This window comes from Thrips palmi, unplaced genomic scaffold, assembly GCF_012932325.1.
Source record: "Thrips palmi isolate BJ-2018 unplaced genomic scaffold, TpBJ-2018v1 HiC_scaffold_16, whole genome shotgun sequence".
NCBI lineage: Eukaryota > Metazoa > Arthropoda > Insecta > Thysanoptera > Thripidae > Thrips > Thrips palmi.
The window spans coordinates 13,501,294-13,617,356 of NW_023144625.1; the positions used below are offsets into that span (position 1 = coordinate 13,501,294).

Consider the following 116,063-nt stretch of genomic DNA (forward strand, 5'->3'; position numbering starts at 1 on the left):
GCAGAAGACACGCGTCGCCTCACACGCCGAAAGGGTTCCGCCGCAAAAACTGTGCGGCGCACCAGGCGGCGAGTCGTCAAAGCCGGACGTCTCGTGATAAGGGTTCGGGGCGGGGCGGGGCGGGTACACTGTCCGGAATGAGCCGACGACCGCAAAAGCTTCTAATGAGTGTCCCACCCGTCGCACCGCAGCAGACTGCTCTCTCCCACCCATTAGTGCGAGAGAGACAGAGTGACAAGACCCAGGGGCCAGCGAGCCAGACGGTGAGGAAACGCGGTGCGGCATTCTTGGCACCAAATCGGACGCGCGGTGCAGCCGCAGCCCCTGCATCACACAATGCCGGAAAACAGTGCCCCGGTAGCGCTGTCTCACTCACTCTCACGGGGCGTCTCGCAGGGATGCGAGAGAGACAGGGCGACGAGCCGTGCCGCCACCGCTTGACGAATATTAGAGAGCGGCAGCAGCGGGGCGAGGCGGCGGGGCGGTGCACATCCTGCTGCAGCACGCCGCCATGACGCCGCCGAGCAGCAGAACAAGCGCCTGTTTTACGTGGGAATGCGCACGTGACGGCGCAGCCGGCGCAGCTTGGTCGCTCTGTCTCTGTCGCACTCATGGGGCGCCCCGTGGGGTGCGAGAGAGACAGAGCGACGGGCCGAGGCGTTAATGGGGAGGCGGGCTGCGCCAAGGCTGCGCTGCAGCCGAGGCGTGCAGGCCGTCATTAAGGAGGGAGGGCCACCTAGCCTCGCCGCCGCCACCTGCAGGCCGATGCACAACGAACGCCGCTCTCTCCGTCTCTCTCGCACTCACGGACAAGGGGCCGAATGTGAGAGAGACAGAGCGTCCCGCATGGCCGCCGGTGAACAAAAGCACATCAGCGCTCTGCATTTTTAACTTAAAACTTACTGACTTGCTTCGCATGACAATGGAGTGAGGTGCCTTCCCGACTCAGTCTGTGCAAGGTGCCCGTCCTGACCTACGGCGAGAATCAACCCCGAACACGTTGTGTGTGAGTGTATTGGTGAGGTGTGAAAGCGGAGAGAGGGAGGGAGAGAGAGAGAGAGAGAGAGAGAGAGAGAGAGAGAGAGAGAGAGGAGCAGAGAGAGACTGAAGGACGAGCGAGTAGGGCGCGCGGTCAGGATGGCGGCCGCAAGAGCACGGCGCCGAGACCCGCGTCACCTCGCCTCCGCCCCCCCCCCCCCCCCCGCCATGCGAGAGAGAGAGGCGCGGCGGTACAGGTTGGCGCGGCGCCTCAAAGCCGCAGCCGAAGGACCGCGCGTCACCTGTCTCGCCCGTCCTCGCTCCCGGGGGCGGGCCCGCATGGCCCGCCAGGTCGGAGAGTAGGAAGCACGGCAGCCACTATCCGCTGCGGCACCGGAGGCGCGCTCCGTATTGCGATGCTGCCGGGCGTGCCTCGCTGCCCGCACAGGTCGGAGGGAGGGGGCAGTCTCGACTACCGTTAAGAAGCGCGCAATGGCAACCGACGGCGCGAGGGAGATGCATCCGTGGCGTGCCTGATGCTGGTGAGGTTTGCGTGCCCCCAGGCGGGCGCGGGCAGCTGAACCCCGGTTAGAGAAACGCGCGCCACAATTGCCGAAGGCGGGCGGGCAGTAGGCATCGCGTGCGCGTGCCGTGGCCCGGTGACGGTGCGCTGACGTCCCCCACGGGTCGCGTCGCCGCGGTGCATCGCGATATAACGCCGCCCCGGTTTGCCCTAACGCGGCAGGCGCGCGCGCTGCGAAGGCGGGGCGTGCGTCTGGGTCGAGGGAGTTACATCGGTCGAACAGCACTGCGCGACGAAGCCCGCTCAGACGTGCCGGGCAGCGCTGCACGTCCCCCACGCGGGCGCCGCAAAGGAGGCCGCCGGGGCGATTGCGAATAGCACTGCCGCCAGCCAGGTTGCCGCCGCCCAGCAGCGGCAGCAGCCCCGCGCGACGCGGTCGCCGCAATCAGAGACGCCGCCGTCACTTTGGCAATTAGCCTCGCAGCAGGGCCGAGCCGAGCCGAGCCGAGCCGAGCCGAGCCGAGCCGAGCCGAGCCGAGCCGCCATCAGCAAAACATTACGCGGGACGAGTCACAAGGGCGTGAACGCCGCAACTTCCGAGGCTTAGCGACCCGTGCGCGTGTGCGTGAAGTGTGTGTGTGTGTGTGTGTGTGTACGTGTAAACCGCAAATGAAACAATGTCGCGGGGAGTCTGCTCCACCACTATCAATGCACGTGATAACGACCCACCCTGGAGCACTGCCGAGCACTGCCACGCTCAGTGGGCAGAGGAGCTTTCCTTTCGGTGACAATAAGTAGCATGAAGCCAACACAACGCACTCACGCAAGCACACAAACAAGCACAGGGCACCTGGAAGGAAGCCACGGCCCCCATCAAAATCCCCGCTGCCCCCCCACCGTCCCCGCCTTCCGCACCCCCGTCCCCGAGCTGCTGTGATTCAAAAATACAAATTGGACGATGATGGAGATATGTACAACACGGGGCACTACCGCCCCGCCGGGGGGGGGGGAGGGGGCGTCGTCGGCCGGTAAATTTGTCGCCGCGGCGCCTGAGGACTCAGGATGAGGACGCTCGGCGGCGTGCTGCTGCAGCGACTGATTCCGAGAGATCGTCTTCGCCGCTCCGTCTCTCTCCTCTCTCGCACCAGTTCGGGACGCCCCGTTGTGGGTGCGAGGGAGACAGAGCGACGAAAACGACTCTCGGGATCAGTCTGCTGGCCCCGAGGCGCTCTATTAGAGCCCAAAGTGGCTCAAGCGGAGCCAAGCGGAGCCGAGCCAAGCGAAGCCCGTAATTCACACGGCCAATCAGGGCGCGGCAGTTGGCCGCTGTTTGATGGCGCGTCGCTTCCGAAAACACAGCAACAACAACAACGACGACGACGATGACGACAAACTATCGAAATCTGAAATTTTCAGCGCGTGCTGGAATGGAATTCCCTACATCCTGACGACCTTTTTCATGCCGAAACAGAACGTCAAAGTGCGTCTTGCCGGTAGAAATGGACACGCCGCAACCGCTATGCTCACGTCAGACGAGAGTAACTCGTTATTCGTCTCACTCTGTCACGCTCGGCTCACCGCGGCGTGACACACACTCTGGCACACTGCAAACAAACAAGCGGTGGGACGAACTAAATGACTCTAGGACACGTGGGTCGACGACGACGACTCCCCCGGGCAGGACGTCGTCATGGACGTCGTCAGCCAGGAGGCCGCGTCTGTCGCCCGGCGATGTCCTGCAGTCTGAGTCGGAACTGTCTGTCTCTCTCGCACCTGTGCGGGACGCCCCGTGAGTGCGAGAGAGACAGAGCGACGACGACGACTCTCAGCCCGCAGGCTGGCCGGGCCGCCCGTTTGGATCGTTCGGATGGGACAAAGTAGACGTTGACAGCTATACGTACCGCCGCGTCTACGGCCGGCGCTGCAACCACGCCGTGCTGCTGTGGGATTGGAAGGAACCAGACGCCGGGGACTGGGGCCGCGGGGCGAGCGGACTTGCATTATTTTTGAAAACGGGCTTCGCTGTGCCTCGCTCGCTGCGCTGTCCGAAGATAATGAAGTGTGAGAAAAAGGGGCGGGGGAGTCGAGTCGAACCGAGTCGGCAGCGCTGCGGGGCTCCACGGCCCCCACGGCCCCACCAGGGCGCCGTAGTAAGGCCGTCGAGCGGGGCAGCACGGGGGAGGCTGCTGCCGGCTCGGAGGGGGGCATATTGGCCCCGCTTAACAGCCGTTTGGATTCGAGCTTCGAGCGGCCGGGAATCGGGAAGTAAACGACAGGCGGAGCTGTCGGAGCCACACTGTCACGACACCCGACCAGTTCGTTTCCACTAGCTTGATTTTTAAAAAAAAATATCAGTCACTGGTTTGCAAAGCAAAGAATTCTTTTCCAACTATTTCAATGTCTTTTTAAAAATACACTTTTACGTTGTTTTTGTTGTTGTTTCGAAAAAATATTCGGCGGCGATCCTGGCCGGCTGCAACGTGTCCCGGCGGCACGCGGCTGCAAAGTGGCGGCGGCGCCGCGCCACTCCACTGTCAAGTTCGTTACCGTCCCGTTTGTGTCGCTCTTAGGTAACGCGCCGTGATGACAGAAAGGAGATTCGCGTCGCGCCACCGCGCCACCGCGTCCAGCCCGCCTCGCCCGCCTCTCTCGCTTCTTTTTCCGCCGGGGGAACCGGCAGGGCGCTGCTATGGCAATTAATTTTAATTAAAAATCGAACCGGCAACAGGCGCCTCAGTGCAGGTAGGCAGGACAGGCAGGCAGCCAGCCAGCCAGCCAGCTAGCCCCGCCAAACGGCGCCCTTCTTTTGTTCTTTCATTCCTAATTAAGAGAAGTTTACGCGGGGAGCGATATCGAGCGCCAATTAAAGGATATGCCTGCAAAGGGACGGGCGGGACGGGGCGTCAGAGAGGGACAGTCAGAAGGACGCTTTATCTCCAGGAAACAGCCGGCCATTCAGAACCATTTCCGTGCAAAGAGTCACTTACAAATGAGCAAAGTTATTTCGTTTTCCATAATAGTTCTCTGGTGATTTTTTTAAAAATCCCAGCACGGCACACCGTGTCGGATAAATTATCATTTGCCACCTGTCACGAACCGCCAGGCAGAAACCGAGAGGGGATGAAAAAGGGCGCGGAAAAGATATCAGGACCAAAAAAAAACGCAGAGAGCGTAATTTTAATTTTATCAGCCGGTCTGCTGTTGATTGTTTCAGTCGACTGTCCCGTTGATTGGCACCAGAGACGGAAAAAAACGGGCCGGATTTTGTTTTAATGATACAAAAAGGTGGCGCCAAATGCACACAGTCGCCGCTTCGATGGTCAGGGCGCGCCCACTGCGTCTGTGTGAGTGTGCGTCTGTGTGCGTGCGTAGTAGCCCCGTGTGCACGTGTTCCGTGTTCGACCCGCGTGTGCCGTGCATGTAATGCCAGCAATACCAAAGCGGCCGTCCATCGGCGTAGCTAAGAGTCGTGAGCGTGCGCCTCCCCTTGCTCCGCGTTGCAGTGGGCCAGAAGACCGGACGAGGCGGCCAAAACTCGAGACGCGTTTTGAGCTCCAGAGTCGCTAAATGGGACTCGAACCGAGCGTGTGGCCCCACCAATGGACTGTGTCACCGCTCAAACTAGCCTCGCGCGCGGACGAGGTTCCGCGAGTCGCCGCGAGGTGGCGCTGCGCGCGCCGAGCCGCCGCACGCTCGCGGTGGCGACCTAGGTTAGCGTAGTAAGTATTGTAAGCGCTCTTGTACCAGTCACTCATTCGGAAAAGATTGTAGAGCGCTGCCCGTACTTTCATTGGGCGCTTGAGCTCAGGCGTCCGACTTCGGCGAGTCATACACTGATGGGCGTGGCCACGCCGACGCACTGGGGTTGCCCCTGGCCGAACCCTCGGCTCTGCGTGACTGACGTCCGCCCTGGCCGCCGCGCCCGGCCGGCCGAGTCCGGCATCAAACATTCAGCCATCACCATTCCGTTCCACGCGTATGCGCGCCACGCCGCGATGTACACCCTCATCCTCGTCCTCATCCTCCAGCTGCGTTGGGCGGCGCCATGGCGGCCATGGCGAGGCGCGAATCCCAGCCCGACTCCGTCATCTTCAATTCATGAAGCTATCCGGCAGCGCCTTACGATCGCAAGGCGGCGGCGGTGTTGGCGGCGGTGCCGAGGTGCCCGGCACACTGAGAGTCGCTTCCGTCGCGCTGTCTCCCTCGCACTCACGGGGCGTCCCGTGCAGGTGCGAGAGAGACAGAGCGACGATAACCACTCTCGGAATCAGTCTGCAGGAACAGCGCCCCACGGGGCCGAGGGGCCGAGGGGCCGCGGGAAGTGAAAGCGTGAAAGCAACCCCCGACACCCCGACGAAGCTTTCCCTCCCGCGGAAAAACCGACGCGGCCGCACCGTAAATTGAAATGGCAGAATCCGGGGCCATTTTCTGCGGAACACGGCGGGAAACGAATGTGATTTGGGTGGTCGCAGGAATGACACCTATGAAACGACCTCTGAGTGTGAGAAAGCCAGAGCGACGAAGGCACTGCCGTTGGGCATGGACGGCCTGCTGGATGGTCACCGCGTCGCCGCGTGGAGAGCGCCCGGCCGGTAGGCATCACGTGGGCAGCTGTGCGCCGCGGGCCAGGCCACTGCAAAGGCGAGTCCGCTGGACAACTGCCGGTCGGCCTCTCGCTCTGTCTCTCTCGCACGCTTACGCAGCGCCCCGTGAGTGCGACAGAGACAGCGACGGCGCTGCTCTTCTGCTGAATGGCTCGACTGGACGGGGAGCGGCGGCCGAGCGGCGATGACGCTCGCAAGTTACTCCAACTAAGCAGAGGAACCTCCCCCAAAAAATAGATGAAAAACGTGTCCTCGTCGTTCCCTCGGCGGTGGTGTCGCCTGGGCGGTGTCATCAAGCAAAGTCTCCCGAGTGCCGCGCTGCCAGTGTGCTGCCAGCGTGCTGCGTGCCGTGGGGGGCGTCGACTCCACCCCCGCCGCCGCCGCCGCCGCGCCTCGGCCCGCGGTTTGTTGAGAGGCTCAACTGTTCGCGGGGGGAAACGGAGTGTAGAATATGGCGGGGCGGCGGAGTCGGCCTGGCCGGCCTGGCCCCACTTGCACCCCACTCACGCGTGCCAGACAGGGACCGACTTCTCTCTCTCTCTCTCTCTCCTCGTCCCTCTGTTTCCTGCTGCCTCCGCGGCGGGAAGCGACGCGCCGCGCGCCTCCATTTCGACTGTCACAAGCTTAATTTAAGTCTGAAATGTGTTAAAATATTTTTAGTTGCGTGTTTTGCCGCTCTGGGTTGGTGCCAGTGGCAATAAGCCGACTAATTGGACGTTTGTGCCCCTATCTCTCTCTCTTTCTCTCTCTCTATCTCTCTCGCTCGGGTTGGCAGCCCGGGCGCGGGCCGTGGGGCTCCGCTTTCAGTTCGCGGCCGTCTCTCTCTCTCTCTCTCTCTCTCTCTCCCCGATGGAAATGAGTTATACTCGCGGGCAATAACGCGGCCGTCTGCCGCTGATGCTCGGCCATCACGCGGGTAAGCAAAGCGGGGCGGCGCTGCCAACCAAACAAACCAAGAGTGCCGCCAGGGCAGCCAACAAACAGCGTTTTTCGCCAAACTTTTCCTTTTACCTTTTATTGTGCTGGAACGTTTACTGTTCAAGAGAGCAGTAAAGTGCATATACCTTCAGCAGCGCACCACAATTGTAACTACACTAACAATCTCGCGCGAACATTGGCTGCGCGCCGCGAGGAATTCGCCGCACCGAGCACATTACACAGTGGAGTGCACGGGCGTTGTCAATTAAAATGTTGCGAAAACAACAACAAAAATAACTAAAGCGAGGCGCGGCTACTCCTCCTCCTCCTCTTCCTCCTCGAAGTCGCCCTCGTCCTCCGCCGTGGCGTCCTGGTACTGCTGGTACTCGGAGATGAGGTCGTTCATGTTGGACTCGGCCTCGGTGAACTCCATCTCGTCCATGCCCTCGCCAGTGTACCAGTGCAGGAACGCCTTCCGCCTGGGGAAAACGAAACGTCGAATCAGTATTCGATCCCGCGACCCTCGCTCTGTCTCTCTCGCAGCTATCCGGAACGATCCGTGAGCGCGAGAGGGACAGAACAGCTGCTCAGAATGGGTGGCTGGTGACCTGAACATGGCGGTGAACTGCTCCGACACCCGTTTGAACAGCTCCTGGATGGCGGTGGTGTTGCCCACGAAGGTGGCCGACATCTTGAGCCCCCGGGGCGGGATGTCGCACACGGCCACCTTCATGTTGTTGGGGATCCACTCCACGAAGTAGCTGCTGTTCTTGGTCTGCACGTTGAGCATCTGCTCGTCGACCTGGAAGCGGCGGTGGAAAAGAACGCAGGGTCAGGTGGACTGCGAGGCGAAGTGGGTACGCCTTCCGCCTCGCCGGGGCGCGACAGGGTCACCTCCTTCATGGACATGCGTCCCCGGAACATGGCGGCCACGGTGAGGTAGCGGCCGTGCCGCGGGTCCACGGCAGTCATCATGTTCTTGGCGTCGAACATCTGCTGCGTGAGCTCGGGCACGGTGAGCGCGCGGTACTGCTGGCTGCCGCGCGACGTCAGCGGCACGAAGCCCGGCATGAAGAAGTGCAGCCTGCGGCGGGGACGGCGTTAACGACGCGGTGGCCGAGGGCGTTGCCGCGTCGACGCGGGCGCCGGAGTCAGTGGGTTCGACTACCCGATTTGGAAAGGCTTTTGGCCCACCTGGGGAAGGGGATCATGTTGACGGCCAGCTTGCGCAGGTCCGAGTTGAGCTGGCCGGGGAACCGCAGGCAGGTGGTGACGCCCGACATGGTGGCGGACACGAGGTGGTTCAGGTCGCCGAACGTGGGCGTGGTCAGCTTGAGCGTGCGGAAGCAGATGTCGTACAGCGCCTCGTTGTCGATGCAGTACGTCTCGTCCGTGTTCTCCACCAGCTGGTGCACCGACAGCGTGCAGTTGTACGGCTCCACCACCACGTCGGACACCTGCGGAACGAGCACCAGGTCGCTCGGGGCCTCGGACACGGCCTCGGACACGGCGCCGAGCGGGCGGACGGCGGCAGGCAAGCAGGCGCACCTTGGGTGATGGCACCACGCTGAAGGTCATCATGATCCTGTCGGGGTACTCCTCGCGGACCTTGGAGATGATGAGCGTCCCATGCCGGAGCCCGTGCCGCCTCCCAGGGAGTGCGTCAACTGGAAGCCCTGCAACGACCGCCTTGTTACCGTGAGCGCCCCTTCCCCGCCCTCGCCGACGTGGACGTCGCGGACACGTCGCGGACCTGCAGGCAGTCGCAGCCCTCGGCCTCCTTGCGCAGCACGTCCAGCACCGAGTCCACCAGCTCGGCGCCCTCGGTGTAGTGGCCCTTGGCCCAGTTGTTGCTGGCGCCGCTCTGGCCGAACACGAAGTTGTCCGGCCGGAAGATCTGGCCGAAGGGGCCCGAGCGCACGGCGTCCATGGTGCCGGGCTCCAGGTCCACGAGCACGGCGCGCGGCACGTACTTGCCGCCCGTCGCCTCGTTGTAGTACACGTTGATGCGCTCCAGCTGCAGGTCCGAGTCGCCGTGGTACGTGCCGGTGGGGTCGATGCCGTGCTCGTCCGAAATCACCTCCCAGAACTGCAAGGGCACGACCAGTTTTCTCGCTAGACAGGCTTTAAGAGACGTTGCACTTTTCATCCCTTGCTGCACCCTTTCTTATGCGAAGCAGGTTGTGCGTGCTGCCGGTGCGGCCGTCGGGCACGTTGGCGGCCCCGAGGGGCTCGACGCTAGCGCAGGCCAAGAAGTGCAAGCCCTCACTTACCTTGCCGCCGATCTGGTTGCCGCACTGGCCGGCCTGCAGGTGGCAGATCTCCCTCATGTTGTCGGTGTGGCGGGTCTACTGTAAGTCGTTGGCCGGATCTGCTAGTCTGCGCGTCGGCTAGGCTAGGCTGGTGCTACGCTGGCGTCGAGGCTGCACTCCCGGTGAAGCTTCGTTGCCGGGCTACAGGGCTACAGTCGCGGGGCTTATCCCCATCTCTGTCATGCCTCGTGCCATTGTAGGCAGACCCCCCACCTGCCCCCACCCTCATCCCCGAGGCCCCGACGGCCCCAAGCTCAGCGCGGCCTAGAGAGCGACCACTGTAGGCGCTCAATTTCGCAGGTCGCGGAAGCAAGCCACGCGCGACCCCGTCGTCGTGGGCTTCCGAGAGTCCGAGCTGCAGACAGCCCACACACGCACGCGCACACTCGCGCATGCCCGGCCCACACACTGCCTCGTTCCCACAGCCACAGACAAGCGAGCCGGGCCAAACGGGGTGCACGCTGCATACAGCCATTCGGGTTCCCTCTCCTCCCCACGCTAAGTGGCGCCTAAGCCACCGTAAGCGCTGAGGATCCTCGGGGCTCACGGCGCGTGTACGGTGTAGGGCGCGACGCGCTGCGCAGCGCCCGCCAGATTAAATAACAGCGGTTCAATTAATTTGGTGGGCAGGGCAGAAGCCCTTGTGATGGGCTGTGGAGATCGCTTAAATTCACAGACCAAAGGTTGTTCCAGAGAGCAGCATAAAGAGGTTTCTCTTCGCTTTCACCGCTCTTCAGGACCTTCTTCGGGATCCTACTCACTCTCAGGCGCTCATTTCAGGCCCTTCTAGCGTCGCTTCCTCCAGGAGCGTGCTGTGCCGCCCGACCCGGCCCTGCCCCGAGCAGCTGAGCTGTTAACAGCGTATTAGCGCGCCGTCCCGTGTGCCGTGCCGCGTGCCGTGCCACGCCTGTCTCTGCTGCAGCCGCCGTGTCGTGCTGTGCCCTGCCCTGCCCTGCCTGCCCTGCCGTGGCGTGCCGTGCCGTGCCGTGGCGGTCGGGGCGCATCATGGCGCGCTAACTCGCCAGTTTGTATGCATGCGACCCTGCATAATACATGATCGCTGTACTCTGGCGGCGTGCTCGGCGTGCTCGGAGCGCTCGGAGCGCTCCTGGAGCGGCATGGGCCACATGGGGGCGGCGAGCGCGAGGCGCTTGGGCCGCCAGGGCCGCCAGGGCCGCCAGGGCGGGGTGCGGGCGGGATTGCGAGCGGCACTTTGTGGCGAGGCCAGGGCACTACTAGTAGTTGGGGAGGAGGAAGTGGCGGTGGCGGCACGGCCATGGCACGGCCTCCCGCATCCGTCTTCCCCGCGCACGCCCCGCACGCCCTCTCTCTCTCTCTACCTCCCCCTCGCTCTCTTTCTCTCTTTTCCGACACAAACTACCCCTGGCAATCAGAGCGGTGTGGCTCCCCGGCAGGTTTACATGCGCGCCGGCAGGCCGGGTCCGCACAGCGTCGTCGCTCTGTCTCTCTCGCACCTGCCCCGGACCGCCCCAGGAGTACGAGTGCGAGAGAGAGAGGCGCAGAGCGACGAGAACGAAATGCGGAATCAGTCAGCAGGTCGGCAGGGGGCCCCGCGCGGGGTGCGTGGCAGGCGGGGGCCGCGCGCGGTAATCCTCGGACCCCCGGGGAGGCGATGACGCCCCTGACGGACGAGGGTGATCGCGGCGACACGGCTCCGTTTTTAATTGGCTGCCCACTCGCCGCACCTCGACGGCTCGACGGCGGCCTCATGTCCTCCCCACCGCCGTCACGGCCCTCCTGATGGCGTGCTGCGGAGCGCTGCGGGGCCAGGCCATTTACTCGGCAGTGATTGGCACCGGACGCCACCGGGCCGCCCTTATCAAAGCGACCACCCCGACGCTCTGTCTCTCTCGCACTCTTAGGTGACGCCCCGTGAGAGCGAGTGAGACGGTGACAGTGGCTCTCTTCGGAAGGACGGCTGGGAGGCAATTTTTGACCGCTCCACTCGAAATTCGCGGCGGCGGCCCCGGCCGCGCGGGGGCTGGCTAACGACCATCCCGAGGACGGCCAGGGCGCGGCCAAGGGCTGCGGGCCGAATCGTCGCTCTGTCTCTCTCGCACTCCTGGAGGAGGGCCCGTGGGTGCGAGAGAGACAGGGCGAGACTGGTTTGAATCGCTTCGCAGGACGGCCCCGCGGTATCTGGAGGGCCGGCCGAGTGACGCGGCGACGAGGCGACGCGGCGGACAGTGATGGAGTGACGCGGCGGAGGCGCGGCAGCTCGTTAAACGGGAGCCGCCCCGCCCCGCCCCGCCCCGCCCCCCCCGCCCCACCCCGCCCCGCCGCGCAACAGGACGCAGAGGCTTCGTTATACGAGCCCAAAACGCGGGGCAGGACGACGGCCAGGACGACGAGGGGCAGGCACTTTGTAAAGCACATCACCGAGGACACTTCCTCGACCAATCAGGGCCCTCCCCTCGCACCCCCCTTCTCTCCCCCCCTCTCTCTCTCTCTCTCTCTCTCTCTCTCTCTCTCTCTCTCTCTCTCTCTCTCTCTCTCTCTCTCTCTCTCTCCCTCTCTCCGACGCGTTACGTCACCTAGAGGGATGGAACCGCCACCGCGGCCACGGCGGCCACGGCCGGCGCGATGATGAGGCCGAGCGTTCCCGCGTCAAATATTCACGCGGGTCGTCGTCGCCCCCAAGCCCCGCCATGAGCAGCACAATGACAACGGCAATACTCCGGCACTTGCATCGCTACCCCGCGCACCCCCCCGCAACCCCACGCCGCCTCTGCGCGGACGGAAACTTACCTGAACTGTTGCGGGCTGGCGCAGTGGAGCGACACCCCACCGGGGAGCGCAAAGCGACGAGTTTACATCTGCAAGGGTTGATAAGGGGGAGGGGGAGGACATTGCTTAGGCGAAAGAGAGAGACAGGGAGGGAGAGGGAGAGAGAGTTTCCGAGCAGTACTGGGTGGTTATGAGACTCGCTCATTACGCCGAGGACAAGGAGAGACTTGGATCGGCCAATGGCGGCAGAGGCCCTGCGCGTCCCCTCCCCGCCCCGCCCCGCACTGCCCCGGCAGAGAAGTTTCCTCCCTTTTGTCGCCCTTTCCCGGTGCGCGACCGGAAGAACTGGCCAGGGACACTCGCTGCCAACGCAGATTCAGACTTAGTGCTTCCAATCTTGGAACAAGACCTTTCTAGCTGTAGGACCGTACTTCAGGTCCCGCTCTCGAGCTCTTGAACTGAAATAGAGCCAGGCTGTGGCGGCGCCGCGCAAACACGAGCGAAGCGCCGCAAGAGCGCGAAGCGCGCAAAGCGGCCTAATCAGGGCTTCCTCCTGCCTTCCCGCCGGCAGTGGCGCCACCACGGCACTTCCGGGAAGCATTCCCTCCGCGCGGCATCCCCACGGCATCGAGGCCCTGCGCGCCCTGCCGCCCCGCGTGTGCAAACACTGCCCCACTTGGCTTTCATTAGGACGAGCCGGGGAAAACGTTGAGGTGGGGCTCCGCCGTGCTCCGCCATGGCTCCGCGGCGCGGGGCTCTCAAATAGCGGCGGAGATGTCGGCCGCCCCCTCCCCCTCCCTCCCTGATAAGGAGCTCCGTTTGCCGTAAGCGCTGCGGTAATTGCCACCACTACACGCGCAGCGGCCATGGCGCAGCCTCGCGCAGCCCTGGGCCCGCTCCACGCCCCGCCCCCGCGCCACGCCCAAGCGGGACTTGGTCGCTGTGTCTCGCTCGCACCCCTACGGGACGCCCCGCGAGTGCGAGAGGGACGGCGCGACGAGAGGCCCCGTCCGCTCGGAATCAGCCCACGCAGGTCTAATCTGGTCGCTCGGCTCGGTTCCCGGAGACCGGAGGCAGCCGGAGGCAGCCGGAGGCGGCAGCGGCGTGCTTGGCCCACCTCCGCCTCACAAAGTCGCCCCTTTCGCCAGATAAACCGAGGTAAACGCGATGTAATTGTGACAGGCAGCCGCGGTAAAGACCGCCTTGGGCCGAGCGCCGAGGCGCCGAGCGTGAAGTGCACCGCGTCAAAGAGGGTCTTGGAGGACAAGCAAAAAGAAAAACGCGCAAAGGCTTTTCAAATTATTTTACTATTTTTATTCATTTCGGTTTATTTATAAGAGTTGTCAACATTCCTCGTGGTTTGTTTTGTTATTGACGATGACTGTCGATCTACTTGCTAGTTTGTAAAACAACAGGTACGGGCGGACAGGACGGAATGGTTACGTACTATTATTCTTCTACCATGCTTCGTTTTTTTTTTTTTCTCCAAGCGTTTGACCAATTTCTCAAATTTGAGACTGGTCGATTCTTGGAAATTGAAATACACAAAGTTCACAGTTAAAACAAAGAAATTTAAATACAACAGATACATTAACAACTAAAAATTATCTTTTCTTTTTGAACATCACAACTTTTTTGTTTCATCTCGATCATCTCTGGCACAAGCATCTCAAACATGGAAAGGTGCTTCACTAACAAGTGGTTACTCCAAGCGCGTGTGAGCAGCTCAACAAAGTCAAGTGAAGTTACAAAATGGGATCCAACGGGCCACGCGGCCCGTCAGACCCAGCCTCCCTTTTAAGCTCGGGGTTTAGTTCGCCTCCAGCGGCTTAACTGTCTTGTGAGATTCTATTGAGATTCACCGTGAGACTCGGTGCGACAGAGACAGCCGGTCGACCGCGGCAGCACAGCGGACACAAACAAGTTCAGTCTTTACTCGTTCTATCATCGCGCGATAGACGGCGCGGCAGCCTCGCGAACAAAATGACACAAACCCCGCTCGATCGAACAGCGGGGTCTCTCTTGGCGCGACGACGCGCTGGCCTCTTCTACCACACTTGGCACTTGTGGGCGGGGTTCATGGGGCTGCCCACGGGGCAGTTGAAGTCCCTGGCGAAGTCCTCCTGGTTGGACATGGGGCCGCGGACGCGGAACTCGCCCGGTGAGTGGTACCTGCGGACAGAGAGGGAAGGCCATGGTCAGTCTCTTGTCAGGCGGCACACTGATTGGTCGCTCCGTCTCGCTCGCACTCAAGGGGAAGTCCCGCGGGGTACCGCGAGGTACCGCAGGGGTGCGAGAGAGGAGAGCGACGAATCAACCGGTGCGACCAGCGAGGAGGCCGGGGAAGTCTCCCGGCGACGGCAGCCAACGGCAGCGCGCTCTGTCGGCGGAGCGGCGCGGTGCGGCGATACCCCGCGCGACGCGGCGTCGCCACGGGCCGGGAGTAGAGACGAAGTTGCAAGAGTTCGAGTCCAACTCACCCCGTAGTGATGCGGACGCGCAGCGCCTCCGGCCGGTACTTGGAGCACCAGCTGCTGGCCGCCGACACCCAGAAGAGCTGGCGCGGGTTGAGCGGCAGCCCGGGCAGGCGCGGCTCGGGCCCGTTCTGCTCGGACCACGTGTTGTAGGCGCGGTAGGCCTGCTTGATGCCGCCGTTGTCGGCGATGTTCTCGCCCTGCGTGTTGATGCCGTTCAGCTTGAGGGTCACCTCCTTGGCGGTGTAGTTGCCGTACTGCTCGATGATGCAGCGAGCCTTCTCCAGGTAGCTCTTCTGCACCTCCTTGGCCCACCAGTCCACCAGGTTGCCGTCCTTGTCGAACTGCCGGCCCTGCGAGCAGAGAGCACACCGACCAGAGAGTTAGCCGGCCTCGTCCTCGTGGCGCCCACACTGGCGAAACTCGAGCGTGGTACGTACCTGGTCGTCGAAGCCGTGGGTGATCTCGTGGCCGATGACGAAGCCGATGGCGCCGTAGTTCATGTACCTGGGGCGGTCGCTCTTGAAGAAGGCGCCCTGGAGGATGCCTGCCGGGAACTCTGCGCAACGGAGACATAAAAAGAAATAAATCAGTGTGGGGACAGACATTGGGCAGAGGGACACAGAGTAGCACGCAGAACTGTACGCACGGATGCTGTTCTCGATGGAGCTGTAGAAGGCGTTGACGATGGCGGGCCGCCCGTGCGAGATCCACTCCGTCTTGTTCACCTTCTGGCGCAGCCGGTTGAAGGAGTAGTCCGTGCCGAACTTGGTGAGGTTAAGGATGCTCTCCAGGTACAGGTCGGGGTTCACCTCCAGCTGCGGCAGGACAGAGACAAGGTATTGAATGACAGCTGACTCGGGACACACCGCAGACAGTAGACTGATTCCGAGAGCAGTTTTCGTCGAAGTCGTCGCGGACACCCACCCCCTCGTAGAACTTGTCCAGCTTGGCGTTGTCGAGCAGCTCGTCGGGGTAGGCGATGTGGTTGGTCATGGCGTAGGCCTTGTTGAGCGCCTCCTGCCTGCAAACGCAGAAAGAACCCGTCGTCGAATGGCACGCCGCGCACGCGGCGCCTGGAGGGTGGAGGGTAGGCCGCCCATCCGGCACCGCGAGACAGAGGGGGGGGGGGGGAGGCACTCACCTGGTGGCGTCGTCCATCCACGTGCACGACTTGAGGATCTTGTACATCTCGTCGCGGATGTTGTTGACCATCTCGAGGGCCTCTCGCTTCGAGTCCTCGCGGAAGTAGCGGCGCACGTAGAGCGAGCCGATGGACAGCGACATGCTGCCGCTGGCCAGGTCCACGCACTCCTTCCAGCGGCTCTCGCGCTCCGTGCGCCCGGACAGCGCCGTGTAGAACTTGAGCTGGCGGTCGCGCACCGAGTCGTGCAGGTAGCTGAGCGTGGACGAGCAGGCGCGCCACAGCAGGTAGTTGGCGATGGTCCTCTTGGGCGTGGCGGCCAGCAGCTTCTCCAGCTTGGCGAAGAACTCGGGCACGTCCACGATGATGACCTCGTCGTCGGTCAGGGTGATGGAGGCGGGCAGGATGCGCTGCATGTACTCCTTCCAGGGGATGGACGGGAACCTGGTCTGCAGCTCGCTGATCTTCATGGGGTTGTACAGCTTGGTGGAGTTGCGCCTCTGCTCGTTGGGCAGCGAGATCTGCGGAGGGGTTGCACGTTGTTTATTTGTCATGTGATGCACAAGCCGTGGCTCAGTGGGCCAGAAAACCGGTGGAGGCGGCCAAAATTTTACTCACGTTGGCCATGGCGATCTCGAAGTTGACCACGTCCAGCATGTCCTTCTCGGCGACGGCGCGGTCGGCGCCGAAGATGACGGCGATGTCCGTCTGGTACTTGTAGTACTCCTTGACGAGCTTGTCCTCCAGGCCCTTGTGGAGGTACTCGCGGCTCAGCCCCAGCGAGGCCTGGTCAATCTGTTCCAACAGCCATTTTTCAGTGCCGCGCAATCCGTCGAAACAAAGTCACCTGGAAAAAATGGAAATGGGAGCACTCACGTCGATGACACGGAAGGTGGAGTTCTTGAGATCGATGTTGATGGAGAAGTCGAAGATGTAGTCGACGCTGAAGCCCTCCTTGCGGAACTTGTAGGTGGTCTCCTTCCAGTCGAAGGCCTCCTCGTTCCAGTCCTTCTCCAGCACGGGCCAGCCGCCCAGGACCTTGAGGATCTCCTTGGTGGGCGTGAGGCCGCGCTCCTCCACCAGAGCTGCACGTCAGAGAGGCAAAGCGCGTCAGCCGGCGTTCCGCGAAAACGACGAGGACAACAACAAACCGAACGGCCGCGTCTTGTTTGCGCCGCCCGAGTGCGTGTTAGTGAAGCTTACTCTTGTTCATGCAGGCCTGGTACAGCTTCTTGGCCACGCCGAACGACTTGGGGTCCTTGGCGGTCATGGGCTCCTCGATCACGTTGCGCAGCTGCTCCGTGAGGTCGTCGTTGATCTTGGAGAAGGTGGTGATGGACGTCTTGTCGTCCGGGATGTTGGTGGTGCGGATGAAGTTGCCGCACGCGTACTGGTAGAAGTCGTCGCAGGGGTCCACGTCCAGGTCCATCGTCTTGAGCAGGTACGAGGCTGCGTCAAAAAAAAAATCGGGGTCAGAATCAATATTTTAAAAGGCAGACGGCGCGGCGACGCTACACCCGGTCCAACACAGCTCGGGTTTCACCCAGGCCCAGCTTGATTCATCAGCGTCACACGAAAAAAAAAAAGCTTTTATTTGTCAATACTCCGCGCGCTTAAGAACGGCCATATCACGGCCAGCATTAAAAGTCATTTGGTCAACGAGTATAATCGACGCGGATCAATCTCGCGCCCAATCATCCTCTCCAGCTCGCAAGCCCATCGAGTCGCGCCGCTCTGTCTCTCTCGCACTCCGGGGGCGTTGCGCACTGGTGCGAGAGAGACGCCACCAGCTCGCTCAACACGGCCCCTATTATTGGCCGGGTCACGTGTGCCCCGAGCGGCAACACGCGAATCGCCTCATGCAAATCCAAAAGTCAACGTCTCTGGAAGATTACGGCGCCCAGATTAGTGCATGTGACGCAACGAGAACGAGGATAGGCTTGCCTCGGGCTGCGTCGCTCCGTCTCTCTCCCACTCGTGGCGCGTCCCGAACGGGTGCGAGAGAGACAGAGCGCCGTGTTCCGAACAAATACAGTCATGAGACTAACCTAACCTAACCTAACCTTACAGTCCTAGTCTCATGATACAGTGGTCGATGCGTTTTCGTTGGCCTTACCAGTGTGGATGCAGCCCTCCGTCAGACACACGTCCTTCTCGGAGGCGTCCGCGATGGGCTTGGAGGTGGGGCCGGGTCCCCTGGAGCGGGCGTCAGCGGCGCCTGTGCACCACAGAGCGCGGTCAAACAAGCCCGGCAAGTTGCAACAAAAGGCACGACAAAAATAACTTATTTATGCCTAGAACAAAATTAACAAGAACACGGCATAAGTAAGGCACTGTACGGTTCAAACATGCACTTATACGCATGCAGCAGATTAGTGGATTTAAAAACGAGGACATGTAAATGTACCGAATGTGTGAAATGACCCTGGACCAGTAACCTCACAAATAAATGACAGGTATTCTACAACAAGGATGGACACTGACACCAAAATGAAAAAAAAAATGGGAAAATGGTAGGAAAATTAAACAGCACACATTTTGAAAGTAGTACACTCCACGACCACCCGCAATACCATGCATGCTCATGCCGCGGAGACCGCGAGCGCGAAAAACCACACACGCCATTATGAACGGAAGGCAGAGACGGTAGAGGGAAAGGAGTATACTGCTCGCGACGAAAACGGGGTGAAATGAATTGAAAAAAAAATTAAATAAAAACCTGTTCAAAGTGGCCTTCCGCGGTGCATGCGCGGCGGTACACTGTTAGCATGCAAGAGGTCGGGGCACACCGTAACCATCAAACGAAGCGATCGTTCAGACGTCATGCCTGCCGACTCTGGGCGGTCTAGACAAGAGAGGCCGCACCTCCACCAGAAGTGAGACGCATGCTATACATTGTAATGTGGGTCATGTCCATACGTGTGGCAGGACGCAATCAAGTGCACAGCACTGTCGCGTGCCGCGCAAAAGCCTAGCTACTCCCGGGACCAAACAGAAAAGGAAAAAACACACGCTAAAAAAGGACAGTGGTAAAGAAGTGAATACAGCGGTGTGAAACCAAAAAAATACAAAGTGGTGAATGAAATTCTACTTTCATATTTTAATAAATAAAAATATAATGTGAATGAGATAATAATAATAATGAATCCAACCTCCTGCAGCGGGACTCCTCCTGACTCTGGACAGCGGAGCGCTGGCGTCGGCACCTGTCCAACCTTTGGAGAGAGAAACCCAGATGAATACACTGTGCGAAACACGGTGCGAAATGCCCAACAGTGACAGAGAATCCCGATAATGGTGTGAGAAGCCAAGCTTGCCTAACACACGAACAAACTTGATCCATGAATGCTTCGTTAATGGGCGGATGGCATAAACTAAGGTTTCGGGAGCACTAAAATTGCCAATGGGGTTAAATTAACTCTCGCATTTTACGTAATTCTGAACGACGTGTTAATCGTATTAATCGCTCGTCCAAAATGCACGCAGCAATGTACAGCGGAGCAAACGTGACGAGGAGCGAACGGCTTCTTTATTAATGCATTTTTCCTTCGGGGGATTTAGAAGCGGTAATTTTCAAAGCAAAAGGGGAACGATGTTAGAATTTCAGCAGCAGCGGCATGCAAGCATTTTTTTTTAGCATTCTGTTCTTCTTCATTCTCGTGGGATTTTTTCTTCTGCTTTTCTTAGTGGGGCGGCGAAAAAACGGCGGAGGCGGGCCAAGGCGGGCCCAAGACGCGCGTCGGGCCGCGCCACTGTGCAGTGCGCTTCGCGTAGCCTGCGCGGCACACTGCCAACGGAGCAATGGGTGCGATGCGGCAGCCACTCGCACGCACACACCGTTCTTCTCATTTCATCTGCCAGCCGCTTCCGAACAAAGTGCTTCCGTCTCTCTCGCACCCGCGGGACGCGAGAGAGACGGAGCGACGCTGTTGGGACTTGCCGGCTGTTGGTGTCGGTACCCACACTCGGAAGTGCCGCTCCCAAGTGCAGTGCAGAGCGGCCGCCGTTCTGAGAACCAGGTGAAGACCCACGGCCCGGTCGCGTTTTGGGAGCCCGCCGTGACCTCTCTCCCCCTCTCTCTCCCTCCCACGGGCCGGGGCGCGGGCCGCACGGACGCCCGGCAGGTTGGGCCAGCCCGCGCGACGCGGCAGTGTGGCGGCGCTGCCTACCCAGCACGGCGCTATGGCCGCCGACCAGGCCGCCACACCGGACGAGTGCGTGACGATCCAGACCCGCAGACTGATTCCGAGAGTCGTTTTCATCGCTCTGTCTCTCTCGCACTCATGGGGCGTCCGCTACAGGTGCGAGAGAGACAGAGCGACGGTAACGACTCTCGGAATCAGTCTGGAGTCTGCTCCGAGGCGAAAAGGCAAGCCGTGATGATGAGCACGATGAACACACACAGACGATGGCAGCGTGAAAGCAAATCCTACTCAGTGCGAGGACGAAAGCGGTGTACCCAACACTAAGCAGCCGCAAGGGGCGGGCTGCCGGCTGACAAATGAAACTGTGCGAACAAAGTGTGGGTGGACACACACTGACATGATCAAGCGTTAGACGTTGGCAAATGTGAGTCCACGCTTCTTAAGCATCCTACATCCCCTCGGAAAAATTTTGCCCATCAACAGCTCAAAATTTCAACTATTCCGACTGAAGTTAAGAGAAATGGCGTTGAGACGTGCTCGAGGTGAACGTCTCCAGGTTCCAAATTCCAGCTCCGCGCGCGCCGAATCGGTTGACAGGAGAAGCCTGGGCCTCCACGCGCCGCCACGACTCACACACGTGTCCAGACGTAGACGTGTCTTTCAAGTGAGTAAGTGGCTTCTCTACGCTCAGCCAATTATTCAGTTGTCACGCCCTGCGTCCTTAAGGCCCCGCGGCCCCACGCGTTGCGCTTAAAAAGTAGTCCACTATTATAGACACACTGCGCGGTGGAGCAATTTGGAAAGCGCCGCGCGCGTGATTGCTCTTTCTCTCTCTGCGGACTGATTCCGAGTCGTTTTCGTCGCTCTGTCCCTCTCGCACTCATGGGGCGTGCCGCATGGGTGCGAGAGAGACAGAGCGACGACGTGACGCCAGACTGCCAGACCTGAGTCCTCCGGGACGGAGACGACGGCCAGGGACACCACCAGCGCCACGGACACGCACATGAGGCAGGCCGTGGCCGCCGTCAGCACGCGCTCCAGCCGGCTGCGTCGCTTCCACCACGACGGGTTCCTGCAACAGGCAAAGCATACAGAGTCAAATTTGCTAGAGGGTAAGCGACGCCTCCTGCCGCGAAAGAATGCCGGGCCAAAATGGGATCGAACACCTTCGGAAGCGTGCTTCCAGTGGAGTGTACGAGCGCGCCGCGCCGCACGACACCTTCGACGCGACCAAATACCACTCATCGCCACTCCACTGTACGCCGCCACGCCGCCACACCGTCGCTCGGAATTACCGCGTTGTTTTTCAAGACGAGTCGCTTCGCGGCTTCGCGGCGTCCTCGTCGCACCACTGTGAGGGCCGCCGGGAGCGAGAGAGACGGAGGGGCCGCCGGGACGCCGCCTCGTGGGATAATACTCCGTTCCGCACGTGACCCCGGCCCGGCGCGGCCCGGCCCGGCCGTCCCCGGTGGCCCACACGCGTCTAGGGGCCCGCGTCGGGCTGGTCCAGCGGTTCTCAACCTTTCTCGGCTCGCGACCCCAAATTTGTAGCCAAAAATTTCCGCGACCCCCAGGAAAAGTTTCGCGACCCCACGGGACCCCTCCTTTAGCATGCCACTGCGTCTGATCCGAGGCGGGCATTTTGCTCCCTCAACGGGCAATTGGTCTTTGGACCTTCCTTTAGCATGCCTCTGTTACGGAGTGCGACTATCAGTCTTAGTTTGGGAGCAGTATTGTCTCAAAGTTGGCCAAAACGCTCAGAAATGTCTTTAAAAAATCATGTTTTGGGTCGATTTTAAGCAGCCACTGCGTCTGATCCGAGGCGGGCATTTTGCTCCCTCAACGGGCAATTGTTCCTTGGACCTTCCTTTAGCATGCCTCTGTTACGGAATGCGATTATCAGTCTTAGTTTGGGAGCAGTATTGTCTCAAAGTTGGCCAAAACGCTCAGAAATGTCTTTAAAAAATCATGTTTTTGGGTCGATTTTAAGCAGCCACTGCGTCTGATCCAAGGCGGGCATTTTGCTCCCTCAACGGGCAATTGTTCCTTGGACCTTCCTTTAGCATGCCTCTGTTACGGAATGCGATTATCAGTCTTAGTTTGGGAGCAGTATTGTCTCAAAGTTGGCCAAAACGCTCAGAAATGTCTTTAAAAAATCATGTTTTGGGTCGATTTTAAGCAGCCACTGCGTCTGATCCAAGGCGGGCATTTTGCTCCCTCAACGGGCAATTGGTCTTTGGACCTTCCTTTAGCATGCCTCTGTTACGGAGTGCGATTATCAGTCTTAGTTTGGGAGCAGTATTGTCTCAAAGTTGACCAAAACAGGCACAACGATTTTTCAAATACATTTCTGAGCGTTTCGGCCAACTTTGAGACAATACTGCTCCCAAACTAAGACTGATAATCACACTCCGTAACAAAGGCATGCTAAAAGAAGGTCCAAAGACCAATTGCCTGTTGCGGGAGCAAAATGCCCGCCTTGGATCAGACGCAGTGGCTGCTTAAAATCGACCCAAAACATGATTTTTTAAAGACATTTCTGAGCGTTTTGGCCAACTTTGAGACAATACTGCTCCCAAACTAAGACTGATAATCGCACTCCGTAACAGAGGCATGCTAAAGGAAGGTCCAAAGACCAATTGCCCGTTGAGGGAGCAAAATGCCCGCCTCGGATCAGACGCAGTGGCTGCTTAAAATCGGCCCAAAACACGACCCCAGCTACCTCGCCGCGACCCCTTAAAATTTTTTCGCGACCCCACTTGGGGTCGCGACCCTAAGGTTGAGAACCACTGGGCTGGTCTCTCTCTCTCTGCCTCGCACTCATGGGGCGTCCCATCGGGCGGAGAGAGAGAGAGACCTGCCAGCAGCGCGGCAAACGCACCGAAACGCAATGTCAACGTGTGTGACAATGCCTTGTTAGGCCCACGCGGGTCAGGGCGCTGCCTGCACGGCGCAGCTGCAGCCAAGACGATGGCACTGGCGCCAAGGGGCTGTGGGGACTGGGAGTCCCACGTGAGTGCGGGGGAAAACCCCTGGTCGGAATCAGTGAGCACTGAGACAACTGAGACTTCGACTCTGTACCAGGCTCGCATCCCAGAGTCCACCGGCCGCTCCAGCTCCGCGGCCTCGGTCGTGGGAATGCTGGTGAGGTCGCCGAGGTCCAGCAAGTCCAGCTGTTCGACGTTCCTGCCGGCCAGCTCTGCCTCAGCCAGCAGACGAGAGTCGCTCTGTCTCTCTCGCACTCGCGAGGCGTCCGCTACAGGTGCGAGAGGGACAGAGCGACGAAACCGACTCTCGGAATCAGTCTGCTGAGTGATTGATAGTTGGCAGCACTGCGGCCGGGCCAGGGCGTGACCGGCGTGACCCGGAGGATAAGCGGCAAGTCAAGCCAGGCGGCGGGGCGGCCGCGGGCGGGGCAGCGCGCGTCGCCCTCGCCGCCGCGTATGCGAGAACAATGCCTTGCGGACGTGCCAGGTCTGCCAGGCCGGGGCGCCAACAGAGCCGCGCCCGACCAGCGGTAACGGGACCAGCAGGGCGTCCTGGAGGGCGTCCTGGAGGGCGTCCTGGAGGGCCGCGAGGGCGGTCGGGGAGGACCCGATACAAAGTGAACCGAACTGCCCTTGTGAAGGAGCAGCGCGTCTTACGCGCGACGCCAAACACTGATCATCTCACTCACACTCATGGGGCGTCCCGTAGGCGTGCAAGAGAGACAGAGCTGTGGCGTCGTCTGCTTTACGCGGCGATGGCGATCGGACCAGCCGAACACACGGCGACGCGACGAAGCCCGCTTTCTCCTGCGCCTTAATATTTCCGCCCGATTTTCACGACCCGTCAAATATTTTCAAACGGTACCCGGCGGTACCCGGCGCGTTTAAGTACCTCTCATTGGGACGCGACAGGGCCAGGGCCGCTATGCCGGGGCGGTTCAAGCTGGGCAGCACGGCGACAAAACGGACCGGCCGACCGGGACGCGTCCGAGGCGCGCGTCACCGCCCCGGCGTCGCACCGTGGCCGTGGCGTGGCACCCCTCATGCCTGCAGACTGATTCCGAGAGTCGTTTTCGTCGCCCTGCCTCTCTCATGGGGCGTCCCGTGTGGGTGCGAGAGGGGCAGAGCGACGTAAGTGACTCTCGGAATCACCCTACTGCAGGCGGCCGTCGAAGGCCTGGACTCGCTTGGGACGCAGCGCGCGGCTGGCTGCTCGGTCAGTGACACCTGGGCCGCCACGCCGCCACGCCCGGACAACCCGGACAGCCAGCCCGGACCAGCCCGACCTAATCCTCGTCCACGGCCTCCACGGCCTCCTCGGCGTGCACGACAGCGAGGGTGCGGACAGCCGGGACAAGCCGGGACTTGCATGGCAATGTGTTCCTGAAAGGACGCGCGGCGGAACCGCCTATTAAAAACGAGTCAAAGGCTTGTTCGAAGCGGAGCGGCCGAGCGGCCTAGCGCGTGCCCTGCAGGCTGATTCCGAGAGTCCTTTTCGTCGCCCTGTCTCTCTCGCACCCATAGGGCACGTCCCGTAAGTGCGAGAGAGACAGGGCGACGACAAGGACTGGGCGCGGCAATCCTGTTCCGAGCGGCGCAGCCCAGCCTACCTCACGGCGGGATCTATCCGAACTAGTCGCACCACCACACACGTCGTAGAAATCCGTCAAACTCTTTCCCCCGCGTAAAATGAACTGCCTTCTTTCTTCCGGTTCCTCCTTCGGAGCTACCGTCTTCCTTCCCCGAGTTGAAGGGATCGGAATGTAGTCCATTATTTTTGTCAAATATACAGTCCAACGGTCACCTTTCCGTGTTTCGAATCGGGCACAACGAGAGTCCTCCGTCGAGGAGGATCTCTGGCAGTCGCAGTGCGGCACGGAGCCGCCTCGCCGGTCAGTGGCCGCGCGAGCTTGTTCCTGGGTATTGCGTGTCGATCCAGACAAGTACATGATCGCTGCGCTTGCCGCACTCGGCGGCCGGACCTCTTTCCCCCTTTTTCGCGTTCGCTGATATCCGCTGATACCCGCAGCGCGCATTAGTACCAAGGCCAGTGGCCACCGCGTTTCCCCAATGACCCATTGTGGGGCCCACGACTAGTCATGCACACCCACACCAACACACAACACCCACCCACACTGACACACAACACTCACACAGAGAGAGGCACGGAATAAAGCAAGGCGGGACGTTTGTCGCACGGCAGCGGCACACGACGCGGGGCCTAACACAACGAGCCTTTTGGCCACGGACGACCGCGCACGGGTTCGCGTCGCAAAAGCAGTCACACACAAAAAAAAACCGAACATAAAGTATGTTCTTCCACTCGTTTGGAATGCTACAGTCCGTTAGCTTAAGAATCCTCCATTGTTATGAAGAAATACGCCGGGCACATGACCGTCGCCGAGAGAACGCCTTTTTCGAAGGGTGAACAACGGCTCTCAAGGGGAAAAAAAGAAAAACCTAACTGAGTGTGTAGAATAGCTATTTTGCCGGTGGAACGTTACCCTCGACTGGAACGCTGGAGCGGTGGCGGTTGTTAGCGCCACCGCGTCGCCGCGTCGCGGACGAGCAGCGTCAAAACGCACACGCAAAAAAATGGCGCACGCACGCACACGCGTGAGCGGAAGGCGAAAATGGCAGTCACTTTGGTGCAATTGGACGGCCAAGGGAGCGGCGGCGGTGCCGTGGCGGTGCCCAGCCCAGTGTCGCCAACCACTATTTACAGCGGCCTGGCATCCGGGCCTCATCGCTCTGTCTCTCTCGCACCCCGGGGAACGCCCCGTGAGTGCGAGAGAGACAGAGCGACGTCGCTGTCCGGCGGCCGGCGGGTGTTCCGCGCGGAAGTGGCGGTGCACTGCGAGCGTCCCGCGGCGTCCCGCTGCTCGCTCTGCTGCCTCCGCGTCCTCCGGCGCGTCCGTCCGTCCGTCCTCGTCCACGCCGCGGCACCGCGCAGCAGTGCAGGACCAAGGACGCCACCGGTGCCAACAATTACAAAACCCACTTTGAGTCGAGCAGCTCCCAATCACGCAGCGGAGCGGCCGTAAACCTTTGCAACGCTCGCGGCGTCGCGGCGTCTCTCTCGCACTCGGGCGGGGCGCGGGGCGTTCCATGGGGGCGCGCCAGAGAGACAGAGCGACGCCACCGGCCCCTTTTCCTTATTTCGGTCGTCACGGCCCGGTCAGATCATCATAAATAGAAGCTCGACATAGCGTCACAAAAAAAAGCAAAGCCCGGCGTGGCCTCAGGGCACTCGGGCCGCGGGGCGTTACGCGTTACGCCATAAAGCTCGCCGACTTTTCCCGACCGCAGCGCCTCAGCGGCGCGGTGGCGGCCGCAGTAATTATTATTGTTCCCGATGGAAATCGGCTCGCCTTTGTGCCTCGCGCCTTGTGCGCCACGCCAGAGGCTTCCCCTGTCCCTCTCGCACCCGTCGGCCGCCCCGCGGAGCGCCCCATGAGTGTGAGAGAGACAGACAGGCAGCCCGCCTTGCCCGCACACACACACACGCCAACCACACCGCATTGTCAATTACGATTACTTATTCGCAGCGGGCCTTCCCCTCGTTAGTCGTCCTGCGAATAAGAAATCGTAAATCAAATCACGCGCCCCTTTCTCCGGGGCGACGCCCGGCGCGCGCCCACGCGACGACCTTGCAGTGTGTGTGTGTGAGTGTGACGGACAAGCGGTCGCTGATTCCACACGCCGCAAGTGCGTTTGTGTGTGTGCGTGTGTGCGTGCATGTGTGTGTCGGTGAAAGCCGCAGCCCCGCTGATGCAGCAGTAGTGCCCCACCGCGGCGCACCGCGGCGGCCGAAGGGCCGAGGTCTCTGGTCCGAGGTGTCGCCGCATCGGCCGCATCGCACAGTGGGCGAGCACTACCGCCACTACCACACGGGTTTACGGGACGCGTTCAACGGCGGCACGCTCCAAGGAGGGCCCGCTGTGTCCTGGCGGTTTGCGTAGTTTGTCGTCGTCGGTCGTCGCTCTTCGCACCTCCACGGAGCGGCACGTCCCGTGAGTGCGAGAGAGGCGGATGTGCGAAAGCAGTTAGCTGGACGGTGCGACAGTGCTCTGCGCCCTGGAGGTCCCGGACCTGTCCTGGACCTGTCCTGGACCCGCGTCACCGTCGTGGGAAGGAAGGCGCGCAGCAGCAGCGGTCCTGTACGACGATCGGCATCGCCACACCGTTTCATGTTCCATGTTCCACTCGATTGAAGAAACCACTTGAAGCAGCGCGCGGGCCGCGGGGTGCTTGACCCTCGGAACGACGGAACGCCGGAATGACGGAACCAGTTCCTGACTTGGCTATTATGACTGCGGCGGCGGCGGGACCGCGCGGGGCACGCCAGGCCGGCACGCCAGGCGGGAGTGAGGGAGGCAGAGAGGTCCACGACGGCCAGGTCCAGGACGGGGTTGTGCGGGTTCGACCGGGGAATGCCTGGGACTCCGCGGGCTCAGTGAGGAGCGAGGCTTGCTGCGTGTGGTGGTCTTCTGGATAATCCACTGTGCGGTGGCGGCGGCGCCAAAGGGACACCGCGGGTCACGGTGGGCGCGCCGCGCGCCGCGCGCCCCGGGAAAGGAAAGAAAGAAGAGAAAAAACACAATCGCAGAGCCACGGCTTTTGTTTCTGCATGTCGGATATGTCGGATAGGATTGAAAAATGACGGCGGATAGAAAGCGTGACGCTGGGTGCGATTGAGTCGCGGACAGCCGACACGGCGGCCATCCCAAGGCGCCGGCACCAGCACTGGAACTAACTGCAGTGCCCACCGCGTCACCGCGTCGGCAGCAGCCATTTCGGCTGCGGGGCGAACAACTTACAAAAACGCGCCCCGGCGAGGGCGGCGTTTTTGGCGCCACAATTAAGATTAGACTCACTGGCGGCGGCCTCGGCCCGGCGTCGTGATACCCTTGGAAGGTCGCCGACGAGACGCCTTTTCGTCGCTCTGTCCCTCTCGCACTCGTGGGGCCCACCGCCGGGGTGCGAGAGAGACAGGGCGACGACGCACTGTTTGGCACCACCAGCCGTCCGTATTAAGCAAGTTCCAAGTGACGCTACGCTGTGCTACGCTGTGCTACGCTGCTTTCCCCACAACAAACCCGTTCCCTTCCCGGCGCCGCCCCGCCGCCCCGCCGACAGCCAGCCCAGAGGCCAGCGGCCCGGCGGGATGGTTAGATGGTTTACAACACGTACGGAGTCTATTTTCGTACCCCAGGGTGGCGTCGGGTCGGCAGATTTGTGTTCGATGTTCGATGCTTCGATATCTCGTTATGTAAGGCCGGTCGGGTTGGCTGGCGTGGCTGGCGCCGCGCTGCACCGGAAGGAAGAGCGCCGCCGTCACTTCAGATTTGAGGTGCACCCTCCCTCTGTCTCTCTCGCGCTCACGGGGCGTCCCGCAGCGGTGCGAGAGCGACAGAAGCGCACTGCTCGGAATCACGCCGGCGTGACATTTGAAGCACGGCCTTGCGGCGCGCTCCACTGCCGGCCTCTCTTCGCCATGAAGGCCCCGAAGGCCCTGCTGCACCAGGCGGCTGCACCAGGACCGCGCGGCAACCTGCTCCTCCGCGATGAGTTTATCGTTCTCTAAAATGTGGGTCAGGCCGGGAGGCTGGTCGTCGTGCGCCGTCGTCCGCCGTCGGCCCAACGGAACGTCCAAGTTTACGACCTGGTGCGGCTTGCCGGGCTTGCCGGGCTTGCCGGGCTTGACCGCAGCGAGGCCCTCCAAGGCCGGCGCGCGTCACGTGTGTGCGAGTGCCAGCACCGCCTGGTCTCGCTCGCACCCCTACGGACCGGCCCATGAGTGCGAGAGAGACAGTGACCAAACGCGACACCCGTTCTTAAGACGCATCGTTGCGCACGTGGGACCCATCCATGCAGTTCGATTCCGAACAGTGTTCGGGTGGCTGTGTCGCTCTCGCACTGTTGGGAGTCCCGCAGGGGTGCGAGAGAGACAGAGTCGGACTGCGGCACTGCAGGGCAGCCTAGGCGAGCGGCCGCCGGAGAATGCGAGCGACCCAGCCGACCCAGCCCTCGTGCGGCCCGGCCGTACGGACGTACGGTACACCGACACGCGAGCACTCGCACTCCCGCGCGGCCGGCCGACCGGGGACCGGACGCGGGCGGTACGGCGGCCACGCCGAGAGGGCCCGCGACTGCCCCGCCCAGCCCGCCCTCCGTCTCTTTCTCTCTCTCTCTCTCTCTCTCTCTCTCTCTCTCTCTCTCTCTCTCTCTCTCTCTCTCTCTCTCTGGCCGCCGAAGTGGAAAAAAGGTGGACACTCTTTTTGAAGCACGCGCGGCCGAGTGGGCATGGCCGGCATGGCCGAGTCGGGGACCCTTTTTCCCATTCCGATGAGGCGTGACGAGCAGTGCTGGCAATGCTCACCAAGGCTGCTCGCTGCTTCACACGTTTCAGCCGGGCGCGTTTCGCGCTTCGCTTTTCGGGCCGGGCGTTTACACGGCGGATCGGAGCGGAACGCTCTGGCCGCGAGTCCCGCTGGGGTTGGACGCCGCCGACGCGATGCTGTGCTCCACGCAGAAGGCCGCCGAGGGCCGCGGCGTGGGCATGCCGGTGAAAGGCGTCGCGGCGTTGATCCGGACCTGATCCGGACCACGTGGATCAGGATCCGGCCGAGAGCAAGAAGCGCGCGCCCCGGGCCACCCGCCGGCAGAGGCGCCGCGACCCCGGCGCTCCGTGACCCCCAACGCCGACGTCGACGCCGACGCCACATCACGTCGCGGACCCCTGCAGCGACCCCGCGGGGCCCGGCCGCGAGCACGCCGCCCCACCCGGGCGAAACCGAAGCCGTGCGATGCTGCGCGTTGAAGAGCGTTTACTCGCGGCCTGGCGGTGTTACCTCACGATGACGGTGACGGTGACGGTGACGGCGCGGACGGGGTACTGGGGATCAAGGCCGCCCACGTGCACCGCGTCCGAAATTGCCACCGCAGAAAGGCGAGCCTTGCCGAGGCTGACTGGCCTGGCCTGGCCGGGCCGCTCCCGTTCCCACGACTGCTTTCGGGGGCAGCCGGCAAAGTGGCGGCACGGCGGCCCAGGCGCCAGCACCGCCAGCAGTGTGCTTGCTCGCTCCGTCTCTCTCGCACCCTCACGGGACGCGCAGAGGGCCTCCACGACGGGGCGCTTCCTCAGCACGTCCGCGTCGCGTGGCCGGCGTGGCGGAGGCGTGCCGCGTACACCACACCACTTGGAGATGCGCGGGGCGCCGAGGCCGTCCGCGGAGGCCCCTCGCCAGCACCCCGCCAAGTTCACTGACTGGCCGGCAGCCTGTCTCTCTCGCACCCCTGCGGAAAGGCCCACGAGTGCGAGAGAGACAGCGCGACGAAAGCGCTGTCCGGAAGCACCTGCAGCCCCCCGAGGCCATAGCGTCGCGTGCTGCCAGCGCCGCAGCGCATACAAGTCTCCGGGGCTGGCAGCGGACCGCGGCTTCCTGGGGGCCGGTACTCTCCGCGCCACACCCCAGTCGTTTCGGACGGCCCGCCGCCTGATTCAGAAGCATCGTTTGGTCGCTCCGTCTCTCTCACGCCTCTACGGGACGCCCCATGAGTGCGAGAGGGACAGAGCGACCAAACGGCCCATCGGTATCAGGCGGCTGACGGCGACCTGGTGGTGGACTCCGCGCCGCCCCAGCACAGCGTCGACCTTTACCCGGACGACACGCGACGCTGCCCCGGAAGATGGCCCGTCATTCCGTCACTCCGTCAGAGGCGCCCATTCGCACACACGGCCAAAAGCAACGCGCCTAATTCAGCTGCCTGCAAAACAGGCGCCATGAAAGGCCATTTGTTTATTTTTCCGAAAAGCTGTCGCCATGGTCCGTGCTTAAACCGAATCACCATGTCCAGAACAAGCCTTGTTCGGACACACCCGCACTAGGCCGTCAGGCTGTCTTATTAACCCTTACACTGTATCACTCGCATCACTCTTGGGAAATACAGTCACGCACTTTCGCTGGGCCGCTTTCGCCCCCGCCACTCGCATAGACACACACACACACGCATGTCGCCGCGCGGGGCCCAGCCGAGGGCTCAGGCCGCCCAGGGCCCTATCGGCATTTCTCCCTCTGCCAATGATGAGCCGAAGAAAGCCCCGGCCTGGCTGGCCTGGCGGGCCTGGCGGGCCGCGGGCCTGGCCTATCCGATGAGCTGCCGGGCCTGCCGCCACACTGCTAGCGCTGCCAGCCCAACCAGTGGCGAGGCCGGAGGCACGGCCGCCGGGAAGTCCAACGCGGTGGCGCCGTCTCTCTCACTCCCACACGCTGCGCTCCGCGAGTGCGCGAGGAAGACAGAGAGAGAGAGAGCATTGAGCTAGAGGCCCAGCCCGCCAGCCTCTCGACAAACAAAGCCGATAAGGCTCGGCAGAAACAACGAAAACGCGCGACACGAACGGAAACCGCGCGAGCAGCGAGCAACGAGCACGAAGAATGTCCTGGCCACGGCGAGGCGGCCGACGCCTGGCGGGCGGCGGCGCGCAGCACAGCGACGTGCGGCGGGACTGCCTATAGGCGCCCCGTGCTCGGCAAGGCGCGGGTAGGCAGGCCCGCCACGCAGTCACGCACTCTCAGAGGTCTTGCAGGTCTCGCAGCATGAGGCTGACAAGTGTCGCCAAGCTTCAAGGCTCACGGATCAAAGTTCAAGGTTCGAGGTTCGGGCGACCGTTTGGCGGACTGGTGCCTGCAGGGTGCTACTCACTTGATGACGGTGTTCTTCATGATGCCGGTCGGGTGCCCTCGTGCCGGACGGCCGGACGGCGCTGGAGTCCTCTACGCCGCGCGCTGCACTGGCCGCACTCCTTCCTGCAACAGCCGTCAACGCGGCCGTCAACAACCGGGGGCCAAAACCGGGGGCGCAAAATTAGGTCACGAGATCAAGTGAAGATCGCGAGGAAGGGGGAGGGGCAGAAGCGGCCTTTTCGATTTGACGCGTGCCAAAACAAAACGACGCCGCAGAGGCCCGCTTTTTGATGCTGGCAGTGCGATAAAAAGACACCCATTTGTCACTTCGGGCCGGCTGGCCCAAAGGGCGGGCCGGTCGGCCGCCGGTTCCTCTGACTTTCACGCATGGAACTGGGATGGCACGAGCCTCATCTCAGCGCGCCGGGTCGTTTCTTCTCTTCGGTTGACACGTTTTGGCGCGACCCGGGCGAGGCGCGGTCGACGCGGACCTGGCGAAGACCTGGCGGGGACGCCGCTTTCCAAACGGACGGGGAAGGACCGGCGTCTACCGTCTAGCCGAGGGCTTGGCGCGGGGTGCGCATACAGTACACGGCGTAAACCGACGTAAACGCCCCTATCGGCGAGGGACTTCCCCGCGGAACCTGATTCCGAGGGTCGTTTTCGTCGCTCTGTCTCTCTCACACGAATACGGGACGCTCCATGAGTGCGAGAGAGACAGAGCGACGAAAACGACTCTCGGAATGGGTCTGCTGCAGGCCATGGCCCAGGATGGCGGTGCCTCTCAAACGGCGATGAGAGCAAGCCGACTTCCCTCCAGGCTGTCCACGGTGCAGTGTGCAGCGTGCAGTGTAGCGGTGTACATTTCGGCGACAAGGCACGAACCACTAACGCGGCGGCGCGGGCAGGCGGGCAGGCAGGCCAAACTGCCGACCCGGGCAAACGGAACCGCTGCCTATGCCAAGCGGCGTCATCGCGCACGCATACGTCGGTAGAGGCACGCCGTCAAGAGGCACGCCGTCGACGCCGCGTCCGAGCAGCCGCCGAGTCGAAAGCCGAGACGACGACAGAAGGGAATGCCACTAACACGAACACGCCTGACGAGGGTGCATCAAATTCAAACTTTAGAATCCCGGCAAGCCGAAAACACGGCCGTTTTGCTCGCGCGGTTTTATGGGTCCGTAAAAACGACACCTCCCAGCGCTTGGCGGACACACACACGCACGCGCGCACACACTCACGCAGTATGACGTGTTTGTCGGTGTAGACGTCGTCGGCCCGGTCGTCGCTCTGCCGGGAACAGCGAGTGGTGTTGGGGCGACTGGAACCGGCGGCGTTCGTGCGGCGACTGGCGGACGGGTCGGGCCGGGACGGGACGGGGACGGGCCGGCCACTGCGTTTGCTCTCCATGGAGCGGCGCGGCGCGGCGCGCAGTCCGCGGGGCGGTACGGCGGCACGGCGGCGGGGCGGGAGGGGCGGGCTCCGGGGCACCCGGGCCCCTCGCACGGCGACGGCGGTGACGGAGACGGCGGCCCTCCGAGACACCGAGACACTCACTCCAGGCAGTCAGGCAGTGACAGACTGTACCGGTACCGCTGTCCATGACGTCCATGACGTCCGCGCCACTGGTGGTGACGCGCCACCGCGACCATCACGACGACGCACAGCGGCCAACACTCTGGACGCGTTTTGAGCTCCAGAGTCGCTAAATGGGACTCGAACCGAACGTGTGACCCCACCACTCGTTCGGAGAGCAATCGATTGGTGGGGTCACACGTTCTTTTCGAGTCCCATTTAGCGACTCTGGAGCTCAAAACGCGTCTAGAGTTTTAGTTGCCTCCGCCGGTCTTCTGGCCCACTGTGCGATGCGACGACGTTCCCAGCGCACCGCACGGGCCGACCGGACGGACGGATTGAGCCGTTGAGTCACACCCCGCGAGCTGATTTATCGCTCGAAATAACAGCGAGCCTCGTTATACCTCGCGCTCAGTTTAAAACTAATCACTTCATTTACAAACGCGTTGCTGGAAACCAGTTGGCACAGTCGCACCTCAATGCCGGCGGTATTTCACGGTGTACTCACTCTCAGACCGACCCCTCCTACTCCTAAGAAAACCATCCCATCTTTCCTGGGCGCTGCGAAACCGTCCTAACTCGCCAGGGCGCTAGAAGGCCATCCATCTCGCACAGCGATAAGAACGAAACCCTGAAACCAGGAGACCCGCCGCGCCGGGCCGGGTAAAGTTTCTGCTGCTTCTCTGACTGAACATCAAAACTTATGCATTTGCTGCAGATCGGGTCTGGCGATCGAGACAACCTATCGCTGCCCATTCAACAAAAGACAGTGCAAGGCTGCGGGCAATCTATCATCCTTACTCAACGGATAACGTGCTAGTGAGTCGTGCGTGCCGGTGCGTGTGTGCGCGACTGTGTATGTGTGTGTGCATGCTTGTGACTGTGTGTGTGTGTGTGTGTGTGTGTGTGGTGAGTGTTAGGCGCTTTCTCCCGGTCCGGTGTGTGTGTGTGTGTGTGGTGGTGCAGCCCCGACTTCCTCCCTTCGTGGCTGCTTGGCGGTACCCTGGGCTTCCAGCCGCTCCAGCCGCTCCAGCGGGCCTTGGCCAGCCTAGCCTCGGGCACAGCACACTGCTTATGCATTCAATTAAAAGCTGGACATTCGACTCTACGCCACTCCCCCGCGCCCCTCACAACAGCAGCAAAGGCGCCACGGCGTCGCGAGTTCGCATAGTTCACATGGTGGCGAATGGATGGTCGACGGCGCGTGTGGTTCCACTGTCAAAATTAGACACGCGCGCGGTGTTGCTAATTCGCCATTCCGGCCGGGGCTTCTAACGGCCCCCTGACGGCCCCGCGGGGGCGGCGGACCGGGCGGCCCAGAGCCCCGTCGCTCTCAGTCTCTGTCGCGCCCTCATGGAACGCCCCATGAGTGCGAGAAGGAGACAGAGGCAGCAGGAGCCTAGAGGCCTGCGGACGGATACCCGCGGTTCTCTCACGGCGAACGGCAAGGTTCACGCGAGGTTCCCGGTTTTCCCAGGAAGCCTATGGCTAGGTACGCACCTGACTCGACTATTGCCTAAAATCCCAGAGCGTGCCCGTTCCGTGCTCGTTACTCGTCCTCAGCTTCAAGCTGGAGGGGGGGGGGGGGGCCTCACATCGGCCCTCGATTCGCAAAGCCCCGGTATAATGGCGCGGTTCGACTCGCATGTCGCGGTCGCCCGATCCGGTCCGGGGCAGGCCTGCGCGGCCCGGCCGGCCCGGCTGCCATTCTGCACGCATTTGCAGCCGTATTGGCCCACATTTGCGCGGCCTCTGCAGCCGGCGCGGTCTGCGCGGCGCGGGTTCAACGCCCGGCGACGTGTTCGCAATTTTCTAGGACGTGCAGCGAGCCGCCCCGCGCGCCCCGCCGACACCGACCTCCGTCACGGGACTCCCGTGGGACTGGGCTGGTATAGAGTCCTATACCAGCTGGGTCCGGCCGAGAACCTATTTTGCTCTCTTCGAAGCACGCCAAAGTCCTGGGCCACGACACTATAAAAGAGAGAGATAGACGAGGGAAAGCGGAAGGGGCAGCGAAGGGCAGCGACCCGCGTGGGTGCGAACGCGAACGTGACTGCGTGATGGCACATGACTACACATGACGGGCCGACAGTCCGACACAGTGGCCACATGACGGGACGGGCTGCACACATCCTTTCGGTTGACTCGAATCCGACAGATCTGGCGCGCCCGCCCTGCCCGCCCCGCCCCGCCCCGCCCCGCTGTTGAAAGGCGTTCGAGCCAAACGGTACCCGGCACCGTACGGGCCTCGAGATATCCCCCTTGATAGGGTGGCTTGTCGCCTCACACACTCCTCCAGGCTCCAGGTACTCCAGGTACCACTGGTGTCACTGGAAGCTTCCACTTGGGTCCAGCGTCGCCCAAACCTTCCGACACCGAGCAGGCGCGGTACGGTCCCAGGGATCCAGGGCGCCGACGTAGCGGTGGCGGGCTTCAGGATAAGCGGGCCTTGAAAAGGGCCAGGGAAGGGTCTACGTATTTTTCCTGGCCGTGGGGATGCCGAGATTCGTTTTCGTCGCTCTGTCTCTCTCGCATCTGCAAGGGACGCCCCGTGAGTGCGAGAGAGACAGAGCGACGTAAACGACTCTCGGAATCAGTCTGCTGGGAGGCGTCGCGGCGACCACCAAGCTGCTCAAAGTCTAGAGGCTCCTCTACCCTTCCAGGCTGCTCGCCAGGCCGGCCTTCACGCATCAGGGAAACGGGTCAATGGGGCCCGGACAATGGCTTTGCGGAAACGGCGGGCATAGAGGCCGGGGCACTAGTGCACCTCGCTGGGCACGGGGGGACGGGGAGGACGGGGACCGTGGTCGCGCCGGCACCGAGTGGCGCGGAGAGGCCCTGGCAAATGGACCAGGACCGCGGACTGCGTCCCGTCGCTCTGTCTCTCTCGCACCCGTGCGCAACGCCTTCACGCCCCACCAGTGCGAGAGAGACAGACGAGCGCGACGTTCGGAATCGCTCTGCTGGCTCTGCTGGCCATCCATGCGGCACTCGCGGTGCCTGGAGGGGGCAGGAGGCGACCTCACCTAGTTTTCGTTTTCTAAATTAGGTTTTAGAGAGGGCTGAAATTGAAAGAACTTCCGTGCCGGGTCTTTTGCGAGGTCGTTTGTGGTCAGCCTACCAAGTCCGTGTCCTCTTCGTGTGCTCTAGTCGCCCGCAACGCATAATTCACTAACCTCTGGCCCGTCCGATCAAACTGCAAGGGTCTTCTTGAGGTCGGTTTGTTTGAAGGAAGAAGTCAAAACACGAAATCCTCGTACAGACAAAAAGCAATTGAAAAGCAACAACACAACAACATTCGAAACGGCGGCGCGGCGGGCAGAAGGCCGCGGGAAACAAAACACGGCCGCCCAGATGGCGCTGCAGACGTTTGTTTACGTTCCTCGTGTTGACGTCAAGGTGGCAGTGAAATAAGCGAAATGCCATGAAATCGAACGATCAACTTGGTCCTCGGACATAAATGAAATTGTGATGGAAAATAGCTCTGCAGGAGGTACGATTTGCTAATTAGTCGGATTGTGCGCACGTGTTGCCTTCCTGACGACTATACCTTGTCAAGTTTGTAGACGATGACATCCCGTAAATTTTGACGTTTGTCTGTGACATGTCTTGCATCTGTCAACAATATTTTGGTTCTGATTGTTAACTTGTAAACAATTAGTTGTATTTTTATTCGAGACTTTTTTTTTGAACGAATGCTTATGGTCCTTTTATCTGGGCTTGAGCTATGCGTGTGTCTGTTTTTAATTTCGAAATTGGACCATCTGTCAGAGGTTATATTAAAAAATGTATGACTTTAAAAGACACCCTGTGCTTTATGACATAATTTCTGCTGGTTCCTAGGCGATGCTCCTGACGAGGCAGATGGGGACGTATCACACCTACCTGCCTATTGCTCTGGGTGCTTAAACAAAGTAAGCGATGAATACATCCGAGCGCTTAACCAGGACTGGCACAGTGAATGTTTCAGGTTTGTTTCAAATTACAATTCTAAAATGTGTACTGTATTAATCTTCTTTCAATGTCAGCTTTTCTTAAAATTTGTTTCCTTAGGTGCTCTGCTTGTGATATTGCACTTTCTACTTGGTACTTTGAGAAAGATGGCCTTCTCTTCTGCAAAGATGATTATTGGTCAAGATATGGAGAATCATGTCAAGACTGTTCCCAGGTGAGTTTTTCATTGGCTCATTGACTGTTTTCTTGCCATCTGTAGTAGTCTTCTGTTCATTGTACTAATTTCAATATGGACTGTTTCCAGATTATTACAGGTCCAGTTATGGTCGCAGGAGATCATAAATTTCACCCAGAATGCTTCCGGTGCTCTTCATGTTCATGTTTTATTGGTGATGGTGAATCATACGCCTTGGTTGAGCGTTCAAAGCTCTACTGGTGGGTATTTTAAAATTTAAATCCATCCCATGGTATTTTGTTTTGTTTTAGGTGTCATAATATAGTTCTTTAATTTCAGTGGTGTCTGCTACAAACGCCAAATGCAGCCTCTTTCCAAATCCATGGCAGCTGCTCCCTTTGTCCGTAAACCACATTCCATCCGATTAGTTGAAATACCTGCTGTTGGAGACACTGGTCAAAGAGGGATCAAACTGAGCTTAGAAAGTGCTCATGGAAGACCAGTAGCAGGCCAAGGCATGCGAATATCCCAGTAAGTTCTTCAGTCAAATTTGTAATGCTGCATGTGCTCATTAAAGGGAGCTCATGGTATTTATTTTTTTTAAGAATTAACTTCTGTTCACACCTAACGTGCATGAATGCCTTTTATCTTCACTGCAGATACATAGCAAAGCTTGTAAATATGTATGATAACTACTGTGTAACTTCTGGTCAAATTTTACTTGTTATCATTTAAAGTAAATGGCTTTTAAGCCATTTTTTTTTTACATTTGTAAATCAATTAGAAATATCTAGCATTGAACCTACTGTACAAATTTTTCTTAACATACTGTATAAAGCCTTATATGATTCATTTGTCATTGACATCCCATTCCTGGCTTAAAGAACATAACAAACTTATATTGTGATCTATAACCACAATAACAACTAATGCTTTACAGGTTCCTTTCTAATCTACGGCACAAGGTATACGAATATGCAGTGTCCATATTGGCAGCAGCCTTTAGGTTCTGCTGCGAACTCCGCTTCAATCGATCCATTCCATTCAGATGCCAACCAAGAGCAATACGGTATGAGTTTGTTTGTTTGTTTGTTTAACAAATTTATTTGATTCTAAACCTGGGCTATTGTACTTTAACATGTTATTTTTTACAAGTTTATATCTGTAAAATATTTCACAGTATTTAGTTCATATAGCAGTTTTCTATAATCTATCACTCATTAGAACTCTGTCACTCAAAGTGCGCATTCAACTGTATTTACTTCTTTCATTAGCCAGTGTATAACTTATTAGTATAGTCCAGATCACAGCTTCTAGCTTTTCCAACTTTTTGTCTAGACTGCTTTTGTTATTCTTAACTACTGTATTCCTATGAAAATCGACAACCTGTGTCCACAATTGACAAATGCTTTATGTCTAATTTCAAAATAACTGTTTCAAAATTTTCAGATTGGATATGAGTGCAGATCTTATGTCCTTACACATTGGTGACAGAATATTGGAAGTGAATGGATCTCCAATTGGAAACCAGCCAATTCAAGACATAGAAAACCTAATTCGATGCTCTGACCAGTCTCTTCAGGTATTTAAAAATATACAATACAACAAAAATTTAGTGTTTTGTCAGTTCTTTATTTTGAAATGGCCTCTACATTACGTTATTTATTGCAGCTTACTATAGAGCATGACCCTGATGCTCTGAGTAGAAGACTGCTTTTTCCTTCTCAAATAGTCAATAGTGCTATAGAAGCTCTTGCAGACATCAGCAAGAAGAAAGATAAAGATTGTGATATTGTTAACAGTGCTTCAAGTCCAAACAGTTGCAATACTGAAGTGACATGTCAAAGTACCAGTAGCTCTAAGCCAGTCTCTGACAGAGAGAGAATATTTCGACGGAAAGATGAGGGCTATATGAGTAGCTCAAGATCATCCAGACAATTGCGCAGAAATCGAGGAAATTGTGACAAGGAGCGGTCATCATCCATGTCAAGACTATTGGAAGGGTCAGTTGTGTTGTGTTATAATTCCATTGAAGTTGTCCTTCTTCAAGATATTGTTTATCTGAAAGATGATGAATTTATTACAGATCTCCACCTGCAAGCAGGGAAGGCCCATGTGACCTTTCCAGAACTCACTCATTCAGAGTTGAACCAAAGAACCAGCGTATTTTTAGGGCATCGGATCTTGTCAAAGGAGAGCTTTTAGGGAAGGGATTCTTTGGTCAAGTTTACAAAGTTACCCATCGAGAAACTAATGAGGTAATGGTTCTGAAAGAGCTGTATCGTGTTGATGAGGAAGCACAGAAAAACTTTGTCAAAGAGGTACAGAACAACTTTTCCAGAGTTATTAATTTTGTTCAGCTGCAAGTTTCAGTAAAAACTTGTCCCTAATATTTAATTCTGGTTCCCAGGTTGCTGTGTTACGTAGCTTGCACCATAGTAATGTTTTAAGATTTATTGGTGTCCTTTATAAAGACAAAAGACTCCATCTGGTGACTGAGTATGTGCCAGGTGGTACCTTAAAGGACCTAGTACATGATCTATCAGAACCCTTACCATGGGAGCAGCGGATCAACTTTGCAAAAGACATAGCATCTGGAATGGCATATCTTCATCAGAGAAATATAATTCATCGAGATCTCAATTCAAACAATTGTCTTGTCAGGGAGGACAAGACAGTAATTGTGGCAGACTTTGGTCTTGCAAGAATTATTTCACAAAGTCAACCCAATGTCAATATGGGTGCTGATAGAAGACGTTATGGCAACAAGCGTGGAGTTGGCAATAGACGGTGTGAAAGAAAGAAAAGATACACTGTTGTTGGCAATCCCTATTGGATGGCTCCAGAAATGATGAAGGGAAACAAGTATGATGAGAAGGTTGATGTTTTCTCATTTGGTATTGTACTTTGTGAGATTATTGGAAGAGTGCTTGCTGACCCAGACTACCTGCCAAGATCCTCAGACTTTGGCTTGAATCAAACCATTTTTCGTGATAAATTTTGTTCCACTTGCCCTGAACCTTTCTACAAAATTGCCTTCCTCTGTTGTGATCTCAATCCTGACAGAAGGTTAGTGTTTGTTTATTTCTTCTTTTATTGACCTTTAAGGAACTTCACACCTATATGTTAAACGGATTTTTTTTTCTCATTTTCAGACCACCTTTTGAAGTAATGGAAGTATGGTTAGAAGGTCTTGCCATGCACATTTCTGTTGGTGCCTCTCTTCCTAATGATCTGAAAATGGACATATTCAACTATTCTGGTATGTATGGACTAAATTAATGAACAATTAATGACAAATTTTTGACTTGGTTTTGAGACTTTTGCTATTTTTTTTCTTTTTGTACCGTCAGGTCGCAGTCCTAATTCGAGTGAGTCCACCACACCGGAAGCCCGAACGCCCGAGAGCGTGCGTCCCGGGCCCCCATCCCTCCATGCTATAAAGGAAGGCCAACCTATCACCGCGAACGGCTCGTGTGGCTTTGCTGACACCTGCACCCCAGTTGAAAGCACTGCACTTTAACTTACATTCTACTGTTTAGCATTCCAGCTAACAGAATGGCTAACATTCTCTTTCAGTGTTATTCTGCCTGCTTTGTCTTGTGATAAGTATTGGCAGTTTTGTAAACATTCCATTCTACCTATCTCCTAGTGTTGTTTAGAAATTCTCAGCATAAACAACTTGTACAAACAGAATTATTTTTATTCAAATCTAACACAAAAGAACTGTTTGTGAAGAAGTATTTCTGTTCAAAGGCAGCTGTGTTCTTTGTGTGGACACCTGGCCATGGCTCATCATTCCACAATATGTGTCAATGTTAACTTCCGTTAATAGGAAATTTAGGAGCTTTCAACAAGCAATATATAAATGTATGTATTATGTAGAGACGATAAGAGATATGTGAAATCTCAAGGGATCAGTTTCATTGTAGAACATTGGTTTTTATATTGACTTTCATGAAACTGTTGTTTTAAAAGATCTGTACCAATTTTACTTAGTGTGAACTTTTCATACATTCCCTTTTCAATATTTTTAATCTTTTTGAATGTATAATGCAAGTCTTAGCTAGGTTTTAGTTTTAGGAAAGTTTTAAATTATGCTTGTCATTAATAATCAGATGAATCTCCAGAATTTTATTTTTCAATCAAGATTGAATTACTTTGTTCTAGTTTTATTTTTATTTATTTATTCCTGGGATGGAAATGGGGGAGTGTTGCCCCCTTCCTGTTATGCAAACATTCCACTTCCTGATTTGGTAGGGGTTAACTTTCCTTGTAGATGTAGAGACAGGTTGCTACCCGCCATTTCCTACAAAGTCTCTTATTTATTTCTCTCCTCAGTTGTCTGGACTTCTTGACAATAATTTTATATAGCATCACAATTTAGTCATCTTAAGTTTAAGCACTAAAGACTTTGTTAAGAGGCATGTTCAACAGTGCAGGAGGTTCTGTACTTCACTGTGCCTTGCATAACTTTAAGCACTTCTATGAAGTAGGTTTAAAGACAGTGTCATGGTTGACTAAACCCTATGGTGTTGGATTGTTAGTTTAAAACATTTTTCAGTTTGTGTGTACTGTATATTTACATCTTAGGACTTGTCTCGATTGCTTGATGCTCATATGTGTTATCATGGTCCTTGGTACTTTTATTTAAGTTCTATGTTGTTAGACAACTACTAATGTTCCTAAATTTGCCTTGCAATGGTGCCTTACTGAGTTTGATGTCTTTGACATGAGATTGAAATGTGTCTGGGAAAGCATGCTATAAAATCTCACGAGTTAGTGAGATCTCGAACAAGACACTCAGATACTGTCATCTTAAGCTTTCAGAGAATGAAGTATATTTTTTAGTAGAATGCCCAGCTTACTGTTTTAAACTGAGACTGATTGAAGGCGCCCTTAGCTGAAGATGAATATCAAATTTGATTGTCATGTATTGTTCTAGGAATGTTTAAGGCTTCAATCCTGCTGTATAATGTATTGATGATCACAAATGTGAAATACGAATTTGATTGTGAGTAATGATGTATCGTGAGATTGTGTAATTATTGCTCCATGCTCTGTGCCATATATTGTGAAATTAATTACCAGGTTCCAAGATGTTTCTAATTTTGTGACTTGAGGTTCAACCTGACTCTTGAATAGTGCTATTGTGCTATGGCACTGTTCACTGTTTGGAATTGTGGATTAGATTTATGTAATTTAGACGCCTGTATATAATTGACCACTTTGTTGTTTCCTTTATTTTGAACACTTTTAATCATTTCTATTTTGGCTTTGTTTTTAAAATCAAACAAAACCCTTATTTTTTGTGGTACAAATCTATTACATTTGGAGCTATTCCCACACCCAGCCTGCATGGGTTTATCTTTGAATGCTGTTATATGCTTTGAAGTTGTTATAGTTTGTTTTTTTCCTTTGTCCAATTTATTTTTATTTTGTCTATTTTTTGTGTGTATTTAACCCAAAGATATGTTAAGACCGCTGACCGAGGCCTAGGATGCCCAAGCTGTAACCGAATGAAAATATTTATATGCTATCAATCTTTCATTAGGTTGTAATTATTTTATGATGATTTTTTTTTTAAATTTAGGATGCTATGTTTACCAGTTACCAATTTCTTTGTTTTTCTTTTCACAATTATGTTTCCAGTTATATAATAGAGCTTCTTCTATACATATAGAAATATATTATTCTAATGATCAAGCCTGTTTATTTGACACATTCTATGTTTTGGTATAATGTAAAAGGCGTCTCATTCCTGTTTTAGTTCTTTTGCTTACCACAGCTAGCTATCACCATTCCCAGCCATCCCCCTGTTTCACTGTGTCTCTGTGGATATTCCAAAATATTGAATGAATCAATCAATAAAAGTACTGGCCTTGGTTTGACTCTCGCGTTTGTCGTTCCTTCCCTTCCCCGCCCCATCGAGAGCATCGAGAGCGCCTCCTCCCCGGTCTTTCCCCGCCGGGGCTGATTCCGAGCGGGCGGTCTGTTCCTCTCTCTCGCATCTCGCACTGCCTGAGTGCATACGAGAGAGACAGAGCGACGAGGCAAGTCGCGTCACAATCATTAGCTGCAATCGGGTTGCAAAACACAGTCATCGGCAGCGCCGCCACGCGTTGCACGTAGGCATGCCTGCACACCAGCCTGGCGGGCCTGGCGGGCCTGGCGGCGGCACAGCCGGGCACAGCGGCAGGGGAATTTACCCGTTGAGGGGCAAATGGCATGAGCTGCTGCTGCAACAAGTCGTCGGACAAACGCGCGCGGGGGAGGGGGAGGGGGGCTTGCTCCAGGCGGCGGAAGGGGTGAGGGTGGTGGGGCGGGGGAGTCCATGCGTCAAGATGCCGGGCCCACTCCAATCAGTTGCCGCCGGTCCAGTCTCCACTCCAGTCCGCGCGGCGTGGCGCTCCGAGAAGCACGGCGACGGCGCGCAGGCCGAGCCTGGACAGCCTGGAGCTGAGAAGGCCACTGACAGCGGCAGGCAGGACGCCAGTGACGCCGAAGGGCACCGAAGGGCCGAGCCCAGGCCGCTGCCTTCGCTGCCTTCCCTGCCTTCCCTGCAACTGGGCGGCCGGTGCAACAACGCGGCCCGTGCCCTCGGCCCGCCGACGCCCCGGCACGGCACGGCACGGCACGGCACGGCACGGCACGCGGGCTTCCGAGAACACCTTAAATGAAGTCTTGCGATGCGGGGCGGCCGGGCTTTGCCAACCACGTCAAGGAAAACTTGTGCCGTCGGTGGTCGCCGCGGCGGCGCGCCGTCCTGCTGTTGCTGCGGAGCCTGGAGTGCCGAGTGAGCGAGTGATTGACCAGCTCTCGGTGCAGCGCTCGGTCCAGCACGCTCCAGCACGCTCCAGCACGCTGCAGGCCGCGGGGGACACGACAACGACAACCCCCTCGACCAACACTCAACCCTCCAGCCAAGGTGAGGCGAGGCGGCGATTCCCTTCGCGACCTGCTGTCTGTGTCTGTCTCTTTTTTCGCGCTTCGGGTGTTCCTCCGCGTCCACGTTTGCGCCTTCCCCACTTCCCGGCCAACTCGTTACCTGCGTGCATCTGTGTGTGAGTGTGTACGTGTGTCAAAACAACACGTGGTGTGTGAGCGGTATAACGCTCCGGGCAATGTCGGAAGGAGGGGAAAGGGGGGGGGGGGGTAGTTAGTCCGCCATGTCATGCCCCGCGCCTACCCGCGCCGCGACGTGCCCGTGGACGTGGGCCGGGCCCCCGCGTGGGGCCACCGCTGGGGCCCAAGCCGCCTTGTTTGAACAGACCGCCACAGCCTCGGCCTCAGCGCTCTGCGGCGCTCTGCTAGCGGACACCGAACCGGCGCCTCTGGCTGGTTCAACGGTTCAACGGCACGGCGTCGAGTGCCGAGTCGCGTCCGGCGTGTTGCCTACCCTGGGTCTGGCGTGGGTCTTCCCCGGCCGCAGTCCGCCCGCCCGCCAGTCACTTGCATCTCACTATCCATCACCAGCGCCCTAGTCGAGTGGAGTCACACAGCGAAACACACGCACCGCCTCACCTTCATGTCCATCATGGACGCCTAGGAGTTCCCTCCTGACCTAACCTAACCTATCCGATTTTCCAGGCGCGTTTGACGTCGGCATCGTCGGCGGCGTCACTGATTCAGAGAGTCGTATTCGTCGCTCTGTTTCTCTCGCACTCATGGAGCATCCCCTATAGGTGCGAGAGAGACAGAGCAACTCTCGGAATCAGTCTGCAGCGTCGGCATCAATCACTTTAGACACGGAGCGCCCCTTGGCCCCGGAGACCCTTGGCCCTGCCGAAGCCCTCCGATCGGAATCCGAGGCCGCGGTACCGGTGCATGGTGCAGCCGGTGCATGGTGCAGCCGGTGCATGGATGCCGGGCGGGCGAGACAGCGGGGAGACGCGGTCGCTTGAGTCACGTCCCCGTCGACTCCACCCCTCCGCCCCTCCGACCCTCCACCCCGCGGCACGGTCGGTCCCGGAACACATGTCGTACTACCAAACCAATCCGGATTTAAAAATCTAAAAAAATAGGGCGAGAACGAAAGGCGAGCGCAAGAGATGTTATCCATCACCGCCCGAGGAAAAGTGTGAGTGTGTGCGGCCGAAGCCGAACCGGAGCAAGCCGAGCAAGACGCTTCCGGCGTCTTGTTTCTCTCTCTGACACACTGGACACACGGACGGCCTCGGGGCTCGGGCCGCTCGGGGTCTCCGGGAGGATCTGCGGGGATTTTTAATCCGCGAGGCGAGGCACGTAGCACCGCTGTAATTTGCGGCACTTTGAATTCATTCGCAGATGCATTCGGCGAGGCTGCTGGTCGTCGGCGTGCTCCTGCTAGCTCTGTCGGCAGTGGGGGCACCGCCACCCTCGGGGCCCCTTCGGGTCGAGGAAGCCGTGTCCATTCCGATGTCCACGGACGACGCCTCCAGCGCGCCATCCTCCAGCTCGACGGCCTCCAGTGCATCGGCCTCCAGTTTGCCGGCCTCCAGCACTACGGCCTCCAGCACGACGGCCTCCAGCACTACGGCCTCCATCACTACGGCCTCCATCACTACGGCCTCCAGTGCATCGGCCTCCAGTATTACGGTCTCGAGCACTACGGCCTCCAGCACTACGGCCTCCAGCACTACGGCCTCCAGCACAACGGCCTCCAACGTGTTTGACAGCGTGCAGGCGGGTGTGGAGTCCTTCTCGCTGCTCCGCGACGCCCCGTCGAGCCCCGGCGGCGAGGGCGTCCACGCCGCTGTCACCGCCCCGCGGTCGTGGCTGCACCGCGTGCGGTATTCCCACGACGGCAGCCTTGGCGGCAGCCCTCCGGCGCCCCGGGCGGCCAACAACGCCACCGCCACGTCCGTATCCGCCCGACCGTCCGTGCCTGCCGGCCCCACCTTGGGCCCCACACTCCAGACGCAACGTTTCTCACTCGTTCCCTTCCCTCTTCCTCAGGTACGACTACGACGAGGTGCTGCGGCTGTCGCTGCTGTTCTACGAGGCGCAGCGCTCCGGCCGCCTCCCCGCCGACAACAGGGTGGCGTGGCGCGGCGACTCGGCGCTGGACGACCGCGGGCAGCGCGGGGAGGACCTCTCGGGCGGCTACTACGACGGTGGGGAAAGGACCGGTGGTAACTGGTTCGCTTCTGCAGGGCGATTCCGAACAGCGCTGTCGCCGCTCTGTCTCTCTCGCACCCTCGGGAACGCCGCATGGAGTGCGAGGGAGAGAGAGAGACAACAGTGAGGTGCGGAATCAGTCCCCTGGCCGACGTGCGTAACGAGCTGCTTCTCCACAGCCGGCGACTTCGTCAAGTTCAGCTTCACGATGGCGTCCACCACGACGCTGCTGGCCTGGGGCTTGGCGGCGTACGGCGACGCGTACCGCGCGGCCGGCCAGTGGCGCCAGGCCGAGGGCGCCGTGCGCTGGGCCGCGGACTACTTCATCCGCTGCCACGTGTCGCCCGACGAGCTGTACGGCCAGGTCGGCGACTTCAGCCTGGACCACCGCTACTGGGGCCGCCCGGAGGAGCTCAACATGACCAGGCCCGCCTACAAGATCGACCGCGAGCACCCGGGTAAGCGATGGAGCGCGCCGTGCGCCGTGCGGCAGGCAACCCATGCGGCAGCGCGCCGCTGGAGTTGCCGGGCGGCCGGCTGAGTGGTCTGGTTTGCAGGATCCGACCTGGCGGGCGAGACCGCCGCAGCGCTGGCCGCCGTGGCCGTGGTGACGAGGGACTCGGACCCGGACTACTCCGCGCTGTGCCTCCTGCACGCCCGGCAGCTGTACCGCTTCGCCACCCAGCACCGCGGCCTCTACCACCAGGCCATCAAGGGCGCGGCCCAGTACTACGAGTGAGTAGAGCGCTCGGAGGACTCTTCCCGCTCGGGGGACTTTCTTTCGGGGTGCGAGAGAGACAGAGCAACAACACACTGAGCCTTTGCAGGTCCACCGACTACGGCGACGAGCTGGCCTGGGCCGCGGCGTGGCTGTACCGCGCCACCAAGGAGAGCGTGTTCCTGGACGAGGCCGAGCACCACTACACGCAGTTCCTGCTGCGCGACCGCCCCGCCGAGTTCTTCTACAACCGCAAGGTGGCCGGGGTCCAGGTACGTCCTCTTCGGGGGCTCCTGCTCCACCCTCGCGGTCCCCCTCAAGGTGTTGACGGCCTGGTGGCGGTGCTGCAGGTGCTGCTGGCGCAGCTGACGGGGCTGCAGGAGTACCGCGACGCCGCCAGGGCCTTCTGCGACCACAGCGTGCTGCACCAGAAGCGCACGCCCAAGGGCCTGCTGTACGTGGAGAAGTCCGGGACGCTGTGCCACGCCGCCAACATCGCCTTCGTCTGCCTGCAGGTCGGGACCGATTCCGAGAGTCGTGTTCGTCGCTCTGTCTCTGTCGCACTCCTAGGGCGTTCCGTATGGGTGCGAGAGAGACAGAGCGAGCATGCGCCTCGATTCTCAAGCATTTCCTTTCCTCTTGGCGCCGCTTGGCGCGCAGGCCGCGGACGCCGGCATCCAGCCCGAGCAGTACCGCGACTTCGCGCGCCGCCAGATCCACTACATGCTGGGCGACGCGGGCCGCAGCTTCGTGGTGGGCTTCGGGCGGCGGTGGCCCACGCAGCCGCACCACGCCGCCAGCTCGTGCCCCGACAGGCCCGCCGTCTGCGACTGGGGCGCCCTGGCCAGGCCCGCGCCCAACCCCCAGGTGCTGTACGGCGCGCTGGTGTCGGGCCCCGACGAGAACGACTTCTACGAGGACATCCGCCGGGAGTACATCTACAACGAGGTGACCCTGGACTACAACGCGGGCTTCCAGTCGGCGGTGGCGGGGCTGCGGCAGCTGCAGCTGCGCGCCCAGGCGAACGAGACCGCGCGGTAGAGGAGGCGGGAGGGCGCCCCGACGCCCCGAGCCGTACTTACTTCCCACTTGTGGGGCGAGGCCCCGCCAGCCCCGCCCCACGTGCCCGCCTTGTGATGCCCTTCGTGTGATTCATCATGCGTTACCAGTTTCCCTCCCCGTCGACTGCAAGCACCGCCGGATCGGGGCGCAGAGGCTCTGCTCGCGCCCTGCCGCTTTGCGCCCTTAAAGTCAAGACTCGTTTTTATACCTCGACTTAGTGTAAGTGAATTCTTCGTGCGTGTATTTCAGTTCTGCACACTGTAAGTGGACTGATTTGATCCAACATAGCCGAAGAAAAATGTCAGGCTGTGAAGTGAAATGTTTTTTTTTACATTATTTTGAACGGAAAGAACAACGACGCATATCGATAACAGTTTTCTTTATTTACAATCATTATTCACAAACAAGGCTATACACACAGTGCAGTAGTTGGGTGGTTCAGTCGAACTCCATCTTCCTGAAGGAGCCCTCCATGCCGAAGAGGGCGTCGGCCGTCTTGGGCCTGCCCGGTCTCTTCTTCTCGTCGCTGCGCCGCTTCTCGTCCGCCAGCAGCCAGTCGCGCTCGCTCTCCACCTTGGCCTTCCAGGCGGCTGCGGGACAACGCGACCAATGCGGCCATTAGTGTGGAGGAAGTGGCTTCCAAAGTTCCCGACACTGTGTTACAGTATTCGCAGTCCGTAGAGTTTTTACAAGCAAATCGCCAACTCCGCACTGAACTCTGCCCAGTGCACGGTGGGCCCGAAAGCCGGCGCCGGCGTCCAAAACTCTAGACGCGTTTTGAGCTGCAGAGTCGCTAAACAGGACTCGAACCGAGCGTATGACCCCACCAATGGATTGCTCTCCGAACGAGGAATCCATTCGTGGGGTCACACGTTCGGTTCGAGTCCTATTTAACGACTTTAGGGCTCAAAAAGCGCCCGAGATTTGGCCCACTGTGCATTGGGACAAGGGCTCGGCAGGACTCGGTGCAGGACCTCCCACTCACCGGCCAGCTCGTCGATGGTGCCGGCCTCGCCGCCGTACTCGTTCGGCAAACAGCTCTGGGGGATGTCTTTGTACAGGGAGGTGATGTCGTTCTCGCCGTGCAGCGTCAGCTGCAACATTAATTTTTTTTTTTGCTGAGCGAAGCGAAGCACCCTGTTTGGGATTTTGAATAGCTCATTTGTCCGACCCCCCCCCCCCCTGATACCTTTAGTTTACAAGAGGTATCTTCCTCTGTTTATTTTTACTATATTCATATGCGTATACAGTCGAAGCTCCATAGTCCAAGCTCTATAGTTCAAGCTCTATAGTCCAAGCTCCATAGTCCAAACTCTATAGTCCAAGCTCTATAGTCCAAGCTCCATAGTCCAAACTCTATAGTCCAAGCTCCATAGTCCAAGCTCCATAGTCCAAGCTCCATAGTCTAAGCTCCATAGTCCATATTCTATAGTCCAAGCTCAATAGTCCAAGCTCCATAGTCGTACGCCAAGCTTCATAGGCCATTTAGTTTGAGAATAAGATCTGTCGCGAGTAGGGTATGATCTTTCGCGAGTAGAGGAAGATCTGTCACGAGCCCGTTAGGTTAGGTTAGGATTGGTTGGAACATTTAGTTTTAGATTATTAAATAGCCTTCCGTCGATTCAAGGAGAAACCAACCATTGCCGAATCACAATCCTTTGCGCAAAAGCATACTTCCTGGCTATCACCCCCCAAAAAGAAAAGAGGCTCATTTTCAAAATAAACACATCCAAATTTACTACTGATGAAAATGCATTACCATCTCCAGCAGAATCCAGCTCAGCATCGAGGCCGAAGGTCTTCCCCTGGCTAGTAAACTTTCCCGCGAATATCCCACAAGGAAGCACTCGAAAACGGGGTCGCGCGTACTCACCCGCTTCTTGAGCTTGTCCTTCATGAAGGACCTGATGATGTTGAACATGGTCTCGAAGGAGGGCGGCGGGTACACGTAGTGGATGCCCTGCGGTCTGACGGGGTACGCGTCCTGGTACACGGTGCTGGTGCGCTTGAGCAGGGCGGGCTGCACCTGGGCCGCGTGGGCCAGCGTCACGCCGCGCATGTCCAGGATGAGCACGTCGCCGCAGATGAAGGTGCGGTCGTCGTCCTGCGGGCAGCCCAGCCAGGGTTTTCGTCGCTCCGTCTCTCTCGCGCTCGTGGGGCGTCCCGTAGGGGTGCCAGAGAGACAGAGCGACGATAACGACTCTCGGAATCGGTCTGCAGAGCGACGCCGTCGAGGTCGAGACTCGCAGGGACTCACCTTGAGTACGATGTCCATGTTAATGTAGTTGAGCTTGAGGATGTCCGTGAGCTTGACGCGCGAGGGGTCGTACTGGCCCACCCTCATGAAGAAGATCTTGCGGCCCTGCGGGTCGGGGTGCGGCAGCGGGAAGCAGAGCCTGCCATTACACGCTGTTGAAACATTAGGTGGTCGTTGAATGAACGATGAATGATGAAACGCGGCCAGACACGCACCCGAGCTTGAGGATCTCCTGGATCTCGGGCAGCATGGGGTCCCTGTTGCTGAAGAACTCGGGGAGCAGCGTGCGCATGGTGTAGTAGCTGTCCAGCTTGGCCTTGGTGCGCTCCAGCGAGAACTTGCAGCCCCGGAGGAACGTCAGGATCCATTGGTCATCTGTGGAGGAGAGTCAGACTTTGGGTGCGTGGCTACCGACTCGCGTTTCGGAGGCACGTTCTCGGGTTCGACCCCACCCGCTAACTTTATTTTATTTTTCGGCTTCATTTACCTGTGTTGGCGTTGAGGAAGCTCTGCTTGGCCAGCCATGCCTTGACGTGGTCGATGTCCTCTTGCCGCCTGGCCGGGTCCTCGCCGAGTTCCTTCTTGGCCCTCTCCGCCAGCTCGGGGCTGAGCTCTCGAATCGCGGGCGCCATGCCGAACAGCCTGCACAGTGGACAACCAAAAACTGACTTACAAGTGAAGACCGTCCGCTCGACTGGCTCGACTCGACCGTGATGGCGCCACCCGACCTGTGGACTGATTCAGAGAGTCGCTCTGTCTCTCTCGGACTCACGTGGCGTCCCGCATGGGTGCGAGAGAGACAGAGCGACGAAACTAGTCTCGGAATCAGTGACGCTATTTCTCCCGGCCACTCCAAGACACACTCGAGGAGCAGGCCGCGCCATCGTATATTCCTGTATCGCACTCGATGGGCTGCAGGAAGGCAAGGCAGGCCGACTCGCCACTCGCTCGGTCTCTCGCACCCCCCGCGACTGCGGCAGAGGGACAGAGCGACGAAAGCGCCCTCCGGAGCAGGCCTGCTGCCAGACAGAGAACGCGAACTTCGAACGAAGCGAACGAGGAAACGGCGACTATAGGACGCGCGCGCTTCGTAACCCCAGCCAGGTTTTCCTGATCAACACTTCATCACTTGAATAATTACTTCGAGAGATAAAAAAAAGTTCTAAAAAAAATGTTCGATTGCTGACGACTTGACAATGGCGTGACGCTCTGCTTGAATGGTTCCTTCCTGTGCCGCCGTCCTGATTGGGCTTCGAGCTTCAAGCTGGCGTCCGACCTCGCCACCATCGCCATGCTTGCAAGCGTCGCCGCGACCCTCGGCCGCCCTCATCGAGGCAATCGGAATTATCACTTCAAGATCGCCTTTCCGTTTTCGCCGCAGGACGGACCGCTTGGTACATTGTAATCTCTCGAAACGGCTTTTAAAATCAAAGCAGAAAAGACAGCTGCTGTTCTCGGTGTTAGTACGTGATTTTCGTAGCGCTCTTTTTTTTCTTGAAAATTGAAAACAAAAATAATTAGAATATTGAATTTTGCGGCATTGGTAAACACGGCAAGGAGGGCCTCCGCTATCCTATCGGTGCATGGCGGGCATCCGAGCCATATGGCCGCAGCTATCTAATCTCGCTGCAGGGCACCGCGCCGCCGCGCCGCCGGGGAGGGGAGGATAGGAGAGGGAAGGACGCAGGTGAGCTGGTCGCGCTGGCCTGCAGACTGATTCCGAGGGCCGTTTCTTCGTCGCTCTGTCTCTCTCGCACTCACGGGGCGTCCCGTGAAGGTGCGAGAGAGACAGCGACGAAAAGCGACTCACTTGATCAGTCTACTGGTCTATGGTCGGCACACGGGCCGGGCGGGGGGACACGGTTGGGCTGCCGGCTCCTGCACCGGCAAACCGTGCCATGTGCCAAACCGCGCCATGTGCCGTCGCGACTTCCGAGCGACTTCTTTAGTCGCTGCCGCCGAGTGATTCCGCCGTCGCCGCTCTGTCTCTCTCGCTCTCGAGGCGCGCCCCGCAGGGGTGCGAGAGAGACAGAGCGGCGAGAGGCCGTTCGAAGACGGATGAATCGGCGCCGGCTTTGAGTTTGACACCTCCTCGCGCTTCGCCTCGCTTCGCCTATTACGCACCAGCCGCTGACACTCTGACACTCGCACCGTCATTGATGGGCTGTCACAGTGGAAGGGACCAGGAAAGTACAGGTAGCGACCCTGGACAGGTCAAGGCTGGCGGCATCAAAGACCAACGTTTGAAAAGAATAACAAATCACGACAGAAAAAACGCCTGACGGCCGGTGCCGGGCAGCCCTGTCGGCAGCGCTGCGTGACGGGACGGCCTGCCCGCCAGGCGCCATGGCCCCTTAGGGCGGGGCGGGGTGCCACGCCGGCGGGCTGCCTACCCAGCGGGCTGCAGGCGGCAGCAGGCGGCAGCGTGGCCGCCCGTCGCTCTGTCTCTGTCGCACTCATGGGGCGTTCCGGAAGGGTGCGAGAGAGACAGAGCGAATGGCCGGTCGGTGCGTCGCGCAAGTGTCGCCACCGCGTCGTGTCACTACGCCAGCTTCGCCACTGCGCTGTTTGCTGTTTGCTCGGCCAATCAGCGGCCTTGCCTGCCTTGCGTTGCGTCTTTGGGTCTTTGGGTCTCGGCTGGACTTGTCGCCGCGACTCGGCAGACTCCAGCATCCGCGACGCGCATTCCCGTTTCCTGTTCGGCGTCCTCGGAGACAGAAGGCTCGCAATCGCGCACATTCCGTTTGAAAAGAATGAGAATGCCCGATGCTCGTGGCTCGCGTCACCGCCGGGGAGACAGAAGGCACCAGGCCGCCCTGCCGCCGCTCTCTCGCTCCGTCTCTCTCGCACCCTGACGGGGCGCCCCCTGAGTCCGAGAGAGACAGAGCCCGGTGCCCCGGCTCGGTGTTTGCACAAAGCGGCTTTCAAAGAATCGGCGTCGCAGTCTCTCAGTCGACTCGACGCGCGAGTCAGTCTCAGTCCATCCGCTTGGAGCGCGCCAGCGGCGCCAGTAAGCCTTTAAGTCTTTTGGGCCGCTTTGCGCGCTTTGCGTCTTTTTAGTGCCTCTTAGCACCGCCCCGCGAAGGCCTCCGCGTCAACATATTCCATTTCTGCACTTTCGCTTTCCGGGTGCGCGCGCGCAAATTTATTTATTATTTTTTATCGCTTCAAAATTGCCGCGCCGAAAGAAAGAACATCTCAAAAAAATATACGGAAGATAAGAAAGGGTGGGGGCAGCACGCGAGGCGCACTGACTCATTTTCGGCGAGTGAATCAGGAACAGCAGTGCCGCTTCTGATTGCGGTTCGGCGCGGCACGGTGCGGTGCGCGTTTGCCGCCACTTTGCGGTTCGCTTCGGACTGGCCGCCGTGCCGCCGTGCCGCCGCCGCTCTGCCGCCTCGTGGACAAGTTTATTCATCTCTCTGACCGGCCTGCAGGCCGACGGCGGATTCCCGACAGTGGTGTGTCGCTCTGCCTCTCTCGCACCCTGACGGAACGCCCCACGAGCGCGAGAGAGACCGGCACCGGGCCGCGAGGCGGCGAGGCGCCGCCACCGGCCGCCACCCAACGCTCTGTATTTCGGGAGCGGTTTGTCGGCCATCGAAACCTCCGTACTTAATGCGGCCCTCGGTGGCCCAGGCCAAGGCCGTGCAGCACAAACCGCGGAAACTGAGTGGCGGGTAACCCACGAGGCATGGGCCGGTGCTCCCGAGCGGCACGCCGTCGTGGAGAGCACCATCACGATGGTCATGGAGGCGGCCGGGAGCAAGCCGGGGGAAGTCCACTGCGAGGCCTTGCGGCGTTATCTCACACAGGCACAAGCCCCGAGGATATGGTTGCTGCGCTGCCTCACTGTCCCATCCGTCTGGCCGAGTCCCGTGGACGACGCGACGCGACGCGCGGATTTCGCAACCGGAATAGTGTTGCCCTCGGCGGGTCTGGACAGCGGCCAAAAAGTGTGAACCCGAGACGAGACGGGTCCAGCGGCGGCGGCGTGACCGCGAGGACGGCGCGGCACCGGCCCCAGCAGACTGGCTCTGTCTCTCTCGCACCCCTGAGGCGCTCCGTGGAGGTGCGAGAGAGACAGAGCGACGACAACGACAATCAGTGTACTGGGGATAGCGCCAGGTGCGGCTTGCGGGTACTCACGCTGGTCGATGTGCTCGCCGAGGTTCGGGCGGACGCGACTGACACCGACTCTGGAGGCGGGTCGAGTGGCACCAGAGGCGCGACGCGGCGCGAAGCGCGAAGCGCGAAGCAGCTAGAGGCAGCGTGGCCCTGGCCCTGGGCTGGGCCGGCTGCGGCCCCACCACGTCCCCACCGCCGCCAGCTCGCCCCACCTTGCCTCACCTCGGCACCTCTCTATCGGCCTCAAAGGCAGTGCCCAAAGGCCCAAACCACTCCAAAAGCGCGGGCCGCGAACACGGGCGGAGCGAGTCCGAACGTCGCGCTCCGTCTCTCTCGCACCCCTGCGGCATGCCGGCATGCCCCGCGAGTGCGAGAGGGACAGCGACGGAGTGCGCTGTTCGAAGTCTGCTCGCTGCTTGGGTGACGCGCATCCGAAACCTCTGAGCGACGTTCGAATGGATCCCATTGACGAGCTGAGCGCGGAGCAGCGCGGAGCGGAGACGGACAACCACTGCCATCATTCGCGCGTTCGCGCCAAGCGCGCGCTCAGACGATTTCTCATACCGGCCGGGCGACGGGGTGGGGGTAGGGGTGGCATCCGGCTTCCGGTCCAGCATCCCTGGTCCCAGTTGACTGTCAGCCGGCCGAGCCGGGGGTTGTTGCGTCGCGTCCCGTCCCGTCAGAACAGCAAGCCAACCCGTTGTCACACGTGCTTGTTGGAGCGTTTCCTGCGTCCAAGTTTCTCGTGTTGTGTTGTCGCGTCCCTTCGAGGAAGAAATGGAGAAGGGACGGGATTCTGCGAGCTCCGGCGAGGAAGATGGCAGCGTCGGCCACGGCAGCGGCGTCGAAGACGAGGAGCACGAGGAGGCCGGAGCTGCCGGAGCCAACGCCAGCAGCGACGAGGACGGCGATGAGCAGCACGCTGGTGAGGTTGAAGACGAAGGCGAGGACGAGAGCGAGGGAGAGGAACATGACAGTGAGGGTGATGGCGAGCGTGAGGATGGCGATGGTGGCACAGACGACCAAAATGGCGAAGAGATGGCGAACCTTGCCATGTCCCCCATTGAAAAGTCCCCCGTCAAAAGGGGCAGGGGTAGACCCCCGCGCGCTAAAGTTGCCCAGGTCGACGACGGTGCCAGTGATGTTTCCGATGATGCTGGTCCACCTGTCAAAGCTAAAGGAAGAGCCAAGCAACCTGTCAAAGCCAAGCCGGTCAAGGAGAAGGCTGCTGCCGAAGCTAAGTCCAGGACCAAACGAACTGCAGTCAGTGCCAACGAAGAGACATCCTCTGAAGCAGGACCTGCAAAAAAACCTCGAGCAGCCCCCAAGAAGAGAGGTGCTCAAAAGGACGCTGATGCGGAAGATGCGAATGGGAAGCCCGGTAAGAAGACAACTGCCAGTAAGAAGAATAGTCAAAAGGTCGAAGAAGATTTGCATGATGCTGTTGAACCTACGAAACGAGGGAGAGGGCGACCCAAGAAGGAAGTTCAAGCAGACGAAGCGGAGAAACCAAAGAAAGAAGCTGATGCACCTAAAAAGCGAAGAACAAAGAAGGAAATTCTGGAAGAAGCCGCTCTAAAGGAGGCAAGTTTTACTGGTCTTTTCATTTCTTTTTCTGTTGTTGCTGGTGCTAAACATTTTGTCTTTTTCTCTTGTCAGGGTGCTGCACCCAAGAAGCCTCAACAGCAAGATCCTGAAGATGCTGATGTTCCTAAAAAGAAAGCACAGTCCAAGAAGGAAGAGACGGAATCGAAAGCATCTAAAAAGGGTCAAACGAAGAAGGATGCCACAGAAAGTTTACCAGAGGTATGGAAACTCCAGTCTTTTGGCACTCTTTTTGCTGTCATTATTTTGAGTAATGTTTCTGAACCTTGATTTCCAGGCTGCTGAACCTAAGAAGAGAGGCCGACCAAAGAAAGTGGCTCAGGAGGAAGCTGATGCCCCGGCACCACCGAAGAAAGGCCGATCAAAGAAAGAAGTTCCAGAAGAGCCTGTGGTTGCGCCGCCTGCCAAAGCGAAAGCAACTCGAAATGGCAAGACTAAGATAGCCATTGAGCACTGGTAAGTCACAAGGTTTGTGCAGTGATTTGTAAGGCGATGTTTCCTAGTAAATTTATACTTATATTGTTGTGCCTATTTTCCCAGCAAATCATGACAAGTGTTTAAACGCCGTGCTGATGAAGTAGTTAATGCTCTTCGTCAGCATTGCCCTGAGCTGGAAGCAGTGTACAACCCTGAGAAGCCTAGAAGGGGTGCATTTGAATTGCTTCTAGTTAGAGATGATGAGCCTGGTAAGTACTTTGTCCTGTGAATGGAGTCATTTTCTTTGATTGCATCTTCTGATTTAAACTGGTATTTACAGATCTACTTTTATGGAGCGGTATCAAGAAGGGACCACCTCGCAAGGAGAAGTTTCCAGATTTAGAATTCATTCAAGACCTTTTTAGTAAAGCTCTAAGTTCTGACAATGCTAAGTGAACTGCTCTGTATTGTTAGTAATTCTTTGCTGGTTTGCACCAATGTATGACGTGAATTAGGTAAATGCTAAGGCACCCTACTTTACTGAGATTTTTGTTGTAGACCAGGGGAGAAACTGTACTGAAAGGTGCTACTGCCTCACATTAATTTTACTTTCTGTACCAACTCTATCATTATTTTAATTTTATTTACTTTTACAGTAGGATTTGAGTTTCTTATTTAATTTTAAGTTTTGTTACGTGTGTTTCACCTTTCCAATAAATGTAATCTTTCAACTTTCAAGTAATCGTGTTTTCTAAGCACCCACCTGAAACAACTGCTACGATCAGTTGGGTTGTCAGCTTGTATCAACCAACGTGTAGAGTACTGGGATGGTCTGGCCCGTGGGCTTTGCGGCTGCGGTCACTCTGGTGACTGCTGCTCCAGCCGATACCGTCACGCTGGCGTGAGCCGGTTTATCCCAGCACTCTGAGTTGGTGACCAAGTGTTAGACTTCAAATGCTGGCATCTGTTAAGAATGGCAATGTTTGGGACAGGGCCTTAGAACTTCCCTTAAAATCATAACTATGTTTTGATTCAATTTGAGAGAGAATTGTCAAAATAGATTTATTGTGCACACCCAGTCTTCACTTTGTAACAATGCAATTATGGACACTTATTCTTTCATTCCATGAGTTTTAAGACTTAACACTGATCAACACAGGAGGAACTAACTGAGTTCCTAGTGCTCACATGCACTTGACTACAAGAACAACCTCTTAATACATTTCTTTCAATGATTGGTAACTAACTAATACTTACAAATATACAAAAAAAGAAAAAGCACACCCAAAAATAACGGCAAAAGGAACTATGAGCAAGAAGTAGATAGAAAATTTTTGTACTGTCAAAGTAGTCCAGCAACAAGAGGAACTTAGATCTGCCAGTCAAAATTAAAACAAGCTAAAGATGAGATCCCCCCCTCCCCCCTTTCTTTGAATAGAACAGGAAAACTTAATGAAAATATCTTACAGGGCAAATAAATTAAGAGTGATAAAGCACAAGACTGACAATATGAAAATAAATTAAAGTGTGTGATAATGGGACTTGTAATGAACATTGACAAGGGACTCAAGATTTAACAGTAAACACAATGCACTTTCATAAGTACAAAACAAATAACCCTTAATAGAAACCAAGGTGCATCACAGATTTTTGGCAGACTTGTAAAAAAAATAGATAGATCTGACTAACTTCACCAGGGGTAAGTTGTCTCAAACAAAACAGAAAAGAAAACAAACATAAAACAATGGAAGTTTGTTCCAGGTTCAGTCCCCCTACATCTTCCTTTGCAAGAGTAACAGACACCAGACTATGAGCTCTCACTTCTGCTTTCAACACGGGGCAACACCGGATTCAATACGACTCTTGGGTAAAGATTAGCATGCTGCAAAAAATAAATATAAACCATAAATACGAGAAAGAGCAACATGGATGGGATTAAGTGTACAATAATTGATGATTGATTAATCATTACCTGTGATAAAGTAGCTACACTGACTCGGGTCCTCGATCCTTCAAACATTACAGGGCATGTAATTTTATTTATGTCAATCAATCTCTCTTCATCACTTGAGTAATCTTCATCCGAACTGCTCTCTGAATCAGACTGAACTAAGCTGAGACGGACTCTGCCACCAGTGGATTTTCGGGCCACAGCCCGAACTTTGGTGGTTGACTTCCTTGCCACAGCTCTTTTCACTGGACTCTGAGGTACAACAATAGTTTCAGCAGTCTTGGCATCAGTGGCTGATGGTCTCTCTTCATTTAAAATAGACTTGCAACATGTAATCACAGAAGGCCTACTGGGAAGCACTACTTTATCATGGAGATTTCCCTCACTCTGAGAGTTCATGGAGTTTGAATTCTGTAACAAAAGTAATAGATATTCAATGCCAATTCCCAATTCACTTGGAAGCAAAGGTATGATGGATTTAAGTAGAGACAGACTTGGAGTATTCAACAGTTTTTGTATCTTTTGTTGTCAGTGTAAGAGGAGATAGTGTCAGGAATAACTTAAGAATGATGACAAACCTCATTTTGTTGCAGCTGGCCTTGAGATTCACTGGATTCGATCTCTATGAATTTGGGAGGAAGGTGAGAATGAAACTTCAAATGATGTTCCTTCAAGTCCGAAGATATCTTCACCAGGTCAGAACAGTAGAAGCATTCCATACTAAAATAGGAGCAAGAAAAGTGCGGAAACATTATTTGTTAAATTGAATTGGCGTGACCACTAGTACGGTTCACCAGATCAAGATTAACTTACGTGGCATCAACAGATTCGTTTTCTTGAGTTTTCACTTTAAAGGAGCTAACATTTTCCCCTGGGTGTAATGAGGCGAAGTGGCTAGTAAGAGCGGCCTTGCTGCTAAATTGTCGGGGGCATAACGAGCACTGAAGGCGATCATGAATGAGCCCAGAAATCTTCAGTTTTTCTCCTGGGTGTCGAGTGGGGTAATGCTCAATGAGCAATCTTATTGTCCCAGTTCTATTGCAAAGAGCACAACGAAATGCCATCGTCTCTTTTTCATGAGTTCCCAGCTTGAGCTAAAGCAACAACAAAATAACAAAAATTACATGAATCCTTTAATCTTAAAGAAATACCAGACACTGGAAATATGTTTAAAAAGAGAAACCAACACACCTCTCGAAACTTAAAAGGTACAACGCAACGGTCATCGAGAGTTGTGTCACGCAGTGCTTCATTTCCCTTATGACAAGATTGCCAGTGGGTAAACAGCCGACATAATGATATTTCTCGAAGCCTACAGTATCCACAGCGTAGTACATTCATAAATTTAAATAGTTCATCATCATCCATCAGTTCGGCTACTCTTCGATCTTCATCTTGACTCTTGTTATCACCCAAAACATTTTTGGATGTAATTGGGCTTGCAGCAGATGATGAGCTGAAAGAATAAGAAAAAGAGGGAAGTTTAGAGATGGCCAATCAAAATAATGCCTGGATTTCAGCTGGCACTTATATCAAAACTCACCTTGGTTTGCTTTGCTGGCGAGAAAGTGGTATAATGCTTGGAACATCTGGCATCTCATTCAACATTATCATCACACTTGAGGCAGGGTGCTTTTTCCTACTGTGGAGCTTAATGTAAGACTCCTTAATAGCTATAGTACAAGAAAAAATAAATTAACAAACATTAATTAATAATAAAGCAACAGTACTCAACATTGTTTAAAAGTGAAGAAAAAATCTTGATGCACGCAAATGAGCAAAAATGGAGCTATTCACCCACCTTGATAGCTGCAATGACCACACTTATATGGTTTCACCTCCCAATGCTTTTTTTCATGAGCCGTTGCCTCTTGCTTGTTTTTGCTGATGAAGTTGCAGCCGTGGCTGTCCTTATATTTGCATTCCACACCAGTGCTTAAATCTGACAGATTTTAAAAATAAAAATATAAGTTAATAAAAAAATGAGAGAAAAAAATTCAAATATAATTTGAAAGTTTGGTTTGATGAATACCTTTCATTAATTCAGATGAATGCAATCTTTCTCCCTGCATTGATGCGCTCTCTGTGTCTTTAGAGCCAATTTCAACCACATTACTGTCTTCATCCTCAACTTCCTCAATGTCCATCTCAAATGCACTCTCATCAATTTCCATTTCATCAGGAGGTTTACTCCAATTAGCATCAATCTTGTTATCAAGAGAACATACAGGCAAATCTGACACAAAAAATATACATTAAAAAATACATAATTGATTTTAAAAAAGGTCCAGTAACACCAAAAGAGAATATTCTATACAGAAAGCCACCTTGATACCCACCAGGAGCAGTTGATGGGTCAGTGGGTGACTCATCTGATTTTGCAGATTGGGTCAAAGGCAAATCAGCTTGCATGGGTTTTAAAGAGGGCCTATTGTCTAAAGGTTTGATTCCTTTCACTGGTGATGACTGAGAACTCTTATCAGAGTGCACACTTGGAGAAGAAATGTTGTCACATGGAATGGAAGATTTTCCAAAAGAAGATTCTTTACCAGGGCCTTGAGTATTCTGTCTATTTCCACTTGATGGTGGTTTCCTGGGGCTTGTTACCCTCCTCGGGCTGACTTCAGCTGGTTTTGGAGATATAGTAAGTTGATCTTGACACTGAGAAAATGCAGTTTTGGATGCTAAAAACTCAACAGGTAGACCCAAATTTAAAATCTGACGCGTGATATCCAACTTGATCTGAAAGCAAACCACATACAAATTCTAAACACCAACCAAAAAAATGCAATGTCTGAAGGAAAATTAACAATAGCCTTACATTTTCTTCTGAATGAGAGTCAATTACATCTGATGAAGTGGCTAGCAGTTGGTGAGCTACAGTAATGTGAGTGATAATTTCATCGTACAATGCAAAGGTCTTCAGACATTTAGCACACTTGAACCTAGAGTCATCACTGTAAACAGAAAAATTAAATTTAACTCTTGACAAGCACTGAAACAAAAAACATTGACACTAGAAATATTAACATACCCTTGGAAGTGAGATCGAAGATGCTCTCTATAGTCCTTCTCTTTCTCCACAGGTATCTTAGTCAAGCATTTGGAACACTCAAAGAAATGATCACTCTTTTTTTCTCTTTTGCTGTTATGTCGCTCTTCATTGTTAGTTGAGCTTAGTGATCGTTTCATGCTGACAGGGGTCTCTCTCTCCACACTGACGTGCTAGAATCAGAAAAGAAACATTGAAATCGTCTGCAGGGAGCTGACATATTGAATAATAATAATAAACTGACAGTTTCAAAACTGTTCTATAATAATAGTATAGAACATCAGAGATACCAACCTCAAACTCTTTAGGTTTAATTCCATTTTCCTCAAATAAAATTCCTCGCAAATGCCTGATTCGTGATCCGCCCCTCTGCCACAATGGACTCGAATTAAACACCGGCGGCTCAACTGGTGGTGCAGGAATCTCAACCACTGGCTGTGGAGCATCTTCTGAAGGCTTATCCATCTTGCACTAAAATATAATGAGTACCAAGTTAAATAATAAATAGGAAAAAAAAGTTTCTTACATACATACACACTGAAGTTCTATAGCTTGTTTCTTTTACCTTTTGGACCACTTCAATAATGTCCTCTTTATCATTAGGGTGTTGTTTAGAGAAATGAGTACTGAATCGAGATCGAGCATTAGACCTAAAATTACAAAGGCTGCACTTGTACAAAGCGTTTGTATGATGGACTGAAGATACATGTGCCGTCACTTCTGCCTTGGTTCCCTTGAAAGAACAGAGCCCACACTCATAGGTGCCATCGCTCACTATTTCAGAGTCTGTGTTGATAACAGATCCATCAGGTTGAGGCTCCCTAGCTATTCTGATGTACTTCTGATCAGGATGCTTCTCACTGGTGTGGCGTTCAACAATGAACCTACAAATGAAACAGCAAAGAGAGATGAAGAAACTTGGTAACTATTACTAGCGGGCTCCTGGCTGAACTGTTGATTACCTGTGGTAATGATAGTAACTGCAACCCAGGCAACTGTAGAGTCGACTATCATGCATTTTCAGATGTGAACCCAGTTTCTCTAACATTATAGGTTGTTTGTTGCTATCACTATCAGAATCAGGACAATGTGGACACTTGTAAACAAGAATTTCAGGATGCAAGACCCGAATATGATGCCTTAACATAGCATCATCGGATGATATCTGAGGGCATGATGGGGCACAACATACATATCTTTGATTTTCTGGTACAAACTTAGGCTCGTCTATCACCTGGGAAAAATAAATGAATTGATAAGAAATTCTATGTATTTAAAGGGAAAAAAAATATAAAAAGGACACTATACAATAATGGCTCTAATATAAGTAGTATCATTAAGAATAAGAACACTCACCTTGAATGCATTACTATCACGGCGCACAGGAATGGTTGAACTAATGGCATGATTAGTCATTGTGTCAAACATTTTTTCATTGCGCTCCAAACAAGGCACTGGATTTAATACAGGGACTGAAGTGGGCTCACATCCTGAAGCATGTTGCTCCAGGTGTCTCATCATATTGCTACGCACTTTAGTAGAATATTGACAAAGTGCGCACATTACATTTTGGGTGAAAACAGCTGCGAAAGGAAGCAAATGTCTTTCGCTTGGACCAAAACAAGTTTTGTTGGCAATAGGTTGTGAAAGTTTGACTTTGCCTTTCTTTGTTGCTGTCTCCTGTAACACAAAGAGGTGCCAATATTTATTTTTAAAAGAACTTAAAATGTCAAAGTGTGAAAATTTTTAAGGCAAGTGATAATAAGTTAGGAGCAGTTGATGCAAACCTTTTGGCAAGCTGTATAAAGGGTGCCATTTGAATCATCCATCTGGTCAGATTTGACAGGAGTCAGGGATACTGATGAGATTTTATGCACATTCTTGCAGTGTCTCATCACAATAGCTGGATGTGTAGTTTTATAGTCACACATACTACAAAGATATCGGGGAACACCATGCTTTGGCAAGTGATCCAAGAACATGGATGGATATCTGAATATTTTTTGACAGTGTAAACAAGATAAATTTCCAGAATCTACTGATAAACGGCACACACTTAAATGATCTTTGAGAGCAAGAGATGTTTCTGCTTTGAATGAACATCCTGAAAATCAAATGAATGAACATGTAATTAGCAATTTTATAAAAACTATCGTTTAAAAACAGTGAAGCAGAAAACTACCTGAATAACCACACAAATATAAACAGGCTCCAGAAAGACCAACTACTCCTGTTCCTTTTTTGGCCTGATCAGGAGGTTCATCCCTAATTTCAACTACATCATCAGGTTTGATCTTTTCAACACTGTTGGCATCAGGGTTGTCACATTCCGGTGAAACTCTATATTCTGGCCATGACACATTTGATTTGATTTCAAAGCTTGTACAAGGCAAGGAAAATTCTTCATCAAAATGAGCTGGATCATTATTTGTGTCAGTTTCAACAGCCTCTATTACAAGTGGGGTAAATGGCGGCACATAAGGTATCAAAAACTCTTCTCCCAAATCAAACGCGCCAATTTTGAAACCATTTGACAATGAGACAGTACCCTGAAAACAAATTTTTTATTAATGTAAAATTGGCAGCTTTCCCTTTTGACAGTGAGAAATAATACAAAGGACTTACAGGAAGGTGCCGTGCAGCAACGATCATATCTTGATCAGGATGATCCAGAGTCATGTGGAAACTCATTTCCCTGGGAGTCTCTGATGCTTTTGGGCAGTGAAAGCAATGGTACTTGCGGTATGAATGCGAAGAACTGTAGTGCTGGGAGTGGCATTAACGCGATTAGATGAGTTGAAATACTTTCAATGAGAAATAAAATTTCATTGATACTTACATATATGAGTCGATTGGAACTGTCAAGACCCAGGCCACATTCACTACAGAAGAAAACTTTGTCTGAATTGTGTTCGGATTCATGATGAGATATGAAGCTTTCTGAAGACACAAATATCTTTCCACAGTCAATATGTCCTTGAACTGCAAGACAAAAGAGACATCATGGATTGGCAGCTATCATGATTTGATGCACTTCAAAATATAAGAGGGAGGCTACTCACCTTGAACACATTTGTATAATTTCAATTTGTTCAGTGCGATGTCAGCAGGTGCAGCCTGTTGACCACATTGAATTTTGTTGCATTCAAGCACCATTACATTGGTGTTGTGTAAAGATTTCTGAAAGGAACGATGAATAATCAAACAAATTACAAACACAAACATCATGTAGCTTTGCTAGCTCAAAGTTCAGAAATTAAATAAAATTTGACCATAATGACAAGACAAGGTCATTTACCTGATGGAAGGCCACACTTGCAGCAGAGGTGGCCCTGTAAAAGCAGCTTGAACACTGGTACTTCAGGGAGCCATGTCTTGATATTATGTGATCAACTAAATCAGTACCAGAATCTTTAAGGGAAGAACAGTAAACACACTTCTGCCATTCGTGCATTTTGGAAGCTGTATAATCACTTCTTTTCAATTCTTTCAGTGAGTGTTTATGATAGTGATCAGAAAATACCTCCTGCAGAAAAATTAATTTATTTACACATAAAAAAAGACGAGACACAATGCACATAACTAAAATATTACTGCAAATGAACATACCTTTGAGTTTGTGCTGAAAGAACAATGCTTGCCCTTGCACTTAAATAGATGACAAAGCTTTTCATATCTCATCATTTCTCGCATGCTTGATAAATCCTTTGTTATTTCAGAAACAGTTTTAGAACTAAAACAAAGGAAAACATAATTAGTACATGATGATCTTTAGAACACCGAGATTGTAGCACAAAAGAGAAACACTAGGCTAACCTTGGTGATGAAGAGAGTCTGACAATGCCCAAATCTCCACCTCTCGTTTCTAAAATGTCAGTTTCAACAAAGGTAATTAATGAAGGATAAAACCACAAAAAAACCAAGTTTTTATGTCTGAAGGAATAGAAGGATAAATTTACCATGAGAAGAAGTTGAAGGAATTTTCACCTGCTCTTCTAGAGGGGTTCCATCTGGAGTGTGATCCTGAAACAAAACATGACTTCAGTCAAATGAATCAATCCACTAAATGAAACATAAATTGGATAGTAAGAGGGACTGCACTTGCCTTTGATAAGCTGACAACACTGGAAATAATGAGTGATGGCAAACTAGGACGGTCTTGTTCAGGCTGCAAGTTTTGAGTACCTAAAAAAGTTGGTTGATGTTAAAAAATAATTTGTAAAGGTTGGTCCTAATGATAATTTTCTTTAAAGTTACCTTGCATAATGGGTCTCTTATCCGAATGGGACAAAGTATCACCAGGCAGCTTACGAGGTCGTATCAGAACTTGCTTCTGAGACTGTAAAAATAACAAGACATGAAAACACCTTGACAAACAATAATTTGATATCATTGGAAATGAATAAAATTGGACAGTTCATACCAAAAATGCAGATGTCTCTAAAGGTACAGCAGGTGGTGGTTCTTCAGATGTTAACAAATTGTCACCAGAGTTCAATGGTTTCAAATGGTACTTCAAAATATGAGTAACTGAGGACTGCAAGTTGCGCAGGATATTTCCACTCTCCTCACAATGGCTGAACCAAACATAAACATTTAACTCATTGTAAACACATTATGAAAATATGGGGCAACACTGGACAAGAAGAACATTGCCAGCATACCTGCAAGGGGCTGACACTGGTTTCATCGGATGAATCTTTATGTGCTGCAGAAATGTAAGTGATTGGTTGGACATATATGTACAATTATTAGACAAGCAGAAAAACTGAAATGTCTTAGTTTCTGTTACATATTTGGCCTCAACAAGACCAACTTTAATTGATTCTTTGTTCCAAGGGCACTCCAAAGTAGAGGAATCTTCACATAAAGTAACTGGTGCAAACGAAGTACTTGGCTTTGGTGCTGGGAGAGGTTCTGCTATGGTTTCCTGCATGCGCTGTAATGTATAGTGTAACGTACTGGCAGGTAAAGGTGCCTTCACTTCTTCAGGAACCTCCGTGTCTGCTGGTATAATCTCACACTCAGAATCTGAAGCACTGATAGTTGTTCGAGATGTTGACCTAGTAAGCCTTTTTTCAGAACTATCAGAGGACTTCAAAGATGATCTGGAAGGAGGTGTCTTGAGACTAGCTTTAAACTGAGCAGACAACTTATCACCAGGAGAGAAGGGAACAGAATTTTCCACTGGCTTGGATGCACTTGCCACATGAGGAAGCTCAACAGAGTTGGGTAACTGTTCAGTTAAACGGTTATTTAACTTATCAGAGATTGAATGGCGGATCTTTGGTCTATCTCGCAGTTTTTCACCAACATCTTCCAACAGCTTCTTCCTCTTTTCTTGCAACTGACTATCATCTTCAGTAAGTTGCTCAGATCCTATGAATATACTCATATCAACAGTAGGAGGTTGCTTCTTTGTTGGGCTGGATAGGAGGGTTTCAAGTAGGGGAGGGTCCTTCTTGTTTTCACTTGCTTCCTTCGACATCACATTTACTTCTTCAACATAATTGTTACTATTTTCCCTTTCAGATATCGTCTCTCTGGGATGGGTCTCCTTTTCTTCTTTTTCTTCAACTGTTAATGCTTCCTTATTTCCCTCTTCAGAAACTAGCATCTGTAAACAGAAAATTAAAAAAAAGAATAAATATATTAGCAGATAATAAATAACACACATCAAAAAACAAATTAAATTCTTACCTCAGGCTTCACCATAACTTTCTTGGAAACACTAATGCGAATGGATCGAGCACTCAAATTCTGTGAGTGGTATCGCTTTAAGTGCTTTGATAAATTTGATTCAAGTAGCTGGAAGAAGTTGCACTCAGAACAGACATATGCAAACACAATTACCATAGCTGTACTTGTTTCCATGCTAGAGACGGTGCACATTTCTTTAAGAGGTCTCCCATTATGACGAGCCTTCCTATGGCTCTTCATTGACATTCTTGTGGCTGTTCTGAAGCTACACTGTGTACAGGAGTAACGATATTCTCCAGTATGAGTCGATACATGCTCCCATAAACGTAAGGAGGTGGGAGCAACAGCATTGCAAAGCAAACATTGTAAGGGACAAGATATTTTCTTTTTTGAATAATACAGAGGAATTAGATGTTTTAATTCCTGTTGATACTTATGAGCTTCACCTTTCAAGAGAGTTGCAATATTCTGGGGAAGGCGAGATGCTAAAACTTCTTCAGATGGATGGGAAGATACATAGTGGCTCACTATAATCTTTCCAGAATACTGGCAAATCTTGCAAGACCGCACTTTCTCACTTGCTGTTGGGATACAATAATTTAGATCTTCATGGTACTCAGGATTTGACACAAGCTGCTCTTTCTCTTCAGATGATACATTCTGTAGTCGAGAAATCAATGGCATCTCATGCATCTCCACATCACTGTTTGAAGAGGTGTGTTGGTCTTCACTACTAACAGACGCATGTTTAATTTCTTCACTCTCCTGACAATGACCAGAAGCAGCAGATTTGCTTATATCACCAGACATTATGGAGTCAGAATCATCTATCTTGATTTCTTGAGATATACATGATATGTTACTTGAAGCTTTTTTAATTTTTCTCTTCTTTCTAACTGGTGATGGTGAGGTCTCGTAAGCAGAATGGCTACCTGCATCATCCTTTGTGAGGTTGGTTTCTGAACCTTTAGACGCATCACTATCATATTCAGAAATTTCTTTAGTGGATCTTAATGGTCTCTTGGAAACAGATTTTATTTCATCTTTCATCTCTGGTCCTTTCAGGAGCTTTAATTGATTTCTTGTTAGTTTACTTTTACCAACTTCAACCTGAATTATATTACTAGTGTCAATTTGAGACATATCTTTGTCTTCCACCTTCAATTCTTCATCCTCACCAAAATTCTCACTTAACAATGGAGTGCTTATATCTTCTCTAGGCATTACTTGGTCTCTTGACATAGAGCCAACTTTCCTGCCCCTTCTCGCAACATTTTTCCTATAAATCTTTTCAAGGTTAGTGGGACAGGATTTATCTAGCATGACCACAGGCAACGAAAACTTGAAACCTTCTTCACCAACAACAGTGTCAGACTCAGACTCGGAATCAAGAAAATTTGTCTTCTTTTTCTTGATACAAATTGGTTCCTGAGAATCATTTGTTGCTTTGCGTAATTTTAAAGCTGGCATTTCATCTTCGCTTTCACTAGAGTACCTAACTTTGCGAGTGTTTTCGGGAGGCTGATAATCTGAGGTTACATCAGATGAGTCTGAAACTTGACTTTTGCAAGGACTGTCATCTGAAAAATCTCCAACATCATCTGTTCCTGATTTCCCAGTCGAGTGTCTATTTTTCTCATCTGCAGATCCAGGACGACTCTTGGGAGCCTGCATTAATTCCTTATTTTCTTTCCGCACGCGGCAACTTCTTTGACCAGTGGCTGTAACTACTTCCTTACTAATAAACATTTCCCGAATATCTTCATGGAGCTTTTCCAATTCGTTTTTCCCTCTTTTCTTCTTTTTTTCACATCCTTCTGGTGATATTTCTTGCTTTTTAATTTTTGGTTCTTTTTTCTTTTTTCCTCCTTTAACATTGCTGCTTACACTGGGTTCTTCTTTTATATTGCTGCTTACACTAGGTTCAGGAATGTCTACTTTTTTCTGCTCCTCAACAGTTTCAGTAGCTTTTGATTTGGGTTCTTCTGGAGGCTTATCAATATTTTCTTTAAAAAGTTCTAGCACTTTGTTACGCGTGTCTTCAGGTAGTTGACTTGCAGCCAATTCTGCTATCTCCAAAATAGTGTTTGACTGAATGAGATCTTTGCTTGCTAATGTTTTAATTATTCCAAGGAGAATATTTCCACTGTCAGCAAGTGCGCCTCCTGTCTCTGGTTTAGAATCGGTCGAGGTTCGAGATGTTGTAATGCTTCCAGGAGCAGCTTCACTTGAACTTCCCACATCTGATTTAATGGGAACTTCTGGAATGTTTTCAGATGTCGATGTTGGGACATCAACAACAACGTCTCTACATGAGTTCAAAGAAGAGCTAACAACAGCATCCTTCTTAACTTTATCTTCAGTTTGATCTGTTTTAAGCATGCCTGAGCATATTGAGCTTGCAGCTTCAGAAGATGGATTTTGGAACAAGGAGTCAAAGTTTGTCTTGGGTGATGGTGATCTTGATTTTGAATGGTCCCTTGGAAACAAAGGAGAACTTCTACCAGAACACGATGAGGACCTGGAAGAAGTGTTTTTTCTGACATTTTGAATACTCTCTCTTGACAAGCTTCTTTTTGATTCACATCGAGTGGGAGAACGGTCCCGTGATCTGGCTCGAGGTCTGTCCCTGCCCGCCCGATGTTGGTGAGAGGAATCCCTTGAAAAACTGCTACCTGAGGAAGTACTCCTATTCCTATTTTTCTTTGTATTCCCTCTTTTTGTAGAGTCTGTCCTGTCGGGTGATGGACTCTCCTTCCTCTTCCAACCACCAGATGATGAATTAATATCAGAGTCCGATGAATGGCTACGGGCTCTTGACTTGTACCTACTGCTACTGGCTGACTTATCTCTACCACGAGATGAGTTTCTGCTCCTAGCAGTTTGTTTGGAACGAGATCTGGAAATACTTCTGTCCCTTGATCGGGTCCTGCCTCTTGTTCTAGATGTACTCCTTCCTCTGGACCAGCCTCTTGACCTAGATGAGCTTCTTCCTCTAGACCTGCCTCTTGACCTAGATGTACTCCTTCCCCTGGATCTGCCTCTTGACCTAGATGTACTCCTTCCTCTGGATCGACCTCTTGACCTAGATGTGCTCCTTCCTCTGGATCGACCTCTTGATCTTGATCGGTTCCTTCCTCTGGATCGACCTCTTGATCTAGATGGGCTCCTTCCCCTAGACCTGCCTCTGGATCTAGAAACGCTCCTTCCTCTTGAGCGCCCTCTTGATCTTGACCTTCCTCGTGACTTGCCTCTCGACCAAGATGGGCTCCTCCCTCTTGACTTTCCCCTTGATCTGGACGGACTTCTGGCATGAGATTTCCCTCTGGTCCTTGATGAACTCCTTCCTCTAGACGAGCTCCTCCCTCGAGATAGGCTCCGTACCCTTGATCTGGCCCTTGATCTGGAGGGGCTTCGGGCAGTAAACTTTGAATCTGATGGTGAAGGGCTTCTGCCCCTAGATCTCCCTCTAGCTCTTCTACTAGACTTCCCTCTGGAGCTAGAGCGGCTTCTTTCTCTACCTTTAACTCTTGAACTAGACTGAGCTGGGGATATAGATTTGCTCCTGCCTCTAGATTTAGCTCTTGATCTAGAAGGGCTTGCTCCTTTTGATTTCCTTCTGTAATCAGGACTCCTTTCTCTTGATCTAGCTCGAGATCCCGAAACACTGCCACTGACAGATGGAGACCGACTTCGTCTCTCTGAGGACACTCCACTTTGGCGCTGATTCGTTGACTGTGAGCTGATAATAGATTCACTCCTTCCCAGAGATGGACTCACATCCCTGTCCCTAACTTTATTATTATCAGATTTTTCAAGAGAAGGAGAAGGCGACCTAGTTCTTTGCACATTGGTTGAAATTACTTGAGATGAGTTCTCATTTGTATCTTTCACCACACCTTGAGTGTCCTCAACAGATTTGAAAGACTCTGGGTATAGAGGGCTGGAACTTGAAGCAAACTCAGTTCCTGCTCCAGCGACTGAGTCAGGACTAGGTGGCACAGTCGCAGTTTTAGATAAGCGAGGGTCTCTGTTGGCTGGTAGGCAGGGACCAGTTGCAACTGGCTTTGACACCTGCTTACAGTCTTTGGGAGGACTTGGTTCTTTAGCACGTTTAGGAATTTTGTAACTTTGTAAGCCATATCCCTGGCCTGTTTTACTACATTTCTGTGTGTTATACAAACTATCTAGAGGTGATCTTGGATCCTCTTTTCTTCTGGGGTCAACATTCCTTGCATCAGAACTTTTTCTTTCATCGACAGCTTTTGAAGATAATCTAGGGTCTGAGAGCCTCTTCCCTGAGGTATGAGAAAGTTCATTATCCCTTCTTGGGTTTTCAATTTCTCTCTGCCCTGAATTTCGATCATCACTTTGCTTTGCCGCATTCGAAGGCAACCCCCTTTCAAATTGTGGGTTGTGTGTAGGCTTTCCATACCGAGACCTTGGTTGGTAACGGAGGCCAAGATCATGAGCAGTAGTCTGTTTAACAGTAGTTGTTGTTGTTTGCCACTGAACATGTTGACCCTGAAAAACACTGGATCCAAAAGAAACTTGACTACTAAATCCAGAGATATTGTGAGGTAGAATAGGTGTTCCAGGTGCACTAAATCCAGAAGCAGTTGCTCTTAATTTAAGAGCTTCCTCATCAAGAGACATTCGCTGATATTCCTTTTCTAGCCTTGGATCTTTCAGCACATCCATTCGCTGATGCTCTTTTTCTAGTCTTGGATCTTTCTGCACATCCATTCGCTGATGCTCTTTCTCTAACCTTGGATCTTTTTGCACATCAGATTTTAATTTGCGCAAAGCACCACTTCTACTGACACCCAATTTCTCAACTTGATCCATTCCTTGCATTATTCTTTCTCTTGCACTCTGTTTGTTGCTTCCTACTTGAGGACTGGGCTGGACGAGGGGTCTGGGATGCATGGAACTTCTCCTATCAAGTTCTTCCGCATGACCTTTGGAGTTAGGAAATTGTTTCGGAGTAGGCAGAAGGGGAGCATTACCTGGGCCATAATCCCTCTGAGAACCAGAGTACTGGGGATGACTGATGGGACGATCCATCAGGGCAGGAGGAGGAGGAGGAACGGGGAGTACAGGTTGATTACTTGGATACAGTTTGGAAACAGCTTGATGAGGTACCGTTGTTTCTCGATACATATTGTCTGACGGACTGCGAAATTCTTGCATTGAGCCAGAGCTTTGCAAGTACCCCATGTTGTGCGTAGGTACATGGCGAGGCAGTAGAGAAGGCCTTTGAGAAACTGGTTGGCTCACAGCCATAGGAAACATAGACTGTGCTTGCATTCCATGTAGCTCAGAACCTGAGCTTCTTTGAGATAAATGCCTATCATCCACATCTCTCCTTGAATGCCTATAATCTATGTCTCTGCCCAACCTCCGATCATCAAAGTCTCTGGTCTGAAAGACATTTTCACGACACCACTCTTCTCTTGAACGTTGAAGTTGAGGTGCACATGAACTTTGATTCCTCATATCAGCTTCAAGAAAACCTTTCACATTCGCATCTTGAGAAGTACGATTGAATGCCTCACTGTTGGGAAAAAGCATGTCAAGCCCTGGGATATGCGGAGCTGAAGGCATCGAGTTCAGTGGCTTTGGATCATTTTTCTGCATGAGATCTTTCAGACGACTACGACTTGTCTCTAAAGACGTTCCTTCATCAGCCTTGGAGAAGTCCCTCTCCACAGTGGCACATCTCTCTACAGGGATGATCTTCGGAGCAGATTTTGAAGGAATGAAATCGTGTTGAGGGGGGCTAGCAGGAGATTCCATGACTTCAGTCTTGAGCCTATGAAGAGAGAGCAATATTAGAACTATACTACAAGGGAAAAAAAAAACAAACAATAAAATTCATATTAAATGGTGTTTACTTTGCTGTGGGTGCTGAATTATCTGTACCTATGGGGTACTGAAACAAAATGAAATGGAATATTAATGAAACTTAACGGACAAAAAAATAAAAATCAAGAATTAAATAAGGGAAGGGAGGAGAAAGGGGGAGGATAAAATGGCAGGGTAGGCAAAGAGAGGAGGGGAAACGTGAGGAGAGTGGGGGAAGAGTAGCCGCCTCCGAGCCGAGGACGAGGGAGTAGAGGGGGAACCGGGAGAAGGGGAGGAGGGGGTAGCTGAAGAGACGAGCCGAGACGGGCAGCGAATCCACAGGAAAGTTAAAAGCCTGACATACCTTTAATTTTTCCACCAATTTCTTTAATACTTCTTCACATCTATCCAACATATCAACTTTTAACCTGGAAAAGAACTTAACATTAGAAGGTGGATGACAAAGATAACTTCAACAGACAGAAGATGAACACCTTACTTTTGTGTATTGGATGTCAAAATTTGCTGGAGATTCTTCATTTTATGTAGCTGAGAGGCTCTTACTTTATCCTTGCTTGATTCTAGCTTAGCTATAGTTGTATTTAAGAACGGTGAATATTTTCTTTGAAGTCTTGCTAATTTCTCTTCAAAGTCTTTCCCTGGGAACAGATAGAAAGTGGGCATAAGTCGGGCGGTTCCGCGAGGTAATACGTAGCGTTACAGGGTGCACGGTGGTTCCACAGACCTCGAGGTTCATCACTCAGAGAGGTCTTTGGTTCGTCCCCAGATCTCCTCTGGGCGTTGCTTGATGACTCCATGACGATGAGAGGGTGCGACGATCACAAGAGCAGGAATACCACGTCAAAAGGAGGAACTTCCGAGGAGAGCCTGGAATCAGAACCATTGATTATCAGCGTGCTTCCGGAGTCAAACTCCTCTCGTCCTCTCCGCTAAGCGTTGAAAGCACTACATCCACTACATAGCACTACACTATGAAGGCGACAACAAAGAAGAGAGTATGGATCTATGGTTCGGGACTACCGAACGATGCCTTGATGGTGTGCCTTGCGGCAGCACGGCTACATTAAACTCGGTGGCACGGCGACAATGAACTAACGATCGGCTTGCTCAGCAGTGTCGTCTCCTAGAAGGCATCGCCGCATCGCGAGACACCAGCAAAGTCACTCAATCGTGGCCGAAGTTCGTGGTCTTTGGTCAAAGTGGAAAATAAACCCCAAACCGGAAACAACCATCCATCGCATGGTTCCAAGAAAGAACGAAAGAGTTGCCCGACCACCTCTGATTGGAATATCCTTGGTTGTGCTGATATCGAACAGGGATGCACAGTGAAGACGCTAGGACCCAGGAGTCTAGCTATAGCTCTCGGGATAGACATGGCATGTTTCAAAACAAGCCACAAGCTCCTTCTCCCTACCCCATCCTCCTCTCACGGATCCAGCTACTAGCTACCCGCCTACGCGATGAGCTGAACAGCAAAGCCCTGGTCGATACAAGCCGTGCCCCGCCTGAGCAATTCGAGATTCCGAGAAGAACATCTCTCTCCCTCGAAGCTGAACACGGGTCACTCTAAATCACTCTAAACTCAAGGGGCGACGAGGTTATAGCTATCACAACAAACTCGAAATTTCCAGAACAAAGGACAGGATGACTGTTTTGACTGAGGCTATCGGAGCCGCTCTGCAGTTTCTCAAAAGGAATTACAATTCTTCGACTGAAATTTTCGAAAAGCGAGCCTTCTGTTAATTTAGGCCACCCGTGTTGAAAATCGAATCAACCTGCTAAACAACACAAAGACCCGCAATCATCCCCCACAGCGGTAAGGGTTCATATTAGCGCTTCAAAGAAATCAGACGAAAAGTACCATTCAAGTGATGACAACACTCTCTCGGCCTATCTGTGATGGGAAAATATGCCTAAAACTACGCGACAAAACGTTTCTGCTCCCTCTAAGTTGCTGGCTGGTTTCCTTTGTTTGTCACTCTTTTCGCAGGATGGCTTGCCATGGCGCGTTTTCCGGCTTAGGCTGCTCAAAATTAGGTTATGGTTCACCCCCGTCAACTCACCATCAACTTCCCGTCGGCTCGCTATCGGCACAGATCAGGTCTGCTTTTATCATTATTCATTTCCAACGTTAACTGCAACATCTATTTGATAAGGACCTGCCCTCGGAACAACTCAAACTGGTATCTCTTGTCTCACAACATCGGCGCCTGTCTCGACTTATCGCTACTGCACCGGAAAACTGGGGCTTCGGCTTCCTGAACGACGACACAGAGAGCGCTGGTGTGGTGCGGGGTGTTGGTGGTGGAGACCGGGACGGGAATGTGGCAGGGAACAGGGACCATGGAACTGGGGTTCGCCCGTTGCGTTGTGTTGAAGTGTCATCGGTGTAGGCTTCAAGCTGCGAGCTAGAAAGCGATTGAGCTGCATTCCAAGGGCCAGGTATGTACGGAACCACGTAAGGACCCCTCTACGTTGATTATCTTTTCAGGAATTTGTCGTAATCAGCCGCAAAGTCGTGCTAAGTAAACTTCCTTGTTTAACCTCCAATCGGCGTAAAGGGTTCCCCCTTTTTCCACTGTCAGTCTTTTAAATCGTTAAACGCCCTTGCAATCCAAAGTTTATTTGGGGAGGCGAGGGCTTCGCTATTCATTCTTCAGCATTTGAAACCCCAGACTGAACTCTCGGAAATCAACGTCATAACCTTCAGTTGGCTATTTTCTTTGAAGGTACCCAGCCAAAGTTTCTCCTCGAGTCTGTCGAAAGAACTCTTGGCCCCCTTTCGCCGTCGCTATCCTCTGTACTTCCGTGCCAGTCGACGCCATGACATTTGGGCTGTGTGTGCATGTGCATCGGTGTGCATAGGCCACCGCCACGTCACTTGCGCAGCTTGCGCTGACTGGCCGAGCTGCCTTTTCGGCCGGACCTACCGCTGACGCTGGCGTGCGGTGAGTGCTGAGCTGTCCCGAAGTGCCCTGCCCGGTTAGCGGCGAGTGCTTGTAGGCCTGCCGCCGTCTGGCAGTTCTAGGCGGGGCGTCCTCTCCCCGCAGAACTTGCGACGCGAGCGCTACCCCTGTGCCTATGGCAGCCTATTGCAGCCTGCGGCCGGGGCTGGCGCTGCGTAGCGCTGCACGGCGCGGAAGTTGGGACCTAGAAGCTAGGCGATGGCCGACGGCGCCGACGGCTAGCCGATGGCCCGGGACTGTGGCCTCTAGGCCGGGCCGCCTCGCCAGGCCACGCACCGCATGCCGCACCACCTCGCGCTGCTCGCGCTCCGGTCGACTCCACGAATGCCTCGGGCAATGCTCGGGCATCGGGTCGCGAGGCACTGCGGGGGGTCGTGCGGGCCGCGGCGGTGTGGTGGCGGCGGCGACGCGGCGACGGCGGGTTGAGGGAGCAGCGTAGCAGTGCGCAGCAGCGTCCAAAGCCCGGGGCGCGCCTAGAGCTTAGGCCCCATGTCATGACAAGGCGACAGCGAGCTGCCCTGCGCCGAGCTGCGCTGCCTGCCGCCCACTGGCCTCGCGGCGTGGCGTCGCGTGGCGTCGCGGAGTGTCCGGTGCAGGCGTGCAGGCCGATGCGTCTCGTGTTGCTGCTGGCGTGCGCTGCATGCGCTGCATCCCGGGGCGGGGACTGCTTGCTGGGCCGCTGGGTCCGTGGGTGGGGCCTGGCTGTGGCCTGTGGGGCCCTCCCATCGTGCGAGGGGCCGACCGGACGGACGGACGGACGGACTCGTGCGGACGCGACGGACGCCAGCCGCGGCTCTGTGCCTCGCCTGCTTCGCCTGCCCTCGGAATGGAATGGCTCGGCTCGCCTCCCACTACGGCACGCGGCTACGCCATGGCTACGCGGCTTGCATTTGGCTGGCCCAGAATTACCGACGGCCGCCTTGGGCTGGGAGTCGCCGACTCGTCGGTCGCCGCGACGTTGGCGCAGTGGCCCAGATTATCGGCGAGGCGGGGGGGAAGGGGTACTCCATGTCTACCATGTCGCACGGCGCGAGCCACCTCGCAGAGCCGCGAAGCCGCGAGAACCCCTGCCTTCGCCTTCTACACAGTCTCTGCCCTCCCCCTCCCCCTCTGTCCAAGTCCACTCGGGCAGAACCGAAATCGATGAGTTGCGCATGAATATGTCATGCGTTTATAGGAGGTGGCAAGTGCCCGGCAGCCCGGAAACCAGAGGAGGGGGAGTTGTGTAAACTAAGCATGGCTGTGCGTGGGAAAGTGCCTCTTTTTGCCTACCTTTTAGGCGGTACCGATGGAAATGCCAGCCTAGTGCCTCGGCCGAACTGACCGCGGCCCCCACCTCGACTGTACCTCGAACCAGAGCTCCCCTCCCGCCGCCTCGCCCCCGCTCCAGCCCTCCGAGAGATTCAGGACTAATCAATCATGTTGGCCGAGTCTAGGTCGTCTCCGCCGCGTCTCCGCCCCCACGGCCACCGAGGTCCGTGTCGCTCTCGCGAGATGGAGTTGCTTGTTGGAGTATTGACCTTCGATGTCTAGCTCCCCATCCCCCACGGCCCCTGACTCGCCACCCTTCCCGTGGGCGGCGTGCCGCGTCACGTCGCGGACTGCCGGGCGAAGAGTCATTTCGTCGCTGTCTCTGTCGCACTCATGGGGCTCTCCGTAAGGGTGCGAGGGAGACGGAGCGCCAAGCCGCTCTTCGGCATCGCTCGGCTGGCCGGCCCAGACGGACGGCGGGTGGGTGCGGAGGGGGCGCTTCCCCTGTATGTGTGAGAGGGGGGGAGGGGTGTCACGGGACGGCGCGTGGCACGCTTCCCCCTTCCGCCAACCCCACCTGTCGCGGCCCCACGGTGGCGCTCGGTTCGAATCCTCCAACTTATCGGCGCCGGCGCCCCTCTCTCAATGCCCCTCTTTGTCCGTTACAGATGCTGCGTCCAACACGCCCAGGTGTAGCAGCCCTGGCAAGGGCTTTACGCGGGGACGCGCGCCACTTCTGCCAGCGCTGCCGCCATGACGGCCATGACCACGATGCACTCGGTGTAGGAGTCCGGCAGCCGCCCTGAGCTCGGAGGGGCGAGGACCGCCTTGAAGCCGAGGGACCTGCAGCCAAGAGCGATGTCCGCCGAGGGGCGGAGCAGCGGAGTCGAAGCAGCCAAGCAAGGCAGCGCCAGAAAGGCGATTGGCGGGGCTGAAGCGGCCGAAGCGGCCGAATCGATGTCGAGCCCAGCCAAGCCCAGCGCCCCGCCTTTCCTTATCTCTTTGACGAGCAGAAGTCGAAGTCGCCAAAGAAGGTGGTGGTGCGGTGCAAATCGAATGAACCGCACCACGTCACCGTATACCTCGGGCCTCTTACTCTAGACGCGTTTTGAGCTCCAGAGTCGCTAAAAAGGACTCATCGAGCGTGTGACCCCACCAACGAATTTCCTTTTTCGGAGAACAGTCCATTGGGGTCAAACGTTCGGTTCGAGTCTCATTTAGCGACTCTGGAGCTCAACGCCACCTCCACCGGTCTTCTGGCCCACTGTGGATCGGTTGGTCGACGTCGCGAGGACCGCGAGGCTGCGTGCGAACGGTGGCCGCCTCTCTCGCATTAATGGGTCATCCCATTCGAAATGCGAGGGAGAGGCACTGCTCGCGGAATCTGCCTGCAGGCATGCCGTGAGGGCATTCATGCATTCCCCGGCGACGGCATTGCCTCCTTTCTCGAGGGAATGCCGATCGCCGGGGACGCAGCGGGCAGTGTGATTTTCCAAGCTACGATGAATAAAGTTATGTTCGGAACTCGAAGTTATTGTCACCTGGCTGCTACCAACACCCACGCCCTGACACATTCGCGATGGCCGCGAAAAGGGGGAACAGACAACGAACTTTAGGAGACATCAAAGTAATACCCCGCAACTGAACAAGAGGCGCCGAGTCGGTGCTCACGTGAGATACACGTCTTTTTAGGGGAGGGGTGATCACACGACTCTTGAAACGCACCGATCGCATATCGACTAACTGGGCCTTCCGCTCATCAAGGAGCGGGAGTCCTCGAGAGGTGCCAGCGCTGTCTCTCCTCGCACCCGTACGTGACGCCCCATGAGTACCACTGCAACGAACACTTTGTGCAGGAAAAAAGAGAGGGGGGGTTCTGCTCCTTCCACCGTCACCCTGACTCCTTTCCTGACCGGCGAAGAAAGAAAATTTTGCATCACTGTTCTTCAAAGTTCCATCCTGAGGTGTTCTGCGTGGCTCAGCCGATTCCGCCCGAGCCAGCCAGTGCAGAAGACGCACGCCTTGCAGTGTGGTGTCTAACGGGTTGCCTATCTGCCGCTCCCGGGCGCAAGACTGTCGGTGTCTCAAGAGCCGAGTGGGTAGGCCACCCATTTGACATCTGTGTGCATTAGACGCTTGAGCCACTCAGCCAAAAACAAACAACGAGTATAGAAGTCAATTTATTTATTGTCTCTTAAAAATCCTGAGAAGTTAAATCTTTTTCTTAAAAGCAAATAATTTCCATTTTACTCAGATGGTCAGTACAATATATTACTTTGTAAAACTGACAGGGATGCACCTACTAGAACTAACCAGACTTTCTACTTCTTTTGTTTATCTTTTAAATGGAAATATCACAAACTCCATATTTAAGTACTTCTTAAGTCTGTGAAATTACGACTTCAAATATAATCACAGCCAACATAAAGGAAAGATAAAATTTCAAGTTATAAAAATTTCTGTTTTGGTCAATGGAGGAGTAAAACTTAAACGCGAAACTTGCCAAACAACAGATTCTTGCACTGCTTCACTTATTTGTCATAATGAGTCCACAGCAAGGAGATTCAACAGCAAGTATAAGATGATTGAATAAAGAGAAAAATAAAATACAAAGTTAAGACATAAAAAGTGCAGAACCCAAAGTGCCAAAACAGGAAAGAGTTGTCAACATGTTTAAATCTATGGTAAACTATCGTTAAAAGTCTATATCATCTTCAACAACATACTCTAACAACTATAAAATATCATCTAAAATATTTACAGAAATTTTCAGGTGCATGTAGTCAAAAATACTTTGAAATTATCACAATATGGTGGATAACAAATAGATAAGATGATAAAAAAATACACTCTTCAGAAAAGTTCAAGGAATTATCCATTAAGTACTAACGCACTCTAAAACATGGTATCCAAAATAATGAGCTTGGCCTGCCATACCTCATATAATAATCCTAAAACTGAAAGAATGGTGAAATATCTTTCAAAATATCACAAATTACTTTTATCTAGCATTTAAAATATTAAAATTTTCTATCAAAGTCAGGGCTTGTACGCACTACTACAATATCATCTTCACCACCTATGCTCTCATCTTCCTCTGATGTTGAATCTTCATCATGATATGGTCTACTGCGAAGTTCTGTAACAAACAATTCAGTGAAGCTAGTGGATATGGCATCTATTGGGAATACAACTAAGGAACATATGTTTACCATTTAGAACTGGGGTAGAAAACATGTCCTTCACTTCATCAAAATTTTCTGCTCTTTGAGACAAAATAGAAAATGAATAATTGTCCTCCCTTTGACGTTTAGAGCGGCGCTGACACAATGCATAGGAGCAGGCACCACAAACAACCAAAAGTAGACATAATAATCCTGTGAGAACACACACCAAACCCATAAGTATCACAAGATGAAAAGTACCAAACTAGCTAGAAATGGGAATGAGAAAACGAGTGTATGTAACAGAAAATGTAGAGTGTTACAAACCACCCAAGATTGCTAGGCAAATAGTACCTCATTCTCATAACTCAATATTTGAATAAAATTAGGAGATTAAAAACACCAACCTGCAAACATTATGAAAACTAAACGCGGCAACCCCATCACAGACTCATCTTTCGTGAGTCTGAACATGACTTTCAAGAGCTGAGGAGCAGGAACAGTCACCAATTTTGTTAAGGGCAGGTAACCATCAGCTTCTACTGTCACAGTGTGCACACCTACGGACACAAAATCACAAGGTTGTCAGCAAAAGATTCAAAACAAGAGAAAGGATGTAATTTATGTTTGATAAGCGTACCAGAGCTTGCCAATCTCCAGTAGGCACCATTATGACCAGTCTTTACAACATGTATACCTCCATCAATCATAATTCGAGCATCGCTAACTGGTATACCACTTTCATCAGTAACATACCCTGAAATTACATTTTTTAAAATTTTGCTTTAGTGAAATCAAATTTAAATAAGAAGAAAACAGATGCAAATTATTCTTCCATACCAGTGAATCCAGGAGCACCGGAACCATTAACAATATCCAACAAGAAGAGTAAACTTTTTTGATGATCCAACCAAGTTTGTAGGACTGATGCCTGAGCTGGCAATAAATTACAATCTACAAAGACTTCCATGGCCATTACACTACTGTTGAGATATGCAAAATCCTAGAGGACAAAATAAAACTCTGTTTCAGAATCCTGGGTCAAAGTTGCACAGACACACTTAGAATCTCAAAGGTACTTGAAGATTATACTATACCATGAAGCTTCCAGAACGAGGTCGCCATTGCCCAGCATTGATAACACCTTTCTCAAAAATATCCGTAGATGACTTTGACTTCATGCAGCGAGGTACACCATGAGACATTGATGGATGGAGTGCAGCGTAACTCTCACCAATCAGTCTAAACAGCTGTAAAGGGGAAAAAAAAGAATAAAAGGAATTCTAAACTGGGCAGGTTTAAAACCACCAAGGAACAAACCTTGTCATCAACAGAGGCAAATGAATTTGCAGTTGTAGAACCGGATAAACGACGATAAGAGTTGCTAAAAGGTATTGAAACATGAACTGATCCCGCACGTATTGTCGTTGCAAAGACAGGACTTTCAGTTTGAAGCCATGAAATGAGTTCCTTGGTAACAGTTAGTTGTGGCTTTTGATTTGTATCTTCTGAAATGAGTTGAGAAAATTTGCATTTATATTCTGATAGAATCAATTAAGTCTTCAACAACTAGGTAGGATACCTCTCCACAAACTTGACAATATTTTAACCATAGAATTTGGCAGCTCTATAAAGTGACTCACCTACTGGAAAATCAGTATCTAGATTGATCCTTTCAGACTCAAGACTAGGATCTGGATTAAGAATAGGTATTACATGTATTTTGAGATTCTGAAAACAATAATAATAATTAAGACAACCAAAAGACAGAAAGTGGAAAAAAACCTCCTCTAAATAGGTAGAAAAGAAACAAAAAATAAAACAAAAAAGACAGTAGTGACTCACTTCAAAATATTGAGTAACCTTATCATCTTTGCCATATTCACGAAGTAAATGTTGAATGAATTGGATCAGAATTTCACTGCTTATGCCTTCATCTGGATGAAATCCACCAATAAAGGCTATAGATGAGGGGCTACTTATAACTGGATCTCTATCTTGTTTGCCCAGTTCCAGCACAGGCACAGTATGACTTTGTCCAAGACTGAAATATAAAATTATATCACAATACAAAGATAGAATACTACTTCAGCTATTATACCCTCTCTTTTCAAGTCTTATTTTATATTATAACAAAAGAAATTACACTCCAAAACTTCAAGCACGTGAAACAAATAAGAGTAGCATCTCATGTTGCTTTGGCATGTGGAATTAGAGAGTTTTTTCTTTCACGTCTCAGCATCTTGAAGGAGCCTGCACAAATACCTGTATAGACGGGTTACTTTGGGGAAACGGTTGTTTAGTTCAATCAGTGTCTGTCGAATTGCTTGAGGAGTGTGATACGCAGTGGGCGTAGAAGACTGCGCATCAGGCAATGGTTCACCATAGTTGACATTTTGACTCAACTTAAAAGTAAAGTCTGTTGTCTGGTTATCATAAACATTTAGTGTAAGTTCCTCAGTCAAGACCTTAACAGGAGACAAAAGAAACAAATTAGCAATTATAAAGTTAACTTGCAGATGAGTAACCATAAAGAAGAAGAATAAATACCTGAAGAATGTAAGAGCCTGAATGAAGAATTGCCTTAAAATATGCCATATTTGGAGATACTTCAATCTTGCGAGTGGAATCTTTGAAGTTTACAAGTCTACCACGCATTGGATCACCATTCGAATACAGTACTTGACCTCTGACACCCTGCACACTCGCACTCAAGAGCCTCAAAAGGCCTGCCATGTTATTTTTCCAGAGTTTTGGGATAGACGCTGGGGGAGCATGGCGACAACAACTTGCTTGTATTGAGACCTAGATGTAAATGTTATTTTTTTTATGTTAAAAATTCGTTTTTATGAAATACAGGCTGCAGCTGTATCTTGAACTAGTTATTGAAACCACAGTAAAAAAAATTAGGCTAACCATTGGTTTCCCTGTCCTTGCATACATATTATCAACCATTCTCTGTCGCAGCTTCTCCATATTATCTGAAGGGATACTTGTTACAGATTCACACTCCCTGGGATGATAAACTCCATTAGAAGGCTTTTCAAATTGCTCTTCTAACATGATCAAAGCGTCTCTCAGTATGTCATCAGTTTGTGTGCTATGCCTGTGGAAGATTTGAAAGAAGAAAAAAAAAAAGGTTTAGCTTGTTTCTCACTTTGGTGGAAGCTGAAAATAAAAGCACAATTAGAAGACTTACCTGAGTTTCAGACCACCACCCTCAAGACTGACAACAAGATCTAGAGGCTGAGACCGGATAGTATCCAACACCATTACCAATAATTTGCTCTCAGCATTCACATCAGGACTTGTGACACCAGGACTTGCAATTAGTTGGCCTAAACCACCTCCAGGCTTGTTTGATAGGTCACATTCCAAACCTTTATCAGTAGATTGGTCAAATATGAGCAACATGTGAACAACACAGTTCTTTAGGACATGAGTAACATTAGATTCCTTTTCATTAAAGGCAGCAACAAGGTGGCGTGTGAAGCGAAGAAGAAGTTCTGGGCCCACTGATTCTGGACCCCACAGGCCTCCAATCAACAAGATGTGAAATTTGTTTTCTTCTGGAGATCCAATCTGAAAGAATGTTTCAGAGTTAGAAAGACATGATTTTTTTAAAAAAGTTAAGTTTGCTTTAGCGAGATTTTTTTAACCCCTTAAAATAAATGCAGTTTTGCCACCAACCTGATCACTTATTTTGTAGTGCATAACTTCATTACTACTACTGGGTATAATTTCAATGATTTCGGAATTCTTAGTTTCTAGGGTCCCAATGATATTCTTGAAAGCTTCTGGTTGATGCAATTCATACATGGTGACTACATTTTCTGTTATATTATAATCATGAACATAAGACCACTCCAAGACATCTTCTCTGAGAAGAGTGAAATTGAGAGAAGCTGCTCTTGTTGCCTTGTATGTTGGTGCACCAGTTTCAGGCACTTCAATTTTAAGTGTTTGACTTTCATACCTGAGGAAAAGTTGCTCATTATTCTTATACATTTGAAATCAATCAAAATTCGTTTTGCTAGAGTCATCTTTAACAATCTTGTTACCCTGGTGCTGATGCTGTGATAGTGTATGTTCCTGGTACAAGAAGCCTCCAGTAATCACCATCTGCAGCCGTTTTCACAGAGTGATTAATGCCTCTAACGCTTATTGTTGCGTCTTTCAAACCATTCCCACTTGTTGACCTCACAAAACCAGCTACACCAGAATGGACCTGCAGAACAAGGAATGTGAAAGCAGCTCAAAAATGAGATTGAACAATGAGATAAGTATTACTCACCTGCTCCATGTATAAAAGAAGTGCCTCCCGATGATCAAGCCAATGTTTATGTATTTCTGTGTGATTAGGAAATTTATCACATCCCATTTCAATTGTAATTTCAAAACAATTTGAGTTTAAATAATTGAAGTCTTGCATTCCCCCAGACACCACATACCACTCAGCTCCATTTGTTATTCCAGAGGGAAACGGTTTTTCCAAAACCCCAGAATTATGGCGACATGGCTCTCCCAGGGGCATGGTTGGGTGAGCCTGCACAAAACAATACATTGAACTATCCAAACAGAATAAACAAACAAAAAGCTGGCATGCACTTTAAAGAGTTACTCACATTTGCATAGGTATGAGCAAGGCGTTTGAAAACAGCATCATCTGGGCTTCGGTTGGCTCCTGTGTGCCCATCTTCAGTGTCATCAAACGGATAGTTTGCAACCAAAGCCCCATTATGCAGGTTGGCTGATAAAACAAATGGGTTTCCAGTGATCCATTCCATGACAGCCTTTGTCTCAGGTTGCTGTACTTTATTGTCCTAATAACAGAACATAACAAACCTTTTTTCACAAAATTTCTAACACAGAAATCAGAGAAGAGGGGAGGGGGAGGGGGCAGAGGATGTGCATACCTCGGTAACTCCATACTGATCAGGGAAGTTTCTATTCAGATCAATCCCATTACTGTTGGCACGACCATGAATTGACATTCTGTCACCTTCCCTTGAAATTTCATAACCATCAGGGTTCATGGATGGCATAAGATGAATTCTCGTGTTGTCAACCAGATCAGTTAAACGTTTGTCTGTTTGATACTGTTCACACAAATACTTGGCAAGAAGCAGGAGCATTTCTCGTCCCACAACTTCATTGCCATGCATATTAGCAACGTATTTAAATTCAGGTTCTCCTGAAATGTGTTTAAAGGCACATGTAAAGAATGTATTGAGCAAAGTTTTTGTATACACTACACAAGGATTTATCCTCAAACCTGGTTCATGATGTCCTGGGTTGTCACTGATTTCAAGGACAAGCAAGTCACGTCCATGAACGCTCTTTCCAATAGAATACAAGCGAGTTATTTTAGGATATGTGCGTGACAAGAATGTGAGCCAATGCACCATTTCTGTATAGTTGTGGTGGGTAAAAACCGTTTCAGTCATAAATCCGTCCCTATCCATGGCTGGGCGCAACTTTGACACCAACTTTCCAGATACTCCTGGTCCTTATAACAAACAAAACAAAAGAAGAGAATAAATTTTTCCACCTCTATAGTAAAATGTGAGGAGAGTCCTCCAAAAGTGACAAAAATATATGACAAACATAGTGTGACTAGATGAAAGGTTACATAAAACATTACATCAACTTACTGAAATAGGTCATTTATTCATTGCATACATATATTTTTCCACACTTTAAGATTAGTAAAAATTTTTTTTAAAAAAACACAAAACGTTCAGATCTTACAAGGCAAATAGTTTTAGCCAGTCAATCATTCATACAAATGAAATAGTCTTAAATCTTAAAAAAAAAAGATAGTTTATCACATTATCCAATCTGAAGGATAGGGGGGAAAATTTAAAGGTGTAGAGAAAGACCTTAATGTGTAAAACCAACTTGTCCCAAATGCTAACAAAAAGAACTATAAGAGGAGTTTCTGCCATCAATACATTGAGCAAACTTGACAACACCTTAACACTAGCTCCACAGATCTAGAATTTATAAATTGATAACAGAGACCAGCACCGTGCTAAAGCAAGATACAATTACCAATGTGATCAGAGAACACCATAACTGCTTTGGCTGCAAAACCAGAAACTTATTGGTAACAGAATGAGCCAAGACAGAGAAATGTCTTTTGGATGGCCACTGCTGCTCTTCTCCACACCCTCAGATGGAACTCCTGCATTTCCTTTGAACACAACCAACACCAGAAAGAGAGTTAGTATCATCTCCATTCAGCTACACGATCTATCTCCACAAAACATTAAATGCACTTTTCACTTCAAATTTAAAACTTACCACAATGGCCAAAATATAGACCCCCATATTTATGTAACTAACAGTCAAGCTACAAACCAATTGACAAATGGTGGGGAACTAAAAATTAGGGTAGACAAACCCTAACCAGCACAAACGAAATCTCCTCCACCTGAATGTAAGAACTGAACTTACACTCACACAATAACCAGCTATTCAATGGCAAAGGACACAAAAACCAAGCAACAATAAATTAGAGCCACATGCCCCGACCTCACAAATAACATCTTTAAATTGAAATGGAATTAAGCGCACACTCATATGGATTGGATGTATATGAAGTAAGACTTCTTTGATAGAAAGTAATGTTCTAAAAAAAAAGGAAAAAAAAACAACATGGAAAATGTAGTTTAAAAGACCATAAACCAGGCAAATAAGTAACACACACACAAACAAAAAGCCAATGGAAATTTTTCTAAGCTAGGGGATGACACAGATTACAAGATCACAAAAAAAATAAAAGAAATTAGCACACATGAGATCACCCATACACATACCAAAAAGCACTTCAAATGTTATAATTTACACAAGGTCTAAAAATAATCAGAAGATAATACCTTGACTTTGAAGACGATGGAGAGTAAAATTGAGGATTTTAGGCTCATCAACACTGGATATGGCGATAGGTATAGGAGATGTTGACTGGTAGCTAAAATTAAAACCAAATCATTCATTTCATTATTCTAGAAGAAGAGAAAAAGACAGGTCAGAAAATCAAGAAAAATCTTACCCATATGCACTTGCATGCACTACATAGTTGCCAGGAGAAAGAAGGCGCCAATACTCTCCACGAGAGGTTGAGGTAATGTTCTTTTCAATATTTTGCACTACAATGTCAGCATTTTGGATTGCGTTATTATTCTCATCCATTACAAATCCTATGTAAATGTTTGGAGGGGAGGAAAGAGAATAATATGAGAAAATGCATGTGGCATATACGAAACAGGAAGAACATGTTGTTTATTTGACTTACCATGAAGGCCCATGTTTGTTAACTCCAAGTATTTTAAGAGAGATTCACGATTGTCTCTCCAGTATGATGGCAGTTCAGTCACATTGGGAAACTTGCAGCATGACAACTCAAATGTTATTTCAAAGCAATTTGAGTGCAAATAATTAAAATCTTGCATGCCACCTGCAAAAGAAATTCAGGATATAAAAAATGAAGCCCATTAGTTCAAGTTAAATTTAATAAAAAATCTGAGAACTTACCATCAACATTATACCAGAATGCCCCGTTAGTAATACCTTGGGGGAAATATTCATCAGGATACATGGACTGACAAGCATTCCCGGCAGCCATTTTTGGATTGTTCTTGGCATATTCCAAAGACAAGAATTTAAAAACCGCATCATCAGGTGATTTGCTTTCAACTTTTGAAGTTTCGTCATGACTATAGGAGAGAGGGGAAAAACAAAAAAACTGTGAAACGTGTGCTCCAGTATTACAGATTATGCAAACGTAAAAATAAAAAATAAGGTTTTAAAAAGTTTAGACAAAAACTAGTTAAATTATTTCAGTTGTCAACTAAAACCAGTGGAATAAAAGCAGTCAAAGCGCATGAGTGCTGAGGAAATATCACACAGCTTACCTCTAAATTGTCATCCTGCAAGCCAGCTGTTCCCAAATTTAAAAGCATTTAAGAGAAACTATTAAATGAAAACAACTGAAAGGTTTCCATAGGAAGGCAAACCTAGGTAGGTGAGCAAGAGACTAAATTCTGGCACTAATACATCTTTGAAAATAATCCTCAAAATATTATCTACAGAAGGCAACTCAATATTCATAAAAGAAGAGCAATTTGCTTTGAAAATTTCAGCTGACAAAGTTGATTCTTTACTAGTTATCGAAAACCTGGTTGACAATCTGATAGAACAAAGCATAAAGCTTACCGTTGGTTGTCATCAAATGGATAGCTAGCGACAACAGCCCCTCCATGCAAGTTTGAAGATAATACAAATGGCTCTGATACAATCCAGTTCATCATTGCTTGTGTTTCTGGTTGGCACTCTTCAAGTGTTTTGTTTGGGGATCCGTATTGGTCAGGGAAGTCCCTATTTAAGTCAACTGCATTAGCATTTTCTCTGCCAATATAATCTTTTAGAGATCCACACAGACCTTCCTGAAAATTAGAATAAAATTGAAATGGGTCAGATAAAAGTATAGTCATTTGCAAAAGAAATGAGCATCCTATACTAAACACCCCAGGAGGAACTCCTGATGCTGGCCACATCAGCTGTCTCTTCCGTAGAAGAGTCATTTCTTTGACGACAAATCGTCCTCGATGGGATTATGTTACGTGCTTGATTTCGTAGCAATCTTACCTGGGATCTCGTGTAGCCATCGGGGTTCATGGAGGGCATCAGGAAGATGTCAGTCCTGTTGAGCAGGCGCGTCACACGATCCACCTTGCCGTAGTTGCCGAGCAGGTACTGGGCCATGAAGATCAAGAGCTCCCGCCCCACCGTCTCGTCGCCGTGCATGTTGGCGACCATCTTCACCATGGGCATGCCCAGGGGCCGCTCCTCGGCCACATTGCGCCTCAGCTCCAGGGCCCACAGGTCGCGTCCCTCCACGGACTTGCCGATGGACTTGCGCGCCGCGAGGTGTGGGTGTTCCTGCTCCAGTTTGAGCAGGAACTCCGACAGCTCATCGTGTGACATGTACTTATGGCCATTCAAGAAGGATTCGTCTGCCGCTGCTTCGGGGGCCGGCAGGGCCCGGGCGACGAACATCAGGCAACATACTGTGAGGGCTGAGACGATTGCACTACGCATACTTGTGAGTCTCTTGCAGGCGCCAGTTCGGCGAGTCAAGACGTGGTCTGCGGTTTACTAAATCCAACGATCTGTTCAGCTTAACATGCGCCTCTACAGGTTTCAGTTCATTTCTGTCGTGTCAAATCTGCCTTCACCTGTCACACCTGAACCGTCAGAGAGCAGCACTGTAGCACAACAACCTACAACAACAACATAACTGCGACAAAACTTTTATCACACAAATTAAAGTAGGCTTGATACTTTGAGAAACAAAGTGTACTATTTCAAGTCGTTTTCATAATTTTCTTAGTTATATTTATCCTTGCCATCCAAATCATTTTATGAAGACCTGCACCAAGCACTAGATAGCAATTTTAAGGAATTAGGCTGTTGCACTCCCTGCATGATTCGTCTGCTAGTATGAGAAATTTGCAGAGCAGCTATAACATCTTTAAAATCTTGATCAACAAACTCCAACACTTCTCTAGGTATTTTTATCTCAGCTGCTAGTTTTTCGAAAAAGATCACGTTATTCTATTACTCTAGTTTTGACCCTACTATTTCCAACTGTAGCTGAGCAATGTCAATGGTTTGATCCATGCTTTGAAAGGACATGTCTTCTATTTAAGGTTATGTTTACAGTTTAGTTGATCACGACATTAAATGTAAATAAACCATACTTGTTGCTGAAAATGAAATTTCATATGATTGTTTCTAAGTTAACTGGGCCTAGGCTCACTCGTATGTTCAAAGCTCCATTTCATACGAGTCTGGTTCAGAGAGAAGGTAATTGCAGAGAACAGATGACTCTTTTTGTGTGGTAATTCATAAACTTTGTATGTTACAAAGCAAAATTTTTTTCTCTTAATTTTAGAAAATTCCTCAAGTTTGGATGAGCAGCTCATACTTGTGGAACACTATAATGCAGTCACTCTTATTGGTTTAAATAGACCATCCAAAAGAAATGCGTTAAATGCCGAGTTGATTGACGCGCTCAGAAAGGAATTAAAAGTTTTTGAGTCCAATCAGTCTAGTACTGTTGCTGTGCTGTATGGTACTGGAGGAAACTTTTGTGCCGGTCTTGATTTAGAGACCGTGTCATCAAACCAACTGGTAAGTTCTTTTAATGGCATTTACATATCAGTCTTGTTGACAGGTTCGCAATCTTTTAAAACTTTGTTCCTTTTCCTCGCAAGGTCACCAAATCTCATGCCTCCCTCTTATGTTAATCTTGCCTTTGTGAAATGGATTTCAGAGCATCCCACTAGTAGATGAATTCTGCACCAAGCCTGTGGTAGCCTCCCTCAACGGATATGCAGTGGGTGAAGGTTTTGACCTTGCAATGGCATGTGATGTAAGAATCATGGATGACCATTCTATTTTGGGATCTTTTAATCGTCGCTTTGGTAAGTAGTCTTAGGGATACTTTGCACACCTTAACAAATAAATGGCTTGCTGTTGAAGACAATATCAACTGTAGTACAAAAGCTACTGCGGGTAGTGGAAAAGGATGATATATTAATCTGATCAATCAGGGGTGCCTATGTCCATCCCTGCAATACGTCGTTTAGCTGCCAGTGTTGGATTTTCATTAGCTCTTGAGTTGATCTTGAGTGGAAGACCAATAAAAGCAGAAGAAGCTCTTCAAAAGAATTTAGTACATCAATTAGTAGCCTGCGGCTCAAGTAAGAGATATTCACAATATACAGAAATATATATAGTTCAGCAGAGGGACAGGCTTTAAATCCTTATGGTTGCTTTTCTTTTCTAGGTAAAGGAAATGCCTTAACATACGCTCAATCATTAACAAAGTTTCCTCAGGAAGCATTGCGGGCTGACAGGGCTGCTCTTTATCACTCCCTTTCACTATCAGAAGATATACAACAAGCAGTAAATTCAGAAAGAATATCCGCCCTTCAAGAAGCTCAAAAAGAACTGCAGTCCCACTGCAAACGGTTCAAAGAGGGAACTGGAAAGCATGGGACTTTTAAAAATTTAACAGTTCAGACAGGTTTCCCTGACTGGATGAAATCCTAAGTGGTCTACAGACTCTCTTTTAACATAGAAAATTGTAAAATGTTATCAAAGGACAAACAATTCTTGGAACTATTTAAAGCAACCTCAACATTATTCACATTTGGACACCTGCATCTTTCCTTATCACATATAATATCAGTGTTCAATGAAGTTTTCATTGACAAAAGAAAAGGGATTAAGATCATTAACATGTTACAATGAAATCAGCATCAACACACGGAGGGATAAAAATCATCTATCTACATCATGTGTAAATGTACAGAAATTTGTACAATTTTATTGAAAAATTGACCAGTATACCTAGAGCACTAAAAAGATTAATGTGTGATGATGTGATTGGTAGATTGTTAAGATAAAAAATAAAGCTAGCTTAGTTCTAAATTACAAAACTGGTCCATAAAAGCCTACTTTTACATTAATGTGAGCTTGATATTTTTAATTAATCAAAGAGTATCACATTTAGCTTGTCAATTACTGAAACATATGCAGTAGGCACATTAAAAAAAAACTCTGAGGTGCCAAAAATCATAGCTTTCAGTCTTTTAAAACAAAATCCAGCTCATAGAAGGTACAATTTTCAAAAGCATAAAAAATACATTCCTATGTAGAGAATAGGACAACTATATTATGCAGATTCCTCAATTTAAATCTTGGAAATACATGTCAATAAGTGCACCATAAAAATCACAATATATAGTCTTACAAGGATATGTGAGTTTGTCAGTAGCAAAGTAAGATGCACGTCAAAACTAGTTTTACAAAATTTCAAGTTGACTTAATTTTGAAGTCAACACATGCCTTTATTAGCCACCTACTACCTGCTCTTTTCCAACTTAAAAAAAAAAACTTCAAGTGAAAAGTTTTTAAAATTTGAAGATATTAAGAACTTACAGAAATGCACAACCTAAGATAAGAAATAGAACTGCCACAGGGAATATTATGTAAACACTCATACGAGGATGACAACTGGACACCAATAGAGTAATATCATCTTGTTCGTGTTCAATTCCGTCCCTGGTAGGAACTTCCACAATGACGGTTTCAGCAGAAAGAAAACTCAAAGGAAAATTGCACTCTGTTTTGTTAATACACCCCTTGGAGTAGTTTGCATACTGGTAAGTGGGCTTATATATATTAAAAACTGTGTGAATATCATTCATAACATAGTCATTGTCACTGTAAAAAATGTAGTAATAGTATCCATCAGAAACAACTTCATGTGTGGTCTGCATATGACCTCCCTTTTCAAGAAAATGAACATCTGTACATAAATGGGATGGGGGAAAACTTCTTGCCAATAATATTTGTCCATCATAACAGGTAAGAAGACCATTTTCAAAGCTGGAGACAGATGATTCACTGCTTTTAATAGAGTAATTGTTTGCATTTCCCCCATGAGCAATACCACCATCTAGCGCATTCTTTGGATCAAGATTTAAGAATCTTTTTTCTCTTACCACTACATCATCTGCCTCTTCCAAATCTCTGGACTGTAGAGTTTCTTCCAGCAATAATTTTTTCTTCTCCTGTAAAGCTTTATTTTTTGGAGAATGGTGTTGTTTAAGTTCCTTCAGGCGCTTTTTTGCATGGCGTGATCTCCTTACCAAAGATGGATGTGTTGTACCGTTTTCTATAGTTGGAGAGACTGTAGGTATGTTTGTTAGAGTGTCATTCCCAGCACTAAGAGACTTGTTTGTTGTAGTTTCCTCTTTGTCAGTTACTTCCTGTCCAACATTTTCATCATCTACCCTCTTTCTATTCATCTCAGCAGCTTCACGGAGGTGGGCTGTGGAGTCAGAAAACACTTCTTGCGCATAAGTCTCAAATCTGACACGAACTTGGCCTTCTCCTTTAGCCATATGGACTCCAGCTTTCCTTGAGGTATGCTCCAATAAACCACAAGTTTGGAGATTTTTCTCCCCTTTTACGACAAGGATTCTTGATCCATCAAATCTTGTAAAACAAAAAGGGAAAAATCAGTGACACTTGTGTAGCCAGGAATTCTATCAGCATAATATTAAATGAACTTACCTAGAACAAACTGATAGAACAACAGAAGATCCTTTAGGAAGATAAAAGCCCCAGTATTCCAATGTGTCATCTGGCAGGGACATGCTTTTCTTTAATCTTATGTGCTTCCGACTATTACTGATTTCTGGAGTGCCTGTCATTTGAAAGGCATTAAATGATGAATTCATTTTTAACCTTTGTTCCTATATAAAAGAAAAAGAGGGAATGAGGCTTACAGAGAAAATAGGGAAAATGTAAATAATACACTACAGTGAATACTACCTGACAAAAAACAGTCGATATTCCGTCAACCATTCGCAGCACATCAGATTCAGCCACAGCCACTGATACATCTGCGTACACACTGTGCCTCAAGTAGAGTGGAATAATCAGAAGCACTGCTGGCAGAACTCCAATAAGGAGGCAAAAGGCAATGACTCTTTTAGCACCATGCATCCTGCCAGGACCTGAGAATTAGAGAAAGAATAGGTTTGATTCAATCTGTTTTTTTAAACACACAATTTTTCACGAGAGGGAATACAAGGCAATTAATTGACATGTCAACAAGAAGTAAAACAAAGTGTCAAAGACCTCTGCTCGCGGGACAAGCGTTACAATATTACACAGGTAATTGTTGGAAACCAATTGGAAGAGTTTGCGCTGCGTAATCACGAGGGTACTTCTATTGACACCTAGCTGACACTTCAAAAAAGTAAGGCTAGAAAAATAACCTTTATGAATGGTGATTTTTCGAAAACAACAAAATGATTGAAGGCTGCATCAGCCATGTCTCATAGGATTCGCCAGTTCCTAAGCTTCCATTGCAACAGCGCGCCGAATGGCGAAGCATACACTAAAAGTTGTGACAGTTCGTGAGATCGGGCAAAACTGGACGGGCAGACAGCGAAGTTTGTTTGTATGTAAACATTCGCGAGAAGCAGAAAGCGCAGGAAGCGTCGCTCTTTTGTTTTCAGCCGCTTGGCAGCGCGCCAACTTCCTCGTTTACAAACTCGAACGTGCATTCCGAAGTCCGGCATTGCACTCGTTTGAACAGTTTCATCATTTTTTAGTGGAGTTACGAACATTGTAGGGCCCTAAAAATGGATATGCTGGAAATTGCTGAAGCCGCTGCTCTGATCTCTAAACATCGCAAAACAGCCTCGTGCTGGCAGGCCGAGCCATTCGCAGACTGATTCCAAGAGTCGTTTTCGTCGCTCTGTCTCTCTCACAATCATAGGGCGTCCCGAACAGGTTCGAGAGAGAGAGAGAGAGAGAGAGACAGCAACGAAAACAACTTCTCGGAATCAGCCTGCCGCCCAAGCTAACTCACCCGCGACGTTGAGCATGGACTTGTACATGTACGAATGGTAGTAGGCCACGTGACTGTTGACCAGCAAATTGTCACTATCAATCTCCGCGTTGATAGCCATTTCCGTGTCAGAAGATAAAACAAAACTTTAGTAAGATGAACGTGCGCGATATGCGACATGCACACGGTATCTCGGCGTGCACTCTTGAATGGTGCACAGCGCAGCACCGCGTCAGCGGCTATCGGGCGGCGTGCCCCGAGTCCCGGCCCGGGGCCGGGATTTCGAGGGGCGGTTTTCAAGTGGCGGGATCAGCGAGGTGACCGCCGCACGGCCCACGCCCTCCACGCCCCCATCGAGGCCGCCGACGACACGGACACACGACACGGCCCGCCGGCAACGCGCCGCCGCGGTCTGCCGCACGGGGCACGGCAGGGGGAAGTCCGGTGCGTGGCGGTGCGCCGTGCAGGGCAGCGTCTCCCCGTGCGCGGTTCGACGGCCCGCGCGCGCGGCCTAGATGACGGTCAGCGTTGTTGTGGCGACGTCGTCGTCCAGTCCGAGGACCGCGGCGCAGCTCAGCAGCCAGACACGCCCCGTGGCGCACTGCACTGGCGCGGAGACCGGGTCGCTAGTCGCTCCGCTCCTCGGAGCACTTTATCATCAAACCGAAGACGAAGAAGAGCAAGTCTCGAGCGGCGCCGCTTTGCGTTGCTTTGCCGCCGTTCCGCCCCTCCCCGCCAAGTCCCGATGCCTGCTTGCCTGTTGAGGCTCGCGTCGCGTCGCGTGTTTTGCGTTTACTTTGTGGCTGGTTAAACAGCGCGGCCGAGAGATGCGCCGGATTAAACGTGATAAAGTTCAAGACCATCGCCGCACTGCTTGTTGCTTGTTACGCCCAGAGATAAGGAGCGTTTAATTGCAGCCAGCGTGGCCAGCGGAGGAAGGGAGGGAGTTTGCATCGCCGTCTCCACCCTCCGCCACTCGTCGCTTGGAGCTTGTGGCCCCGAAGCCAAAGCGACGCCCTTCCTTCCCCGCCGCGGTCCTGGTGCCGGCCGTGCCAGCCGTGCCGGCGCACTATCACCGCGGCTGGTCCTCGCGATGCCAAAGATAACAGAAAAGGAGGGGGGGGGGGGGGCCTCAGTCAGTCAACCCAGTGGACTGATTCCGCAGGGTCGTTTCGTCACTGTCGCGTCGCACTCAGGGGGCGTGTGCGAGGGAGACAGAGCGACGAGCCGGCTCTTGGGAACAGCTCGGCAGACGGGAATTACGGGTTTCATACGTTTAAAAAATAAATATGCAGAAGTTTTTAATAAATTTCTATTTCATAACAAACTAAGTTCTATAAGTTTCTTTACAGAAAATATTCACTAAGTTACGAGCAATTAGAAATATCACAAGTTTAGAAGAGGCAGAAAAAGGATGCCAAATATACAACATTTAACAGAGTGTTGAAGGACTTGTGTTAGAGAGATTTGAGATTGCGTCATACCATTCAGAGCAATCTTGGCCATCTGGGAGAAAATTGATGCCAGAGCTTTATTTGATTCCCAACACCAGCAAATCAAGGGCGATTCTCAGCAGCTGCCAAGTAGTAAATCAAGGTGTTGCATTTGTGCTGCACTAGAATTGCCTCCCTCCTCTTCTTCTATTCAGTGGAGTACTCTGTTACACACATTATTGTTACAGTGGTTCATAGAATAGAATAAGCATAATGGTAGGTTATGCTATTTAAAGGGTGCATACAAATCAATACTTTGATAGTTGAAAGTACCCGGGCAAAAAATGATTTGAGTTGAACCAACTCAAAATGAAGACTTGACAAGAAATTGAACCAAAATAATGAGAAAAAAAAGGATTTCAGAAAAGTTTTATCGGGCCCCAGGAATTTATTCCAGTTATATTTCTTGCCAGTTGAAGTATTAGGCTAGGCACAAATTTGATCTTTGGTTGTTGCAATGATTGTGATATGGTGTGACTTGACTCAACTAAATCAAAGATTAAAAGAAAAACAGCCAAAGTCCATTCTATTAATGGAATGCATATAGTAACATGAGGATGGTGCACACCCCAACAATAGCACCAATGATAAGAGAGTCCCTCCTTTTACGAAGATTAATTCGCTGCAGAAGAGAATTCACTGCAGGAAACCGAGAGGAGAGATCATGCATCCTAGTCTGAATACGCTTAAAATTCAAACGCTGAGACATCAAATTTTCTCGTGTGTCCACAGCTATGCTGATCTGTTCATCCACAAGGCGATCTGAACTGCAAAAGAAATAATATGATTGCGTTAAAATATAAACTCTGTTTTTCATTTTAAATGTCATTGCTAAGAAATTTTACCTTCTGATGTGCTCATTCTCTTTTAAATAAAGATCCATACGTCTGTTCAGCCCTGATGAAGACTTGTAAGTACTGAATTCAAACAGAAATGACATAATTAGGTTCAAATTGTCTGAAAGTGAGAATACTTGAACCAACCGGCAGAAACTCACTCAATATCTTTTCTCACACTCCTCAATAAATCCTCACGCTCTCTTCTGGCACGCCAATTTGCCTTTGTCTTGGAGAACTCTTGCTTGTAATCTTGGAGAATTTCCTTATGACGCTGAAGTGTGTGAATAAGAGCAGCACTCGAAGGAGCACCAGGACCATCAGGAGCAGAAACCTCTCCAAGGCGATCATTAACAGTTGTCAACTGCAACAGCACATGAACTTCACACTATATGTACTTACAGGGAGAATAATAAGATGTCAGGCTAAAGACAACGTACCTGAGAAAGCAATTGCTCTACATCCAAAGCCATTGTTTCGAACACATGCTCACTACTCAATAAAGGTTCTGTATCACTGCAACAAATATTTTAACTGTAATACAAATCAACCCAACATTACACTCAAGAATTTTGAATCTCGGTTCTTACCTATCAGGTTTGATACCAGTGTGACCTGTTCCTAGCTTGCTGAATGAGACCAATTTTAAATCAATTTCATTTTCCAGCTTGCGTGCCTGCTTCCGTAAATCTGAAACAGTATACAAAATTGAAATGAGATTGATTGAGTTTTCACAATCCAACAGTGGCCAGAGTACCCAAAATAAATTGACAGCTGATAAAAAATGCATGAGGAACAAGCACTCGGAATTAGAGGAAATGCCAATCGTATCGTGGTAAGCTTTACTGTTATATGCTGGAAAGTAAATAAAATTTCAACAAGGAAGAAACAGCGACCCATCAGGTAAACCCGCTATGAAAACAGAAACTCCAGGAAATCAAAAAATAATTAAGATGTTTGATTCTGGCTATTTTTACCTTCCCATCCTTTCGAGTAGCCTGGTGTTAACTCTTGCTGCATCATGTCACAATTGTACTGCAGACGAACAAACAACTTATGTATGGCTGGCAAGCCTAACAGCCAACTCAGCCTACAGAGATCGTGGTTTGTGGTTTCTGGACTTCCACACACTTGGGGTAGGCACTTCCAACTTTCAGCTCCACGGTGTTATTTAGCTCACAGTGTAACGAGGGGGAGTAAGTTCAAATACAGGCCAAACAAAATGTGACGTTCCCTTCAATTCCAAAATAAAATGACGCAAAACGCCCAAACGGCAAAAAAAGACGGCCATGGATGGTTGAGGGAGGAATCGATTTGTTATGCCACGGACACCTTCCACACCTCTCTCTTCCGTGACTCAAGAAACTCGCAGAAAGAAGACAAACATGAAGAAGAACATAACTTAAAAATGGCCACAAACACTTGAGAAGTTAATTTCTAATCATTAACTTTAGTGCTTTTCAAGTTTTTTTCTTATAATGAGTGATGTTTTAGAATCTTGAGCCATTGTTTGGTTTACCGCACGTTGAAGTATGCTCCGTTCCTGTGCGCTTCAAGACCCGAAAGCCGTGTGGCCGCTGTTGTGCTGCGAGTCCGGGGACTGCTCTCTACGATGGTCTGACGGTCCCTTTAGGATTTGAGTCAATTTTTGATACAATGTCAAAGCAGCAGACAAGGCGTAAAATTACGTTAGACTCGTCCCTGAAGCAAGTGCATAGTAACCCTACCAAAGACACTCATCGTCGTCCTAGCGTCTTCGAGAGGTTAGGGACTAAAGCCATCACCTCCAATCCGGGTCTGGGTGCGGGCAATGCTAGCCAGTGCTCGCCTTCGCCCAATGTGAAGCCGAAGCCGACCGAGAGCTTCTGCAGGCAATGGGAACAGAATGGAACCTGCCAGTATGGGAAAAACTGCAAGTAAGTATCGTCTCCTCTGGGGGTACTTGGTATGGGAACATACCTGGTGTCTGTGCTGATGAATGAACCAATCAATTCATGGACAGGTGACAAGCAGAATTTATTGCACAGGTCTCAGGCGGGATGCTTGGCTATTCCTTACTCATTTAATGAAATTGTGAAATAATTTGATTCTTCTTCTCTATGGTCCTTTGCCCTCTTAGAAACCACTCTTTTCTACCAACCGCTCTGTATTTGTCATCCTACCTCAATTCAAGTTCTAACTTAAATTGTACAAACACAAATGCTTAATTTATGACTTAAACTGCTTCTCGAAGACTTCTAGGGAGTATAATAAGCCTTGATCACACCTCATAGAAGTTCGTTCTCCGTTGCTTTGGGTGACGCTCGATTTCTCAACGACAGAGGAGGCTTGCTATTAATATTTGGCTAGTTGGAGCATTGCCCAGTACTCTATTATTGCTTCTTAATGCTTGATTTTGGGGGCTTGTAAGTGTTTCTTGCACTTAAAATGTTTTTGTGCAATACAATCCTCCAAACAGCAACTCAATTAAAGATGTGTTTATTTGGATGAGCCTATTCTCTTGCACCAACACAATTGTGGCTAGTGCTTCTAAAGTGTAGGTAAATCGTACCACAATTGTACCACACCCATCAAAATGTCCTACTATATAGGCATTGTGTTACAATTTTGTGCTTTGAGCATCAATTTTTACTCCTGGTAGACTGTCTTACTATTGGTTGCAACAGAAGGAGAGATAGAAAACACCTAGATAGACATTATGATTATTGGATATAGGTACAATACTTTGTCAGAAATCAGTTTATTGTCATGTGATGTGTCTCATTAGCAGCTATTTGAATGATATGCTTTGTTATGTTGTTAACTTCTCATTATTTGAAGACGTATTTACTATTCGATCCTTGTTTAGTTTCACCTGTGTCTTAAAATTGTTATCATCCAGTTAAATTATTTTATCTGTCCTGGATTGTCACTGTTGTTGACTCTAAAAGATTTGAATTTTAATTTGGCCTGGCAATAATACTTAAGCTACTGCATCAATTAACTGGGTCTTCATTTGGAATTTTATGTAACTTGTTATGTACAACTTGAACAGATCCTGAACATATTTTAACTCATACTACTTCAATCTTTTCTTGACGGTTGTATCTTGTATCTTTATTATTCAGGTGAAAGTGATTTGTCTCTGATTGCATCAAAAACCGAGGTGAACGTTTCACTGGTAGGGAAATCCCTGCAATCTGGGTCATATTTGAAGTCAGAAACTCAAATTCAGAGTAAGACTGTGAAGGTACATACAAATCCATGATCACCAGTTTTACAACATTAGTTGATGCATGTTGGCCAGAATTTGTCAATGTTGTTTCGTAGCCTTTGTGTACATTCCCTTTTGCTTGTAAATTTTTGGGTAGTATAAGTAGCTGAGTGTTCACATCATGCCATCATGTAAAAATAAAAGTGTTAAGTTAGTTGGCATTTGTATTATGTAGGAGCATTTTCTGTATTTTTTCTGTAATTTTTTCTTTACATAATTTTCAATTTTGTTGGTCTGAATGTCTTTTTTATCAGATAGTAGCCACAAGAAAGTTTTATTCTTGTGCCTTGGTCTTCTTGATTATTGTGGCATCATTCTCATTAGTCATTACTACCTTTTGCTTGATCTATTCAGCTTTTCAGTTCTGCCGCCTCAATTTCCATCTCATCTCATTCAGTTCAGTTCAAACATTTTAAAACCTTAGATGGACGTGTCGATTGATGTGTAACTCCATACAATCATGGAGAGAAAATTAAATTCTATTTGGTCATCATACTAATTATTCTCTTCTGCACTAGTACTTTTGGCAGTATAGAAATCAGGTTTTAATCTTGAGTTCTATCTGTACCTTCCTAATTTTGAATATCCTATCTATTATCAACAAATCGTATCAGTGTGTGATATTGTATGCCCTTAGGTATGTCAGCACTCACGCATTGATCAGTCCCTCAAAACGAGCCGCAATTAAGGATGCCAGCTCAAAGACCAACAATAAGGTGGGTTTTGCCTCATTTGCGATCCATATCCAACTCCATGCAACTGGCTTCTGTTTTATTACCTTATCCCTTCATAAATTCCATCATAACCAACAGCATTGTTCACCAAAGCATGTTTCTGAATTGTTGACTAGCATTATGAAATGATCTCAGATGTACATAAAGATATCTGGCAATTCTCATCCTGAATATTTTTGTGTAATGTATGCTTGCATGTGTATGTGTGCGCGTGTGCTCATGCTGTGAGTGTATAAATGTAAGCATCTGAGTGAGACTGTGTGTGCATGTTTAACTTTTGGACTTGTTCAATTTTTAAAATTTTTTGCAAGTTGATGGATGTGGTATTCCCTGTTGTTATTTTTTTTTTTTGTAATTTTTTAAATTTTATTTTTCAAATTGGAAAAACCACTTTTATCCATAATGGAGTCTTATTCATTGCTTTTTGTAAAAAAAAAAACTCTTTCCATTATCTTTTACATTTATTTTGATTTTTCGTCTCATGTGGTTAACGAGTGTAAATTTTTTTTATCTTCATACAACATAAATTTAATGTCAATATGGTTTGTAATGTTATCTGCTTTGAGGTGATGATCACTGTATGACGGATATAACCCTGAAACTTAACATAACCAGAGGTCTCAAAGCATGGTAATAACACTTCATTAACTTTTTTGACTACATAGATCTCATTGTTTAATCTGTCCTGTTAAAGATCAGTTTATTGATATCTCTGTGAGCTTTCTGTACTGTTGCGGGCATCAGAATTGAACCCAATTGCTTGCTTACAGTCTGCTTGGGCTGAACTCTCTCATCATGCTCTCACCTTAGCCTTAGACATCATTGTTTTTTTGCTGGCACTGAAATGGTGTAAAATTCGGGGAATAGCACATGTTTTTGTATTTGTTCTAGAGAACATGTGTTCTAGGACTGAGATCATTTAAAGTTACCTCAAATTGTGTTTCCTTTCTTTCAACCATCAAAAAATGTTTTTCTTATACATAGTTTTTTCTTTCTTTTTTTAAAAAAAATTGTAAGGTGTTTGTATAGCAAATTTATTAATTTATTATCTTCTACTTTTAGTCAATTCTGTGAATTTTGACTGGAGAGGTGAACTTCTTCTGAACTTTCTTGTGCCCTGGAGTCTTCATTGATTTAGAATTGTTTTAAATGCATTGGCTCTTTAAAGTAGGTTTGTGCTTGTGTTACAGAGTTGTAGTAGCTCGTCTTCTTCTGGTAGCTCAAGCACTGGAAGTGAGTCAACATCAAGTGAAGATACTAGCAGCTCTGGCAGCTCAGAATCAGTTGAGTCAAGCAGGCACCATCGCCACAGGGCCAAGCATGTAAATTCAAGGAAGTTGAAGAGATACTCCAGTTCTTCTGACAAAGAGCACTCCAAAAGAAATAACCTAAGGTAGGCAGATTGTCTCCCTGTTTGTGTGCAAATAGTTGATTGTAGCACTAGCCATATGATGTTAAGCTTAGAATTTGCTACAGTGGAAATACTTTTAAGTTGTTGAAGCAATAGATGCACTAATAGCCAAGGCAGCCTTTGACCTCAGGATTGAAAGACTTAATTCAACCATTACCAATCAACATTCTTTGGTTGACCAAATATGTTTTTCTTTTGAGCTGTGTTCCTTGCATATGGTTTTGGGTTGAAAGTTAGTTTCTTGTCTTGCTTAAGTAAACTACAAGACACATATTCGTTTAATTAGGTTGTTTCAATCATTACAATCACCCTCATGCCATTTCTTGCATCATATATTTTCTAGAGTAAGTTATACACCGTTAAATGTCTCTCCATTTTCCCTTTTCTTTTCTCTTTGGTTCTGTACTAAGATTTCTTTTCATGATGCTCCATTATTTGTCCTTTGGGCCCTTCAAGATGAGAAGTACCGTGTTTGGTGTGCTGTTTATTGCTACTAGTCACCTTTTGTTCTCTGTGATCTTATTCTGTGTGACAATCAGTACAGTAGAGCTAGTGAAATAGCCAGTAAGCCTTATCTGTTGACCTGTTCTTTAAACTCCCACTCTAAGAAAGAAAAGTTAGTTTAAAAAAAATTAAAATAATCTTAAATGCCATTGCTCCTTTGATTTCATCTTAGTCTTAAGCAAGTTTTTTTTTAAAGCCTGTTGATGACACTCTCTGCTGCACCAGATTTTTGTTGTTGTTTTTGTCATTTCTTTGATAAAATTACACAACTTCAGATTCCTTTTCAAATAAGGTAATAATAATTCTAAAAATAAAAATTGCTATTTTTCATTTGCAGAGCTGGGAAAGGACTGAGTCCAAACAAGAAGGGCTCCCACTCTGTCTCGGCAGTAAATGCAAGTGCTCTACATAAAGAAATGAAGCACACTAAGAAGCGTAGATCGCGAGACCGATCTGCCGGTCGCAGCTCACCAAGAAAGGGTGGTCTAGGAAGCACATCAGGCTTGAAGAAATCCCTTAGTCCCCTAGGGCCTGGGCTGCCTGGGCGCAGCAGCAACGCTAACAGTCACAAGCGCCGCTCTCAGTCGCCCATGCTGAAAGGAGGAAAACTTGGGGTGCAGTCGTCAAAACTTGGTCAGCTTCTTAAGTTTACTTTCTAGGCGTAAGCTGGAGTCTTACAAGTACGAAAGTTCATTTCTTTATCTTCCTTTTCTCTGTCATTTCAGGGTTGAACAGTCGCAATATTGGACCTCAGCATAATGCCAGATCTCCTCCCAATCATAAAGGTTCCAGGGACAGGGATAGGAATCGTGAAAAGGAAGAAAGAGAACGTGAACGAGAAATGGAGAAAGAGAAAGAAAGAGAAAGAGAGAACAAGAAACAAAGAGAAAGAGAACTTGAAAAGCAGAGAGAAAGAGAGAGAGACAGGGAAAAAGAACGAGAGAAAGATCGCAATAGAAGTAGATCCCCCAAAATGAAGATGAAGGAAGTCATTTCTCGTTCTCCTCGAAAGGATTTAAAACGCAGGGAGTCACCTGATCCCCATCACAAACCCGGCCGTCTATCTGGTGGTAGTCAGAAGGGTAGGGATGATGGTCCCAGTTCGAAACACAAGGCTCCTGTTGGTGACCATTGGCACAGGTATGCATCTTCACCTTAAAATTGCTTTTTTATCCAGATACTGTACTTAATTTAACCCTCAATTTATTATATCCTTAATCTTTTGAACTGTGTCTGTTTGTTCTTTTGTAGGAAAGATGACAAGGAAGAAGATAGAAAGCGTGGAGATGAAAGACGTCATAAAGATGATTCTCGGAAAGATGCTCGTTTACTCACTGGTATGTATTGTGCATTTTTACACTTTCTACAAATATTTTACGATCAAATCGTATAGAGGTCTTTCCTTAACTTTTTAGGTCTAATTGAAAAAGAGCATATTCGTGACCGTGACAGAGATCGTGAAAGGTAAGTTGACAAGTAACTTCCATGAGGATGATTGCTGTATTCTATAGTCTCTTCACTCATGTATCTATTGCAGAGAACGCGTCCATGATCGTGAACGAGAGAAGGATAAGACAAAATCATTACTACAGCAGGGCATTCCGTCACTCCTCACGCTCAATTTACATCCAAATGATTTCAATGCTCATGCTGGTGGTGGTGGAAAAGAACGTGGAGTTGAAAGGAATCGAAGTTTGGAGAGGACGGGTCTACTGAGAAATATCAGCATGGATCGGGGCCGTGAACGTAGTTTGGACCGTGTTTCTGAAAGAAGCAGAGGAAGTGAGCGCGACAGAAGATGTCGAAATAATAATGGTGGGCTAGAAAAAGGCCTGGATCACAGTGGTTTAGAAAAGGAATTAGCTAAAGCTCTTGCCCGTAATAGAGAGCAGGAGCGGACGTTTGAAAGAAATGAAAGAGTTCCTGAAAGAGGTTTGGAGCGTGGGCCGGATAGAGGATTAGATAGAGGGCTGGAGCGAGGATTGGACCGAAGTGTAGATAGAGGCCTAGAACGTGGTATGGATAGAAATATCAAGAATGAAAGAGGCCTGGATCGTGCTTCTCCTCGGGTCTTGGATAGAGATAATGACAGAGGTTTAGAGAGAGGTCTTGATCGTGACCCAGTACAGGGAAGATTAGAACGTGGTTTCGACAGGGCTTTGGAGAGGGGACTTGAAAGAGGGTCACCTCGCCTGGATAGAGACCATAGATTTTCAGACCGTTCTCCAGGGGACCGGCTATTTGGTGCCACCCATCTGGATCACAGAGAATCTGATGATAAAGGGTTTGATGGAATGTTTGAAGGTAGAAGAGGTAAGATTTTCATAATTGTGTGTATCAAATTAATTCACCAATCTCCCATGCATTCTCAATCATGTTTTTTTGTTCATAGATCGAGGCAGATTTTCAGACCAAAGCCGTTATGAAAAAGGAGTCCCTCTTAATGATGATCGTCGCATGGGGCCTTCTGACTCCGTTGGTTTTAATGAAGATCGAAGGTTGGCTTTTTTTCCCTACAAGAGGCATTTTATTGCTCTCTCTTTGTATTTCTTACTGTTTTGTTTATTTTTGATTAGACGAGGTCGTGATGGCAACCGTCAGGAAGGAAGAGTCGGTCAGTGGGATGCTCGAAATGAACGCAAAAGAGATCATAACCATGAGCGTGAACATGGGAGAGAGAGAGAACACGGACCTCGCCCTTATGATGGTGGTCAACGGCCACCTGGACCCAACAATCCAGGAAAGCGCAATGATTGGGAGTGGGATCAGCGTGGGAGGTACTTATTGTCATTTCATCTAGCTCCAATGGCGTTGCTTACTAAATTAAATTTTTTGTTGATTCAATCTTTAATTTTTTCCTCTCCAGACGATCAGGCAAAGACTGGGATGGACCTCATCGACCTGACAATTCCTCTGTGGAAAAGGAGTGGGGTCGATTTCCTCCTGGCCAAAACGACTGGTCAGGGCCACCAGGAGATCGACGCTCTGGCGGTTGGAATGATGAATGGCGCTCCAATAATCAGAATAGCCCTGCAGCCCAGTTGCTGCAGAATCGACCTCCAGGTCGTATGCTACCTTTGAGGGATGACTCTCAAAATCTACTGCATAAAACTGATGACCTTGGAACTGAAGAAGGGTACTAAGTTTTTGTCCCTCAATGTTATCTGAGTAAATTAATATTTGGGTCAGTGCACCATCCTTAACTTTAATACTTATTTTTATTTCAGATTGAAGGGGAAGGATCAGACTGTTTTAAGTGATAATAAAAATGATACAAAAGTTGATGGTTAGTATATTTCTGGTAATTGATGGTATTTCTATCATTCCTTGACTCTTTTCTTAAGTCTGTGTAATAATTAACATTTTTCAAATTTTTCAGCAAAAATTGAAAATGATACAAATCATACAATGAATCATAAAAGAACTCGTGAAATTGGAGATGGAGATGATGTGTCAGCTGATAGCAAACGACCTTACTTGGAGAAGGATTCTGCTCTTGATGAAGTCCTAAGTGATATTAGTGATGATGCAGATGAAATTCTGAACAGAGAAGACAGTGTAAGCAAACATAGTTGCCCCGCAAAATTACAGTGTTTGTTCTATAGAAAATTTATTATTTATTTTGATGTGTTTGAATTTTAGGAGCTTAATCAGTTGTCACATGGGGATACAGCACCAGCAGCTGGCAAAGAGAACCGTTTAGGTAATCAGCAATCTGCATTGCTTTCCCAAGCAAATCAAGCTGCAGCTTCTCATACTCATCACAGGTACAAGTTTTTTTTTTCTTACAATTTGATTTTTAAACACTGAACTATTGCTTGCCTGTATTATATTTAGTATTCAATAATATTTTCTTGGCACAGGAGAACTGGTGAGGGTGGAGAAAATTCAGGAAATCTCGGCTTTGAAGAGATATCTGATGGAGAATTAGAAGAGGAGGCCCGAGCCAGAGGTTAGTAGTGATGCTTGATTAAGATAGTGTCATGTGGGTGCGTTTAAAAAACTGGCTCTATTTTAATGGTTTGGAATTTCAGGTATTAGTGATGCTTTGGGTGTTGACTGGGCAAGTTTAGTTGCGGAAACTCGACCTAGATTGAAAATTGAGAAGGCCGGAAGCACACGTCAACGCTGGGAGGGAGTCACATTATTGACATACATTGGAGTGTCTGTTGAGTATGCTGGTCCAAAATTAGTCAAATATATCTTGAATTCTGCGTTAAGTCCACAGCAGGACACTTCAGACAAAGGTAATTCATCATTTTTATTGATGTCCCTCATATTGAATCTTACCCCAAAATGTTTTATTATATACTGTTTTCTTTTTGTTTTAGATTCTACAATCAAAGTTGACGAGGTCTCTAGCAGTCAAGAACCTGAAGACGCAGTTGATAAAGCTAGTTGTAGTGGTGTTGTGGAACCGGGCAAACAGGAAACCAATGCAAAGTCGGAAGGTGTTAGTGACAATGATAAACAATGTGGTCATAGCAAAACAGAGAATTTAGAGGAGCATCCTAGTATTAATGAAACTGATAAGTTAGATATTAGTATTTCAAAGAGTTTACCAGCTGCAGAGAATTCTTTAAAAGCCAACAGTGAATTTATGGCATCAGGTGCTAAGTCAAAAATGGTGTCTGATTCCAAAATCAAAGATACCCCAAGTGACTCAAAATGTTCAGTGAAATCAAATTGCGATCAAGCTGGTGGAGGAGAAGAATCTGTTCATGAACCTCAAAGAAACAAAACTGTGAAACAAGAAAATGAGAACCAAGACAAACAACAGTGTTTCAAGTTGTTACATCCAGTGGCAGGCATTCATGCAGCGTTGCTTGAAAGAAAAGCTCGACGTCAAGCACTATTTAGCAGTTCCGGCCCTTACAAGCGAGCACTTTCAGCTCGAAGGGACTTGGCAATCAGGTAACTGTTTTTTTGATATTTTTTTAAAAAATATTCTTCTGAACTTTGGTTGTTTTGTGATTAAAAGGAGTCTAATTTACCTCTCTATTTTATTTGCCTTCTAGACGCCAGCTTTGCAATTTACCTCCTCGGGAAACAACATGTGATAATAATCCTGCTGCTGATGAACTCTTTCGCCTTAGTTTGCAATTGCTGGAGCGGGCCTCCTGAAATTGGTTTAAATACTATCTTTATATCAATACCTTCCTTTGGAATGTATCAATAAGCCAGTGTTGGTGATGTTAAAAGTCTGACATTTGATGATTATGTTTAATTTGCCAATTCTGCTCCCACCTGTGATTTTGTTTATCTGTATAGTTCGTACATTTCTGTGAACCAAACCAGAACCACGTTGTGCAGTGTGAATCATGACACTTTTCTTTTTAAGTTTTTGTTTTGCATACAGTTTTTTTATACTCTTCCTCTTACTGAATACATGTTAGTACATTGATATCAGTGAGTGATTCTTGGGACTTTGCATGGGAACACTCACAGCTACCAATGGCTCCTATAAATACTAGCAAACACAGACTACTTGGTATTTGGTCTGAATCATAATATTGTTTAAGATTACTGGTTAGTGATATCCTACAGAATGTAAGCATTGTGTAAATATCGCATAGGATTGGAATCTGAAACATTCTCTTCTATTTTTTACCTGGTACGAATTGTTTCACTTCTTAAAAGCCACTTTTTGTGTCATACCTAGTCAACCTTTATGATCATTAGCAAAAGCATGCACATGGACTTTCTACTTATTTTTCATTCTATGTAGTACTTACATGTGAAGCTAACATTGTGCCCAAGAAGTGAAATCAATGAATAAAGTAATATTTCAACTGGTTTGTTCACATCTGAGACTTCTATGGCTCATTTAAATTTGATTTAAGTAAGGTAAGCAGGCTCTTCTGGTGTTGGGAAAATTGTAACCCATCTCCAAAAGGTCAAACTATGACTCCTAATAGTAAATCTGCAGGACTGTGCTAAGAATGGTATCTCAAAGAACAAATAGCTTGTTCTATTAGTCACTGTTGTATGTCCAACACTTGACAAAATGTAGGAATGGTCTCCTCTCCTTTATTTTAAACATTCTTATGATTGTTTTCTTTTATTGCTTTACAATGAGAACTTCTCAAATCATTTTAATCTTTTATTCTAATTTCTTTTCTTGCTGTCAATCAACTAAATACAGTCCCAAACACAATTGTCATATGTCAAGCCACTGTATTGAAAGACATTCACCAACAACTTGAAGTGGTTAGTGAACTTAATTTCTGCCTAATGTGTCCTATATTTGTTGCCTGTCAAACATTTATTACTGATTAAACTTTCACCAATCAGAGATAATCTTGGAAGATGTGTTATGTTGGCTGTATGTTATTATCAGCCTTTTTTTGTTTTTGTTTTTTTAATGTCCTGTATATACTCTTGTACATGTGTAAAAAGAAAAGTCCCAACTGCCACTTACTGGGACTTTCTTATGTGAACGTGTAAGTTTCATGTTGTCTATCAAATACAAATTTATTTTGTTTGTAATAAAGCAGCCTTATTTAATGTTAGCTATCATGGTATTCTAATAATTCTGTGCAACTTTTATAATTCCCATATGACTGATTCAGAGGCCTGATTTATTTAAAATTTAATTTAATTTACATAGTGGTTTGCAAGATGTGTGAAAACACAGGAAGAGGCAATCTTTTGTATGCTATTACATGGGCAGAGGTGTGTCAACAAGCTGGTGCCAGCCTTCATGCTTGTGGTCCGGAAATTTTATGGCATCCACCCAATGTCGTAAACGTTCACCCTTTGAAAGACAGCTTAGCTCAAGGCCGCCTAAGGAAACAATAATAATTAGAAGGTGGTATGTATTGACTAAATTAAAAGTTGAATGTACTCACACACCTACCTAGGTAATCATTACTTTTACCATGGTCTTTATCCCATACTGTGATGACCAATGTTTTCTGCTGCAGTTCTGTCATCTTTGTGTCAAAGACAAATTCCTCATTGAAAAGCGGATTTAAACTTTGCCATTTAATACCAGTTTTATATTTCCGATGATGGGTGTCTGGTTTTAATTGGCTGGAAAAATAAGAAAAAAAACCTCAGTCCTGATAATTTATCAAGTATAAAAAGACAAAATGAACATAGAGTTTTGCAGCATTACAGTTTGACAAAAGGATCTGAAGATCCATTGCTGTCCATTGGTGTTAAATTCAAACACCTCACTATTCCTACTATCAAAGCTCGGCGTTTTGTGGAGTAGCATAATGTGACAAGAATTTGACCTCTTGTCCATAGATCTTCTCCCCAGGCTGCCTCCTCGTCTTCAACCTTAAATATAAAAACTGACCATGAGTATGCCGTTCCGTTCAAGTCATTTTTCTTAGCACACATTACATACAAGAAATATGACTTTCACTACTTACAGGATAATGCTTGTCTAAAAATACTTTGAAATGGCGAGCATGTTGTGGTGGAACCCCAGATAGCTGAATTCGTGCCTCACCCAGGAAGTCATGGCCATACTTATCATCGTCTTTGAAAATAATCAGATTACATGATAAAACTAGTATCAATTCTACTCATACCAGAAGTGATGTACACTATGCAACTTACCAAGAACAAGGATATGAAGAGCTTTTGTTGCCATGTCACTGTCAGTTACATTGTAAAATGTCAACGATTCATTGAACTCAGGATTACAAGTTTTATGGATGGTTTGTGTTCTCAGTCTATTATTCTGAAATACCAAAGGAAACTACAATGTCACTCTCTTACCTCATTCAAGACAGTGAAAGGCAAGACTTAAAATGGCAACTATGTAAATGTTTGGATCATGCAAGCGTACGTACCTTGTTACCAATGGGTAATAGGTTTAGTTTGCAGAATGGGTCTGCTAATCCATTTATATCAGTTGATTTTAAACCCTGAATACAAATTACTTAGTTGGTTAAAGTTAAAACAGAGTTACCTCAACCAGGCAAATTGCCTAGGTCTCACCTTAGCTCTAAGTAGTCTGCAATGTAAGCAACCAGAATGACGATCGTATAAGAGTGATAGCTCCACACTGCCAAGTTGGGCTACGGAGGAAGACAGGCACTTACAATTGCTGTGGAAAGATTGCTAGTATTTGGATTCTCTGTCATCAAACTGATTAGGCGCAACTTACCACTCCCATGAGCACCAAGAAGGGTGGGAATGTCATCTGGTTTTGCAGCTGCAATGGTGTGCCCACTCACACTTCTGGGCAGCCGCAAGCAATCAGAACTGGCACTAATTTCGTCAGAAGAGAGGAGAGGAGCTTGCCAATCACGCCAGCTGGAAAACAATTTCAACGCAAATAAATGTATCTGTGAAATAATATGGTTCCAGTTTCATTCTATTTATGTGGGAGAAACGTTAACAGAAAAACTAAACTTCTAGTTCTAGGTAAAATACTGAAAATGAATCCAGTGAATTCTACATTAATTAATTTATAAATATGACTGAACTAAACATGCATGTTTAGAGTGGTTGTATCCATACATCTGCACACTAGTATGGAAAGTGAGAAAACACTCCAGTGAAACCGTGAGTGACGGCAAGCTAAAGAGAAGATAGAGGAAGAAGCACAGATAGCAAACATAAACAAATTGTTAAATTTATATTCAAATGGTAGGGGTATGAAATTTTTAAAAATGGTGTGAGCAAGTTTTGTTGTTTCCTTTTTTTTCAGAATCTTGTTCCTCAGAAATATATAAAGGTATCTACAGATGATATGGTTGAACTGTTGTTATTAAATATTTCTTGTAATTTTTTTTTCTTTGTAATAAAAATGAATTTACACTTCGTTGTTTTATTTCCTCCTACTATTCCATCATTCGTGTTTTTCACCTGGACATTCAAAACTAAAATCCCTCTTAACTGACCTGCGAGATAAACCAGGAAGGCGACGAAAGGAGTAAGTGCGCTGCGAATTGTTGTGCCAAGTAATTGGTGTAGGTGAACTGCGGTGATGCAGTGACTCTTGAGGAGACACTTGCGGGGTACCGTGCAGGATTGCGGTTTGGCTTTGAGTCAGGAATGAATTTTCATCTGCGACAGGGTCCACTATATGCAGCAACATTACATTTGATTTAGGGAGAACAAATCTAGATAATAATTTACGGTCTGATGTTAGGAAAATAACAGGGTGGTTTCTTCACTATAAGTCTTACTAATGAACTTATTTATAAAATTTTTCTGAAAAAAACTGGGTCAAGTAAATGGTAATAGTATAAAGAGCTAAGTTACATCTCAATTGGCTAAATCTGCCTTGAGGAAAAATAAATAATATCATGCAATTATGTGTATGAGAAAATACACAACATCTATCAAACAACTTCAGAAGAGTACAGTATGAAGAAATTAAAGGGAAAAGAACTTAAATCCAACATGCATTTTAAAAGCCAATAAAATTTCACCTGTGCAAGATTTTTCTTGTTTTTCAAAAGCATAACAACTATAGAAGTAAACAAATGAACACTCTTGCCAGGAACATTAAGAAGAAAGCTGAAGCTTACCAATATTTAAGCCGAAATTGCTACGGTGACTGTTTTGGGAATTGTTTTGTATCGGAGAATCCACCTTATCTGGTACAGGAAATGATAAGGTTTTTGTGGCAGTGGCAGTGGTTCCACTTTCTGCAAGCCCTGAGGGGCTGCGGAGAACTTTGATGTGACTGAAATCAAAGAGAGGAGTAAAACATTTTTCCTAGACATGTTGATATAACTGTACGAGCATATATAAGTACCCCAAAGTATTAGTTAACATACCTTGACTTCCTGCTGAAATTATCTCTGGCAAAGGACGTACCGCTATTGCCAGCACCTAATTTCCCCACATTGCTTAGACCACTGTGAGAACTTCCTGCGCTGACTGCACTTGCAATACTGGCTGCACTTAGAGCACTTCCAACACTTGTAGCACTCAATGCACTTGCTGCACTAGCTACACTGGCACCAGTGTTCAGTCTGGATCTTCTCATCAGTTCGTCTTCAGAGCTGCTATCATTTTCAGTCTCACCGCTCATTCCTAACAAACAGGTAGATCTAATTTTAATATGATCAAGGAACAAAAAAATTGTTTGGACGAAAATTTTACCATGTTTAGCCCAAGTGCTGTTGAAGGTTGTTGCTGGATGTTGACTCGTGGAGTTCAAATGCATGTTAGGTCTTTGTCTGCTTGCAGGCTTTTCAGGGAGTACATACTTGGGCAACCCCTTTTAAAATGAGGTGAAAAGAATGTAAGTCAAATTATTAATAAATTGGACATGTATTTAAAAACAAATCATACCTTGAAAAACCATGCTCCAGACTTTTTCCACATTTCTCGAGTCTCAGAACATATCTTACAGAGCCAAATTTGATCTTTGGAAGAGGAAGAAGTCTCAATACTGCACTTTGAGCACACAAACTATTTTTTAATAACATAAAAACAAAGAAATTAGTAACAACAAAACAAAACGATATTGTTGAACATTTGAAAATAATTTTTATCTCTTTTTCGGCACCTTTTGACAGTCATGGCACAGGTAACTTGTTGATCCTAAAAATCCAAATTTTGTTCCGCATAGTACACACTGGTTTGATCCATTTCCCATAGCATTGCGCTTCATATTATCCACACGATCAACAAGCCTCCTACAAAAAACATTCATTAAAATTTTTCATCAACATTTGCTGCATTTGGCATTTGCCGAAGCACTTACCCAACTCGTTCCTGCTCGGTGAGGTCTATGTGTTCTGCCCTACGAATGACTTCAAGTATCATCGCTTGCTCAGTATCATCAAGAACAGTCGGCTCTTGTGCTTTTGGTAAACTTTCCAATGGCTGCGTCTTCACAGACCACCCAGTCCGCAATCTAATTTCAAAGAAGAATTGCCTTATCACTCTAAAAGATCAGCCCCTCCTCCCTCCCTACACTTGTAACTCACTTGCAACTCAAAAACAAAACTTACTTGGCCCTCAACGCCAAATGACGATCACTGGGGCATACCCAACGGTGCTTTGCTGCACTATCACCACAGTCCATTATTGTGTCAGTTTAATTAAATTGTTGTTTGTGAGGAGAAAGTCATACTGCAATAAACCATGACAAATCAGCATGTTAGAAGCTCATTCAAGAGTCCCTGGTGGCAAAGAATCGCGAAACGTGGAACGTGAAACCTACTGACTCCGACCTCGGCCGCTACCCTCTCGGGACGGGGAAGGCTCCCGTCTAGGCGAGCGCGGGTCCTGCTTCGCGTGCTGTTTCTTCTCCTCCAGGAAGCGCCATGCAGCGCAGCGCCGTGTCGACCCAGGTCATGCCCCGAGCCGCGGCCTGGGGGCACGTCCGTGAAGTCGGCCAAGTCCGGGGGGGCTTTGGCCGCCTTGGCGAGCGGGGGCCGTTGCAGCTGGGGATTCTGGACGCCGACCCAGCTGACGGGCACGCGTCAACATCTGTTGCAGCTCCCCACTTCCTGCAGCCGCTGCAACGCGCCAGCTGCACCAGTGCACCAGATGCGCCGCGCGGCCCGCCAGCTGCACGTGTCGTTCCGAGGTGCACGTGCACGGCGCACACGGCCACACGGCGCACGCTCGCGGAGACACGCCGCGCGACGCGCGTCAAGTCCAGGCGTCCCGTCCAGGCTGGCAGGCTGGCCCTGAAATGCACGCAGCCCGCAGCACGACGCGACGCGCGGCCACGACTCACTGCTCACTGAAAAGCTAAAAGCTGGCAAGCTGCTGGCCTGGCGCGCCCGCCTCCCCCCTTCCCCCACCCCGCACGCCCCGCACGCCCCGAGCACAGCGTCGCGTCGCGTCCGTCGAGTCCAACTCCACGGCCTCCACGGCGGCGGAGCGCGGAGCCGAAACGTAGCGGGTGCGCGGCCTGCGTCAGGGGCGTCAGGGGAGGAGAGGCGAAGGGTAGTCGTGGAGGGGGCGGAGCCTGCCGAGCCTAGAGCGTGAAGCATGGGTCCCCGTCTCCGCCCCGCCTGTTGCTAGCAGCCCGCCACCCTCCCACTGGGACGGCCTAGAAAGCACCCTCCCCACCCGCGCCGCCCGCACCCCATCCCCGGCCCGGGGGAGGGGGGTGACCGAAGCCGTATAGGAATAGCTGGGGAGTGCCAAGGGTGACGCCTGTTGCTACATGTAGCGCATGCCCGGCCACCCCCACGGCCCCAACCTGGGCCGTGCCGTGCCGTGGCGGGGCGGGGTGGCTAGAGGGCTATCGCTACGTTGTCGCTGGCTGCACGACGCTGCACGACGCTCCGGGACTCCGGGACGGGGTGAGGCTGAAGCCAGCACCCTGGAGCAGCCTCCAGATGGCACACGGACGAATCGATTGATTGATGTTAAGTCGACTCGCATAGCATGCTGTTCCTTGTCAGGTCATGCTCGGCTTGCTCGCCTTGCTCCGCTTGCTCGCCTTGCTGCAGCAGGGAGTCGGATGCACGTGTCCCGTGTGTCCCGCTCCCCCCACCCCCGCCCCAGAGGCGCTCCCTGCGCGTGCTTTTATCCGCCGCCCGTCCGTCCCGTCCCCCCAGGTCCCAGCCCAGGTCCCTCGGTCTCTCTAATCCCGGAGAGGAACGCACGGAACGCTGGGAAGTGGCCGGGGCGCTGGCTGCGCTGGCGCGGAGGGGGAGAGGGTGTAGACATGGAGCTCGCCAAGGCAAAGCCAACTCCAGGCCAATCCCTCCCCTCCCCCCTTTTCCCCTCCGGCCACCCGTATTCATCCAGCTTTCTCTCCCATTATTATTTTTCGAGGCGGGCGGGCCGTGTCCATGTTCATCCCGCCCGTTCCCCGAGCCCTGGCCATTTTAATTGGCCTCAATGCTCGCCGACAGCAATGATGGCCACAGCGAGGCGCGCCCTTTGCGGTTTGCGGTTTGATTCCGTGAATCGTTTGCGTCGCTCTGTCCCTCTCGGTCCCTCTCGCACTGATGGGGCGACCTGTATAGGTGCGAGAGAGACAGA

General features: G+C 50.2%; 12 protein-coding genes, 1 long non-coding RNA gene and 1 pseudogene across 23 annotated transcripts; 6 read left to right on the forward strand and 8 right to left on the reverse strand.

Moving 5' to 3' along the window:
• Positions 1-7,122: 7,122 nt before the first annotated feature.
• LOC117642560 lies at positions 7,123-9,467 on the reverse strand (annotated as a pseudogene).
• Positions 9,468-13,371: 3,904 nt separating this feature from the next.
• LOC117642471 (neprilysin-2) lies at positions 13,372-32,900 on the reverse strand. Of its 3 annotated transcripts, XM_034380705.1 has the most exons (14): positions 32,762-32,900; positions 31,540-31,643; positions 20,791-20,918; positions 18,854-18,916; positions 17,818-17,919; positions 16,905-17,150; positions 16,578-16,786; positions 16,320-16,496; positions 15,702-16,222; positions 15,485-15,581; positions 15,207-15,375; positions 14,998-15,116; positions 14,564-14,910; positions 13,372-14,255 (listed from the first exon to the last, which is right to left on the reverse strand). In XM_034380705.1, exons 2-14 carry the CDS (start codon positions 31,557-31,559, stop codon positions 14,132-14,134), a joined length of 2,322 nt encoding a protein of 773 aa, XP_034236596.1. In that variant the 5' UTR covers positions 31,560-31,643; positions 32,762-32,900; the 3' UTR covers positions 13,372-14,131. The 3 variants fall into 3 exon arrangements, with proteins under 3 accessions (XP_034236596.1, XP_034236598.1, XP_034236597.1); XM_034380707.1 differs by lacking the exon at positions 18,854-18,916; XM_034380706.1 differs by lacking the exon at positions 32,762-32,900 and having other exon boundaries at positions 31,540-31,649.
• A 3,573-nt stretch (positions 32,901-36,473) lies between these two features.
• Positions 36,474-43,118, forward strand: LOC117642503 (LIM domain kinase 1). Its single transcript, XM_034380751.1, has 12 exons — positions 36,474-36,588; positions 36,939-37,065; positions 37,149-37,263; positions 37,354-37,484; positions 37,564-37,755; positions 38,165-38,293; positions 38,674-38,806; positions 38,896-39,227; positions 39,311-39,545; positions 39,635-40,293; positions 40,380-40,486; positions 40,578-43,118. Exons 1-12 carry the CDS (start codon positions 36,567-36,569, stop codon positions 40,745-40,747), a joined length of 2,352 nt encoding a protein of 783 aa, XP_034236642.1. The 5' UTR covers positions 36,474-36,566; the 3' UTR covers positions 40,748-43,118.
• Positions 43,119-43,605: 487 nt separating this feature from the next.
• On the forward strand, positions 43,606-48,474 carry LOC117642504 (endoglucanase 13-like). Its single transcript, XM_034380752.1, has 8 exons — positions 43,606-44,152; positions 45,511-46,064; positions 46,162-46,319; positions 46,503-46,781; positions 46,881-47,058; positions 47,151-47,313; positions 47,392-47,556; positions 47,702-48,474. Exons 2-8 carry the CDS (start codon positions 45,511-45,513, stop codon positions 48,080-48,082), a joined length of 1,878 nt encoding a protein of 625 aa, XP_034236643.1. The 5' UTR covers positions 43,606-44,152; the 3' UTR covers positions 48,083-48,474.
• LOC117642506 (retinol-binding protein pinta-like) lies at positions 48,468-54,670 on the reverse strand. The gene is made up of 7 exons (XM_034380755.1): positions 54,510-54,670; positions 50,848-51,002; positions 50,576-50,735; positions 50,361-50,499; positions 49,977-50,207; positions 49,089-49,197; positions 48,468-48,693 (listed from the first exon to the last, which is right to left on the reverse strand). The coding sequence occupies exons 2-7, from the start codon at positions 50,990-50,992 to the stop codon at positions 48,542-48,544; spliced, it is 936 nt and encodes a 311-aa protein (XP_034236646.1). The 5' UTR covers positions 50,993-51,002; positions 54,510-54,670; the 3' UTR covers positions 48,468-48,541.
• Positions 54,671-55,099: 429 nt separating this feature from the next.
• On the forward strand, positions 55,100-57,248 carry LOC117642505 (neurofilament medium polypeptide-like). The gene is made up of 5 exons (XM_034380753.1): positions 55,100-56,072; positions 56,148-56,294; positions 56,371-56,549; positions 56,634-56,779; positions 56,851-57,248. Exons 1-4 carry the CDS (start codon positions 55,266-55,268, stop codon positions 56,641-56,643), a joined length of 1,143 nt encoding a protein of 380 aa, XP_034236644.1. The 5' UTR covers positions 55,100-55,265; the 3' UTR covers positions 56,644-56,779; positions 56,851-57,248.
• Positions 57,249-57,535: 287 nt separating this feature from the next.
• On the reverse strand, positions 57,536-76,269 carry LOC117642501. 3 transcript variants are annotated; one of them, XM_034380749.1, is made up of 34 exons: positions 76,012-76,269; positions 73,806-73,948; positions 73,560-73,719; positions 73,425-73,488; positions 73,111-73,148; positions 67,214-73,028; positions 66,178-67,130; positions 65,937-66,090; positions 65,771-65,852; positions 65,619-65,698; positions 65,473-65,536; positions 65,330-65,378; positions 65,123-65,246; positions 64,812-65,039; positions 64,576-64,693; positions 64,353-64,495; positions 64,139-64,279; positions 63,696-64,062; positions 63,301-63,617; positions 62,870-63,193; positions 62,476-62,747; positions 62,079-62,397; positions 61,808-61,984; positions 61,496-61,686; positions 61,283-61,418; positions 60,801-61,203; positions 60,494-60,697; positions 60,263-60,403; positions 60,005-60,134; positions 59,653-59,917; positions 59,275-59,555; positions 59,040-59,181; positions 58,483-58,872; positions 57,536-58,392 (listed from the first exon to the last, which is right to left on the reverse strand). In XM_034380749.1, exons 2-34 carry the CDS (start codon positions 73,876-73,878, stop codon positions 58,318-58,320), a joined length of 12,420 nt encoding a protein of 4,139 aa, XP_034236640.1. In that variant the 5' UTR covers positions 73,879-73,948; positions 76,012-76,269; the 3' UTR covers positions 57,536-58,317. The 3 variants fall into 3 exon arrangements, with proteins under 3 accessions (XP_034236640.1, XP_034236639.1, XP_034236641.1); XM_034380748.1 differs by lacking the exon at positions 76,012-76,269 and adding an exon at positions 75,145-75,310; XM_034380750.1 differs by lacking the exon at positions 76,012-76,269 and adding an exon at positions 74,943-75,065.
• Positions 75,366-78,828, forward strand: LOC117642507. Its single transcript, XR_004587574.1, has 2 exons — positions 75,366-75,523; positions 77,967-78,828. It is a non-coding gene; the product is annotated as an uncharacterized LOC117642507 (long non-coding RNA).
• A 639-nt stretch (positions 78,829-79,467) lies between these two features.
• Positions 79,468-89,756, reverse strand: LOC117642553 (carboxypeptidase D-like). Its single transcript, XM_034380827.1, has 25 exons — positions 89,112-89,756; positions 88,680-88,909; positions 87,999-88,180; positions 87,760-87,921; positions 87,517-87,664; positions 87,344-87,435; positions 85,738-85,971; positions 85,379-85,656; positions 85,088-85,285; positions 84,757-85,008; positions 84,524-84,690; positions 84,153-84,438; positions 83,662-84,044; positions 83,379-83,568; positions 83,013-83,267; positions 82,728-82,930; positions 82,308-82,506; positions 82,106-82,193; positions 81,783-81,970; positions 81,560-81,712; positions 81,303-81,465; positions 81,103-81,219; positions 80,870-81,022; positions 80,511-80,675; positions 79,468-80,437 (listed from the first exon to the last, which is right to left on the reverse strand). The coding sequence occupies exons 1-25, from the start codon at positions 89,562-89,564 to the stop codon at positions 80,319-80,321; spliced, it is 5,058 nt and encodes a 1,685-aa protein (XP_034236718.1). The 5' UTR covers positions 89,565-89,756; the 3' UTR covers positions 79,468-80,318.
• Positions 89,757-89,929: 173 nt separating this feature from the next.
• Positions 89,930-92,429, forward strand: LOC117642557 (2,3-dehydroadipyl-CoA hydratase-like). The gene is made up of 6 exons (XM_034380839.1): positions 89,930-90,034; positions 90,189-90,332; positions 90,421-90,659; positions 90,802-90,952; positions 91,082-91,231; positions 91,318-92,429. Exons 2-6 carry the CDS (start codon positions 90,239-90,241, stop codon positions 91,581-91,583), a joined length of 900 nt encoding a protein of 299 aa, XP_034236730.1. The 5' UTR covers positions 89,930-90,034; positions 90,189-90,238; the 3' UTR covers positions 91,584-92,429.
• Positions 92,100-95,290, reverse strand: LOC117642556. Of its 3 annotated transcripts, none has more exons than XM_034380835.1 (4): positions 94,924-95,290; positions 93,876-94,060; positions 93,615-93,796; positions 92,100-93,536 (listed from the first exon to the last, which is right to left on the reverse strand). In XM_034380835.1, the coding sequence occupies exons 1-4, from the start codon at positions 95,021-95,023 to the stop codon at positions 92,471-92,473; spliced, it is 1,533 nt and encodes a 510-aa protein (XP_034236726.1). In that variant the 5' UTR covers positions 95,024-95,290; the 3' UTR covers positions 92,100-92,470. The 3 variants fall into 3 exon arrangements, with proteins under 3 accessions (XP_034236726.1, XP_034236727.1, XP_034236728.1); XM_034380836.1 differs by lacking the exon at positions 94,924-95,290 and adding an exon at positions 94,325-94,837; XM_034380837.1 differs by lacking the exon at positions 94,924-95,290 and adding an exon at positions 94,185-94,262.
• Positions 95,291-96,196: 906 nt separating this feature from the next.
• On the reverse strand, positions 96,197-98,541 carry LOC117642558 (Golgi SNAP receptor complex member 1). The gene is made up of 6 exons (XM_034380840.1): positions 98,209-98,541; positions 97,822-97,921; positions 97,672-97,747; positions 97,393-97,595; positions 97,241-97,312; positions 96,197-97,162 (listed from the first exon to the last, which is right to left on the reverse strand). Exons 1-6 carry the CDS (start codon positions 98,252-98,254, stop codon positions 96,925-96,927), a joined length of 735 nt encoding a protein of 244 aa, XP_034236731.1. The 5' UTR covers positions 98,255-98,541; the 3' UTR covers positions 96,197-96,924.
• A 66-nt stretch (positions 98,542-98,607) lies between these two features.
• On the forward strand, positions 98,608-109,645 carry LOC117642554 (zinc finger CCCH domain-containing protein 13-like). 4 transcript variants are annotated; one of them, XM_034380829.1, is made up of 18 exons: positions 98,608-99,147; positions 101,122-101,200; positions 102,409-102,611; positions 103,471-103,766; positions 103,859-104,273; positions 104,385-104,470; positions 104,549-104,597; positions 104,671-105,446; positions 105,526-105,631; positions 105,710-105,910; positions 106,000-106,269; positions 106,361-106,419; positions 106,513-106,691; positions 106,776-106,900; positions 106,997-107,085; positions 107,168-107,380; positions 107,465-108,047; positions 108,152-109,645. In XM_034380829.1, exons 1-18 carry the CDS (start codon positions 98,888-98,890, stop codon positions 108,255-108,257), a joined length of 4,095 nt encoding a protein of 1,364 aa, XP_034236720.1. In that variant the 5' UTR covers positions 98,608-98,887; the 3' UTR covers positions 108,258-109,645. The 4 variants fall into 4 exon arrangements, with proteins under 4 accessions (XP_034236720.1, XP_034236722.1, XP_034236723.1 ...); XM_034380830.1 differs by lacking the exon at positions 101,122-101,200 and adding an exon at positions 100,339-100,460 and having other exon boundaries at positions 98,981-99,147; XM_034380832.1 differs by lacking the exon at positions 101,122-101,200 and having other exon boundaries at positions 98,959-99,147.
• LOC117642555 (rabphilin-3A) lies at positions 108,475-114,624 on the reverse strand. 2 transcript variants are annotated; one of them, XM_034380834.1, is made up of 17 exons: positions 114,280-114,624; positions 114,068-114,188; positions 113,818-113,970; positions 113,620-113,749; positions 113,403-113,522; positions 113,211-113,328; positions 112,883-113,141; positions 112,631-112,788; positions 111,998-112,163; positions 111,259-111,407; positions 111,090-111,169; positions 110,942-111,016; positions 110,706-110,829; positions 110,516-110,625; positions 110,254-110,420; positions 109,993-110,168; positions 108,475-109,919 (listed from the first exon to the last, which is right to left on the reverse strand). In XM_034380834.1, the coding sequence occupies exons 2-17, from the start codon at positions 114,139-114,141 to the stop codon at positions 109,795-109,797; spliced, it is 2,184 nt and encodes a 727-aa protein (XP_034236725.1). In that variant the 5' UTR covers positions 114,142-114,188; positions 114,280-114,624; the 3' UTR covers positions 108,475-109,794. The 2 variants fall into 2 exon arrangements, with proteins under 2 accessions (XP_034236725.1, XP_034236724.1); XM_034380833.1 differs by having other exon boundaries at positions 111,998-112,178.
• Between the last annotated feature and the right edge of the window lie 1,439 nt (positions 114,625-116,063).

Excerpts from the sequence above, each read along its gene's own strand:
- LOC117642501 (XM_034380749.1), bottom strand. The coding sequence starts at position 73,878 with ATGGAGTCATCAAGCAACGCCCAGAGGAGATCTGGGGACGAACCAAAG. Across the intron at positions 73,720-73,805 it reads TCTGAGTGATGAACCTCGAG|GGAAAGACTTTGAAGAGAAA; the intron begins GTCTGTGGAACC and ends ATCTGTTCCCAG. Across the intron at positions 65,699-65,770 it reads TAAGAGACCCATTATGCAAG|GTACTCAAAACTTGCAGCCT; the intron begins GTAACTTTAAAG and ends CAACTTTTTTAG.
- LOC117642557 (XM_034380839.1), top strand. The coding sequence starts at position 90,239 with ATGAAATTTCATATGATTGTTTCTAAGTTAACTGGGCCTAGGCTCACT. Across the intron at positions 90,660-90,801 it reads CCGTGTCATCAAACCAACTG|AGCATCCCACTAGTAGATGA; the intron begins GTAAGTTCTTTT and ends AATGGATTTCAG. Across the intron at positions 90,953-91,081 it reads ATCTTTTAATCGTCGCTTTG|GGGTGCCTATGTCCATCCCT; the intron begins GTAAGTAGTCTT and ends CTGATCAATCAG.
- LOC117642555 (XM_034380833.1), bottom strand. The coding sequence starts at position 114,141 with ATGGACTGTGGTGATAGTGCAGCAAAGCACCGTTGGGTATGCCCCAGT. Across the intron at positions 113,329-113,402 it reads CTGGAGCATGGTTTTTCAAG|GGGTTGCCCAAGTATGTACT; the intron begins GTATGATTTGTT and ends TCATTTTAAAAG. Across the intron at positions 111,408-111,997 it reads CTTCCTGGTTTATCTCGCAG|CTGGCGTGATTGGCAAGCTC; the intron begins GTCAGTTAAGAG and ends ATTGTTTTCCAG.
- LOC117642506 (XM_034380755.1), bottom strand. The coding sequence starts at position 50,992 with ATGGCGCCCGCGATTCGAGAGCTCAGCCCCGAGCTGGCGGAGAGGGCC. Across the intron at positions 50,500-50,575 it reads CAGGAGATCCTCAAGCTCGG|GCTCTGCTTCCCGCTGCCGC; the intron begins GTGCGTGTCTGG and ends GTGTAATGGCAG. Across the intron at positions 49,198-49,976 it reads AGGACAAGCTCAAGAAGCGG|CTGACGCTGCACGGCGAGAA; the intron begins GTGAGTACGCGC and ends TTAATGTTGCAG.
- LOC117642556 (XM_034380835.1), bottom strand. The coding sequence starts at position 95,023 with ATGGCTATCAACGCGGAGATTGATAGTGACAATTTGCTGGTCAACAGT. Across the intron at positions 93,797-93,875 it reads TATCGACTGTTTTTTGTCAG|GAACAAAGGTTAAAAATGAA; the intron begins GTAGTATTCACT and ends TCTTTTATATAG. Across the intron at positions 93,537-93,614 it reads GTTCTATCAGTTTGTTCTAG|ATTTGATGGATCAAGAATCC; the intron begins GTAAGTTCATTT and ends TTGTTTTACAAG.
- LOC117642553 (XM_034380827.1), bottom strand. The coding sequence starts at position 89,564 with ATGCGTAGTGCAATCGTCTCAGCCCTCACAGTATGTTGCCTGATGTTC. Across the intron at positions 87,436-87,516 it reads GTGCATGCAAGTGCATATGG|CTACCAGTCAACATCTCCTA; the intron begins GTAAGATTTTTC and ends TTTTAATTTTAG. Across the intron at positions 85,972-87,343 it reads CCATCGTCTTCAAAGTCAAG|GACCAGGAGTATCTGGAAAG; the intron begins GTATTATCTTCT and ends GTTTGTTATAAG.
- LOC117642471 (XM_034380705.1), bottom strand. The coding sequence starts at position 31,559 with ATGAAGAACACCGTCATCAA. Across the intron at positions 17,151-17,817 it reads GGAGGGCTGCATCCACACTG|CCTCGTACCTGCTCAAGACG; the intron begins GTAAGGCCAACG and ends TTTTTGACGCAG. Across the intron at positions 15,582-15,701 it reads TGGATGGACGACGCCACCAG|GCAGGAGGCGCTCAACAAGG; the intron begins GTGAGTGCCTCC and ends CTGCGTTTGCAG.
- LOC117642503 (XM_034380751.1), top strand. The coding sequence starts at position 36,567 with ATGGAAAATAGCTCTGCAGGAG. Across the intron at positions 37,485-37,563 it reads GAGCGTTCAAAGCTCTACTG|TGGTGTCTGCTACAAACGCC; the intron begins GTGGGTATTTTA and ends CTTTAATTTCAG. Across the intron at positions 37,756-38,164 it reads CAAGGCATGCGAATATCCCA|GTTCCTTTCTAATCTACGGC; the intron begins GTAAGTTCTTCA and ends AATGCTTTACAG.
- LOC117642504 (XM_034380752.1), top strand. The coding sequence starts at position 45,511 with ATGCATTCGGCGAGGCTGCTGGTCGTCGGCGTGCTCCTGCTAGCTCTG. Across the intron at positions 47,059-47,150 it reads GGCGCGGCCCAGTACTACGA|GTCCACCGACTACGGCGACG; the intron begins GTGAGTAGAGCG and ends GAGCCTTTGCAG. Across the intron at positions 47,557-47,701 it reads TCGCCTTCGTCTGCCTGCAG|GCCGCGGACGCCGGCATCCA; the intron begins GTCGGGACCGAT and ends CTTGGCGCGCAG.
- LOC117642558 (XM_034380840.1), bottom strand. The coding sequence starts at position 98,254 with ATGATGCAGCAAGAGTTAACACCAGGCTACTCGAAAGGATGGGAAG. Across the intron at positions 97,922-98,208 it reads CTACTCGAAAGGATGGGAAG|ATTTACGGAAGCAGGCACGC; the intron begins GTAAAAATAGCC and ends ATACTGTTTCAG. Across the intron at positions 97,313-97,392 it reads AGTGTGAGAAAAGATATTGA|TACTTACAAGTCTTCATCAG; the intron begins GTGAGTTTCTGC and ends GTTTGAATTCAG.
- LOC117642505 (XM_034380753.1), top strand. The coding sequence starts at position 55,266 with ATGGAGAAGGGACGGGATTCTGCGAGCTCCGGCGAGGAAGATGGCAGC. Across the intron at positions 56,073-56,147 it reads AAGAAGCCGCTCTAAAGGAG|GGTGCTGCACCCAAGAAGCC; the intron begins GCAAGTTTTACT and ends TTCTCTTGTCAG. Across the intron at positions 56,295-56,370 it reads CCACAGAAAGTTTACCAGAG|GCTGCTGAACCTAAGAAGAG; the intron begins GTATGGAAACTC and ends CTTGATTTCCAG.
- LOC117642554 (XM_034380829.1), top strand. The coding sequence starts at position 98,888 with ATGTCAAAGCAGCAGACAAGGCGTAAAATTACGTTAGACTCGTCCCTG. Across the intron at positions 99,148-101,121 it reads CAGTATGGGAAAAACTGCAA|GTATGTCAGCACTCACGCAT; the intron begins GTAAGTATCGTC and ends GTATGCCCTTAG. Across the intron at positions 105,911-105,999 it reads GAGTGGGATCAGCGTGGGAG|ACGATCAGGCAAAGACTGGG; the intron begins GTACTTATTGTC and ends TTTCCTCTCCAG.